The sequence below is a fragment of the Mus caroli genome, unplaced genomic scaffold, assembly GCF_978045245.1.
Source record: "Mus caroli unplaced genomic scaffold, Mus_caroli_1 scaffold_15, whole genome shotgun sequence".
NCBI classification, from domain to species: Eukaryota; Metazoa; Chordata; class Mammalia; order Rodentia; family Muridae; genus Mus; species Mus caroli.
The window spans coordinates 69,081,080-69,214,457 of NW_028227270.1; the positions used below are offsets into that span (position 1 = coordinate 69,081,080).

General features: G+C 48.1%; 1 protein-coding gene across 5 annotated transcripts; it reads right to left on the reverse strand.

Moving 5' to 3' along the window:
- Positions 1–1,734: 1,734 nt before the first annotated feature.
- Positions 1,735–97,198, reverse strand: Auh (AU RNA binding methylglutaconyl-CoA hydratase). Of its 5 annotated transcripts, none has more exons than XM_021180191.3 (11): positions 96,975–97,198; positions 84,393–84,460; positions 84,195–84,282; positions 64,550–64,636; positions 54,770–54,862; positions 52,907–52,963; positions 7,682–7,869; positions 6,386–6,436; positions 4,924–4,971; positions 4,497–4,605; positions 1,735–2,374 (listed from the first exon to the last, which is right to left on the reverse strand). In XM_021180191.3, exons 1-11 carry the CDS (start codon positions 97,159–97,161, stop codon positions 2,331–2,333), a joined length of 1,020 nt encoding a protein of 339 aa, XP_021035850.1. In that variant the 5' UTR covers positions 97,162–97,198; the 3' UTR covers positions 1,735–2,330. The 5 variants fall into 5 exon arrangements, with proteins under 5 accessions (XP_021035850.1, XP_085687214.1, XP_021035851.1 ...); XM_085831088.1 differs by lacking the exon at positions 96,975–97,198 and adding an exon at positions 96,842–96,913; XM_021180192.3 differs by lacking the exon at positions 4,497–4,605.
- Positions 97,199–133,378: the final 36,180 nt, after the last annotated feature.

Sequence of the window (133,378 nt, forward strand, 5' to 3'; positions counted from 1 at the left end):
AATCACAATCAGAAGTAATGAATAACACACACACAATGGGGACTGACATGAAAATCCACACCTTAAGCCCCATCACTGGGGAGGCAAAGGCAGGCAAATTCTGTAAAATTCGGGGCCAGTCTGATCTACTCAGGGAACTTTAGGACAGCTGGAGCTACATTGTGAAACCCTGTCTAAATCATGTACTATTTAAGTGTCTGCATGCATGGATGAGCATTGTGCAGGTGCCCACAGTGGCCAGTAGGGGGCACCGAACCCACTGGAGCTGGAATCAGAGGCAGCTGTGACCACCTCATTGGAGGTGCTGGATAACAGGCTCCGGTCCTCTGCAGGAACTTTTAACTGGGAGGCAGAGCAAGGCTGGCCTTTAAAGCATGATTCTCCTGTCTCTGCTTCTCAAGTACTAGAAGTATGAGTGCTCCAGCAGTCACTAGGGGCCCCTGTGGTCCTCTGTAGGTTTCCTCCATTAGAACCAGCAGGTCTCCTGCTGAGATGAAGTGAAATGCTTTTTTGTTTGCTTTTGCCTCTTGGAGGGTAACTGTGCCTTCTTTAGCCCACACATACAGACCTAGCCACCAGTTTCAGCTATTTCAAGTGCTAGGGCTGTAGTTGGATTGGTGGTATTCTTGCCTGGCATACATGAAGCCCTGGGACTCAGCCCCAATGCTACAGAAAACCAGGTATGGTGCATGCATGCAATTCCAGCACCTAGAGGTGGGGACAGGAATATCACAAGTTTAAGGCCATCCCTTACTACATGGCCAAGTTGGAAGCTAGCCTGGGCCACACGAGGCTGTTTCAAAACAGAAAAATACAACAAAAAGAACAGATGTGACCATGAATGTACTTGCCACTCCATGCTGGGTGGCAAGGTCTGTGAGTCCAAGCCAGCCCTCCACAATGGCTGGCCTCAGGGGTGCCAGCAAAAGAAAACCCAGGCAAGGCAAACCCACCAAGAAGCAGCACTGATTCCTGCTGCCTCCCTGTCTGAAGTTGCTATAGGACTTTGCTCTCCGCTTCACAACTTGTTAGGAAACCAAGTGGTGATCAATCATCAACTGCTGACCTGGACCCCAAACCCTCATCCTCTCCCATTACCAGGACCATTTCCAGCTCAGTTAGAATATATGTGAGATGTTCAGCGTGTGGTGGACAGACAGGACGTGACCCTGGGAAGTCTGAAGGGCAGTCACCCCACCGGCCAAGGTTTCAGGCTGAAGATCAAGGGTGTGGCAGTCTGACATCAGATGGTGTGTGTGTGTGTGTGTGTGTGTGGAGGGGGGTCAGCTGGTTAGCTGGGCTAGCAGATAGATGGATAGATGTTCTGATCTGCAGCTCAGTGGCAGAGGTGGTGGCTGGTGCCATTGTTCTCTCTTGCGAAATTTAAGAATCACATCGGTGCTCAGGGTGAGGATGTGAGGGCAGGGCAGCAGGGAGGGGCATGCAGGATGCATGTGTGTGGTGGGAGGGAAGGGGATGCAGGATGCATGTGTGTGGCAGGACAGGAGGCCCACTGCAGTCTTCAGCAAGCATCAAGCTCTGTGAAAGCACAGCCAGGCCCAGCCTGGGACACCTCTGCCGAAGACACTGTGGCTTGAAGCCAAGTAGAACCACTGATGGGCTGACCCTTCACCCCTGTTCTGGGACCGTGTCACATGGTTCCTTGGCAGGGTCAGCAAAGAGACTTTACTCTGAAATCTGTTCTGAAAGGTTGGGCAAGGGGCAAGACGCGGATTCTCAAATCACTCTCCATTGGCTTTATTGAAACTAGGGGGGTTTCCCTCAGAGTGTCCACCCAGGTCCTCTGGTGGCGATGGGCATTTGTACACTTGTAGCACATGTGTGTGTTTGTGCGTACACACGTGTGTGTTCCTATGTACACACACGTATATGCTCGCATGTACATAATTACTCAGCAACTACATTTGGTATAACTTCACATTTTTGGGATACAGAAATAGTTTTATTTTCTTAATGCAGCATGGTAGACATACAATCAATTATTCCCTAGAGTGTGCAATATAAATTATTCACATTAAAAAATTAACGACAAAGCCTGATATGCGGGAAATATTAAAAACATACACCTAATTTTTACGTGTTTTTACCACGGACATTGCTAGCTTTATAAATCTGAATAAATATGACATGGCGCACAGTGGCTTGAGTACAGATGGGCCTGCTCCGGGTGTAGTGAGAACCCACTCTCCACTTTGGTCACTGCAATTCCCCGTGGCGGCACGGGGAGGCTCTGAACTGCTTCCAGCACTATGGGAGGCTGCGGTGGGCTTTCCTCCTATTCTCCCTTGTAGCGAGGGGGTCTTTTCTCCTTAAAAGCAAGAAGACCTTCCAGTCTGTCCTTTGTTGAGATGGTCTAAGAGACAAAACATGACACACACAAAAATATAAACCACAACAGCGGATCGAGCCACCAGCAGCTGCTAGGAAGGCTGAGAGTCCTTTGAACAAGTCTCCTAACGATGGGGCCAAACTATTTTTAACCCCCAAATTTTTTTCCATTTCTACTATGCTTTAAACAGGAGATATCTGATTTCCAGAGGCTAAACAAATGAAAAGCTCAGCAAGTGGAGACCCCCGTGCCCCACCCCCCCACCCCCGTCCAGTGGCCTGGATCAGAGCACACAGCGGCTACCTCGTGAGGAGTCGGTGGTCTCACGCACTTGTATGCTCTGTGGGTTTTGAAAGAAGTGCAACATCACCTGTCACCACAGTGTACAGAGGGCTCGGCTGCCCCAAGCATCCTTAGTTCTCTACGTGCTCATCCCCAACCTGCCAAACCCCTCTTGCAGAGTGTCACTGGGTGTCGGGAGTCACTCAGCAGCCAGTACTTTCAGACTGAAACCTTTCCTGGAGTACTGTAAATTCAAGGTTCCTTTATGCCATTTTGTTACTTGACAGCTCCCACCTTCTTCTCGCTGTGCAATATTCTACCACACAGATGTACCAGGTGGTATTTCACCTATACAAGGACCTCTTTTTATTTATTCTTGAGACAGAGTCTCACTATGTAGTTGAAGCTATCTTCAAAGTCTTGTTACCACAGGCTAGCCTTGCCCTTTCTTGAATTTTAGTCTTTGTGCCTCTAGACCTGACTGTGAAGCGCACGTTGACTGTTTCTAGATTAGCAATTGTGAACAAAGTTTAGCAGCAGGTTTTCACCTTGTCTCAGTAAACATCAAGGAGCACAGTGGCTGGGTGACGTGGTCAGAGGACACTCAGCCTTATCTCAAACTGACATCTATCTTGGGGTCACTGAACCACTAACCCTAGCAGCCACAATGAGAGTCAGTGCCCACTGTTTTCACTTCTGGTCACTTAACACATACTTCATAGATTTCAGCTTCCAAATGACAGGCGTTTGTAGCACAGTCTCAGGTTACAGTTTGTCACCTGCTCTCCTACTGCGGTGAGGCGGCTACTCGGGGGCTCTTGTCGGGGGCTCTTGTCCGTTTCTACAGTGGGTTTTCACTACCTTACTGTGGTGTCTTGGATGTGAGGCCTTTACCAGATCTACACTGTGGGAAGGCTGGCTCCCAGCTCACCCCTTTCCATCCTTTCAGCCGAATTATACTGAGCAGAAGTGAATTTTAAGGGAGTCAAAACCCTCCACTCCTCTCTCTCTGTCTTCTCTCTTAGGTGGCTTTATGTCACCATAACCAAGGCCAAGCTTCCGACTACGGCTGTACAGTGGCGGCTTTCCTGGCCACTGGGATGGAACCACATTTGGTGCAAAGGGTAATGCTGTGTGCATCATATATGTGGATGCCCGGATGTTCCATGTTGCTCTTGCTCCTGTCTGCTCTCCACTGAGTGGTTGGCGTCCTTTTGTTAAAGTATCTTGACTGGTGTGGGCTGTGTGAGTCTCGGAACTCAACCCCAGATGGACTTACGAGCTCTGTCACCAGCATCACAGAGCCTTGAACCTGGGCACTCTTGGTTTCCCAGCTTCATCTTCTGGCCACACCCAGATATCTATTCTGCATCTTGTCTTTGGACTTGGAATCAACCTTTTACTCACTAAATAATGAGCCGAGATGCTTGCTGTTATAGAATGTCCAGCATTATTAAATGGTCAGATGTTTTTGTCTTTGCTTTGAGACAAGGTCTCACTTTACTGTGTGGCCATGGTTGGCCTGGAATTCACGCCTGTTTCTGCTCTGCCCCTGCCTCTGGACTGCTGAGATTAAAGGTGTGCACCACCACGCCCCACAGGACTGACTTCTGAATGGTGCTGAGTCCCCCTCCCCCAAACACGGACTTCCAACTGTACAGATCATGATGTCTGCCACCAGCGTTTACTAGTTCTGTGCTCTAGAGCTTGGGTAGACTTTGACTACGAAGAACACACCCATGCATTTCTCTTGTTACAGGCGTGCGGGATTAGTGTGATCTTTGCTGTGACTTTGGACGAGGATTTCCATTGTTGATTTTTTTGGAACTGTCTCAGACGGTTATGTCAGTAGCTTCACTTCTACCTTTTCGACGTGTGTCAGAAGCTCCACTTCTTGGTCTTGCCTTGGCGCATGAGCTCAGCTCCTGACCTGAAGCTGACGGGGACACTGAGGAGTCACCGCTGCCCCGACCCTGCCCGGAGAGCACTGTGTCAGTGCGGGATCTGCTCAGCTCGCACTCTGGGGCAGAGCTTTGATCGAGAACATACACCTTAACAAAGACTTTTGCTTCTGGGGATGTGTGTCTATCAATATAACCATACACTTTGCTTTTTCTGTGGAGAGAGAAGGCTCAGAACCCCAGGGACAGCCATCAAGCTGTAAATATCGCCACAGCATGGCAGGGCACCCCTGTAAAATCTCAGCAGCAACTCCTGCCAACCCAGATGGCCCTGCCCCTGAGGATGGCAGTGCTGTACACACTCTCTGGATCTGTCACCATGTTACATACCTGAGCATAGCAGGCTTCTTCTATGGCTAACCCTGTTACTAAGTCGACCTGAGGAGAAAACATAATTCATTTCAGCAAAATAAGGTAGATTCAATGCACACTCAAACTCAATGGCCCCATCCTAAACCGAGTCCTCCCACACAGCCCACTTGCTCAGGAGGATGTGCAGCCTGAGACCTGTAACTAAGCCCCCGGACTCATAGCCTGACGCACATCTGGGAGCTGTGCAACCGGGGAAAGTTACGCGACCTCTCTGTGCTTCAGAGGCATGTCTGACAGCGGCTAGCCTCAGCATTCACCAAATGAGGGGTTGGTTAGTAAGTGTTGTCTGAAGGTTTGCCTAGCACCGGGGAAGGCCTATCTGAGGTGTCTCTGTAAATATTGTTAAGATTATTAAAGCACTGAAGTAAGGCAATCGCTCGTAATTTTATGACACAGCATTCACTGCATGCAAACCCACTCTCAGGACACTGCCTCGCAGCCAAGGAAGCTTGGGGGCCCCTGTGTGCAAAGAAGGAGGAGTTTTTTTTTTTTTTTTTTCAGACAACCACAATAACTGAATGCCAAAGCTGCAGGGAGAGGTGGCTCACACAACTAAGAGTACCTGCTCTGGAAGCATGAGGACCCGAGTTCGAATCCCCACACTCATGTAAGAAGCTGGGCGTGCGTGGGCCTACATGCCTGCCACTCTAGCACTGGAGGGTGAGGGTGTAGACAGGAGGGTCACTGGAGCTTGCTGGCTGCCAACTTAGCCAAAAACAAAAAAAAAAACAAAAAACAAACCCAAACAACAACAGCAACAAGACCCCAAAACAAACAAACAAACAAACAAACAGCAACAGCAACAAGCTCCAGGTTCAAGAAAAGACCCTCCTTAAAGTAGTAACATAGAACCTGAAAGAGGACACCTGACACTCTTCTTTGGTCTCAGTGTGCAAACAAATGCTTGTGCAAGCTAATTAGCATGTGTGTGTACACACACACGCACATACACGCACACACCTCCCTCTCTCTGTCCCTCACCCCCACCGTGTATGAGACTCTGCACTCCCCACTGCTCTCCTAGTCTAGGACCCTTCTCCTTCGAATTCACATTACCAGTGTGATACCCAAACTCTTCAAGACTAGCCTGTGCTCACTGGCTCTCCCTGCACACATACTCTGCAATTCCAGGTAAAAAGCAATACTCGGCGTGGAGCCAAGCCGCACTTCATGAATTTCTGATACAAGTGTGGTCTCGCTGAGGAGTCTGTTTCCCCAGGGCCTGGCTGATGACCTCACTAAAGCAATGTCAAAAGGAACAAGGTTCCATAGGCTGTAGGGGTCCCCTGAATTTTGCAGCTATGGCCCTAGGAGGAACCCCAGCAACATCCATCACCATGGTAACAGCTGCACTCGGAGACTCGGAAATCACAGGGAAGACTGGCTCTGCGGAGCAGTCACCTTCCCCATCAGCACTCACCTCCATCCCTTGGTTAATTGCTAGTTTGGCCACTCTCATTGCAACAGGCCCCTGAAATTCAAAGTAAAGAAGAAAGCTCTAATTACTACTTAATGCAAATGATGAGGAACTCCTCAGTGTAATTCACATATTCCCAGTGCTGGACCCACGGATTGGCTAACAGCAGCTGAGATGCTAAACTCATCTTCTGAGCTTCAACTGCAGAGTGGCTGTCACTGATCAAACTGGGTCTCGAAGGCAGCAGGAGGTGGGCGTCCACTGTGCCCAGCCTGCCTCAGTTACTGTCCTCACAAGCGAAACAAGGGGAGTACAGAGGTCGGCCTGGCTCACCGCACTAACCAGCAGCAATGCCAGAAGGTCAGGCTGGAAAGGAGCTGGAGCTGTCAAGGGGGCTCCAAGCCACACCTCTTTATTTGGTACCTCTCCTGCGTCAGCATGGACAGCTGACTGCAGTGACAGCAGGACACACGGGCATGTGCCCTCGGGTACATCTGGGTTATGGAAGGGAGAACCAGACACCCTCTCTGAGAAGAGCAGCAGCACCCTTCAGTACTGTGGAAGCTCAGCTACCGCCACTACCCTAGAGGCAGCCATCCTCTCCAGCCAGAGCGGAGTTCTTTGATCTTGATTTACATCGGTCTTCAGGAGTTGAGCATCCACTTTCGAAGTGAATGGCCTTTTATATTAAAATACAACATTGTGAGGCTCTGGAGAAGGCTTAGTGGGTAATAGGCTTACTAGGAGTTCACATCTCCAACACACATGAATAGCAGGTTAGCGTGGCAGCACTTAGGGAGGCAAAAACAAGCAGACTGCGCTGACTGGACAGGTTAAGTTGAACTATAAAGCCCAAGAAAGAGATCCCTCTCCGATATATGAGGTGGAGGAAAATGGAGGAAGACACCAACGGCAAACCCTGGCCTCCGCGGGCGTGTGCACACAGTCTCCCAACTTGCTAGGACACACTGTCATCCCACATGCCTGGATGTGAGACAGTGCTTCCCCTCCCACCCCCCATCGCTCTCTCTCCATAGAGATGTCTTAGGTTAGAGTACTGAGTTGGTATACAAGCAAAGACAATTTACTAGGAAGTTACACTCTGTGTGTGTGTGTGTGTGTGTGTGTGTGTGTGTAGCACAAGTGATGTGTCTGTTGGTAATACAATGCAACCCTCAGATTCCTTTCAAATCTTAATTTTAACTGTTTTACTTGAGAGGTAGGACAGGGCCACCTCAGTGCGTGAGGCGGGTGCTATGCTTGATCTCGAGTGGACACACACAGGTGCTCTCACGGTACCTGAGGTAGAAACTCTCTCGCCAGGTCCAGCGCCTTCCTGTAGGCTGCATCCCCTTCCTGGTTCTGTTCTAACACGTGGCTGATCAAGCCCACAGCTTTGGCTTCTTGACCGTCAAGAACTCGGGCAGAGAAGATGAGTTCCTTAGCCAGGGACATCCCGATGGCACGTGGCAATCTCTGTGTCCCTCCTGAAGGGGGAGGGGAGAAAGACAGCATGCAATGATTTGAAGTAAGTCCTAAAATTAAAACAGGGCCCGACGATAATATGCGCTTCAGGAAAGGCTGTGGTGTCTGGAGTTAATACCTCAACAACACGGATAGCACTTCAGAACGTCATGTCACAGAGTGGTGTGGCCACCTGGACATCTGGTACGTTCTTCAGGCAAGGCAGGTCTGGCAAAGACAGGCCCTGCTCCCCAGCCCTGGCAACAGCCAGTGCCATGCCAGCAACCAGCAGCAGACAATCAGGGCCACCAGGGAGCCACCTACCAGGAACAGTTCCCTGGAGCCTCTATTCCAGCCTGGGAAGAAGTTAGCAAGTTCTGACAAGTTCAATTCATAAACTTGTGAGAAACCTGGATGGTGTGTGCACTGTCAGAGCATTCTAATTCAGTGGAAATGAAAGCAACTAAGGCCAAAACCCTTCAGTGTTCCTGAAGGAAGGCTGAAGACGCTCCCTTGCTCACTAACACTCATTCACACTCTTACATGCACTCATTCACTCACACTCACACACTCCTACCCTCGCTCGCTCACTCACTCTCACACTTATCCACTCCCATTCACACTCTCACTCACATGCACCACTCATTCTCACATTCACTCGTACACTCACTCATACTCTCACACTCATCTATTCTCATACTCATCCTCTCACACTCGCCCACTCTTACACTCTCATACTCTTACATTCACTCACTCTCACACTCACTCATATTCAAACATTCACTCTCACTCTCATACTCTCACACTCACCCACTCTTACACATTCTTATACTCTCTCACTCACACACTCACATTCACTCTCACACTCACCTATTCTCACACTCACTCATATTCACATATTCACTCTCACTCACTCATGCTCACACTCACTCCCACTTTCATTCACTCACACTAACTCACACACTCTCACACACACTTTCATTCACTCACACACTCTCACTCACACACTCTCACTCACACAGTCACTCACTCTCTCATTCACTCTCACACTCACCTATTCTCACACTCGCTCATATTCACACATTCACTCTCACTCACTCATCCTCACACTTACTCCCACTTTCATTCACTCACACTAACTCACTCACACACTCTCAGACACACTTTAATTCACTCACACTCTCTCACTCACACACTCACTCTCACTCATACACTCACTCACACACACTCTCACACTTACCCACTCACACACTCTCACTTTCACTTACACACTCACACTTACTCACTCTCACTCTCCTCCTCATTCAGATGTGTTCTCCTCTCTCCCGGGGAAGCCGGCTCTGCAGTCAGCACTTCACACCTGGTCTTAGCTCTGTCCTCTAGGGCTCCAAGAGCTGAGCCAAGGAAAGACAAGACAACCGTCCAGTTGGAGGTAAGCACAGGTCAGGGGCTAACACATCAACCCATAGACCAACTCACTACAGCATCTTCTGGGGGAAAGGCTAGGAAGAGGGGCCAGATGCCTTGAAGCTCCAGTTGCGGGTGGCTATGAGCTGCCCAAGTGCATGCTGGGAACCAAACTTAGGTCCTTCTCTAGAGCAGTAAGGGCTCTTAGCCACTGAGCCATCTCTCCGGCCCCAACTGAGAACATTTTAATCCTTAAAAATCACTCCTAATTTGCAGATTTTAACCTACTGGACACTTGACAATACTGTGAGTTTCTTACTGAGGCTGGAGCCACGGATGTTGGGAGCCAGTGGGCCCTGGTGAGGTCCTGGCCCATGCTCACGCAGCACTTCCGCTGTGAGGTACCTGAGAGAATGTGGGACAGTCACTCCTCTGTGCGGAGCTGAGGCTTATGTCTCCAGGATGAGCCAAGGGAGGGGGGGTCCCTCACTCAGAGTTCCATGTGATCCCCGCAATCTTCAACCTTCCTACTGCCCGCTTCACTAAATGTGGCCTCTTCAGCAAGGCATACACATGGTTTACCATCCTGGCTTAGCTGCTCTCTGAAGCCCAGCAAGCCCAAACCAAACATTTGGGGGACCAGTTTTCTCAAGGATGCATAAAGATGACAAAGAACTTCTGCAAGCTTGTAAGCAGATTCCCAATGTGTTTCTCATTGCTGTCAGTCACACTATGTATCTTCTGGTCTCTAAGGCAGCTCGGGGGCCCAAAATGGATGCTGAAACCTTGCCATAAAGTCTGCAGAAAGAAAGGGACGGGGCAAATAGAAGCACTCGACTTGGGGGAGATGGGAATGAAACAATGGCCAGTCACCTCTGCTTGTGACTACTCACTGGCAGAGCTGGCTCACGGACAGCTGGAGGGGCTTGGGGGGTGGGGGCATGAGGAATGAAACTGGGCCTCTGTTTCCGGTAGGGTGGAAGTGGGTAGACAATCAGCAGTCACAAGCTTGATGGGTAAGACAGATTTGGTCACATCCCCAACACTTCACATTTACACGTTATTTGAGTGGGACGGAAGTACACTGGAAATGTCAGACCTGACTGATGACCTCCATTATTTAATGGAAGGCATCAAAAAAAAAAAAAAACCCTAGATAGCAGCCTTCTGAGGGTCCACTACATAAAACAGGCAGAGGCTCAGGCGGAGCAAGCTTTTGCCAGGGGAGAAATACGATTTTTTTAGCCCAGTAAGTTGCCACCCACTGTAACCTTGGCTGCCTTAGACAGGTCAAGAGCCCGGGTCAGTGGTGAGCTGACAGTGGAGACTTCAGCTCTTCTCCTACACCGCAGCCCTCAAGGCTAAGTGCAGACAGCAGACAGACGCAACTTCCCTTAAGAAAGCTTTGACAGTTCACAATCAATTATAGCGTAATATACAAACAACTGAACATAATTTGGAGCCATCTGGTATGAAATGTAAACTGTAAAAGCGTCAAAGCTCGGCCTGGCTGGTTTGTCCTTCATCTCTCCCTCCTCTTGACTTCATAGAGAAAGAATCTATCCTAACAAAAGGGGACACTTGGCACATGGACTTCGAGTTGAAAGCTACACGGGGCATAGCAAGAAATTTTACCAACAAAATTAGCAGTGACCTTTGACTCCGGAACTCCTTATAAGTCCTCTCTCATAACAGAGCCCCACACTGCAGCAGATGCCCTTTTATGCAACAGACACACAGAGCTGTGTCAGAGGCTTCAGACAAAGCCTTCTCAGTAGACCAGGCCCCGTGCTCACACGCCCGACTTTCTCTGTGTGCCACAATCACATGAAAATAACTGTCATCTGTAGCCTTCGATCTGTGACCAGCTGAGCATTCAAATGATCTCTACAATCCATGCTTTGGGCATGTTGTAAGGCAATGGGTGCGGGGAGTCCAATGCCAAAACATATGAGGAGAAAAATCAACTGGCTGATGGACAGACGGACGGACAGATGGATGGACGGACAGATGGCAGAACGTCCTGAACTACCCAGTGCCTGGCTCCTGCCGACACCTCACTTAGAAAAACTAGAATGTTTAAGGACTGGACCAAAAAACGCAGCTTACACATCAGTTATTTTCACAAGGTCAGCTAGGCAACTGGCAGCAAATGAGGCGATGTAAGGCAGCTTTAACATTTCAGAACTCGTTACTACAAGCCTTTCTAATAGTGCCTATACACTGTTAGTGGAAGACACACTGGAGTTTCACATATTACAGACAAAACAACGCTTCTTAAGTGTTTCTATGTACTTTTCTGTCTTTAACAAAAAGTATTTGCTGAGACATCGCTCTCAGGGTCTTAGCTTCTCATTCTGTGATTTCTGGGGCTCTAACCCAGGACCTTGTTAATTGTGGTGAGAGCCCGGCCTCAGAGCTACACCCTAAGCCATAATCGGCCCCATGTCTTTTAATGTTCTAAAAGCACAATGCTGCCGGCCAGATGGATGGTCCTCCTTCTGAAAGCTATGAGAAGACAACCAAAGCGCACTCTGACCATTTCCAGCCACTACCCAGCAGCACAGTCCGCTCTGCACCACGTGCAGTCTGCAGGCTGAACTCCAGGAGGGTCTTTGGGGCATCCAGAGAACAAATGGCTACCTCACGATAGCTGCTTCTTACCCAAGCCAAGTGGAGTCTGCAAGTCTCATGTAAGCAGAGACCTTGCAGGCAGCAGGCCTCTATCATGGACATATCATCCACGTGGCTTGAAGCTCTCGGGGGCAGTAGTCAGGAAGAGGGAGCCACTGAAGCCTGTACGGCACCAGCTAGCCCCCTCAAGCTGCCAGCATAAGGCACCATGCCACCAGATGTCTGTGGCCATGTCTCCCTCCCATGTGGCGCTCCCCCACTTCAATTCCTATTTACATGAATGTGTTATAGATTATCTCAAGTATCAAGAGACTGGGTCTCTTTCTGTGATGAATACCAAGTCTACCAAATAGAACAGGTGTTTTGTCTGTATAACATGACACAGAGGAACCCTGCTTTAAGGAGCCCTGCCTGAGGTTCTCGGACACAGTGGCTTTGCTGGAAGCACAACATTCACACTGACCATAGCTGACTGCTGGCATGAGCTGTCACAGGGCCAGGCCACTCTGAGAGCTCTGCTTATCACTGTGTTCTGTGTTTTCCTTACATTTAAAAAAGGTGTGTGTGTGTGTGCCTCTGTGTATGTGTATGTGTAAGTGAACATACAGAGACCAGAGGATACCCGCTTGTAGCTGGGTGCCACCATCTGGGTGCTGAAAAGTGGACTTGGCTGTCTACAAGGTAGTACTCATAACTGCTGAACCATCTCTCCAGCTCCCCCACCCCTTACATCTTAAATGTTGAAAACCAATTATGCAATAGTATTTCCAAACTCTTTACTAAGCTCTTTACCGAGAAGAGGTTTCTTCATTCCTATGGCCAGATGATAGGGCTGTGGTAGTCAGCTATGGTGCACTGCACAGGACTCTACCAAAGAAAACATCTCTCATCTCCCAGGTTCTGTAGGTCAGGAACCCAGGAAGCTGTGCCTGTTGTCTGGCTCCAAGCCTCCCGGGGTCGCAGGCCTTTGCTGCAGGCTCCCTCTGCCTCCAGCCAACATTCTGGGTCCCACCCTGATGTGCAAGGTGTGAGGGTTGCATCCTGGCATGGTGTGACTCAGGAGAGATAAGATACAAGGGAGAGAGAGGTCCCAGTCTAACAACCTCTCCGGGGGATGTCAGCCCACCGAGTAAGCCTCTGGGGCTGATCATCCCATCCAACAGGGCAGACCGTGCAACACCAACAGGAGTCCCTTCCTCCATCTCTTTCTAGAAAACCTTCAGAGCTTTCAAAAGCCAACAATGATCCTCGTCCTTCCCAGGCTGAGGAGGAAGGGGAAACAACATGCTAACGCATCCTCAAACACAAGGAAATAGGGAGAGAGTAAGGTGAAGGCACAGCTTCTGGACCTGCCCGTGACAATGAGGAGTAAATGACGTGTCATGCACACATGATGCAGTGCATACACGTTACATGGTGCACACATGTTACATGGTACACACACATGATGTGGTGCACATACATGACACGGAGCGCACACATGAAGTGATGTGCACAGCACACACGCAAGCATGCATGACCAAGTGCACACACATGACACAGTATGCATACATGACATGACGCAGTGCACACATGAAGAGCTATTACTACATTAGCACTGGAGGTGGGTGGGGGAGCTTCCCTCAGTGAGGCCTAAGGGCTTAAGACACAGCCAGGCATCTTTAGGAGCAGACACATACTCTGCCTCAAATCTAACCACTACATACTTTCTTCTCACAAATGCCAGGCGTTACCATCCAGCCAGCAAAATATTATTGAAAAAAGGAACATGGAAAAAAATTAATGTTTCCAAAATACCACCAAACAATGACTCAGAGATGAAGACATGAAGGGTTTAACTTTTCCTAACAAAAGTAGGTCATACAGCGAAAACCGCAGGATTCTGGATAGCAGAATTATCAAGAACACAAACTAGCATCTGACGAGAGCTGCCTACACACCACACAGCTACGTCCGTGACAATCCCAGAAGGCCGAGCTGTCACTGTGCTCACGTGTCACACTGAAAACCTAGGCTCGAAGAACTGCAGTGACCAAACTGTGTGTGCACACACGCGTATGTGTGTTCATGAGTGGATGGTGGGAGATCGGCTCTCCTGCTTTACCTCACCATCAGGGGCCAGGGCCTCACAACTCCCCATCTAGTTCTCCTTGGATGGACAGAGGCTCAGCGAGCATAATGAAGGGAAAGTCTGAAACTGACTGTGGCAGCCCTGGAATGGCGCGGACAGTGGCACAAAGCTTTGAGTGAAGAGCTGAGCTCAGATCAGCCAGCAAGCGCTGCTGGAGGGGAGAAGGGCGTCATCTGCACCTCCTGGGGGGCAGCCTGCTCCTCACACACTGCATGGGAACATACCCTCCCTACTATGCATTGTTTTAAGGCCTGGCCATTGTCACACTGTCACTGTGAACTCTCTGAGGTCATGTGCTTGGGAACAGTCCACGTGGAGCTGCCGGCCGAAAAACAGAGCAAAACGAGCAAATGTCAACAAGCACCAAGCTCCAGAGGTCACCGGGATGGCCTGACCAGTCAGGGCTACTGGTCACCAGGGAAACCACTAGGCTCTCTGTAGATGCCGGCACAGGAAAGTCTTCCTACAGAGGCAGTCCGCAACTGCTTTGCATTAAGAAAGCAGGGTGAGCATTCTCTGGGGCATAGTCTGGCAAGATCAGGCAACTCGAACTTACTGGAAACATTTTTGTAAACCATATCCAACTACTGGTCAGGTTTTCAAAACTCTGAGTCATATCTCAAGAAAAACAGAAAAGCAAGGCAAAAAACATTCTACAGTTTAATCAAACACAGGAACAAAATGGACCACAGAGCACCTTAATCCTCACCTAAACCACCACATGGGAAAACCCATGCCTAACACGAGTGTCAGCTCCCTGTGCCTACCCCAGGCCGCACTGCTGAAAGGGAAGCCCCCATCCTCCCCTTCCACAGTTCCCTTGCTGAAGCTCAGTTCCCCAGATGAGCGCAGCATCGTGGGAAACTCAGAGGTAGTTCATGGGTTGGCAAGGCTGCAGTTTGGGCTCATGCTTTTGCGCTTTGATATTTCGAACTCCTTTGGAGCACACCTGGAGGTTAGCCTAAGGCTGGTACATTTCCATTCTGCTCACATCTCACAACCAGCCCCTTAGCTACGCTGCTGAGTGTATGAGTGGCAGGCCGGAAGACAGGGCAGTACCATCCCTGCCACAGTGCCAGCCTATTCTCTGAGTTCTATACCGCTGGGGGTTGGGGGCTGTGCTTACCCAGGAGCACACCAAGGGGACTGTGCATCTTCCCTGTGACCCAGGCACACCACTCATTATGGCACCCACAGGAATACAGGAGCAGATGAGAGAGATGCCTGCACAGATGTGCTTACTGCAGCAACAGTCACAACAGCCACGCCATGGCCTCAGCACTGGTGCCATCAGCAGAGAAACAGATAAAGAGGGCCTGTGATAGGCACGCACTGGGGTGCTATTTGGCCATAAAGAGGAGTGAAATCATGGCATCTGCCACAAGGTGGATGGAGCTAGAGATGTCACACTAAGGGAAATAAGCTGGACTCAGAAAGACAAACACTGCACGCTGGCCTGCTCACGCGCTCCTCTCATGTGGAAGAGGGGACATGCAGAAGGGACTACCCTATAAGAGGAAGTGGACTACCAGGAAAGAGAGGGGGACAAAAGAGGGAAACGATCAAAGTACACCACACACACACACACCCCACACATACACATATACAACACCACACACACACACACTCATACACACACATACCATGCATACATATATACAATATATACACACACATACACATATACCACACACTGCAATACACCACATACACACCACACACATACCACACACATGCACACACATACACAATCATACACATATATACCACACACACACAAACTCATACACACTCATATACATACACTATGCATACACATATACCACACATGCATACTCATATACCACATACATACATACGCATATATACACATAGTTATACCACACACATATACACCACATACACATACACCACACATACACACCACACATACACACACACCACACATACATTGCACACACACCACATATACACATATACCACATATAATACACACACAACATACACACACTTATACCACACACAACATACATACACTTATACCACACAACACACACACACACACACACACACACACACACACACACACAGGCACATACACAGAATGTCAACAGAACCCTAATCACGTAGAGTGAATACATGCCACCTGAAAACAGGAACCCGCTCCTCACTCACTAATCTCCTGTGGGCAGACGCAGATCACAGCCCAGTCACGTGCTCAGTGGTCATGTGAGAGGTGTGCATGAGCTGAGAGGAGCAAAGCCTGGATCCTGGCAGCTCCTCCCTCCACACTGCACCCACCTCAGGCTGTGGAGACTGTCACTACCCTCCCTGACCAGGCTGCTCTTGCTCCTGCTTACAGCCACAGCAATGATGCTCCCACCATGTACGAAAGCACGCGTTTGCAGACCCAGCCAGGGTTGGGCTCTACCCGCAGGTGTTCTTCTTTCTGGCCTTGTGTCAGCACCAGCCTGCGGGAGGATGCCGGGCACAGGGACCGGGCCTCCCCACCCAGCTGTCCTGCACTGTCTGGCTGACCAGACACGTGAGTGGGCCCAGACAATGGCACTTGCTCATAATAACTGGAACCAGCAACGCATGCTTGTGTGCTAACAAAACCAAACTGTGTAAAGCTTAAGAAGACAAAGAGGGAAACCAGCAAACAAGAGAAAAGCATTGCCAATGGAAACATTCAGACAAGGAACCGATTCCTCACAGTCAGAAATCCTGAAACAGAAACTAGCAGGCTAAAATGGAAAGAGGGCAAAGCCTCAAACATACGTTAAAATGCCAATCTGGCTAGGGAAGAGAGGTGAGAGGTACACAGATGCTGAACGGCCTAGTCATGTGGCAGACCAGCATCTACCTAAGGTCGGGGAGGAGGCTAGCAGGATCGCCATAGCCCCTTGGAACTCCTACCCTTCAGAGTTCAGGCTAGTCCAGTCTTGGGGACGTGCTATGTGACACACTGTGACACAGTATGCAAAGCTTTCTCCCGTGACATTATTTTAACTGCAAAGAAAGGAAAACAAAGTCCATGTGTACCTACACAGGGTGGGGCACGCGGATGCTGTAATGGAGGGTAATGCAAGGGTGATGTTCCTGCAGCTGTAAAAATAACTGTGCAGGAGACTCACACAGACCACTGTCACAGACCGGATTCTGCCACAGTGCTCAGGTGGAGGGACAAAACTCTGAAGTGCTCCCTAAATTGTGTCTACCATTTCACAGGCAGTGCATCCAAGTTCCAGATGCCCCACACCAACAGCAGTGCCCAGCCCTGACTGCGGATGGCAGCACCCAAGTCTGCCCAGCCACTGCTCTGACCACAGCATCTGCATGCGAGTCTATATGCCCGTGACTGCAGAGACTCAGTACCTTCTCATGCTCTTATCTGCCGCCCTCCACTTAGGGAGATGTGCTCCAATCTCCTGGCTCTTTCTTCAACCAGTTTAATTTCCCTCCTAGTGAGTTTCAAGGGTCCTTTACATATTGCAGGCACAAGGTCCTCCATCAGTCAGGCCCCTGTAGTGTACACATCCACCCCACCCTTGACCCAACTCCACCATAACAGTATCTTCTGATAGCAGAGTTTTTTTCATTTAGATGGATCTGGCTGTTGCCCTGCAGGTCAGGGGAACGGTTCCAGGACCCCTGGTTTAGCTGCAGGTAAATTCTAACGTCCCTCGTGTAAACAGTACAGTATGTCGGATGGATGCCAATTCTCCTGCACATGCACAGGCTGTTGGAGGTGATTAGACAAATGCAACACTATGCAGGAGGTACCGTTCTGTAACGTACGTGGACGAACGACAAGGAGACAGACAATCCACAGGAGCTCAGAACACAGTCTCTGATGTTTGTGGCCCCAAGTTGGGTATAGTTGTAATGACAAACTCTGGGACGCAGAAGGCCACACATTTCTATGTTCTTCTCAAATGCATGACGCTTCTGGCACCTGATAATTCCGAAATCTTACTTGCTGCCTTGGGAGCAGAAAGCTTGCGTTCCCCTGACCCTTGTTGTGAGTTTTCACTTCTGGTTTCTACACTTGGGTCTTCGGTCCACACTTGTTATTTCTGACCCGGGAGACACAGAGGCTGAAGTTTACTCTTTGCATGGGGACAATGAGCAGACAAGGGCTTTTTCCCAACGGGCTGTCTCTGACCCAAGCCTTACTATAAAAAGCTTACGTTCTAAAATGCCTATAGTTATTAGAAACGTGAGCACAAGAGTTGAGCCACACTCTGAACAGCAGACAGGGCTAGGAAGAGGAGCCTGGCGCAGGTCAGCAAGTGGGCATTGAAACAGCTGGCAGGGGCCTCGTGCCTGGATGGGGTTCACACAAGCACATCCTTATCAGCATGGTGACCCTTCTGCTCATGGCCCTCGGTGACAAAGCTGACTTGCCCACGGGATAGGAACTGCAGGTAAATGGTACAGAAGAAAATGAGGCAAAGGACACAGTGTTTCTGAACACTGACCCAGACAGGACTCAGCAGGAGGCACAGCGTGGCCAGGACACAGGAAGCAGTCCTAAGGGAGTCTAGAGAATCATCCTATCATCTGGGCTGATTCTGTCGGCTGCCTGCACACAGCCGTAGGAGATTTTTTTGAAAATGTAAGGGTTCCTTAAAATGTATATAGTCTCTATCATCCCTGTCCTTCAGGAATTAAGGAGAGGGAGGAGAAGTCTTTAAGTCAGTGGTTCTCAACCTTCCTAATGCTACAACCCTTAAATACAGTTCCTCTTGTGGTGACCCCCAACCATAAAATTATTTTCATTGCTACTTCACAACTGCAATTTTGCTATGGTTATGAATCATAACATAAATATATGATACGTAGACAGTCTTAGGTGACCCTATGACCCTATGGTTGTTCAACTCCCAAAGGGGTTGCAGTCCACATTCTAGATCAAATGCAGAAGATCGGAAAACTGCCCTGGGTTTGCCTTCTGGGGGAGAGTCTACAGATGGATGCATCCAGACTGTGGTTCCCCAGCTCACAAGCCCCACCCACCCACCTTAGTCCTTGATGCCACTCGAGGGCTGGGCTGTAGGTTCTCCTGATTTCTCTGACATTTTGTTTTAACTGTGTAGTCACATTGGACCGGTCTGCCAAGGGACCCGTTAGTTACATCACTCAGCGGGCCCACTGTGCACTGCGCAGTCCGGGTTCTGACCTACTGCTCACCTGAGAGGCTAGAACTTGCTGGTCGCTTCTGCACACAGATGTTTCCCAGATACTCAGAGAGGTCCAAGGAATCTCCCTGCCTCTGTGTCCCCAGGGCTGGGATCACAAACACACACCACCACACCCTGCTTTTTAAGATGGGTTCCGGGAATCTGAACTTGGGTGCTCAGACTTACATGGCACTCACTGTACGGACTGAGCCACCTCCCCGGCTACCACCCACCCCTTATTTGGTAGTGTCTGACTGTGGCGCTGACCACCACTAGAGCTAGAAAACAACCTGGTAATGTGTGCACCTTCCCTAAAGTTCCACCTTTTCCAGCCTGAAGTGACTAATGGAGAACAGCAGGAATCTGAGAAGCCGTTGTTTTCTTCTCTCCGAAGAAACAGCCGCCATGTTGGGGCTTATTAAATAGACTTTCCCAGGCTTCCAGTGTGCAGCGGCTCTGGCTAGTTCTATGGCAACTGTGACACAAGCTAGAGTCTCTGAAAGGCGGGAACCTCAACTGAGAAAATGTCTCCATAAGATCCAGCATAAGACATTTTCTTAATTAGTGATTGATGGGGGAGGGCCCAGCCCATTGTGAGTGGTGCCATCCCAGGGCTGATGGTCCTGCATTCCATAAGAAAGCAAGCTGAGGCAAATCATGGGAGCAAGCCAGTAAGCAGCACCTCTCCATGGCCTCTGCGACAGTTCCTGCCTTCAGGTTCCTGCCCTGCTTGGGTTCCTGTCCTGACTTCCCTTGATGAGGAGCAGTGATCAACAGTGATGTGGAAATGAAAGCTGAATAGACCCTTTCCTCCGCAGGTTTCTTTGAGTGTGGTGTTCCATCACAGCAATAGTAACCCTGACCAAGACAGTGGTGGATCACGGCTGTCCTCCACTACATCTGTTCTTCCTGTTGTAATGGGAGACAACACAGTGCTGCCTATGCTATTCTCAAACTCCTGGGCTCAAATATCACTTCACCCATACCTTCTGAATTAAAACAGGGCTCCCAGCATATTCCGCCATGCCCTTTTGGTGATAGTCACCATCTTAGGACGGCAGACGGACAGTGAGCTACCTCTAAGCCCCTATCAGACTGACATGACTTGCATGATCCCAGTACCCAGGTGCCAGTTACCCTAGCACTAGCTCTCTGCACTAGGGACCTTGCATACCTCGGGCTGCTGTGAGGCCATAAAGGACTAGCTAGAGAGAAGTCACTCCAGAACTGATGGACAACTTCCTCACGTGAGGTCAGCTTGCGAGGTCACCAAGAGATGCCTGAAGCTCCTCCCCTCTCCTTGCCCGTGCCCTGGGGGCAGCAGCAGTAACCTGACCCCCTCCTTCCCCTATAAGTGCCCTGTCCCTTAACATCTGGAGTGTGCTGGCAAAGTTGGTTGTTAGGCTCTTACAAGCTGGCCTCAGTGATCTGACCTCTGCCTCCTCTCCCCCGCCCTGCTACAGCAGAGGCTGCCTGGGGCGCACACCCTGTGCCTTAACTCAGGAAGGAGATTGGCCTGCAGGAGCTGCACAACTTACTGAGGAGGAGCAGGGCTGGGGGGCAGGGGCACTAGAGAGTGGTAAATACAAGTTAATCATGTACCCATTACAAAAGCCAGAAGGTGCGGCTTCTCAAAGAGCCAGTAAAAGAAAGAAGGGAAGGGGTCAAGTGTGGACGGAGTACACGCTGGGACAGAGGGCCTCTCTACTTTGTCCTGACTCCTGAGCATGCTCACTGGTGCCCTGATAATCCACTCAGGACAGGGACAAATTCTTCTTCCATGGAATAAGCAATGGGTGGTCCCCATTGCCCCCTGAGTACTGTGACTTTACATAGCTGTCCCCCCATGTCCACAGGTTCTGCACCCACACTCAAGCAGCCACAGACTGAATGCACACAGACGTTTGTCCTTGTCCCTCCTCCCTGCCTAACAGACATCTGCACCATATGTAAGTGAGGTGACTTACAGTACATCGAGTGAGTGCAGGTCCCGTGCAAACATGCTCTTCACTAAGGGGACTCGAGCTCCTCAGACTGTGGTCTCCACAAGGGAAGGGTGGTTCGGAAGCAACCTCTAACAAGTGCGGGGGGCAACACAGCTAACGTGTGGTAAGCAGGTGGGCCACATCTCTGCTCCAGCTCCTTCAGCAACCTCTATGGTTAAGTGGTTCTCTGGGTCTAGCTGAGCTACCAAAGTTGTTGAGAAAACCTATACATCTAACCCATCAATCTCTTCCCTCCTTTGAGTCATTTTTAGCAAGGTTCACAGATGACTGAGGACCAGCAGCACAGAAGGAACTGCCTTGAGAAAGAGGCTAGACTGAAGGAAGTGTGCCAGGGCTTATGTGTGCCAGGCGCTTGCGTACACATGCATGCTCAAAACCCACATGTACCCATTACCCATGCTGAGCCTAGGGCCACGCAGCAGGCATGGCAAACTGAGGGCTCACATGTCACACTACCTCTCATGCCTTTCTAAGGATGACATGGCTGTAAAGCTGTCCTACAGGGTCCGAATCCATGGGGCAGGGAGCACAATGGGGCCAACCGCGTAGCTGTCCACCCCTGGACACAGAAAGCACAAGTCGCCCTGAAGAGCATATCACTGAGTGTACTGGGTGTGGGTACTGAGCATGTGCTAAGCCAGACCAGAGTGCCGCAAGCAGACCGAGGTGAAGATGGGACCTTTCCAGACTGAGGCAACTCACCAATCTCAGTCTGCCCTTGTCACTTCTGCACGGCAGTCACACAGTGCTTGCGTGCTCGCTCTCTCTGTCTCTCTCTCTCTTAAACACACACACACAGAGGTGTGTTAGGTGATTAGAGCAGGCAACTTTCTATTTCTGTTGTAGCCTCCACCATATTGTTGTCTAGGGTTGTGTGTGTGTGGGGGGGGGGTTGTTTTGTTTTATTTTGCTTAATCTTTTCTTTTAAATTAGTGTAGGGTTTGGGGCTGTAGCTCAGAGGTAGATGCTAAGAATGATCAAAGCCCTGAGTCCATCCTGGTGCTGCAGATAGACAGACAGACAGACAGACAACCAGACAGATCAAGTATAATTTTCTTTAAAGTGTAATGGGACCTGTTACTTTTTTAGAAAACAGTTCATCATTAGCCGGGCAATGGTGGTGCACGCCTTTGATCCCAGCGATCAGGAGGCAGAGGCTGGCTGACAGTGCCCTCCCGTCCTTACAGCGCATGCCCGTGCAGCAAGCACCCAAATGACTGAGCTACCATTCCGGTCCCTCGGGTAATTCTCTCAGGAAATGTGCGCCTGATAAACAGATCTACCTCAGAAGTTCCATTGCCCAGGGGGAACTGACAAAACTACCTGGCAGCTCACAGACTCATGTTTAACAGGATGCACTGGGGGCTGCGGAGATGGCTCAGTGGTTGAGAGCGAGAGCTGATCTTGCAGAGGGCCTGGGTATGGCACCCACCACACATCAGGCAGCTCCCAGCCATCTGCAGCTGCGGCTCCAGTGGGAGCAAAGAGGCACTTCCTGTACTCAAGGCCAGACTGACCAGCATGAAGTGTGGTCTTGGTCCCCTGAAATAATATCCTAAGCTTGTATCTCTTCTTGAGGGGTTTGTGTTGCGGGAAATATTAAAAAAGAAACCTATTCTCCGCGCTCCAGGCGCTCTCTGTCCACCAGCTCTCCAGAGGGGCCGGACAGGCAGGCTTCCTGAGTTCCTGCCTCTGGCAACTCTCTTGCTAGTCCCCACAGCGACCGTTCTCAGGGCCAGCCGTCACATCACCCATCCATCCGGTAGAAACAAAACTCTAGAAGCTTATAATTAACCAAACAGATATATGTATCAATAAACTCTCAATTTACAAGATGCCAATACAATAATTTCAGAACCAACTGATAACGATAAAAGCTGCCCACCTAGATTAGACAAATATTCCAATTATTCTATCCTTTAATATCATAACCACCCGCGGCTAATTAAAGCCACACTGGTTCAGGTTCCTCCTATTCCTCTGCTTCCATCTTGGCCTCCATTCTCTGAGATGCTGTCTCTGTAACTCTTAGCTCTGCCTCCCTTTTCCCTGTCTAGTCATAGGCCTCCTGCTGCCCTAATGTGATTGGACAGGGAAAATCCTGTCACAGGTTTGCTTGTTTTAGACTTAAAAACTTAAAAAACAATTTGTGTGTATGTCTGTGTGGCTGAGCTTTTGTGCACACCACATGTGTGCTCTGCTCCCTCTTCTGGCTCCACGGGCATCTGTACGTGCGCGTGTGCGCGCGCACACACACACACACACACACACACACACTTTTTTTTTTTTTACAATGGATCTTAGAAGAAAGGATGCAGAATTGGAATTCCCCATGCTGTACATGAGGTGTCATAATAACTAGAGATCTGGGGTTAGACACTCTGACTTCAGATACTCAGCTTGTCCTAAGTCCATGGCTTCTGCTACAGAAACCAGGTCTGTGCGAAGCCCTGCTCCTCGTTCTGTTCCGTGTACAGACACATTCCTCAGGGCACCTACAGAACCAGGAAGCTTGTTACTGATGCGACTGAAGACCTCCCAGGAGGGCTGGAGATGGCTCAGTGGTTAGGAATGTGTGCTGCTCCTGCACAGGACCCAGGTTCGATTCCCCTCACACACATCCTGCAGCTCACAACCGCCTGTAACTCCAGATCCAAGGGAATCCAACCCTGTCTAGTCTCCGTGGGCACCTGCACACATGTGGTGCACATAAAAACTCACACAGCCACACAGACATATACGCAAATTGATTTTTAAAATCTAAAACAAACCCCTCAGGAAGAGATACAAGCTTAGGTTTTTATTTCAGGGGACCAAGACCACACTTTGTGCTAGTCAGTCCAGGCCCCGAGTACACAAGAGTGCCTCTCTGCTCTCATTTGTATTGGGGGAACTGGTTTCAGTGACTTCATGGCCCTCCGGATCCCGGGTCCTGAGGACTACAGCCAGGAGCCTCATGAGCTGAGGCAAAGGCTCCTCCCTCACACGCATCTCCTTGCGAACAAACTCTCCAAACCTTCCAGATCAGCTCACCAAGGCTGCCTAAGCCTGTCACCATGTGCTGAGTGGTCTGCCCACTGGCCTCAGAACAGTGCTCGGCACCGCCCTCTCCTCAGCCGCAAACCACCAATCACGTCTTAATGGCAGGGAATTAGGCAGGACTCAAGCAGAAAACTAGAAATGTGTTAGAAGAAATTAACATAAGAAGCTAAGGAAGAGGGACGATGATTGCACTTCTACCTAATTAAACTGGTACTAGAGACAGTGTCCTTTCTGGCATAAAGACTCCTCCACTAACAAAGCAGCATAAAGAATGTTGTGAATGTTCTGTCTTGAGCACCAGGCACTGGAGGCAGCACACGTGGGGTGCTCAATCTCATGGTTGGGGGTTCACCGCAACATGAGGAACTTTATTAGGGTCACAGCATTAAGGGAAGGCTGAGAACCATTGGGCTTGAGATTAGACAGTAATAAGAGATACGGTTGAGAAGGAGACAGGAGCTATCTGTATGAACAGAGGGCCTTCCTGGCAGGGCAGGGTGTCACCTGGAATGGGCACAGACCCAGGGTGGGATCACACTGACGCAGTGCCAGGCTGGCCTCATGCTTTCTTTGACAAGCCGTGTGAATCCCTGGATGGATCTGACTGGGCAATCACCTGGGCACACAAGTCCCATGGAGAGGGCAAGAACACAGAGTAAGCTACAAGATGCAAGATCAGCCCGGTGGCGGGCATCCTGAGTGTGAATGGAGGGGGTGGTGGCGGAAATGAAAGGGAACTCTGAACAGCAAAGGTCCAGTGTCCCTCCAGTTAACACAGCGTCAGGAACCGCCCTGTTGGCGGCCCTTACACACCTGCATCCACTCTCAGGGCAGACTACATGTTGGCATTTTATCCTTGGACCAGTAAACAAAGTATGGCTGAAGGCAGTTCCCAAAGAGAAGATCTGAGTTCCCAACTGCCGCTCTGATTACAACTTTAAAACTTCAGTGCCTGCGATGGAGCTGTATGTCGGGGACCAGTGACTGATGTCGGGTGCTTCACCCAGGGGTTCACCCTCAGCAGCTCGGCTGGTTCTGCCTGTGAGAAGTCTGCCTCACCAAACAAGGAACTCTGCTGGCGACAGGGCTGTTGGCACTCACAGAACAAGCTGATTAAGATAAAGACAAACACAGTAATGGACACACACGTCTGAAGCAGATGAGAAGCTGCTCTGAGGACATTCCTACGTCTGTCCTGACGCACAATCTCTCCAGGTAAGCAGGCCTGTGTACTCTGTGCATGCGCACGCTCTTAAAGCACAGAATATTCAGGTGCCCCTTTGAGCTTAATAGAGCCATAAAAATGACATTTCTATTTCAGTCAAATGTTAACTTGGCACACATAGTGGAGTTTATCATTTAGAAATGACAACCTTCATTATTAAAAGCCAAATATAATATAAATTAGCTTTGGAAAGAGTCCTTTGCTTTCTCAAGTTGGAAAACCAGTCGCTTGCTGGGGAAGTGAAGTCCACTGGTGCAGCTGTCAGTGGACCAGCATTAAGTGCTGACGTCTTATCTTCCATTTTATAGGAACTGAATATAATCAAGTTTAAATAATATTGTATAAACATCTTATTTAGGTTTCGTCTTATAAACAACAAAGACTGATCATTTGTAGTACGTCCGGGTGATTGAAATTGCTTTTGGTGGCTCTATTAAATCAGTCAGTGAGGCTTAGACTGTAAACCAAATGTGCATCTGCTCAGACTGCACCAATCACATGCAGAGTGTGTTCAGTGCCTAAAACGATGCTTCATAGAGTCTGTCCTAAAATAGCACATCGAGAGAACCATAACTACGGTGATGCTAAGATAGGCAGATGCTACCTGCCTGTCACTGCTCTGACCTAGTGAGGTGCACAAGTGTGCTCCAGATCCCTGACAGACACCAGTGAGCCCGTCCCACCCCACCGTCATCCAGGGCTGGCGGTGGGAGACTGCTGGGATACTAGTCCGTTAGCGTGCTCCCTGCGGGTAGCTGTGCTCCCTGCCAGGTGTGAATTCATCTCTGAGCTGAAGGTACTGTTCCCCTCAGGTTCACACTGCATACAGCTTTGGGGGACGACTGTATTGTGGGACCATTCATTCCCATGCTGGGAAATCTTGCACTGTGCTGAGCACCCCAGCCTATGCCAGGGGGCATTTCCCAGTGCTGCTGCTGTATGAAGAGTAAGCCAGGATCTGGACATGGGCAGTCTCTGTCACAGTGGCCCAGAGTGGAGGCAGACAAGGACCCAGCACCACAGAGAGGAGGGGGAGCCCCCACCCCAGCCTCACAGTGCTCCACTGGGAGCTGCAGTGGGCTCTCCCACACCTTACACTCTTCCCGGGAGAAGCCTGTCAGGCTTGCTTCTAAGAAAAACATTTTTTTTTATCTTGAATGAATACTGATTCCCGTTTACTTGTTTTTCCTACCAACACTGGGATCTTAACCCTGTTTGTCCCGTCTGGCTAACATGCTGAGTTTTAGGAGTAGTGACTGCCACATTAGTGGATTTGATTTCTAAACATTTCAGAATTCCATGCTTTCACAGAATTATCATCTCTATATGACCTTCTCTGCTTTTTGTGGGATGGCAATGAAGCCCCTGGAAGGTATTTCTGAGAACACACTACACCCCGAGAATCTCCTCACCAGTGAAGTGAGGTGGTCCTTGCACCCTGCAAGGTGGCTTCCCCCACCCTCGGGTTCCCTTCAGCCCTGAAGATGCGCAGTGGTGGTGGTGGCGTCGTCACCTTTTCCACTTTAACAGACTCGGCTTCGGGTTATTAATTTTCCACAGTTTGTGTCACTTCTCACCCTCCCAAAGGCAGAGGTCATCTGGAGCCTTTCTTGCCGGTTCTCCCCCTTCTGACGCTAGACCAGACTTCTTCCCTAGCTAAGGCTTTAGAGCCGTGCCTCCCCTTTAAGCACCTCCCCTTTAAGCACAGTTTCAGCTGTACCCAGAACAGTTTGCTATGTTTTCATTTCATTAAGTTCAAAGTAATCTTTTACTGTCTCTTGTAAATTCTTCTCTGGCTCATAGGTGACTAACAAGTGCTTTCATTTCCAGGAATCTAGGGCTGTGTCATACCGTTTTCTGTCACTGATGCTGCTGGAGTCAAGAGTAGATATTCTGGCACGATTTCAATTCTAAAACTTAGGGTTTTTACTCAGGGCACATCACTTGATTCTGATGAGCATTTCAAGTGTCTTGCAAGCCTGTCTGAGTTCCGGTGCCACGTGGGGTGTTGTGATGACAGCAGCCAGGCCCTAACAGGGCAGCCAGGCAGGTTTGCAAACACTGTCTTACCCTAGCATTATATAATCAGCAACTTTAAAAAGTGTGTGCCCCTTCTTAGAATTGGGAACAAAACACTCATGGAAGGAGTTACAAAGTTTGGAGCTGAGACGAAAGGATGGACCATCTAGAGACTGCCATATCCGGGGATCCATCCATAATCAGCTTCCAAACGCTGACACCATTGCATACACCAGCAAGATTTTGCTGAAAGGACCCTGATATAGTTGTCTCTTGTGAGACTATGCCGGAGCCTAGCAAACACAGAAGTGGATGCTCACAGTCAGCTATTGGATGGATATCACAGGCCCCCAATAGAGGAGCTAGAGAAAGTACCCAAGGAGCTAAAGGGATCTACAACCCTATAGGTGGGACATTATGAACTAACCAGTACTCCCCGTAGCTCGTGTCTCTAGCTGCATATGTATCAGAAGATGGCCTAGTCAGCCATCAGTGGAAAGAGAGGCCCATTGGTCTTGTAAACATTATATGCCTCAGTACAGGGGAATGCCAGGGCCAAGAAGTGGGAGTGGGTGGGTGGGGGACTTTTGGGATAGCATTGGAAATGTAAATGAAATAAATATCTAATTTAAAAAAAAAAAGTGTGTTCTCTGCTTCTTAGCCTTCCAAACAATCTCACTATGTATTCCAGGCTGGCTTCAAACTCACAGCAACTCTCCTGCCTCAGCCACCCCTCCACCTTCTTCTCTGTTTTCACTTTTTATATTCTGAAGTTTTGATATGCCTGGCTGAGCACGGGCTTGTATTTTCCTGACAGATACACTCTGTTGTTAGGAAATGTGGTCCTTTATCCCCAGGAGCGACCTTGTCCTGAGCTCCAGTGTCTGCTCTGACACTCCAGCTTCCCTCTGTGCCAGCGGCACAGCACACACTCGCCCATCCTTAGCTGCAGCCGGCCCTGCCTTACTCAGGAAAGCGTGTCTATAAACAACACACAAATGAGCTGCTTTGTCAGCCTGATGACTTCTTCCTTTTAACTGCATTGTGTAAAAAAACTTATCTAGTGCGACTCAGCCTGGCTTAAGCCTTCCCGTTTTTAATCTTCATCTCTCTGTCACACTTTCCTTTCTGTCCTGTCTTTACTGCCTGCTTATTAGCTAATGGCTTTTCTTCTCTTTCTTTTTCTTTTTAGGAGTCAATCTGCAGTATCTTTCTCAGTGGGTTCTGTGGAAAAATAAAGTTGAAAGAAAATGATATAAATCTGTACTTTTAAGTCTCCCAGTGACACCACCCACAGTACACTGTGTACAGTGCAAGTCTTTTAAAGTAAATCATTAGTTTGCACCTATTCTGGAAAACTCTGGTCAGCAGTCTCCTCTTCTACTGCCAGCTAGGACTCCAGTCCACCGCCTAGTCACAGCTTCTGTAAGGTTTTCTCCTCCATGATGTTTGCTTGAGATGCTTTTGAGTCTAACAATTTTTTTTTATTGGTTAAACAGTGTGCTGGCTTCCTTTCTGTTGCTGTGATAAAACACTTTGACCCAAAGCCACGTAGGAAAGGAAAGAATTTATTTGGCTCACACTTCCAGATCACAGCCTACCACTGAGGGACATAATAGGCAGGAGCTTATAGCAGAAACCAGAGAGGAACAAATGTCGCTTGCTGGCCTTCCCAAACGCCCATGCTCAGCTAGCTCCCCAAACCTCCTGCCCAGGCAATGCTGATGCCCACACTAGGCTGTGCCCTCTTCCATCAGTTAACTATCAAGACGATCCTTCACAGACATGCCCACAGGCTGGTCTGATCTGGGTGATTTCTCAACTAGAACTTCATCCCAGGGGAATCTAGGCTGTGTCAAGTTGACTGTCAAAAGCTAACTGGGACAATGTAAGACTTCTGTTATGTGCTCAGTTATGCTATAGTCTCTTAGAGCAAACTGGACGGTGTACCACGTGCAATTCTTTGTTGAGTATGTGGAGTCTCCTAATTTTAAGCTTTGATGGAACAGATCTAGAGAACCCTTGCCCTGACTCTCTGATTCTCTACTCCTGTCAGTATGTTGTACACTGGCTTCTTCAGCCATTACTCGGGCAACACCAATTGACACCGGTGGATGCAGGTTATTCTAACAGGTCCCCGACTGCTCGTTGCTTGGACTTGTACACTTTAACATATGGCCAACAGCCTAAGATGCGGTAGCAAATGCAAGGTCACCCTAGTTTAAATTTGTGGAGCTTTTCTATGTGGCTACTACCTGTTACACACCTAATGCACTCCGGCTTACTGCAGACTTCTAGTTCTCTACCTAAGCACTCCAGCCTGCTACACACAGCCAGCATGCAGAAAAACACAGGGATTTCCCACCTGCTACATGCAGACAGTATGCAGAAAGGTGCAGGGATTTCCCACCTAATGCACTCTGCCCTACTGCATACTTCTGATCACCCACCTTCACTGTTTTCCAGCCTGCAGGATACTTGCATTCACCCACCTAAGACACTCCGCCCTGCTTCATTCATCCTTGCAGTCACCCACTTAGTAACACCCTCTAGCCTGCAGCATTCTTCCGCTCCAGTCACCCACCTAATGCACTCCGGCCAGCTGCATAATGGCACAATGCAGAAAGACACAGGAATTTTACATCTTCCTATTGATCACACACCTGTAATATCTGTAGTCTAGCATCTGAAAATAGCTGCTTTATAGATTTGCCCAATTTCCTAAGCACTTAAGGCATAAAGGCAAAGCTGGTCTGTTTCAATGTGGTTAGGCGTAAGGAACAACATGCTCCTGAACAAGACGAGACTGAAGTTCTAAAATGCACTGAATCGAGGCAGCGTTTCTCTCTGTTGAGTGAAAAATAACTAGATCTGTCAGTAGTAGCTCATGGGACTCGGAAAGGAACGCTCAGCTGAGGTAGTAACTGGAGAAGACACTCCACGGCTACCACCCACTCCATTCACACTGCTAAGTCAGTGCTGAGTCCTCTAAATACAATCATCAGGAACAGCATCGAGAGACATCCGTTCTTAGCAACTCCAATGGGCAGTTTAAACAACCATCTGCCAATCAGAGATTTACATTAGTTGTGCCTGAGATAATTTAGCCACGTATGCTTTTCTAATATAGTACTTTAATGTAGCCTTATAGTCTTAATTATGAAGTGGCACCTGGGGGTGGGAAAAGCATTTAAAGAGGGGCAGAGCTCTGGTGTGGGCGCAGTGACCGCCTCTCCCTCCACACCCGCTCATCCTACAGTGTGATCTCCACGGATGAGAGCATGACCCCAGCATGTGTGACATATGTGCTGCCTACACACCGACCTACACGAGCCTCATCACTACCCACAGATGCCCCTTCCCACGAGACAAATCTGTAAAGGACAAACAACTCGATCGTGAATGGGGAAGGGGCATAAAACCCGATGCATCTGTAAACTCTGAGGACATGCAAAAAAGACACCTCTGGGAGAAGCAAGACTGTTTACACTCCTCAAAGCCTTCCAGTTGTAATGGCCGTGTACTAGGAGAAGCAAGACTGTTTACACTCCTCAAAGCCTTCCAGTTGTAACGGCCGTGTACTAGAAGCAGCTACTTCAACGCTTCTGTTTTAAGTAAACCCACGAATGTTTTACTGTGATACTTGTAAATACACCCAAGGGTGTGATGCCTCATACAACATACAACATTTGAGGACGGGTCTGAGTGACTACACACTATGACGTAGCCTGGTGAGGGGCTATGATTACATGTTTTAGATGCTTAACATCTTCTACAAACCTGAGAAGATATTTTCTCATGAACTTCCCTCACAAAAGATGGGTTAACTTAGACATGTTGAATGCCAACAGGATCCATCCAAGGTAGGAAAACTTGACATGTCAAGAGAAAGACAGTGACTCAAACAGAACGCAGTGCGTCCTCCAGGCAAAGGAACACTCCACGTTAGCTCAACTCCTACTCAAGCAAGCATGGTTCGCTTCTGTTCAAGCCTTCAGGGGGACTCTATTCTGAATGAATTTCACAAAGTAATGCTCTAAGAATCATACTCTCCTTCTCATCTGGACAGGCCCACCTTAAATACAACAAGAGCCAGAGGAAGCTGGGCTTGTTTTAATGAAATTTCACCATGTAAGAATTCAGTGTAAGTCCCGCTTGAAGTGTTTGAATGCCTGCTTATAAAACACGGCTCATATCCAGGAACCAGCTACAGCCTTTCATGCTAAGGCACTGGGAAGCAACATTAGATAGACTTCACAAAACAAACCTCCAAATCCAAGCTACAGAGAGCATGATGGTGAGCGCCTGGCTGGACGGACACACCTGCCTTGGGAAGACCAGCCCCTGGGACAGCCCCAGGCTATCACACCTGCCGGGAGACCATGCTCGATAAAATTAAAACTTGGTGTTAGACTCTGAAAGGATGTTTTGTGGCTTCATGTGTTTTGAGACAGGGTCTGTGTATACGACCAAGCTGGCCAAAATCCCAGCATAGCAGGGGAGGGGCTCATGGTGTCCCACCCCTAGCTGAGGAGCTGCTGGGAGAAGTCCATTTTCTTCAGGGGAAACTGCCCGTGCTCCAGTAGATGACGCTCCCACAGCCATGCACATCTAAGCAGCACTGAGTGCGCCTAGGAGGCTTTTTTTTTTTTTTTTAACTCTAAAAGAGTACATGGTATTGGGAGAGAAAAATGTTGGCAGGCAGGGGAAGCATTAGGAGGGAGGGAATGGGGGGGGCAGATTTGATGGACACATACATACTTTATATATATACATTCCTGAACATCTCAAACAACAATAAAATGAATACAATTTACAACAAAGCAGAGGCTGGCTAGGTAGCTGAGGCTGGCCTAGAACTCCCTGTGTGTGCCGGCTGAGTTCCAAGATTACAGATGTATACATCACTCTGGCTTTGGGAAGCACACACTTCTCAAACCAATGGTACTCTTTCAAAGGTCCTTGAGCAACGACAATTGACTTTGGTTAGCACGAGGAAAAGAGGCCTTGTGGAAGGTCTGCAGAACCGAGGAGGGAGCTTCTGAAGGGACAGAGTTCATGGGAGTACCCCGCAGACCTCTGCCAACACGGTGCCTACCACTGGAAGGTCTGAGGGCCAAGAGGGAGGTGTGTCATGTGTGAAGACTCAGGGGGGCTCTGGTCCCAACCCAACAGACACAGGCCTGTGCTCTAGGGAAACTGCTCACAGGAAACAGGACAGATACAGGACTCCAAACAGCAGCTAGGGAGCCCCGGGAGTCATCGGCCAACAGCAGTGAAATACTTCCCAGTGTAAGCACACAGATAAACTACATTTTCATTATGTGGGTTCCCTTAAGATTTAAAACAGACATCCCATTGGGCAAAAATAATAAAGGAATCCTTGGAGTCTTTGCTCAAGTAATACTGAGGTAAAGATGAGTTAGAGAGAGCTCTACTCGACAGACTGGCACAACCCGAATGCTGCTATGTGAGGTACCTGCCTATCAGACGCCACAGTGACTCACCCACACAAACACCTGCGCATAGTCCAAATAAACCTACAAACTGGGATTCATCACTTAACAAAAATGGATGTGTCTCGGTGCTTCTGAAAATACCTACATTTTGCAAGGATTACAAATCTATGAAAAAGCCCACTTGGAAGCTGGGTGAAGAAGAAAACAGATGTCTCACTATCAGACTGCCTTATTAAAACCACTAATGCAACGTTAGAATTCGTGTGCCTAGAAAGAGTTAACCGTTCACAGCCTCCAGACCTTATCAGAAACAGGCTTCCGAAGGAAGGTCTCTCAGAAATAAACCCCCGTGCCCCCTCCAGATGCTTGGCTGCGCAGGGCGTGGAGCTCACATGCACAGAGCTGTGCGGGGCTGGGTGAAAGGACTTTGTGTGGAAGGGAGGTGAGAGCTGAATCTGGGAGCGAGCAGCATTCCTCCTCACTCATTCGTGAGATGCTTTGCAGCACGGGGGAACGGGAAAGTGTGTGCCTCCAAATGGTGAGTGAATGTGGGGCATGCTTGCTGCAGACAATTAATGCACGCAGCTGGTGCTAACCATCACTGAGCCTCAATCACAGCCTGACAGCTCCAGCAACATCTCACTCGGAGTAATTATAGCAAATGGCGTGCAGGCTTAATGTTCTGCCTTTTTTTATTCTCGAACGTAATCAACAAGATATTAAGATTGCTTCTGCTTAGCTTTTCTTTAATATTCACACAGACAAAAATAAACAGTCATCAGGCACTTAGTGGGAAGTATAGGAGAGCATTTAATAGGGCTTTGCTTATGATAATGACTTCAGTAAACATAGATGGTTGGTGAGTAACAGCATTCTACCAGCTTTTCCATAAAGTAATGCACGCTCCCCGCTATGCACTGATTTTCTATGATCTCCAGGCTTTCCTTGTGCGTTACATCAGTGTTTGCATGTACTGGGTGTCAAATGTTCTGTGTGCTAAGTGAGGAGACACAGAAGCTGCTGCCAAGGCAGCTTATTATAGTAAAGCCCGGAGCTGCCCCAGACTCCTTGTGTACAGGGCAACAGCTAAAACAGACATGTGCACACACAACGCTCAGCCCAGGCTTAGCAAGTTCATGGTTCGCATGCTGAAACTTTTGTAGTAAAATATAGAGGCTAACTCTTACACCCTCTTTAAAGTTCCATTCTACAGCAACTGCAAGTTCAAACTCATTCCACCTGTGTCTTCTCAAGTGGAGCTAGGCGGCTCCCACACTGCTCCAGGGCCCCAGGAGGCCATGGGGAAGGACATTTCAAAGCTGGGAGGGCTCTGGGCTAGCCACGTTCCTTCCTGGGCCTCCTGATGGGTGCAGAAATGGGAACAGAGCCCCGACACTCTATACCACATCCAGTACACCCACTGTAAGTATTGTCCACACCCCCACTGTAACAGTGTAGTCCACACACCCACTATAACAGTGTAGTCCACACACCCACTATAACAGTGTACTCCACTCCCCACTGTAACAGTGTTGTCCACACACCCACTATAACAGTGTAGTCCACACACCCACTGTAACAGTATAGCCTTCCTTGCTGAGTGAGGTCTGTGTTTCTAGCCCATGTATGAAAGGTTGTTATACATTTGGTACTCAGTAGACACACATTTGTCTCCCAGACCTTGTCTCAAAAGACCAAGAGGAAATCCACTAAGAGTTAGTCAGCACAGAACCTTCTAGCAGGTGTGCCCATCTCTCTGACCACCACCGTCTATAAAGTTCATTCTCCAGAGTCATGAAATCAGGTTACAAGAGGGAAGATAACCACACAAAGTCCCTCAGAGAGTCTTAAGTACAACTTCGTGCTGGGCGGCATCTGCAGCTGTCCTGGACCCCAGGTCGGACACTGCTACAAGAGAAAGCAAAATCCAGGAGACAGGTGATCACGTTAGTGTCCATGGACTGACTCACCGTCCAGGGCAGAGCAGCGAGCACACAAGCATCAGTCCCCTCCACTCTGCCGCTAGGGAACAAGGAGACAATTCTGGCTGACTGATGTGAAGTGTTTACTCAGAAGATTTTTGGACAGCCTCAGGAAACCCCAGAAATGCTGAAGGATCAATCTTTTCACAAACCGAAAGACTCCTCAGGCAGGACTGCACCCTAACGAGCCTCACACCAGTGAGAAGGGCCTTGCCACAGACACTCCTTCTAGACAGGGATAAGGCCACAAACCCTGTGGGCAGACTCAAACTTACATAGCCGGCCGGCCCAGAGATTCAAAGAAGAGGCCTGGTGCCAGCAAGACCCTCCCCGCATTCCTGTAACATGGGCTCTCCAGGGGCTTCAGGAGAAAAGTATGCTGTCCCCTAGCACTAGGTTCTGGAGGTGTGGCTGTTCATTAGCACAGTAACAACAGCTGAAGTGGCCTGGAAAAGCCACAGCTTGCAAGTGAACGGCAAGCCTAGAGTTCTACAGTTTTAACTGGGGCTAGAAATGATACCTCAAAGTCACACACGAAGAGGGCTGTCACTGAATGTTTTTATGGAACCAAAATTAATGCACATGTGTGCACATTCATGAGGCAAATCAGCAAAATAATAATAATAATAACAATAATAAGCACTCCAAATGACAAGCACTGGGTGGGGGCAGCTTTGATTCAGAGCAATCACCGACTTATAAAAATTCAACGGCCAGCTTTTTAAAACCATCTTTGACACTTTTGACTAATGCTTTTTACCCACTTGAAATTTAGGCAAGCACAAATACATAAACAGCTCTTGAATATTCATCTTGAAAAAAAAAAAAAAAAACAAGTCATATGTGTCTGTGTGTGTGGCACAGAACCCAGAAGCTGCAATGAGATCCCCTAATGGAGCTGCCCCGTATAGATGCTGGAAACCAAACTGGGTCCTCTTGGGAGAGCAGCAAATGCTCTTAACTGCTGAGCTGTAGGAGCGTGAGGGCCTGAGTTCAGATCCCCGGCACCCACGTGGAAGCTGCCGTGATGGGTGCAGCTGTAACCAACAACAGGGGATGCTGAGACAGCCAGCCCTGTGGAGCAGCTGACCGGCCAGCTAGCTAGCATGGCCAATCGGTGTGCTCCAGGTTCAAGAGACTGTCACAAATACAAGGGGGAGAGCAACTGAGGAAACGCCTGATAGCTACACATGGCTTACACACACACACACACACACACACCACAGAAGGGGGGAGGCGGGGAAGGAGGGAAGGAGAGAGAGAGAGACGGGCCCACACCCACTACCTGCTCTGATGAGCTCCACCCACCAAGGCTGGTTTGGAATGGCTCCCACTGACCAGAATAATGTGGGCCATGTGGGCTATCCTACAAAAGCCACACCTCCTGATGCCTGCTCAGGAGTAATGGTGTATCTGACAAGTAAGGCCAGAGAGGACAGCTAAAACATGCTGACCTACTGCAACTTGTACCTGGCAGAACTTAGTGGCCAGAACACTCAGTTTGTTCTCACATAAGCCTCCACTATCCTCACAGGGCCATGTAAAACATATCTGGCTACACACACACACACACACACACATGCATGCATGATGGGGCAGACTCCAAGGGTCAAGTCACATTCCCAAAGCCTCAGGACGAGCACATGAAGTCAGGAGCTCTGCTCCAGGCCCCTAACTGCCACCATCAGGCCAGGTCAATGGTTCTGCAGTAGCTCAGCGTCCCCATCTTTCTGAAACACTGAGCTGGTATACCACTGGTCTCAAAGCAGCGTTCACTACAGATTACACAGACAATTAACTTAGGAGAGCCATGTGGTTTGGGCGCACTTCGTGGGCACTTGCTTCGGGCTGCTAAACGTAACAGCAAATGGCTCTGTACATATTGAAAGCCAGCCAGGGGGAAGTGTAACCCAGGGAGCACCCAGCTTCCTCAGCTTGTTCAGTTGCTGGGGGAGTGGGTCTTATACCCAGGAGAAGCTTGACCCAAAAGTCTCCACAAAATGCCAGCCACTCTACCAGACCATACCCCCGGCCTGGCCACATTCCATCCCATCATACCTCCCTGCTCCACAGGAGCCCCCACATCTGTCTCAAGATTCCCTCTGCCACGGGATGCTAGTGACCTTGTACAGCCCTGGGAAAGGGGAGTGGCCCTGCTGATGCCACCCCATGCTTCCAGACAGCACACTCTACAGCAAGTGCCACAGCTTGGTGCGTCCTGACGACCAGCAGCAGCAGGGTCACTAGGCTGGGGAAGGGACACAATTTACCCTCTAAGATAGCACTACAACAGCCTCCTGAAACAGTCGTACAGGCTACAGCCAGAGCTCATGTCAAAAGGCAACTTCCCTTCTATACTGCAGAAATTAATGCTAGCTCAATTGTTATTTCTATTTTTTAAATTAAATGAGGCTTGATAGATTTAAACATAATTCTTAAAAACGTTTTTCTTTCTTTCTTTGAAACAAGGTTCCACTGTGTAGCCCTGACTGGTCTCAAACTTACTACAATCCTCCTGTCTCAACCTCCTGTGTACTGAGATGACCTGTGTGAAGCACTACACCTGGCTTGTGATGTGGTATGTGTGTGTGTCTATATGTGTCTATGTGTCTGTATGCAGGTCTGTGTGTCTGTCTGTCTGTGTGTCTGTATGTGTGTATCTGTGTGTTCTCTGTGTGTGTGTGTGTGTGTGTGTGTGTGCATACTCACACATGCACTCTCTGAGGGTAGAGGTGGACACTGGCTATTTTTCTCGATGGTTCTCCACATTACTTTTTTAAACAACCAGGGATCTCTCACTAAACCTGGAGTGCATTAGACTTGGCCTGCTGGCAAATGAACCCCAAGAGTCCTCCTTTTTGTCCCCCACAGTGCTGGGATTTCAGGTGTGAGCTTTCATGGTCAACTGCATGAGGTGTGGGGATGAAAAGCTGGGGTCTTCATCTTGCACAGCAAGCACTTAGACTTGGCATCTCTCTACCAAGCTGCCAAAGCAGACAATGTTTGCTGTATCTTATGGCCTCTTGTAATTTCAGAAATGAGTGCCGCTGAATGAAGGTCGAGGTCTGCAACATTAAGTTATCAGTGTGATCCACAATTGGACCTTAAGAGAGAGAAACTCAAGGCAGATTGCTGGTTGACTTAACCCTGCCAGTGAGACATCTGAGGAGCAACACCAAGTGAAACAATAACAGTGACACGAAAGAGGACAAATGTGGAGAACTCACTCACAGTCGCAGAAATATAACCAGTCAGGGTGCACACTGAGGGCTTCAAGGCAGGGCTTGAAGCTCGACTGGTCAAAATGCTTGTCATGCAGGCCTGACAAGAGGCCAGTCCCAGAGTAGAAGGTGAGTATCAACTCCACACAGTTGTCTTCTGACCTCCACAGGCATGCCGCAGGGCGTACGCACCCCCCCACACACACACACACATAAAAACACAACAAGAAACAAGAAATAAAAGTGCCTCTCACACAACAGCTTCGGAACACATGAGGTGAGAAACAAGCCGGACACACACAGGGACTCAGAGTATATACTCCATGGCTTTCTGCTCAGGTAAGGAAGGTGAGGGCAGGGTAAAGCCGCCTCCTAGATGAAATGCACTACACAGCACAGGCAAACTCCAGCCCACCATGGGACGTGCAGCTCTGCGGCTCAGAAGTGGGACACAGTAGCTAGGCAGCTGCGCTTGGTGGCCCTGAGCCTGTAAGCCAGCACCTCTGGAGGCTGGTACAGACAGCCAACCTGGGCCTCAAGGCAAGACTCCACCTCAAAGACACACACCCCCACATTGAGTCAGTCACTGCACTTGTCACGGGGATGTCACAGGGGAGCACACTGCGTGGGGGAACCGAAGCGCTGGAGACAGTGACTACGCAAGACCAGACACTTCAGGAAGACGGCGGCATTGAGAATCTTTGTAAGAGATGAGGAATTCACATCAGCACCACAGCAAGTGGGCACCTCAACATACCCCTCCTAACTGGACAGATCACGAAGACAAAAACTGAACAGAAGAGATGAGAACTGGACCTAGGGGCCATCAATGACTGCTGGCCTCTTTTTAAGGTCCCTAAAAGACAGTCACAATGAAGAGCCAAGGCATTAAAGCATTACTCATACAAAGCAAAAGCCACAGCCAGGAGCTGTGGGTAGCGCCTGAGAGGACACTGTTTGAATAGAGTGTGATGCTTCGGGAGAGTAGAGACTGCCCAAAGTAGTTTGAGGGGTGTGTGTGTGTGTGTGTGTGTGTGTGTGTGTGTGTGTGTGTGAGTGATACACAAATACACTATATTTTACTACAAGGGACTGCAAATTGAACTTTTAAATGTAATATAATAATAGTGCTATATAAAAATGGGTGGCAAGTATTCAGTTAGCACAAATGCACACTTTTCATCACTGACAACGACTGTTCAGGCAAAAGGGCACATGAGTTGTGAGAGAAGACGTAAGGCTGTTTTCTTGGTTCCAGCTCTGTCAGCTTTTTCTCCGTGTGTGTGTAGGGGGAGAGGGTAGTTAATGCATAAAAATGTAATTGATGGAGATGTAAAAGCCACTATGAAGCTCCACAGCTTCCAAGTACAGCTTCTAACTGGAGAGAGGGCCACTGGGATGGAAGGGTTAGGGTGGGCACAAGTGTATGTGTGAGTGGCTGCCTTAACCTAGCTGCACAGTGTTTTGATCTGTGCATCCCTTGTAATAACGTGATTTTAAAAAGATAAATGAACACAAGCAAATTAAACACGTGAACTTTGAGTTTAAGAAAAGGAATGAAAATACCCAAGGAGGAAGAAGGCGGCCCTAATGGAGCTGGGAGCAGGGCCGAGGGCCTGAGAAGAGAGCACAGACGCCATGCAGCTCTGCAAACGCAGGACTCGGGAACTCTGAAGGGACCCCAGGGGCTAAGGATACCATGATGCTGCAAACGTCAATGCTAAGACATCTGAAAACCTGGGCAACGTGCACCCACTGTGAGGAGGAATCTCAAAGTGCCAAGGTGAAAAACTCAAGTGAGACTTAATACAGAACTGCGAGGAAGCGAGAGTTCCAGGACGTCACAGACTAGCTACAGACTGGACGGTCATTCTTCCTGTCTTAGTCAGGGTCTCTATTCCTGCACAAACATCATGACCAAGAAGCAAGTTGGAGAGGAAAGGGTTTATTCAGCTTACACTTCCATACTGCTGTTCATCACCAAGGAAGTCAGGACTGGAACTCAACCAGGTTAGAAAGCAGGAGCTGATGCAGAAGTCATGGAGGGATGTTCTTTACTGGTTTGCTTGCTCTGGCTTGCTCAGCCTGCTCTCTTATAGAACCAAGACTACCAGCCCAGAGATGGTCCCACCCACAAGGGGCCTTTCCCTCCTTGATCACTAATTGAGAAAATGCTTTACAGTTGGATCTCATGGAGGCATTTCCTCAACTGAAGCTCCTTTCTCTGTGATAACTCTAGCTGTGTCAAGTTGACACAAAACTAGCCAGTACACTTATAGCCCTGGCTGTCCTGGAACTCACTCTGTAGACCAGGCTGGCCTCGAACTCAGAAATCCGCCTGCCTCTGCTTCCCAAGTGCTGGGATTAAAGGCGTGCACCACCACGCCCAGCCCAAATGCTTTTTAAGATGGTGTCAAAATAACATGAAAAAATAAACCCTATTCATTTAATTCATCTATAAAAACAGGTCCTGCTATAAGCGCAGAAAACCTGGAATCTGAGTGTTCCAGCTCTAGAAGAGTAACGTGGGGTCATCACGCACAGCTCACCCCAGGAAAGCCAAGCCGTCCATCACAGAAAACCTAACAACGCACTTCAAGTATCGAATTACTTAGCGTTAATGTCATGACATTTCCTTATCATAGTTAAGAGGAGTGTCACGGGCTAAAAACCACAAGAAGGGTTTTACGGTAAAAACACTTCTCTGTATCTGAGTTACACATAGACGAGAAAAGCTTGTGTGTTAGCAGAGCGGTGCCTGCAGCTTACAACTCTGGAAAGCTATCCAAAAATCATTACTTACTGAACTAAGAGTTCTCTAGTGCCTGAACCAAAATGAAGTGACATAAGGCAACACAGGGTTTTTTTCAGAAACCCTTTACTAAGAAAGGGAACAGAGAGAAATGGTGTGTAACAACAAAAAGGTGATGATAGGAAAATAAAAAGATAAATCAGAGTTTAAAAATCCAGTCTCCCCAGATTGTTTTGTATTTGCTATCACGTATCATTCATGTCTACGTATTTTCCATTTTAAAGGCTTCTCAAGCCAGAGTTTATCAGAATCACTTCCTTTTTAGCTGGGGTTAAGGTGCTGAGTAGGAGCCTCTACCTGAGCTCAGAGTCTCCTGGCTGAGGAGGCACAGCGGAGGGAGCAGGTGCAGGAGGCAGCGGTGGGGACAGAAGAATGGGGTTGGGGGTGGGGTCAGAGGGGTAGGCCATGATGGTGACAGATAGATGGACGGACAGACAGACACAGGACCTACACAGGTCCTGTGCACACAGCTGTCATGTCTAGTGACCCACAGACCCTAAAATATATTCGAGGCCACTTTCTTGTGAAAAGAAAAAATAAAATAAACGAAGGGGAAGTGAGGCAGGGGAGTGTAAACGGTCGTTCTAGTTCCAAAGAGGGATCTTACAAGTGGCAAAAATTTCTTTGACAAAGGCCACTTATACACACACAGGCACAGGGGGCTCTTGTCATTTCTCTTACAATTCTGACAGACGGTGCTCACTTCTGAGAGACATGGACAGTTAGCAGCTCGTCCAAGTCAGAGGAAAGGTGGTCCCTGACCACAGCCAGGAACTCCTGCAGTCACCAGCCTAGCTCAACTGCACCTTTGAGGACAGGGAAGCTTGAGAGCGCTTTGGCAAAACTGTATATACAGTAAATAGTAAATGTGCTCTGTCCTCTACAGGAGAATGTAGCCAGCCTAGTGACTCTGGCATGTGACAGGTACTCAGTTTAATCCCCAGCACTCAACAGGAATGAATTTGTAGAAATTGACTATCATGTGAAAATGAAAAGGACTAGGATTCAGCAAAACAACTGGCCAAAAAAAGTAGAAAAACCGATGTGGGTGTTTTCAAGATTCACCATGTGGCACTGGTACCAAGCCAGACAAATACGCTCATGAAACAGAATGCCAATCTGATCTAATTTTATGGAGATGTAGCTAACTTAGAGACCCAAAGCCAGAAGAGAAAGTCTTCTCAATGCATAATGAGGACAGGTAGGGATGTGCCTTATACCACAGATTAAAAGCCAGAAAACTCAACACGCTAAACAAAGCAGGAAACCAGCGTGGTCTCTGTCAGCTGGAGACAGGAGCTCAAGCACAGCCCACTGAGGAGCAGACATGATGGGCTTCCCCAGTATCAACACATTCAGATCTTTGATTGATGTTAAGAATGGGGGAACTGCTGGGCTGTGGTGGCGCACGCCTGTAGGCCCATCACTCTGGAGCAGAGGCAGGTGGATCTGAGTTTCAGGCTAGCCTGCTCTACAGAGTGAATTCCAGGGCAGTCAAGGCTATACAGGGAAACCCTGTCTCGAAAAAGGGAAGCCACCCACAATAGAACTCACGCTGCTGGAACCAGTAACAACTCACTAAAGCCAAGCACACACTCACGGCATGAGCCATTTCAGTCAGAAGCATCCACCTCAGCTAACTGAAAGCAGGGAGCCATGTGGAGTCTTGTATGCAACCACTCACAGTGGCTCTGCTCACACCAGCCAAAGGTAAAAGAAAAAAGATGTCTGTTCAGACAGAAAGACTGTGGACATGAACAGAATGCATCACCGGTTAGCAACAAAAATGAAATCAATACTGAAATTCAAAGTATAGATGAACTCAAAAATAACTGTGCAAGTGAATGGAGCCAAATAGAGAAGATCACATACGTATGATGTCACAGGATGAGCTAGGCTGTGCACGTGACTCACTGATAGAGTGCTCGCCCGGCACCCAAGGCTGAGCTCAGCCCTTAGCGCCACCGGTGAGAGAAGATAAAAGCATCACTTTACAGATCGGGAGCAGCCCAGGGCTGCATGAGAACACTGAGATGCACAGGGCATGTTCCTCCACCGTGGTTATGCCTTCATGGCTGTGTCTATATCAACACTTACCAAGCTGTGTGTTAAAATATGTGCTGTTTATTGCACCTTAATTTTAACCTGTTAAAGCTAAAGAAAAATTGTAGCAAGCAACAACTAGGCAGCAACAGTACACCCACCGAACAGGCAGCTTGGATCTTCCTTCTTGTCCTCCTGCGGGCTGGATCAGCATCAGCTACACAGGCTAGTGGTCAGACAGAAAAGCATAGGACAGCTGAGCTGCTGAGTGTGTTGATTCTATAAAGGAATGTGTTCCCAATCCCCCTATTCCAAATCGGGGCACTATCAATTCCCAGATGAAGTGCTCATGGACACACCAAAACATTCCTCGGGGCTAAGGCAGAACTAGTGTAGTTTCTTTTACTGTCTCTGATAAACATGTTTTACCTGACTGTTGGAACAAGTTTGGTTTTCAAACATCTGCTTTCTACCATACTTCACACAATCATTTATTAACCTTATCCATAGACGCTGGGCTGTATAAATATGTAAATCAGGTTACTGTGATAATGGCCAGACCAGAGGAATGTATCGGGTTGCTGATAGAATGAATGATGCACTTTTTGAATGTTTGTTATTACTGTAGATATGTAAACTCGGACACGCAAAGGCACCATGGTGAGTTCGTGGGGGTCAGAAGATAACTTGGTGGGGCTGATTCTCTTTCCACCTTTATACGGGGTTCTGGGATTGAACACAGGTAGCCAGGCTTTTGAAGCAAGTGCTTTAAACATAACAAGTTCCTACATGTTGAAAACAAGGAGTAGGGAATGACCATGAGGGTGGGCACTGACAGCACCACCTTCTCCAGAGTGCAGGTCACTTGATGGAGACTCCCATGAGCCCCCGGAGCCAAGCCCCTCAGTCTCCAAGGCTGGGAACGAGTGTGTGACCTCTGAGGATTTCAGAACTCCATGTGGTTTTATATCTGTGTTCTATTTTGAGCTCATGTTTTTGCCTAGATTTTCAAGATTAAATCAAAGTTCTTTATTATTTTTTTGCACATAGCTGTCAACTTCACCAAATCTAATCTTTGCCCGAGAGGGCTCCCCAGCAGCTCTCTCAACTACGTCTAGATGTGGCTGAGTCCATCATGGAACGTTATTATAGATACCGAGTCTGAGATATAAACTGTTCGTTTTCCTGATCTGAAAAATCACCTCGTTTCACCTTCTTTTTGAGGGGATGGGGGTAGGTGCTGAGTCCTAGCCTGGACCTCATAGCAATTCTCCTGCCTCAGAATCCAGAGTGCTGAGACAAGGGACTTGACCGCTGGGTCTGGCCAAGCCACCCTCTCTGCATGTGGCGCTCCTCTGTAGCAAATCACAATGTCTCCCTTGGTGTCTGGACTAGTTTCTGATGAGAACTAGCCATGGTAACCTCTGCTTCTTTATAAGTATGTATGTCCCGGATGCCTCCTGCTTCCAACAAAGTTTTACTTGCAGTCCTGTGGTGTAGCTGGCTGGACCCGCGGGCTCTCCACCTGGTTGGCCGGCTTTATCCTTGTTCCTAGCTCTGTCCACTCTTACTCCATTTCTGTTTTCAGTTAGAAGGGCTCACTTTTTTCTTCCTTCCTTCTAGGACTTTCGGAAGCCTAGACATTAACCCTTTCAGTACCACTGTGATTCCCTTTCTTAATTCTGAGTAACTTTCTGCAGACCTGTCCTGTCCGCTGTTTGTACCTCAGACTCTTCCGTCTCCTTCAGCTGCATTTGGCAACTCTGTCTACACAGTGGGTTACCTGTAGGTTTCTCAGCCCTCCCATTTCTGCTTGTTGGTACAGGATGAACCACCCTAGCAATCGAAATGCTCTAAAGCCCTACTCTTTGGTGAGCAAACATCAGACTTGGAGATCTGGGGACATCTTGGATTTTAGTTTTTCTGAGGAATCCATACAAACACTCCACAATCAGAAAAATGGATCTGAAACACTCCCAACTCCCACCATTTTGGATAAGAGATAATCATCTGATATGCTTCATCTTTCATTTATTTTCTGAAACTCTTTTACATTTCAGTGTGTTTTAACTGTGTTCAAAATGTAAAAGACCCAGACCTAAGGTATCAAGTGGCAGAAGCAGCTGAAGGCCCACAGTGGTCAATCCTAAGTCCTGCTTGCTCTCTCCTATGACAAGGTTAGACAAACATGGCCTCCTCCTCCAAGAGACCAGGGTAGTTCCCACTTATCCCAGCCCTGGGGATGGAGGGTATGGCTTTCTGGGCTCAGGACTTCTCTTTAGAGCAGGTTGTTAGTGGGGAAAACAACAAGTCCCATAGTTTTAGCCCCAGCCCAGACCATGCCCCTCTTCTTGGCATTTATTTAAGAGATCATCTAGATATTCAGTAACCGCTTTTAACCAAGACAGGACTCTTGGCTGCAGTTCCACATCTCAGGAGAAGGCATTGCTCTTTCCAAAACCCCACATATCTCTCCTGATTATGTTCCCGGCCAACCTGCCAGGAGAGTTTTCTAGACTCGTCTTTAAACACACCCAGGATCTGACCACAGCCCTGTCCAGGCCATGCCACAGCCAACCATGCCACAGGCGCTGGCTTCCTGCTTCTAGACTCGGCTTACTGCTGTGTGTCTTCAGTGCACTGATGAAAAACCTATTAAACTGCCGACCTGCCTTCCCCGGGGTCTCCTTCTCACTGAGGATAAAGACTGAAGTCACTGTGCTGTGATCAATCCCTGCACAATGTACCCTCCCTCTAGTGCATCCTGCTGTGGCTGCAAGCACTCTCCCACCTCAGCCCTTGGTCCTGGGTGCTATCTGTGTCTACATATTCTTCCCTGCTCTTTTAAGCCTTAAGCCTATGGGACCTTGTTTAGTGACGGACTCTGGCCTCCTGGTTGCAAAGCCCCATCCTCCTCAGACCCTGTCCCTTGTTTTTTCTACAGTATTTTCTACTTTGGGGGACAGGCCCCTGCTCTGATCCTGCGCTGCGAAAGAAGTTCTGTGGCGACTCTGTAGCTTGTTTCTTCACAGCTATAGCCACCTCCTACAACATCACAGGCAGGACCTGAGAGCTATGTTAGTGAGTTGAATAAATATGCCCCCGACTCAGAACAGGAGTAGGATGAGGTGGAGGGAGACCAGAGAGCAGCAGGCCTTGCCAACTGGAACCGACTGACTTTCCTCAGGAAGCCTCGTGCGGCCTACACTGAGTGCGCTACACTCAGAACGGACGGCTAGTCCTGGATTCCTTTGTCTCTGGTTGGTTGCGAGTTTGGTAGTTAGACATGTGGGTGCATGTGGACTCTCTCCTACCTGATCTCAGAAGGGGCGCTCCAAGGCAAGAAGAGAGTCCTACAGAGGTGCTTCCTCCACAGCAGCCCTGAGCGCAGCAAGGAAGTCAGGGGACAGCTCCCCCCAACACACACACACACACACACCACTCCCAGCCCCAGGACAGACTGAACTGAGGAAGCGACCCTGGAGGGCATTTCAGGATTCCTACCGAAAGCTCTCTGCTAGAATACTCAGAGAAGCACCTCCATGCATCCCACTAGCACAGGCCTTCAAGGCTGTCTGCCTACTCTGGGATGCTAAGCCTCTCAGGCCTCACTCTGCTACGACAGGGCTCTCCTTCCTGGATGACCTTATCTGCTGGCTTGGGCACAGGCCGACCTCTTGCTATTTCTGAGAACCCAGCTCACCCTCCCAGGGTAGCGGTGACTCAGGGCTGAGGCTCCGATTCTGATGTAAATTCTAGGGGAGCTGCAACAAAGGATTAAACGGAGCTTCCCAACTCTGGGCTGTGTTAGCAACAGAACACACTGACAGGATTTAAATGTCAGTCATTACCTCAGAGACACGCCTTAGCAAGGAGCTCCTGGAGAATGTGCCAAGTACACACACCCAGAGGCCACAGCGCTCATCCTAAACAGCAGAAAGGGGAGCAGCGGGGGGGGGGGGGGGGGGGGGGGGGGGGGGGAGGGGGGGAGCGGACGGGCTCCTTTTCTCACTCTGAGTTCTGCAATATAGCCTCGCCTGTCAGTCTGCAAAGAGGATGCTAAATTAGTTGCCACTTTAACCAGATTAACAACCCAAACTAGCCAAACACTGTCACAAGATGGATGGAGCATTAAATGCAACACATTTCCTTTCAGGGCCTGCAGCCAGACTTTTCAACCCCAGCTGAAGCATGCAGGAATGCTAACTGAAGCCAGTATGTGAACAGCCGGCTGTGGCAGCTCACCCTGTGGCCCCAGCACTGGGAAGACAGGGAGTCTGAGGCTAGCACAGGCTACAGTAAGCTCTGGGCCAGCGAAATACTAGAGACCTTTTGTAGGTCTCTGGCACTGGTAATAAGGCTATTAATAAGACATTGAGACTTTAAAAGCTGGCAAGAGAACAGGCCTCAGTGGTGTCATGGGGAGGAGGGGAGAGAACAAAGGGGGGGGGGGACTGAGGTGATGGAAATGTTAAGGAGGCTTTATTTAATCACACCACACGTATACAGACGTCAAAGCACCCACATTACAGGCCATAAATATGTGCAGATTTGAGGTAAAGTGGCAAGTTCACCACAGACAGGGCAAGTTTTGCATCAACTTCATACAAGTGCCAGGCGGTGATGGCACACACATAATTCACAGCACTCAGGACACAGAGGCAGGCGGATCTCTGAGTTGGAGGCCAGTCTGGTTTACAGGGCAAGTTTCAGGACAGCCAGGTCTACAGAGAAACCCTGTCTCAAAAAAAAAAAAAAAAAAAAAAAAAAAAAAAGCAAGCAAAAAAAACAAACACACAAAAACAAGATAAAGTCACCTGGGAAGAGAGAACCCCAATGGAGAAAATGCCCACAGCAGATTAGCCTGTCGGCAGTTTCTTGACTGACTCATTTTCTTCACTGCCGTGAGAGGACCCAGCCCAGGGTGAATGGGGCAGGTGGTCCTGAGAGCTACAGGGAAGCAAGCCATGAGAGCAAGCCAGGTAAGCAGTATCTTTCTGAGGTCTGTGCTCCAGTTCCTGCCTCCTGACTTCCCTACAACAGACTTAAAAACTGCAAGGTGGAACCCCTTCCTCCCAGGTTGCTTTTGGACACAGTTTTTACCACAGCAATACAAACCCTGGCTAAGACCCTGTTAAAGGACAAAAAAAAAAAAAAATGTACCGTCGTCAATAATCAGACATCCAGATGCCTTAAGAAGAGCCCGGCATCTCCGTGCAGATGTTCTAACCAAAGCTGCCCAATCTCAACTTCCTCAAGGGTAAACATGATGCATATAGAGATCCTATAAGGTGACTGTCGGGCACTGCCAAGGTCATCAAGACACAGGAAAGACTCCACTCCTCCAAACGCAACTGCACAAGTGAGAATTCTGAACCAGATCCTGGACCAGAAAGGGCATTTGTTAGGAAGCTGGCAGCACAAGAACATCTGGTAGTGCTGTTCATGCTGTAGGAAAGTGTCGGTAGTCAGCCGTGCAGGTATCCTGTCACCTGCAGGCTGGAAGGAAGGAGAGAGAGCCTGATCTCTCAGGGGAACAGAGACAAGCAGCTCACCGCCTTTCCAACATCCAAGGATCAAATTCAGGAGCCAGTCTTGCACTGCAAGGGCCTTTACCGGCTGAACCATCTCTCAGGCCACAGAATGTTCTAGAGTCAGTCTTCTCAGATGATGCTGGCCATGAAAGGGAAGGAGAGAGGAGAGGCAGCAGCAGGTAGAAAGGCTCAGGGCAATCTCCTACAAGCTTTTAGACTCACCCTTTTAATTAACACAAAATTCTCCCTTAAAATAAATCATTCTGCAACTTAAACCAGAAAGCGCCTTATTTTAAGAATCAAAATAGTAATGTGCCCTTGCCATGTGCAGGATCTTGGTGAGTCAGGCAGAAACAAACCCCTTTCAAAGTGAAACCGCACCCTACGAGCACACTGAGAGGCGAGTCACAAACTGAAGGCAGCCACTAAAATCCAGTGCTTAGACTCCATTACAAAGTAACACAACAGACCCCCATCGCTCACAGGCCCAGGGGGAAAACACCAGTGCACTCCAAGTTTTATTATGAATGTATGTAGTAAAAGTCAGGAAACGAATTCTATTCGTAAGAAAACATAGCCTAAATTCAATCAAATCTTCAGTGGTTCACTGTGACAGGCCCCCAAAGAACTTAGTGCATGAGAGAAAACCGTGATTTCCCAGCCTTCGGCTTGCACTGCCTCCCTGGCTCAGAACAGTCAGTCTGTCCACAGTTATCCACGCAGCTGCTCTCACACAAACACTCCAGCCCCTACTGAGCTCACAGAGCGCTTCATGTACAAGACACAGCCAATACCCACATCAGCACTGCCCACCACCAGGGCCGACTACAGCTACTAATCCGGCAGATGCATCCCTTACACCTTACTGGGAGCCCGCTGCCGGTCTCCTAAGGTGGCTGTGATAAATCACCACAGACAGTGCTAAACAACAGAAAGGGGTTCTCTCATGGTTCTGAGACAGAACTACCAATGTGCGCCAAGCTCACTGGGTATGGCGGCTCCCACCTGGAGGCGGCCCTTGGGAAGCTGAGGAAGGCCAGCTGTGGGGGGGAGGTAGGGCTGAGGACGGCCTGTGAGGGATACAGAGAATGACAGGCAAGACATAAGTCAAGACACACAACAAGACCCATGACAAGGAAAGGGAAGAGAGTGGGGTGGGGAGGAGGGAGAAGGGGAAGGGAAAGAGAGTGGGGAAATGTCTGACTCTGTAGTAAGACACTGCTGCCCAGTGTGTATGTGTGGAGGGGGAGGGGTAGGGATGTCCATCCCCTGCCCTGGCCCTCGGATTCTGGGGCCTACAACACTCAGCTTATGGGTCCATTAACTCCCCGTCTTCGCCTGACTTCCTTCCGTCTGAGTCATTGGGTTTAGAGCTCACTCTGATTCTCTTCCTCTTAAGACCCGTTATTCCCACCTGTGAGGACCCCTTTCCCAAATAAGGTCGCATTTACAGGTTCCAGGAAGACACACTGGAGAGGGGGAGGGAGCGGGACCCAGCAGTCAAACACTGGCCTTCTAGGATTAGTTACATCCTAAGTAAAGAGGGGATCCTTAAAAGAAGCTCAGGACTGGGGTACAGCTAGGCCGCAGAGCTCGAGCAAGCATGCTTGAGGCCCTGGGTTTGTCCCCAACACTGTGAAAAGTCAAGTCCAAGACATAACAAATCACACTTCCGTAATTCGGTTTTATCCCATGAGTTATCTACAGGTAGACCCTCTCTCTCAGGACTCCTTCTCCTGGTATCCTCCTTGCTCCCTGTACAGATGAGCTCGGCCAAAGGAAGGCACTGGGCGCAGCAATTAGCTTTCAGGGTGAGCACTCTCCCCTCTGGTACACTGCGCTGTCATCTTCCTATCCCCGGGCCTTACAGATGCACTCTTCAGGGAGGGTTAAAGAGCAGAGGACCAGGCTGAATGCTCCACTCCTGGGCTCATAAGCTGTCCTTATTTGTGAAAATTACCAAGGAAGGGTACTGTTTGAAGGATTTATCTTTTTTGTAAACTTAAAAAAAGATTCTTGTAAGCTTCAGGGAATCCACTCCAATCTGCCTCTCACGGGTCAAATGGAATCGATAAGTATTGTCAGTTAACAGTCTGTTTCTCTCCCCACCTGCCTACTCCTGACAGTGGGGTCTGTTTTTCCCTTTCCCTGGTCCTGGGACACTCCACCCTACCCCTACTCCAACTACCAAGACCACGGGCCTAAGAATTTCAAATATACACCCAAAAGACCAAGAGAAAGTTTTCCTCCCTAAACTTTATCTTGTGCCCCTAACGTCCAGGTGTTCTCTCAGAATCTGCATCCAGGAGAGCTTCCACAGTTACTGACAGGTTGCTCTGTCCCAGTCTCACAGACTGCTTCAGCACACTCCTACCCACAGATGGTCCCAGAGCCTGAACAGCAGTAAAACGGAGGCTTCTGTGCATACCCCGTAACAGAGGTGCCCCCGTGTCAGCAGGAAGGAATCAAACATTTCCACTGCCCCTCATTCATTTATAATCAACAAAAGGGGCTCTGCCAGTGCCTGGCAAATACAGAAGTGGATGCTCACAGCCATCCATTGGACTGAGCACAGGGTCCCCAATAAAGGAACTAGAGAAAGGACTCAAAGAGATGAAGAGGCTAGCAGCCCCATAGGAGGAACAACAATATGAACTAACCAATATCCCTCCCCACCCCAGAGCTCCCAGGGACTAAACCACCAACCAAAAAGTACACATGGTGGAACTTGTGGCTCTAGCTGCATATGTAGCAGAGGATGGCCTCGTCCGTCATCAATGGGAGGAGAGGCCCTGGGTCCTGTGAAGGCTCTATGCCCCAGTATAGGGGAATGCCAGGGTCAGGAAGGGGTTGTGGGTGGGTTGGTAAGCAGGAGGAGCAGGGATGGGATACGGGGAGAGGGTTTTCACAGGGGAAAACCAGGAAAGGGGATAACATTTGAAATGTAAATAAAGAAAATATCTAATAAAAAAATTGAGAAAAAAAAATCTACAAAAGGCTGGGGATGTTTGGTTTCAGACTTGGGGACAAGGGACTGAGGCACATACTTTCTTTACCTATCAAAGTAGATATGGCTTCCAGCTCCTCCTAGCATCCCTCAGTCCCTACCTGGCATACCCTGGCCCCAACCCTAAACTTTCTATAGCTGGGGGGCTGGGCTGCCCTTCCCTGAGGGGCTCCTCCCTACATAATCCAGACATTTTGTGCTCCCTCCCTCCCTCCCTCCCTCCCTCTTCTCTCTGCTTTCTCTGCTCCAGCACCCTTTCTTCCCCCTCCCCTCTCCTCAATACTTGGGGCCAGTGAACTTGCCGGAGCACAGCCCTCCAATAAACCTACCTTTAATATAATCTAATTTGGCTTGAATTGGCTCAGATCACCAGCAGAGAAATAACTTATCAAGTATTATATAATACACTGCACCCATCCTTAAATGATACCTTTCTCGAAGGTATCCTTTGACATTGCAGAGTGGGAATGTCTACAAATTCCATGAATCACAACAGCAGAACATTCAGATTCGGAGGGGCAGATAAAGTGTTTTATTATCGATGTTGACAAAGTGAATTCTTAAATGACTTTTAAAAAGGGAAAGGCCCAGCCCGGCCCACACCCCACCCCATATGTGAACACACACATACAGACAGCTGCTGTCCTACTGTACAGAGAGGAGAGATGACCAAGAGCCTAAGCCACTAGGGTAATTTAAACCCAGAATACGCCCCCCCCCCCAAACACCCCAGCAAGGCACTACAAGGAAGTGGGAGGAGGAGGGGCCACCTAGAGACAGAATTGGTGGGTGGGGTACTGAAAGGGACCCGGTCTCTTCTCTGTTTCTCCCTCTCTTCCGCCCCCTTTCTCTCACCATGAGATGAGTTTGCTCCACAAACCTCCCAGAAGGATAGCATGCTTGGCTCAAACACAGACCCAGACAGCGGAACAAGAGAAGTGAACTGAACCCAAGCCAACCTTCCCTCCCACAGACGTGCCTCTGGTGTCTTGTCACGGTGGCCAAACCTGGGCAGCAGCAGAAGCACCATCTCCTCCTAGACTCAGGGTCTGGCTATGTTACCTGACACTCTGGCATGAGGGAACATATGCTCAAATGCACAGGGCACAGTTTCAAACTGGCTGTGATTCTGAAAGGAGACCGTGCAAGCGGTGACACCAACGTAGACCACCTGACGATGACGCTTGCAGGCCAACAGATGCTGAGCAGGGGCTCTGCTGGCTGCCGGGTGGGCGGCACAGCACCTGCCTCTTTAACCCAAAGGCTACCTTCCCCATGGGCGGGGCTCTGGCCTGCACCCACATGGGGACCAAATCTAAGCTACCGAGAGACGAAGAGTGAGCAATTCATACCTCCGCCAGGAATAATTGCCAACTTTGTTTCAACCAGGCCCATTTTTGCAGAGGAAGCTAAAAAGAAATAAAGAGAATTAAGTGACAGGCATGTCATCACTTTGTAATATGATAACTTGAGGAAGCAAGGTAAGATTCTCTGAAAACTTTGTTACAGATTAAATTGATACCACAACTTTTCAGCAATTACTTAAAAAAAAGTTTTGTTATTAAAACATAATGATTCAAAATGGCCCTCTACCCCCCCCCCACGCCCCTGCTCCACCCCCAGGAGAACACAGGACACTTTTTGCACAAAACTGCCTGGCAGTGAGTTAGGTCCCAGTGGTCAAAGTATCAAAATGGTGGTTCCACCTTTGGATCTGGTGTTGCCAGAGCAAGAGGGCCCGAATCCCATTCATGATTCAGAATCAAGGGAGAAACTTCACCTGACAAGTACGGATTCCTTAGCTGCCCAATGGTCCCCAGACCAAATGACTCTATCTGCAGTCAGATAAGGCCAAGTGTCCAGTTACTTTCTGACAAAAGGCCCCGCAGCTTAAGTGTCCCTTGGGCTGCTTCCCTATAGCCTTGCCTCCCGTCTGTGGCCTTTCTGAATGGGCTGCACAAGGCTCAGTTTCTCAGCTGCAAACTCATCCCCCAGTACCAGGAAAAACAAGTGAAGATCATCACAGCAACCCGGGAACCCACAATAACACGGGGAGGAGGGAAAGCACCCCAAGACGTGGCCACATGAAGCCACCAACAAACAGGCAAGCTACAGGCCTTCAACTCCTGCCATGCAGCCACAGAGTGAAGCAGGACTCTGTGATGACTCCCTGCTGTCCACCCTCCTGCTTCTCCAGTGCTGAGCCAGAGGGCGGGGTCCTGTGTGCTGAGACTCTGGGAGACAGTGCTCATAATAAAACCCAGGGCAGGGTGCAGGCCCTTGCTAGGAGCAGGGCAGACATGTGTGCTGTGGTGCCCAGCTCCTTCACTCGCTCCTCTCCAATCCTGCTCCCTCAGACACTCAGAGGGCTTCCAGGCAGGATGGCGAGTGAACCACCTAAAGGGCCACTGGCCTCTGGTCAGCACCCAGCTCTTCACAAACCCCGTGAACACGGTGCTTGCCGGCACTCCAAAGGACAGAACTTCCAGAGAGTGAAGTCGTCACTATGGAAACAAAGTCCCTACGTGCTGGACTAGATGTGTTTACTGACTGACCCCATGGGTAAGATGCACACAACCACAGGCATGTGCTCTACTTTAAATGGTAGATAGAGAACGAGTCTAGAATGAGCAGCCCTGGGGTCCCAGATCGGATGTGTCCTGCTACTGAGGCTGAACAAGGGATAACAAAGGAGCTTCAAATGCTCAGCTCTAAAGACAGTTTTCCCACCTGGAACGACAAACACCGGGCTGCATGGGAAATTTTCCAGTGTTCTACTCAAGAGGAAGCAGATCAAAAATGTCTGGACTTGAGGAGTGCACACCCCTCACCGCCGCTGCTGCCATCTGTGTGTGTTCTAGAGGCCAACCCAGAACCTGCCGCCCCAGACCTCAGGCTTCTTCATTAGCATATTCACTGTACAAAACAGCAGATCCCTTTTTTCCTGACTCTCATGGAGCCCGTTCTGTATTCCGATCATGACTGCTCCTCCCTCGCCGCCCTTCGTCCCCCCACACCCCACTCCTCATCCCAAAATCTCCTTCTCATGTCTTTTTTGTTTTTTTTTTTTTGTCTAGATTAAACACAAGAGGAAACTGAATGTCTTCCCATGTATTCCAATAAACATGTGAATCTCTAAATGCAAATAGCATCCCTTTATAATTCCTTAACCCAAGCTCCTTCTTCAAAGTGTGTTAACAGGATTAAATTCTCACCTGCTACTCGAATGTCGCACGCCAGCGCCAGCTCCAGACCCCCTCCGAGCGCAAGGCCGTCTATGGCTGCGATGGTGGGCACGGGGAGGTTTGCTGAAACAGAACAAGTTTATCTCCTTTACTCAAAGCAATTCCTCTCTGCCCAGCTCATTTCCGCATGCATTTTTATTTGGGTTTTTTGTTTGCTTGTTTGTTTGCTTGCTTGTTTTTCGAGACAGGGTTTCTCTGTGTAGCCCTGGCTGTCCTGGAATTCACTCTGTAGACCAGGCTGGCCTTGAACTCAGAAATCCAACTGCCTCTGCCTCCCGAGTGCTGGGATTAAAGGAGTGTGCTACCACGCCTGGCTTATTCGGCACACATTTTTAAACAGGGTGTCCCATGAAGACTTTCTGCCTCTTTCATCTTCCATAGGACACAAGCCTTCCCAGCATCCCTCAAAAGCCTTCTGTGTAAATTGAAGACAGTCTACCTTTGAATGGGGGAACACCTCTGAACCTCTCATATTCCTGAACTACTTTCAGGATTATTTTATTGAATTCTATAGCCTCATATCCTGAGGACCTAAAGTCTTTTACAAGATGCTTAGCTCATGCAAATCTAAGACTGGATAACCTATGCAGCAGTTTGGAACTCCTCGCCCTCTGGTGCTTAGAATGCAACTCAAGACAAGACATCTGCTCAAAGAAACACACAATGCCACCAGCCATAAAGGGCAGAGACCAGGCCCCCAGTACCAAGGAAAGCTGGTGTGCAAACACTTTGACTACCTCTTCTCTAGCTCTGGGATCCTGACCAGAAGTAGACGTGGGAAGGGGTGGTAGTCACAGAGCCTACAAGAGAGTGTTTCTGGAAGTTTCGACAGTAGCAGGTATCCATATGGCATTTTCAAAGGTATTCAAACTGTATTGCCCTTGGCCTCTCCCTCCCCCAATCCCCTGCCCACTTCCCTTTCTTCTTCCTACCGCCTGATTTCTAACCCCTTCCCTTAAAGCCCACACCACAGCCCTTTCCCCAGTATCCTGACTTGTATGGGTATTCTAATCTAACACATACATCCACAATCTTACCCAGGATTGAAGCCTGGGAGCTCCAATAACAACCTGGCTGGCACAACGACTGGGGCATGGATGCTGCTGTAGTAAACAGCCACTCTCTGACTGGATGAAGCCGACCCCACAAGAGAATGCATGCCAGGTCCTGCTCACTGGGCCATAGGGGAGAAGCCCCTGCTGCTGCCCTGCTAAACGGCCTTAATAATAAAGTGCCCCCTACACTCTGGTCGCTATATCCAAAGACCAGTACACCTCTCAGCCTTCCTCGGTGGAACTCCATTCTGCAGTAGGTGAAGATTAACAGAGAGACCCGCAGCTGGTCATGTGTCGAGAATGAGACTCATAATAAGACATCTATGTCACAGCCCCAAAGCTCAGGAGTCACAGTGGAAAAGGTGGCAGAAAAACTGTAAGCCAGAGGTCACAGATGTCTGCGGCCAAACACTGGCTGGACGTGACAGGGACACTGCACACATGCGCACGGGTGGGGGAGGAGCAGTCCTTCAGGGATATGGGCTCTGAAAGCCTGTTGCAGTAGGTGGTCCTAGCTGTGCGCTTAAGTGGGGAGCACACATGAAGCTGAGAGGGAAAGAGGGGAATGGGGAGGAGTTGGAACATATTATATGCTGGCTGGAGAGATGGCTCACAGGTAAGAGCACACGCTGCTCCTCCTGGGGACCTGAGTTCAAGTCACAGCACCCTCATACCTAGCAGGTGCTCTAGGTAACCTCAGGAACGCCCGCTGTAACCCACCCTTGCCCTTCCTTTTTCTGGTTTGCAGGTGAAATTCGCCAAATACCCTTCCTTGCACTATTAACCTTTCCTTGTTGAAGAAGTGACTGTCTGCTATTCCTCAGTGTGGTGGATGGCGTTTTAATCCCTTGGGTCCTTTGAGACCCAAGCTCCCCTCGCTCAGTGGCCTGTGTGACAGCCCTTCCTCCCAAGCCTTCCAGACAAATAGCAGAGCAACTGTGGCCTCTCGGTAACCTTCAGGAGCTGCGTAGACTTTACAAGAGGCCAAGAAATGAGCCTGTGCTGTTATGTATGAAATAGCCAGCCTCACTTCTACTCCCTGGCCTGCAGAAAACACTCTTGTACTGGCTATTTTTGTGTCAACTTGACACAGCTGAGTTATCACAGAGAAAGGAGCTTCAGTTGAGGAGATGCCTCCATGAGATCCAACTGTAAGGCATTTTCTCATTTAGTGATCAAGGGGGAAAGGCCCCTTGTGGGTGGGACCATCCCTGGGCTGGTAGTCTTGGGTTCTATAAGAGAGTAGGCTGAGCAAGCCAGGGGAGGCAAGCCAGTAAAGAACATCCCTCCATGGCCTCTGCATCAGCTCCTGCTCCCTGACCTGTTTGAGTTCCAGTCCTGACTTCCTTTGGTGATGAACAGCAGTATGGAAGTGTAAGCCGAATAAACCCTTTCCTCCCCAACTTGCTTCTTGGTCATGATGTTTGTGCAGGAATAGAAACTCTGACTAAGGCAACTCTCTTTCATAAAATTTCTAGGAAGGGATCATCTGTTTTTTTTATGACAAACTGACAATGAAATCTGTCCTATTAATATATATAAACTGTTCACTAGTGAATACTTTTAAAAATGTTTAGTGTGTGTGTATAGGGGGTAGGGGGTGTATGGTCACAAGAGTGTAGTTGCCTGCAGAGGCCAGAGGTGTCCGAGCTCCCTGTAGCAGGAGTTATGGGTGATATGGTGCTGGCACTGCTCTGAGGCTAAGGCAGACATCTGCACAGCCAGACTGTCACACACAAAACCAGACAAGTGCGATGTGATGTCAGTTAGTGAGTATAGCCCCCAACCCCCAATGAAAGAACTGGGTAAGAAACAGGCTGACTGGATTAGCAAGGTACAATGACTGACCAGGAGTCTGGCTCGGGGGCAGGAGCAGAGACACTGACCTCAGACACAGAATCTGGTACAAACAGTAGTAACCTTTTCCGATGATGATCAAACATTGTGGAATCATCAAAAAGCATTTTTTAAATCTGACGTTTAAGTTTTGAGGAATTAATGTTTCCAAAGAGAATACAACAAGTTTAACATTGTAACTTTTGAGAAACATAGAGCACAGTATGGCAACCAAACAGGGCAAGGGAAGAGTAACTGTGCCCACACTGTGCCCACACTGTGCCTGGGACTTCCAAACAGTAACAGAAACCAGCATGGCAGAGGCTGGCTATAAAGTATTTCCTACTGAAAAAATGATTTAATTAGAACAGCTTAATCTAGTCAATATTTTACAATACTATAAATTCTAAAGCCATACGCCCTTGGAAAGGCAGACTATCGGTACGGAGGCCTGAGAGAACACCCAGAGGGCAGCTGCGAATGCCTACAAAGGTCTTGAGGCAGGAAATGAAATGCCAGGGCCACGGCTACAGCGAGAAACCGTGACTCAGTGTGTTACGCAACAGTGGGATCAGATACTATTTTGAGTTTCATTCCAGGAAGTGAGCCAGGTATGACAAGGAAGATAATAATCCTTTTGAAATGCTCCTAAAAATATAATTAAAGCAATAATTAAAGAGTGAAGCTATTTTGAGAAGAAAAGGCATGGTGGGTGATGGACCTCAGAGCCCTTGGCACACCCAGGCCTGGCGAGGCTGGAGTCAGCACTGTACTGGACGTGTTGTGGCTACTCTCTGCTCCTCAGGCAGAGGCTAATTGTAAGCCTCGAGAAAGGCCAACAATCTGATTGTGAGAAGGAGGCTGGTGCCAGTTATGTGACTTTCACACTAGGTTCTGCTTCGAGACCAGCATCCTGTGTCAGCCAGATGACTCGGGGGGTAAAGGCGCTTGCAGCCAGCACTGAGTATCTAAGCTTCACTCTTGGGACCCACGTGGTGGAAGCAGAGAATTAACACCGTGACCCTCACACAATGAAAAATAAACTGTAATTTTAAACAATTTAAAAAAAATCTAGTACCACTCTACAAAACAGCAAAGTCATTAATTTAACAGGAAGGTCCATATACGTTATGATGAAAAGTCTGAATACCAAAATCAAGAATAGAAATGAAATCTTTATTAACAAAATCACAATAAACCCCTAGTTATCTCTAGGTCCAGTTAAAATTGTACTTTTGACTTAAGATGCTTTCCCCCTTCTCTCTAGCTTCTGAAGAAACCACAAGAACAGAACACAGTGGTCCCTGAGCAAAGCTGGCAGGCTGGGTAGGCTCTGCTGAAGGCTGGCCCAGGACTGCCACACAGGGTGCTGCTGGATGCCAGCAGGCATGCCACAGAGAAACACCACCACCCTCAAGGGAGAGATGCCAGATCCAAGACTGGAAGTCTCAGCCACCTTAGTCAAACCCCTATGACAACTAAATGCTAACACCAGGTTAAAATTCAAATAAAGGGAGGCAGCTTGGAAGGCTCTGGTGTTCCTCATGGAGGGGAATTCTGTTAACAGCCACCTCCTGAGGGCCAGTTCTACCTCTACACACCCGCACACAGGACCCATCCCACACACCTGTACACAGGACCCATCCCACACACCTGTACACAGGACCCATCTCACACACCTGTACACAGGACCCATTCCTAGTTTCCAGGCTGTACTGGGACATAAAATAAGAGATTGCATTGATGTTTAGCCTCGGAAGATGGGAGGGGAAACCACCTGCTGACAAAATAAGCCAGAGGACAGTCAGAGAGGGCTGATGCCACTGCAGGGTAGAATGTAAGGACCAGGCAGGCACGGGAGTCCTGGCCACAGTGTGGGACAAGCCAGAAAAGTACTTTGGAATTATTTTCAGAGAGTTAACGCAGACGGCTTGAGAGACGTCTCTGCAGTTACAAGCACATACAGCTCTTGCACGGAACCTCACACTGGGCAGCTCACAATTGCCTGGAAAGCCAGCTCTAGGAGACCCAGCACCCTCTTCTGGACTCAGAAGGGTATTTACACTAACACACACACACACACACACACACACACATACACACAGAGCACTGCAGCCAAGCCCCAAGGAAAACCTTAACGAGGCAGCAGGGGCAAAGCGAAGAGCCCCATGTGTACACAAGTGTCAAAGGCAGCATAACAGCAACGACCACACAGGAAAAGATGGCAGCAGCCGAGAAACTGCCAGCGCCTACAATAAACACAGCATCCGGTGTTCCTTATGCAATTAGAAGTACAGAAAGACCAATGTTTTTTTTTTTTTTTTTTGGTGTTGATGGATTCTAGAATGGTATTCTGGAATGGCAGAAGTTGGCAGTTTAAACTCACGGCTCAGGCTTTAAAAGCAGAGTGGCCAGGTGGTAGTGGCACGCACCTTTAATCCCAGCACTTGGGAGGCAGAGGCAGGTGGATTTCTGAGTTCGAGGCCAGCCTGGACTACAGAATGAGTTCCAGGAGAGCCTAGGGCTACACAGAGAAACCCTGTCTCTAAAGAAAGGAAGCAAGCAAGCAAGCAAACAAGCAAGCAGAGTGCTCCTGACCAAGAGTCACGCTGTGCACAGCAGACTCTCAGGACAGACAACAGTGAGAGAAGAGCTTCAGAAAGAAGCTAGCTATATAACTCCTAAAAAGTCGCCCTTCCTTCCCACGACTCTTCCTTGGCTCTCAGACACAGACAGAAGACACAGTGAGCATACAGTCTGCAAACTCAAAACTATTCTTGGGCTGGGCGTGGTGGCAGATGCCTTTAATCCCAACACTTGGGAGGAAGAGGCAGGCAGATTTCTGAGTTCGAGGCCAGCCTGGTCTACAGAGTGAGTTCCAGGACAGCCAGGGCTACACAGAGAAACCCTGCCTCAAAAAAAAACCAAAACCAAACCAAAGAAAACAAAACTATTCTTCACTGAGTAGCTCTCAGCACAATGTGGTTAAGGCAAAAGCCAACTTATCAGGTGGCAACAAGTTCGCACGGAAACACAGGAGCACTCGGCTTCTGCCTGCATGGCAATATCGCTGTGGCACTAACCGGCTGAGGTTTTGAATAAAGTGGGACAAAAGTCAAACACCTACATGGTGGGGTAGATCTGAATGGCAACAAGAATGGCAGCTACTCTGCTGCACCAGTGCAGCACCAGACAGAGCTCCTGCAGGTTGCACCAGTGCAGGAGACGGAGCTCCTGCAGGCTGCACCAGTGCAGGAGACGGAGCTCCTGCAGGCTGCACCAGTGCAGGAGACGGAGCTCCTGCAGGCTGCACCAGTGCAGGAGACAGAGCTCCTGCAGGCTGCATCAGTGCAGGAGACGGAGCTCCTGCAGGCTGCACCAGTGAAAGAGACAGTAGCCATGTTCTTAATACCGTATGGTGATAGGATGACCATAACGGTTAAGTGTATAAATAACAGCACTTAAACTCAGTCACCTTCCTCCTTCCTTCTGATGTCATACCAGAGATTCTGACCCTCATAACAGAGACCAAGATGTAGGACAGTGCTATGTTCTACAGAGGCATCTGTGAGAGGAGTCTTTCCAAGTAACCTCTCTGATAGTTTATCCACAAAATGCAAAGCCACACAATGGGTTGACTTACACTGACTTACTTAGTGTGTCCACGCACGCGCATGCACGTGAGGAGGGTGTCTATGTGGAGGTCAGGGGACAACCTGCCAGAGTCGATTCTCTTGTTCCGCCATGTGGATGTGGGATACTGAACTCCACACCTCTGCCTACAGAGCCATCTTGTCAGGGAGGGCTATCATTTTATAATGCTCCTCAGGCTTCAGTGTCTGGGTGGGATCTGAGGTATACAACCTCCCACTGAGACTGAGACAATTTGCAAGTCTGTGACTACTAAGGAGCCTAAGCCCAGTCAGTAAAGCAGTAATTCTCAACCTGTGGGGGTCGAGCAACCCTTACACAGGGGTCACCAAAGGTCACAAAACACAGATACTTATGTTATCATTCATAACAATAGCAAAATTACAGTTACAAAGTAGCAACAAAAATAATTTTATGGCTGAAGTCACCACGACATGAGGAATTGTGTTAAAGGGTTGCTGCATCAGAAAGAGTAAACACCACTACCCAAGAATGTGAGGGACTTTTTTTTTTATTTAAATTCTTTTTTTCACACAATACATTTTGATTATGTTTTCCTGTCTATCAATTCCTAGATCCTGCCCACCTCTCTACCCACCCAATTTCATTCTCTCTCTCTCTCTCTCTAACCCATTCCCTCCCTCCTTCAGCACCCCCCCAAAAAGACCCAGTAAGTCAAAAGATGCAAAACAAAACAAAAAGTTCACATAAAAATGACAGACAGATAGACCAACTGACCGACTGAACAACCATTAAGTTCATTTTGCGTTGGCAACTGTTCCTGGGCATGGGGCCTGCCCTGACATGTGGCCGGTGTGCCCAGTGACACCCTGCTATAGGAAACTGATTTCTTCTTTCCCATCCGGTATCGACTGTGAACAGCTTCTTAGTTAGGAGGTGGGCTTTGCATCCACTTCCTGGAGTGTCCTCTCGAGGGCTTCCAGGCTGCGGCTGTCAAGCCTCTGTGTGTTCACAGACACACATCCTCGGGTGGTCTTCATTTAATGTTGACAGAACTTATTCATCTTTTCTTTCCCATTCCCCAACATGTCCTGTGGGCCAGACAGACATGGCCACAGGTAGGGCCTAGGCAAGCAGCCCAATGCTTTAGTTGTGTCTCGTTAAATAAAGCCTGCACTGTGGCTGCAGCAAGGCTTCTTGCCCTCTTTCTGTTGGTGACTCTGGCTCTGGCTGTGTGTGTCCCTCATACAGATCAAAGCTGAGACCTAAAGCTTGAGTACATCTAACTACAGCATTCATGAGACGCACCTCTTGAAACTGAACCCTAAAGGGAATACACACTCCCCTATCTTACAAGGCTGTTTCACCTCTGCATGGTTCCTGTGCTCCTAGTTACACTATTACTTCCAGGGCCAAAAGTATCCTTTTGTGATGGCTTCAGCCTATGGTTGCCATTTGGAGCACAAGTCTCAAGCCCTGCCATCTTACCACAGTGTTCTACTATTTAACCAAGCTGATCTCTTGGTGTTTTGCTTTTTCTTTTTCCGTCTTTGTTTTTCTCCCCTCCTTCTCCAGGGGGCAGACTCCAGAAAGATGCGGAGGGAGGCTGCCACAGGCCTCTCCCGACTTGCTTCTGGGCTCAGGAGACAGCTTCAAAGGTTCACCATGAAGAGACAGGCACTGGCTGTGGCTGGAGGCGCCTCCTCCCACTCCCGTTTGCTCGGCCTTTCCGTGAGGACGTGCTGACACCTCTCAGAGGCTTTCTTCACTACACTACGCAAACATAGGACTTTATTTTAATTGCCTTTAAATTAGTTTTCCCAATGGAAATCACCCTTAAATTCCACACTTGTGAGGTGTGGCTTGGCTTAGACTGTCACTCTTCTTGTATGTCACTCACTTCCAGTTCTTATATAGCTGCTTTCCTAAAAACGTCCCAGGCTTCTTAGCTACTGAGAATGCCTGGCTATCTACTTATCTATCTATCTACCTATCTATCTATTATTAGTGGGTTTTTCTCTTGCCGACATGAACTTAAGGTTGAGAATGTCCCTTAAGTGGTTGACAAGTCTCATGAAGTTGGACATACAGTCTCGGGTAACTCTCCCAGCTTCTCCTGTGATTCACGACCCCTCCCAGTTCCTTTTCAGTCTGGAAGTCCGTGATTCTTGAGGCTCTGTGTATCCTGTTTCTAGCTTACCTGTACTGTTTCTAGCTTACCTGTACTGTGAACCAAGAACAACGTCTCTATGTATCAATTTTGTGAAAATGTAACCAACTTTAGATTCTGGCTCAGCACATTTTTACAAAGGCTCTGTAAGAATAATGCGTACTTTCTGGTTTAGGCGTGAGTCTGTTAAATCAAACCCCAAAGCCATGCTGTTTGGATCCCTAAAGTTAAAAATTACTTATCACCGTTTGTCCTTTTGGATTCATAGCAAAGCAAGAGACACATGACTTGCTAACACTGTCAGACTTGTCAGTGTGGATCATCTTACTGCCTATGGAGACAGCAGTGGTAGGAGCAGTAACTGACAGTGCTCGTTTTCTTACAATGCTGACTGACGCCATGCTGGCACACTGCCCGTCCTCCTTGGGTTATTAGGTTTTGATTTTCTGAAAGAGAGGTTTGGTGGTCTGGCCTCAACTTCACTCTATAACCTGGGCTGCCCCACCTGCAATCCTCCTGCCTCATCCAGCCTCTGTGTGTCGACATACAAGTCTGCACCACCTTGCCTAACTCTTGATTAATAATCTACTTGTCAAGAATTTAAAAAGAGAGGAGAGAAAAGAGGAAGAGTGTGTAAGTGTGTGTGGATATATATATACATGTGTGCAGGTGTTCATGTGTGCACACATGTGTGGAGGCCAGAGATTAATGGCAAGGTATCTTCCTCAATTGCTCTCCCCCTTACTCTCTGAGTGAGTCTGTGACTGAGCCTGGAGCTGACAATTAGTCTGGGCTGGCCGCTCCCCAGCTCCCTGGGGCTGCGATCACAGCTGTGTGCGCACCACCACTGCAGCCAGCTTCTCACACGTGTTCTGGGGATCAAACTCAAGTCCACATCCTTGCATGCCACTTCACCAACCGAGCCATCTCACCTGACCTATTTCACGTGTCTTTCCAAGTGAAATACTTTAAGTGCTCAAGCAACCACAGTTCATGATGATCTAGCTATGAATTTGACCACCGCGTGGGGAGAGACAACCGTGACGGAAAGCCTATCCTCCGCATAGCTGTGCTTACCAATGTCATTGATCACAGCTCGGATCTTGGAGACAAAGGGACCAACTTCACTGGAATGCATCTTGGCTCGTTCCTTAAGGTCAGCACCTGCAAGACATTGTATTCAGATGAGATTGTAACAAAAGGGCAACTGGAGAGCAAAAAATTATGTGTTTACTAATGCCGTATGAGGGCCCATGGAATTTATACGCTAAATTGGTGACCGTGGGAAAGATCACGTGTTCCACAGCAGCATCCTGCAGCTTTCGCTCCCCAGCACCCCTCCATGTCATACCCACTGACCACTTTTGCTCTATAAGAACTCAAGTCAAGAAGCCTTTCACGGACTCATCTATTCACTAAAAAGTTACAAACACAACAACACTGTCACAGACGGACTCAGACTGGTGCCATCGCCTGTATCCTGCGGGAGCCATGGAGATCTTCCCGCCTCTGCTCTGGGCTCGTGGGTGTAACGGCCAAAGCGGTGAAAATGGCCAACTACAACAAAGTCACCACGGTGACTGCAAATCCAACCTGAGAAGCGCTGGCTTAAAGCCAAGGGATGAGGTCGTAATTATGACTTTATCACACAACACTAAGTTTAGAGCAGAGAAAAACATATTTCAGTTCCTTAAAGGGTCATTTCACTCTGAGTTCAAGACAGGGTTTCACCAAAAGCTGTCCCATTGAAACAACAAACTAAGCACAGAGGCATGTAGGTGGCTGTTCCTCTCTCCTTATTCACTGTAGAATATGACTATGTACAGTGCCCAGGGGATGCTAAGCACGCACACACACACACACCCCTTCCCTAGGGAGGAGAATTAGAATTGGCCCAGCACAGGCCTCTTAATCCAGTGGCTCTCGGGCACATGCCACTGAGATCTCAGGCAGACCGTCCGTCCGTCGAAAGCACAGATAACGGTATGCAGTATAGCCAAAGGACACTGAGAAACCGGAAACAGTTAAACAGCACCAAAAGATGGCAACAGAGCTAGGACGTGCTCTTCCGAAAGGGACTTAAATAAAACAATCAGGAGTATAAATGCAAATGAACCTGCTGAAGGAAAAACATAGTTACGGAATGATACTCAGCATGGCAACCAGTTACAAAGCAAAAGGAAGCACATAGGATGACATCCAACTGAAGGACTCTGGGCAGCAAAGACAGCTGTCAGCAGAGCAAAGAGACAACCTGTAGAATGGAAGAAAGCATGTGCCAGTTGGCCACATCTGCCCCACAGCCTAGAGCACACAAGAGGCCCAACCCAACAGCAAGAGAACAGCTGGCTGGCACAGGATGGGGACGGAGAGTTCTTGTTGTCTTTCTGATGTGTGCATGGGGACAGAAGCAGAGGAACGATGAGTGTGTACCATGTGAGAGATGCACCTGCACGTGCACGCACAGAGGTCAGAAACTGACCATGGGTGCCTTCCCTGGTGTATCCTGGCTTCTGTTGTGTGATAGTATCTCTCCCCTAACCTGGAACTCAATGATGGGATAGACTAGGTGGCAGTCTCAGTGGATAGACTGAGCTCTGGGCATCCTCCTGCCTCCACAATTGCAACGCCATCTCCACACTCATCCAAGCGTAAGTCTTTATGCTTGTGCAGCATGCAAGTCACCCACTGAGTCACCTCAGGCTGCTGCTGTTGCTGTTGGGGGAGGGGAGGGTAAAGGACAATATACAAGTAGCCAACAACATGAGATCACCAACATCACCTCGGAAAAGACAATGAATGCCAGACTGTAGACTAAATGCACTCTAAAGCAGGGGGATCGGGAGTTCAAGGCTAGGCTGGGTAGCATGGCAAGACCCTGCCTCACAACAAATGAGCAAAAGGGTTGTAGAGAAGAGGGAGCCCTTGAATTTTATCAGTGAAAATGTACACTAACATACCCATGTGGAAATGTACGGAAGGGCCTCATGAGAAACATCACCCGATACAACAATCCCACTAGTGGCCGCTCCTAATGCACAGCTTCGGTCACACCGTTACCTACACCCAAACACAGTGTGAAGAAAGCAAAGGCCAGGGAGACAGCTCAGTCAGTACAGTGCTTGCTGCAAGCTTGAAAACGCGAGTTTGAGCGCAGGACCCACATTTTTGTTTTTGTAAGTGGTGTGTGTGTGTGGTTATGAACCCACTGCAGCAGGCAGACAGGCAGATCCCTGGGGCTCACAGGCCAGTTGAGTCTACTACTGTCAGTTCCAGCCAGGGAGAGACCCTGTCTCAAAAAGTAAGGTGGACACTGGCTAAGGAATGACACGGAAGATTGTCCCCTTTGGGCTATCACCAATCATGCTCAGGTAAGACAGAGAACTTACCTAGATGCAATTTGGAGAAGAGATCAATTAATAGGTATACTGGAGCCTCTAAATGTTCTAGCAAAGAGATGAGACACAAATCTCCCAAATTTAAACCAAAAGTCAGGCTGGAGAGACGACTCAATGGTTAAGAGCACTTATTACTCTCCTGAGGACCCGGACTTGGGTCCCAATACTTAAACGCTGGCTCACAACCACTGGCTCGTAACTCTAGGTCCATGAAATCCAATGCTATCTCCCAGCCTCTGTGGGCACCAGGCATGCTTGCAGTACACATATATACGTGCAGGTAAAAACAAAACACTCATAAAATAAAATTAGACATTTTTAAAAGACCAGAAATGATTAACATTAGTGGGAAAGCCATACCGAATGCCAAGACAGGCGGGAAGCTGGACTTCTGCATCAGTCAGCCCAAGCTATCAATGCAAAGGCTAAGTAACTTGAGACACCAAAAAGCAAAATGCTTTACTGAACATCCAGAGAAAGTTCTAGTGGTCTGGACCAAAGATCAAAGCAAACACAGCATTCCCTCTGGCCAAGCACAAACCAGAGCTGGCCCCTTACAATCTTCATTTCTGGGAAGATTGTGGAAGCTGCAAAACAAAGACTTGCAACAAGCAAAACTCCAGCAACTGAAGAATCATAAACCAGCAAAAAGAGCCAAGGAACACCTCACGTCTGAGCTGGGTCACCCACCCTTCCTTTAACAACTGTATGAACTAACTTACCAGCTTTATACCTGGGTAACATCTTCCTTCCTCGTTATGTTGTAATTCTTTATGGAAAAATTTATTATGAAGATTTGTCAGGCATCCAAAGATGTTTCAGGACCAACCCTGAGCACATGCTGCCCAACGTGAGCACGGCAATGGTTCGGGCAGCTCTGACTGGAGCACACACCCATCCTCACGGTACAGTGGCAGACGAAGCTCCAACCCCACATAACCCCTGTGCCTGCTTTTCATCTTAAACTGCATTCTTGTTTGTAGCATTAACTAATTTATCTCAGATTGATAAAACTATACACATTTATCAAGCATGAGATGATGTTCTGAAACACACCATTACTACAGGATGGGTTATGAACTCAAGTTCATTACTAAGAATACCACCTAAGAGCAGTGCCTGAGGGGTGAGAGGGTTAACATTCACTTCCTTTGTGGGGCTTTCCAGGGATACACACTACAAGGCTTCATCCCCAGGACGGTGCCACAGGAATCTCTCAGGAGGTCTTCAAGTCATTGAAAGGAAATCCTTGAAGGAACCTCCTCTCCTTCCTGAGAAGTAACTTTAAGCTCTGCCCACGTGTTCCTGCTGCCTGCCACCCACCCAACCCAACTGGGCCAACCAGTCATGTGTTGAAAACTTCCAAAGCTCTGGGCCAGAACAATTCTTTCTCTTCACAAACTGATTATCTCGGGATAATCAATAATAATGTTACAGTGACAGAGGCTGGCTAAGGCAACGGCCACCGTTCTACCTCAAGACACTGGGTTCTTTGCCAGGCTACTATAGTGGGGTGGCTGGCATGCAAAGCAAACTACTTGGGTGGTTTTAATTTCCTGATGTATAAAAAAAAGATACGGTCTACCCTGCAGCAGGTCATTGCAAGCAAGCAAGCAAGGGCGTCGAGTCGCAACACAGAGAGTGGAGGGAGCCCTGCGTGAGTGCTTTGTTGACGTGCTGTGGCCTTGGACCCACCCACTGGACGAGGCTTATGTGCAATGGCAACAACTGACCGGTGCAGCAAAGCCTAACACTTAGAGCATCTTCCCTGAATACTCAGAGCCTGAGACTGCTCACCTACAGACTCTCATCTACACTAGCTAATCCCACCCTGCGCCCCTGTTCCCTCCTGTGGCCCCACTTGACATTAAATTATGACTGCTCAAACCCACCTGAACCTTCAGCAAGGAGGACTCCTCCCACCTTCCACCTTGCTGAGCACCTATGGCTGCAACCTCATCAAAACAGCAGCTGCTCATGGTCAGGGTTTCTTTTTTTTTTTTTTTTTTTTTTTTTTGAGAAAGCATCTTGGAGTGTAGCACTGGCTGGCCAGGAACTCACTCTGTGTAGACCAGGCTAGCCTGCAGTTTGTGATGATGCCCTTAACTGTCTCCATTCTTAAAGACACCCTGAAGTTCTCCTCATTCACTGAGTCCTGCCTGCAGGGTTCTCTTGACCGCATTCACCCACAGCAGTCTTCCCAAACGGGCGTCTCTTCAGGCCTTGCTACTGCCTTCATAACTAAGTCCTGAAGCTTGTGTGGCCATGCCAGCAACGTCGCCAGCAGCATCACCAACGGCAAACTTCACCTTCAGTTTCCGAGTGTGCACACACAATCTAACTTTACATTGCTTTCAAGGTGGCACCTTAAAAAATAGGTAAGGGCAAAGAACGGCTAAAGTAAAGGGTAAAAGGGACACGGGCTCTCACGCTCTATGACACAATGAAACGCACTTGCTGGGCAAGAGTGACAAGCCAAGTTCCACCCTAGGTCCCACGTGGAAGCAGAGAACTGACTTCTGGGAGTTGTTCTTTGACCTCCACATATACACTATGGCACATGCATATCAGTTCTCTCTCTCTCTCTCTCACACACACACACACACACACACACACTTCCAGAAGTCCACATAACTTGAACTTGCTGATTCACATAGTAAGAAAAGGCCCAAAATACATCAGGGAACTACGTCAGGATAAAGGTGACAAAGCTCCATCGCGTCAACTTTTAACCACGCTCTCTCAGTCACTGATCCATCTATTTCCTGTACCAAGAAGCAGAGGGAAAAAGGGCGGAAAGCAATGAGATGACAGAGGCCTGCTGTGAAGTGGTGCCCGCTGTCCCTGCAGGAAGTGCAAGGGTAATGCAGGGCCCCTCGGCTAAGAGCCTGCCCTCAGGCTCACTCACAGACTGGAGAGAAAGATCCTGGAAAAGTCCCCCTGCAGAGCTGCCACCAGCCTGGGTTCCCCCACAGAGCACCGTCACACCATAGCAGCTTAAAATCGTCCCCACATGATCAGGCTTTGTGCTTGGAAACCTTCACTCATAACCGCTCACATTTTTTTTTTTTTTTTTTGCCAGTAAACATGTACTAAAGTGTTATTAAGTTCCCTGTAGCTTTAAATAAGATGAGTTGTTCCTGACTGAATTTCATTACCAGCACTATTAGTACAGCTGACCACATCATACATAAACAACAGATCTAACCACTAGTCAGGACTGAGTGTAAAACTGTGTTTTAAATGTATCTCGTTCAGGGCCGGCTCCCATCTTCCCATGACTCCCGTCTTCCGCAGTCTCACTGGCTCGTGTATCCTTGTATGGAAACCATTTCTCACTAGGATGGTGCAGAGTTTGCTTTCAATTTGACTCATGCTGAGAAAAACATTCCACAGTGAGCAGGAAGGAGCTTTGTGACAGCAGGGTCACTCGACTGACTGCTGTGGGGGGATAATCACACAGCAATCAAGAAAGAGCTGACAGCCCGCATCCACTCCACTCAACAGCCAGCAAGTGGTGCTGAGAAAAAAAAAAAAAAAACAACCACCTAGAAATCACCGATAAGGATCCCCATGAAGTGTCCGGTGCCATCCCTCTATAGAGGGATAGGCCCCTCTCTAAGGGAACTCAAGGCCTTTCCTTTTCCCTGAAGTGAAGGAGAGATTGGGACTGACCATCCTTTGTGCAAGAGGGGAAACTCAGAAAGGAACACCTCAACCCTGTACCCTACTGAGAGACCCGGGAAGTTTTCGGAAAGAACACAGTTGAAATAGCTCCTCCTGGAGGGAGGGGAGGCTCTTGAGACTAAGGGAGAAAACGACATCTGTGAGGCTCAGAAACTTCGAAGAGTCCCCAGGCCCCTTCTCAACACTGCACGAGCTTCAGACCCAAGGCACAGGCTTCCTTCTGAGTTTTTGAGACAGTGTCGCGTGTAGCCCAGGCTGGCCTCTGATGTGCTGGGTCCCAAGGGCGACCTCCTATCTCCACCTCCCAAGCCCTGGGCTTATAGGAACGCACCACAAGTGTGAAAGCAAAGCTTTGTGCCTGACAACCAAGCAGTCCATCCACCAAGCCTGCCATGCCCGGCCCTCAACACTGGGCCCTGAAGCACTTAAGTTTCCAGTAGGAACTTGCAAGCCGTCTTCTTCCCACGGCATCCCCCTCTCCCTCCCACCACCATTTCCTTACTTTTGTTCTTTACTAGTTCCTGTCCACAAATGTGAACCTGACGCCCCAAACCCCAGACCCCTCTGGGTAGGCTCTGGTTAGTTAGTCCAGCTCAGCTCAAGGCTCCAGCCTACATTAGGGCAAAAATATTCCATCATCAAAGCCATACGCAAGCGGGAGGCCTAGGACCACGGAAGCATCTGGCGACTGTGAAGGCTTTTCAGATGGGCTCAGAAGTCACTGGCTTCTGGCGACGGGATCACCTGTGAGCCGCCTTCTGCTGCAGGATACCGCAAGCTCCTCGCCATCCAGAGGAGAATCAAACCCTGATAACCTGCTTCTACTCTAATGTTTCTCTGCTCTGCGCACGTGACCTTATGCAACACAGTCTGTGTTCATGGCTGCCACTCCTCCATGGCCTCACCCCGAGCCTGCCCAGGAGCTGCCATGATCGAGGGCCACCACCCTCAAAGGCTAAAAGTCATTTCCAGACAAGAGGTGGTCGCTGAAATTAAATGTTGGTATACGATCTCCAAGAATACTAAGGAACTTTAACCCTTTAGCAATCTTGTAAACAGCGGGTGTGGGGAGACGACACTAGTGAGCCACAGAAAACCCAGGGACAGTGGCCACAGGAGGAGACAGCAAATGCTACCCTTTTTTCCCCCTGCAGCTGGGCTCCACCCCAGGGCCTTGCACTTGCTAGCCAAGCACTCTACCACTGAGCTAAACAAATCCCGATCCCCAGGATCAGCAAGTGTTACAAGTGTTAAGGATGATGGATGGCCTCTGAGCAGAGAGGCCCGGGTCTGCTCCCCAAAGGGCCTGCTTTACTATCATGTCTCACTCATATGCATTTTAATAGGAAACGTTTTGCTACATAAACTATCGTAATGCTCACAAAAGGGGGGGGTGGGGGTGGGAATGTGACCTTAATCAGTGGGGGCCTATAGACCAGGCTAGTTATCACAGGAAATTTCTAGACACTGAATCAGAGCGAGCAGGCAGGTGACGCTGAGGAGGAGAGAGGCTCTCTGGAAGAGCAGAGCTTGGTGACTTACCAGGCCCCCAGCAATGCTTGTAGTGGAAAAAAAGCTGCCTGAATCTCCTCCAGGACAAACACCCCTTGGATGCTAATTAAGCATAAAATTTCCAATTAAAAACCCTGGCTAGCACAGGGCAGCTGTGGTGCAGGATTCCACCAGGACTCACTCCAGTTTTCCTCAGGCTTGTTCTCAACGTCTGCTCCTGCCTGGCACTGAACCCCTGCTGTCCTCAATAGGGTAAAGGACTCCACACACATGCACACTGACCAGGGCTCCTCCAGAGAGTCCCACTTACCCCGTTTTCATGGCGGTCACCTTCACGGTTCTGGGAACTCACATGGAACCGTTTCCAGAGTATACTACTACCTGACGTAAGCAAGGGTGCAGCGGCGAGGGCACAGGCTTTCCTAAGGTGCCGCCTCTGCAGTTCTAACTTCTGAAACTATGTCGACATTTATATAGTCAAGATAAGATACAATAAAAGGAACCTAAATCTGGGATGCAACAAAAGCACACTGGAGGGAAATATCCCGCACACCTTTCAAAACAGTACCTTTAGGGACCTGTATATCTCAATAGTATGGCCTCTCAGAGCTACATCCGCCATGTTACAAACAAGCTGTGAATGAGAAAGATGTGCGGCTGGGCGGGCAGCTGCTATGCAAGCACAAGGGTCTGAGTTGGGAGCATACTTCCATAATGGGGAGCACCAGGAGGCTCCCTGAAGCTCAGCAGCCGACCACCTTAGCCGAATGAATACGCTCCTGCTTCAGTGAGAGAGCAGCCTCAAACAGAAAGATGGACTGGTTTTCATTATTTTCAACTATGGTAGGTACACGTGAGGTAAATGTGTGCTTCCAAGGAGCTACAGGCTGGCTTGAGTGCTGGGAACCAAACTTGGGTCCTCTGCAACCTGCAGTAAGTGTTCTTAACTTCTGAGCCAGCTCTCCAGCATCGGTGGACTTTTACAGAAGTAAAATGGATAGTTAGGTGAATGGGGACCACCTCTGAGGACCGAAGTGGAAACTTAAGGGTTCTTTGGAAAGTCGGTTGGATGGTGTTTAGCTGGGGCAGACACATGAAGGAACCTTCCGTCAAAGTGGTCACAGGTGAAAGGCTAAGGCAGCCTGGTGAAGGAGGAAGATCTGAGGCAAGTCTGCTCCAAGCAATAGGTGTACTGAGTCTGGGAAGAGAATGAGCTTTGTCAGGCGGAGAGTAAGGGCTGTCTGTCAGAGGTGACAGAAGAGGGCAAAGGCAGGGCACAGGGCAGAAGAGGTTGTGGCCAGGGCAGATGAAACCTAACATGCTTGGTGTCAGCTGCCCTGCTGTTGCTAGGAAAGCGACTACAGACAAAACATGTCTGTCATTATCTCTAGATGAGTGTCTTAAGGTTTGACTGCTGTGAACAGATACCATGACCAAGGCAACTCTTATAAGAACAACACTTAATTGGGGCTGGCTTACAGGTTCAGCCCATTATCATCAAGGTGGGAGCACAGCAGCATCCAGGCAGACACAGGGATGGAAGAGCTGAGAGTTCTACATCTTCATCTTCATCTGATCTGAAGGCTGCTGGCAGAAGACTGGCTTCTAGGCAGCTAGGACGAGGGTCTTAAAGCCTACGTCCACAGTGACACATCTACTCTAACAAGGCCACACCTCCTACTAGTACTATTCCTTGGACCAAGCATATTCAAACCATTACAGTGGGTCACACCCAGTCTCTCTAGGCAGGCCTGTGATTCTGGAGGCACCAGGGTAGGCTAAGTGCCCATGTCTCTCCCAGTGTCTGGACACTGACTCTCTGTGGGCTTGAGGCCACTACTTGCATGACTGATTTCTGGCTCCCAGCATCCTCTGTTGTTGTCAAAGACCCCTCCCTCCACCTAACAGGGGACACTATATCATCCACAGGCCCAAAGGACAGAGCAGGAAAATCTCCATCCACACCATGAGATCTGTGGCTTCCATCTGCCAAGCCTCCTGTGCATATCAGTGCAGCAGGTCGCTAGCCCGGCAGGTCTGGGCCCTCAGCTAGCCTTCCAGACAGCAGCGATGCTGGGCAGGCGCAGTGCTCTGAGATCAATCACTTGGGTTGTGTGCAGAAAGTGCTGACGTGTGTGCGGAAAGTGCCTAGTGGCCAGGCCAAAGGCAAGATGAGCCAGCAGCGTCATTACTAACGGGTATCTCCGATATGCTAAGAAAACGGTATGTACAAAATCTAGGACAGTATTCCGGCCGGTCTGCTGAGGTGGAAACAGAGTTAGAAGTTAATGACAGCCAATCAATTACTTCCTTGGAACTGACGGGAATCCTGGCAGGGTCGATGGAAGAGAGCGCAGGCGCATAACCGTGAAAAGGTCACGCTGGAGAAGATCAAATGTAAGATCTGAGCTTCTTTCTGCCTAAAAGAAACGGAAGACTGAGTCCCAAGCACACTGAGACAGAAAGGGAAAGATAACTCGGCAAAAGGAAGAGCTAGCTTTTGAAAAGGACAAGTAAAATGATTATTTTGTATTTTAAGAGAGAGAGAAAAAAGACAAAAGTTATAAATAATTTTAAAAAGCTGGGCATGTGACATACATCTGTGATCTCAGCACTTGGGAAGCTGAGGCAGGAGGATGAAAAGTTAAAGGCCGGGCAGATCTACAGGTGAAGACCCCATGTGGGAAACCAACAGAGAGAGGACAAAGGCTGAGCTCAGAGCTGAGGCTGCAGGCGGGTGCTAGGGAAGAGGGCGCATGAGGGTCCTGAGACAGAGACCAGCCAGCACTGCACTCAACCTGCCTCAAAGCAAACACAACACAAAACTGTCCGAATGCGGACACTCTTAACTGCTGACTCCACAGACACGAAAAGCAGAGGGGGTGGAGGTGGGGAGGAGGGAGCAGCTTGATGCTAATAAACTTGATTTCCCATTTAAAAATAAAAAAAAATGATAAATTAACAAAATTGTCCCAAAAGAAACAGGTAAATGGCCTGCCGCTGCATCTGCTAATGACGTTACACTCATAGTTAAAACCTTCCCGCTAAGGAAGCCCAGAGGCCAGTTGGCTTCCACAGTAAGTTTACCAAGCTGCTAAGAATTAATAAAAATTCTATACACATTTCCAGGAAGCCAGAAGTCAAGAGTTCTTATGAGCCCAGCATGACACAAACACTCAAGAGAGCAACTGTCCTGGTGGAGCTAACTGGAGACTGCCTCATTTTAGCAAATCAGAGACTCACAGGCTGCTCATATGCAGAAAGAATGCACTATGACCAAGAAGTGAGGTCTGGGGATAGCGAGTTCTTTAATATCTGACAATCTGTAACCTAGCACGTTAACCGGCAGAAAGGAGATACACATAACTGCTCTAACAAGTTTGGCGAATTCAACTCATGCTGATGAGGGGTTTGTGGTTTTGTTTTTATTTTAATCTCTAGGAAATGGAGGTCTAGAGAACTCTCTTTGACATCATCAGCTGCGAGCTGGCTGGTGCTGGTGCGGTGCCTTCTGTGGAGGTGAGGAAGGACCAGGACAGCTCTTGCCACTGTTGACTCGACTTGCTGCATGCATGAAGTGAACATGATGCTGGAAACAGGAAGGCAAAGATGCTGGGAAACACAGCTCCCTCGCAGATACTGCGACTATCTGAAGTACATGATCTGAGGTGCTTCCTAAAACGTGAGGGCATCAAGGAAACTAGCTGTATGGACTGCCATGTGCTAGGAATAAAAATCAGAAATTAACAAGAACCACGGGACGCTTGAAAATAAATCCAGCTAAATAACTGCTGTGTTTTTGAGTTTTAACCGCTCCCCGGGGCTCATGTCTTGGTGGCGGTGGGTCCCTGAGTGGTAGTACTTGGGGGTGCTGGGCATTTGTGAGAAGAGCCTAAGAGGTACAGAGCACTGGGGGTGCAGGAGTGCTGCCCTCCAAAAAAGCAAACAATTCTCGTGGAGCAGGTGAGTTTCAGGGAGAGTAGCTGGTATGCACCGGCAAGCTTGGTGGCTCTTACCAGCCCTCTGGTTTCCTGTCACTGCTGTGTGCTTGGGCCACTACATATCACGCACTAGCAGGTGATGCAAGCAGGAGCCTTCATCAGAGATCACACCTGATGGTGTAGCCAGGTCCCGGACTTTCAGCTTTCAAAACTAAATAAAGGGTACAAACTCAGGTGTTTTCTTATAGCACCAGAATAAACTAATACAGTGTTCCCAATCTAACACAGTAACTGAGACAGTACAGTGCTGTATTAACCGATGTTCATTAATGGAGCAAAGAGAGTGACTCAATACATAGCATCTGGTGACTTTAGTAAAGTCCGTCAATAACTCGATGGGAGGAAAGTCATTTCAATAAATGGCTGCTAGAAAAATTCAATATGCATATGCAACAAATAAGTCAAATAAAGAGAAATAACAGCCTATGGCATAGTGAAAGCTGTGCTGGCTTACACTCCAGGTTTCTGGTACAGAGTCCCAAACTTTGAACTCTGGAGTACCTTTTGTTATTCAAAGCAGCCCTTCCAAACGCCAGGGCTTATGTGGATCATGTGACTCTCCTGGGGCAGGGCAGGGCTTCAGCACTGGACTAGGGAGTAAAGCTAGCATTAGAAGGTAAGAACTTTCAGCCCCACCCCTACTCCCCTGGATGGGCAGGGATGCTGGTTGGAGGATGGCTACTCAATCACCAATGGGCAAGGACTTAACCCCCAACACTATACAGGAAGGCCTCCATTGACTCCTCTAAGCACCAGGACTCTCTGATGAGAACACCGGGCCATTCTCAGGACAGTGACAGGCCCAAAGAAGTCAGGGGAGGCTCCGCACCCTCAGTCACACTCCCACCTGCTCTAAGCAACCTCACTTTTCCTTGGTAAGTGACTTTCTGGCTTATAAATCCTATAGCAGACGCAGGGGGCAACTTGGCTTCATTTCCTGTAGCCGTGATAAAATGCCTCGAGGAAGAAAGGTTGGTGTGATTCATTTGAGGGCACACTCTGTAAGGCAGGGAAGTCCTGGGGGAAGCTTCGGACAGCTGGAAGCAGAGAACGATGGCTGGCGCTGACCGCTCCTTTAGGGTGGGTCTTCACACCTCAATTTAACCAAACAAGATCGCCCCTCACAGGCCTGCCCCTCCGTGGGCTCTACACCCTATCAATCACATGGACTGTCAGCACGGCTGTCTCAGAGGGACCCACACCAGTTCTCTAGCTCGCTGGCCAAGCCAGTATCCAAAAACTCAATTGAACTCTGTCATGGGGAGCTACTGAAATCACACAGGCTGTCTAGCAGAGAGTCCTCCCTTGAAAAATCAATTATAAAGCTGGGCGGTGGTGGCACACGCCTTTAATCCCAGCACTCAGGAGGCAGAGGCAAGTGGATTTCTGAGTTCAAGGCCAGCCTGGTCTACAGAGTGAGTTCCAGGACAGCCAGGGCTACACAGAGAAACCCTGTCTCGAAAAAAACAAAAACAAACAAACAAAAAAATCAATCACAAGACAAATCCTAAGGGCAATTCATACTTCTGGCCAATCATGGTATAAATGTGGGGTTTCCCTCAAAGTCCTGCCCAAACTCACTCACTATAAACAACTCAAGGAACTCAGGCAATGTCCAGTTCTACTACAGTGGAGGCAAGCCTCAGAAACGTGCCAGCAGAGGCCACAGAGGGGGAGGGGGGACAGACACACACAGATCCATCACTACCCTGACAGCATGGCTGGGCCCCAAGGGAAGAAGTCTCTTGAGGCCCTTTAATAGGTGCCTCGATGGTTAAACTCAGCCTCTGGCCCCTATCCACTTGTCAGGAGATGCAGACTAGGGTGCCAGTCAGGCCCTCTAATCCATTCAGAGACCTGCGGAGGTCACCTCTCAGGCAAACGTGAGGCACCGTGTCCATGTGCTCATGAGCGCCACACTGGGAACCGAAGCAGAGACTGTGTGTGTGTTTTATTGTCCCCTAACAATTCAACCCTATGTCACTAGATACACACAACTTAATGCGGATCCACCCTAGGCCCAGATCTGAGGAGAGTACCGGGAGTCAGGAGTCACTTCTGGCTTCTGTGAGCTGTGACTCTGGAGCGGCCACCAAAAAAAGGTGTAAATCGGAAACAAAGCTGGATGTCAGCCTTCAGCTGAAAAGAAACTGCAACAAAAAAAGAGAACAGTCACGTGGCTGAGTGGCAAACGCTTGCAGAGCATGCCAGAGAAGAGCAGAGCGCTGACCTCTACTCAGTAAGGGGGCACTCAATAAAAATATGGAAGCCAGGGACGGTGACACACACCAACAATCCAAGCACTCTGAGAAGCTGAGGCAAGGGAATCACGAGTTCAAGGTTAGCCTGAGCTACATAGAGAAACCATGCCTGAGAGGGTGAATGAGAACAGGTGTAGAGAGCGGGACAGAAGGAGACCATGAATGAAAGCGAGGAAGAGGTGGCAGTGGGGGAATGGGGGGCTGGAACAGGGCAAGACATAAATGGAGACAATATATCTAAATAGACACTGTGACAAACGGGCACAGGACAAGACGTTTAGACTCATTAGAGAAATGCAGACTAGAGTCATAATGCCATGAGTGGCAGGATGCATCGCAGCACCAGGGCACACTCCTCTCTCTGTGCTCTCTCCCTCGCTCTCACGCACTCACACTCTCTCTCACACCCACCCACCCCCACTCTCTCATGCACACATAAACACACATACTCTCATACACACACACACACTCTCTCTCTCTCTCTCTCACACACACACACTCTCTCTCTCTCTCTCTCTCTCTCTCTCTCTGACACACACACTCTCACACACATGTAAACACAAACACTCTCTATGCATACATAAACACACATACACTCTCTCACACACACACACACTCATGCACACATAAACACACTCACACTCTCTATGCACACATAGACACATACACAAACACACATTCTCTCTCTTGGCCTCTTAGTTTGGAGGTCTTGTGGCATCTAACTCAGAACTTGTGTGTGGCTGGCCCGGTTGTAGAAGACCCAGTAACTCCACTCCTGAACACTCACCCACCCAAGAGAATAAAAACACACGCCAACAAAGACTTGTCTCTGAACGTCTCAGAAACCACCATAGTTTCAGGGTGAACCTTCCCTCTAAGATGTTCCAAGTCATCCCAGCCCTGAGGCACTTAGCCACCATAGTCCTGACCAAGGAGCCACCAAACACAGAACTGGAGCCTCCAAACCTCTGAACCCAGATGAATTAGCCTTTCCTCGGCCAGAGTCCATCACCTCAGTTGTTTCCTTACGGTGACTGAACGGTGCTGATGCAAGTGTGGTCCGCACAAAACCAAACAGCGAAAGCCTCCTTCAACTATCACGTGCTGAGCAGAAAACCAGCAGCTCCACAGGAAAATGGAAACCACGGAAATTCACGGCCAAACAGCAAAGCATTATGGTAGATCAAACAGGCCAGACACAAAAGACCTACAATCTATCCTGCAAGGTTCCAAACACCTTTGTCTGAGGAGACATAAAGCAGCCTTTTAAGGGTTCTTCACTGTAAGAAAAAAAGATTTATGCAAATGGACAGTCTGTAAACCATGGCTTAAACATCTGTTAAAACATCAATTATGCACTTAAAAGTGGTAAATGTCATTCCAAGTAGTTCATATCCTCAATGAAATAGTTAGCAGTGTTTTATGTAAACCATTGCATGCAACACAAAACAGCAAAATAGCCCTCTGCCCCTTCACTCCTACAGAACTGACTTGTATAACACATCAGAGCAAAACCCCGAGGCTCTGAAGCAATCTCTTAAATAGATTTCTTCATTAGTCAGAGGCTCCCACACTCGATTCCCGTCATGACATCTGAACACACACCATTTAACAACGCGTGCTGACGGTTTTAGTGAGGAGGCCTTAGTCATAACACAATTTACTAGAATTCAAAAGCAGAAGCGAAACGACCTTTACTTTTTTGGGGAAAAAACCCACACTGGCATAATTCAGTGAAACACTCAATTTAGACTCTGCGCAGTGCAACGGCTGCTAAGAACTGGGTGTCATTTGTCCAGAAACTGCAATGAGGCAAAAGCGAGGCTTGATTAAGTTTTCATTTTAGAACGTTACGGTAAAAACACCACCACGTATTTACTGCTTGGTGTTAGAACAGAGGCGCAAAGATAACAGCTGACCACAGGGACCAGCTGCTGGCAGCTTCTACACGCCGTGCAGCCTGACCTAAAGGGCTTTTCCATCATTTCATCGAAGGTGACATTACTAAAACTAAACAGATCCTAAGCGTCGGGAAATAACAGACTTTAGAGGACGAATACATGTGTAAAGAGGTGAACCTTAAAATCAAATACACAATTCCTATCAAGCATAGGGGACAAAGCTATGTAGGGCTGATACCCCCCCCCATACACACACATACACACACACATAATGTCCCCTGCAATATTCCAAAGGGGCCAACCATGAGTCCAGAAGCTTTAACCTACAAGGAACCACATAGTATGCATCCTGGTCTGCAGAGCCACTGAGGCAGTAAGCACACAGTTGGGGGGTGAGGGTGGGAAAAGGGAGGTTGTTCCTTTGAGATCTTAGGGTAAAAGTTGAGGTTAAAAAAAAACCCTGAGGGTTTGACATTACAACACTGGGGTACATGGGGTACAGCCCCTGCTGAGCATGGGAAAGGGCCTGAGCGCCTCTACATAATGCAAGGGTCCAACCTCTGTAAGTCCGTGTTTTGGTCTCAGCCTTTTCCTTCAGTGGTTTTAGACTAGCCCAGGAGCTCAGGCACCACCATAGCTATCACTTCAGAAAGTACACTTAGGCACCCACCCTATACACTATTCAGTTAGCTTCTTCAAAGGAGATCACCGTTTCAGAAGTTTCAGGATAAACCCAAGGTCTGACTTGTAAACAGTCCACACGGCTGGAGTGATGCTAGGAGGGACATCAATGTGCACCCCCTCTCTGCTGCTAGCACCCCACGTCTCAGCGCCGCCTTCACCCTAAGTGCCCACTTAACATCCTAATTGACACGTCAATCCTCTTGCAATCTGGGTGCTTAGCACAGTGATACAATAGTATTTAGTAATTAGACGTGATAAAGTGTCTTTATTAGAGGAATGTAGGGTGAGGAAAGACTTCTCTTTGTACACTTTTTCCAATATTTTGATCCAGAATCTATTGGTTACATTTTGATTTAAAGTGTAAGTAAACTAGAGTTTCAATTTTACCGTGAGATTTAAATGGGAAATCAGGCCTCCCGGTCTAAGCTCCAGTGCTAGGTAGGAATGAATCCTTTTCCTGACCCAGGTAGTAACTGCCTGTTTTCATGATATTTTAGAAGAAAAGGAAGGGAAAATAAACAAATGACTACAGCTAGAAACACTGTCAGTAAACAGGAGCATGGTCTGAGATGCTCAGAGAGTCACCCAAGCCAGCCAACGGCCCCTAAGAACACACTATGAACAAATGCACTGTCCGGCTGGGGCAAATACACACGCTGAGTCCCACTGCGATTTGTGTTCTGAGACCACAAAACGGGATTTTTCAAAGACAGCTTCCCCTGCTCCAGAGATCTGAGGCAAGCCCACCCCAGAGGCTTCAAGTTATCAGAAATGAACAAGCTATCAGTAGAACACGGATGTACAAAGACAACCTTTGGGGAACATGGAGGGAAGACAGTGCCTCTGGGGCACAGAGAACCCCCCAAGGATTTGCAGATGCGAGCCGAGCTGCGAGGCTCTGCCGCCTCCAGTACTCCAGAACACAAAGCTAAACGTGTTGCATCACTAACGACCACAGCCTGGCAGAAATTAAGACTTTACATTCCAGGCTGTGATCAGCTTACGCACCCTCTTCATTGAGTTTCCTTTAGGACACAGAACTGTATTTCACACAAACACTAGCAGAGCTTCTGGGCTGTCTCAAATACATTTATGAAAAGGATGCCCTTTGGAGAAAGGCTGTAGATCAGGACAATAAACAAATTGCCCCCCCCCAAACTGTCTATAGTACAAACACTGAGTACTTGACAGAATACAAGAGGAAAAACAAAGCAAAAACCACTTAGGAATTAAAATGTGAACAAATACCCTGGCTATGCAGAAGTGTTAACACACACAGAGCAGATACTGGACTAACTTGGGCTAACCAGGCTGACTTGAATGTAACAACTAGCACATGGCACTAGACTTGCATAGCCTGGAACAGAAACAGCAGACTGTACCAAAACACTCAAGTCTCATCCCAACAGCATCACACCCAGAGATGCAGGACAAAGGACAAGGATGGCTAGTCAGGAGGCCAGCCAGGACTGGCAGACAGTACCGGTGGATGGTGCGCTCACCTGAAGTGCTCTGCCTCAGGAACATGGTGATCTCTGATAGAACAGCTCCCCACCCCCACCCCCACCCCCACCCCCACCGGTCTCAGAGCCAGACCCTGATAGCCCTCCATCCCAGACTGTCTGTAGCTGTTCCTGAAAGTCACAAAGAATCCTAACATTTTGGGTGTGAGTTCTTAGAAACAAGGGAGTTACAGCATCCTGAGCACTGTAAGCCTCCTGCATTCACGATTTCAAAACCTCAGATTCAAGTGAGCAAGAAAACAGAAATACCTGTGGCAATTCACGTATACACTGCCTAAATGCCATGCAGCCATGGTTTTCACAGCCATTAACATTGTTATCAGGCAATGCAAGTGATCCAGAGACCATCTAAAGTGCCTGGGGAGATGAGAGAATTGGATACAAACACTATGCAGCTGTCTAAGACAACGGTCAGCACCCACACAGACTGGAGTTCTGGGGAAGGGGGGGAATCACAGGGAAAGATCCTAGAACCAGCCACTGGGGTTCCAAGGGCCAAACCCAGGGTTGTGCTTTGTTAAACCATCCCTTCAACCTGCCTGGGCAGAGAACAGAAGCCTGTACTGGGAATACCACCCCCCACATGCGAGGGCAGTATCCACCTTCTTCAATTACACACCCTGTAAAATGTTACCTTTTTAGGTATGCTACATTTTAAGGAAGCAGTAAAACCATACCAAAGCCAAAATGTAACTCATCTGCACTGAATGTGCCTAAATCCCATAAACTTCTACTGGGGTTTGGGGTGAAGCCAGGCTTGTCAGGATGGGGAACATGAGGGGCAGGAGCCACGGTCACTGTGCCTCCAAAAGAGCTGTAAACACCCGTGGTCTCAGGCTGGCCCAGGCAGAGCAGACCCTTCTTAGTAAAGAGACACCTGTGCCATCATGAAAACACTAGAGGGGGTTCCCTTGAATGATTAGGGGAATCACCCCATTTACAGTGTACTGAAAAACTCAGTTTCATTACCCGCGTGTCAGTAGTGATCGCCTAGGCTGTTTGCCGGGGGAAACAGATTCCTTCCCCAGCGTGGCTCAGGAGTCCTAACAAGTCAATCCCAAGAGAACAATCTTTAATGCTGGGAAAACGTGCCACTAGTGTGAAAACCACTGCGGCCCACGGGCACACTCACTGCACACTTATGGGCACACTCACAGGGTGTGAGAGGCACTGACACACCATCCTTCAGAGCTCAGGCCTGCACCTAAGAGTCATGAGGAGGCAGATGGTGCTAAGCAGTCAAATGCACGGGGAACACGGTGGCCTGAGACCTGGTTTCTCCCTCCCCTCCCCCCGCTAGAGTTTCACCAGGTCTGTTCATTTACCTCAAATAATTATCTTAATGGTCCCAAGCATTTTGTTTTCTGAAACAATCCACACGCTGTAAGTGTCTTTCCAATGCTAACAGAGTAAGAATATTCCTTTCTTATGAAACTGTGAAGAGGAGACAAAGAGGGATTGGTTTTGGCAATAGTTCAAACCACAGAAGATCTGAATGGAGAATGGGGCACTGCAAAGGAAGTATGGGACCAGCTGACAGTGTGACAGGAAGAAAGCTCTCCTGCATCTCTTCCAAAGGACCTGAGTTCAGCTTCCATCAAATGCCTGTCGCTCCATCCCCAAGCGATACAGTCATCCCTGCTCACCTCACCTGCACAGGTACCCACGCGTACGGCATACAGACACACACACACACACACACACACACACGTGAAGAAAGTAAATCTTAAGACAACAGGAGCTTATTTTACCTACCAGCACAGAATATCCCAGGGACTTCACTTCTGATGATAACGGTCCGAACTTTCTTATCTGACTTTAATGCATCCACTGCTTTTGATAACTAAACCAAGATAGGGGGGAGGGGGAAGAAAAAAGGGGAAAAATCATTTTTAAAATCATACCAACAATATGTCTTAATATTAGAAGCAAACGGCTTAGTCTTCCACTCACCATCTTGAGGAGATTTTTACTGAGTGCATTTTTCCCATAAGCTCTGTTAATCCCGAGCACCACAATGCCTGGTTAGGGAGGGAGAAGAAGGACACAGGCTTGGGTTAGTGGGGCGCTCAGAAGGCAGACTGCAGAGTCGGGATGAAGGACGGACCTGGCACCTAGCCGATCTGCCCTCCTAGCCAAGGCAAAGACGGGACTTTATTTTCAGTTATAGCTTCCTTTTCAAAGCTAGTACTTCTATTTCTTTAATATGGTAGCTAAGGACTTATCAGGTTAAACTGGTGCTTAATATTCTCTCTGCACTTTAAGGGGAGAATGCCAGCGTCATGGGTCCTTCAGTTCAAAGGCCTCTGCAATGTTTTCCACGTTTGAATCTCTGAGAAGACCAGGGAGCCTGCAGGAGAGCCGGGCAGATCCACCTTCATTCACCATTGTCCTTCTGGTGATAACCACTCTCCCACCTGCCCCTGGCTCCTGGCTCAGCTCAGCAGGGCCTGGGTGCACGCAGGCCTCTGCCCTGCTTTCTGGCACTGTTGCAGCTACAGGTAGCTCCTTGCTTCTTGCTGATGAACCAGTCTTAGTACTTCTATGCCAGGCTTCCTCCTGACCTCTGCCCAACAACATTTCTAGTCAGATCTACAGGCAATGAGGACTCGGCCCAAATAAAATGAAGTTCATTTTCTTTCCCCTGAGACCCAGGCTCTCCCTGCTCACTCCCTGTCTTGTTGAACGCTCATCTAAACCAGGCTGGCCACCCCAGCTACAGCAGGTCTGAGCACAGGATTCACCACTTATGTAAAATCCCTTATTTGCAAAATACCCAAATTCAGTGGCCTTAACTATAGCTCTGCGGGTCTATCCACCTGCACTCGACCTTCCCCCTAAGCACACATGTCCACTGGGAGTCAGAAATGCCCTCTCCAGCACTGGGTGTGGGCCTTATCTGTTCCTGACTTAAATCAAAGCAAGATGCACATGTTCAGATGCCCCTCGGGGTGGAGACAAGCTTGCAGGGCCTGAGGCTGTGACCATTTGAAGGCCTTCTGCAGTGACTGAGGGCTGTGGTCCAACAGGGCCCACAGCCTTGGGTATGCTAGCTCACTGATCCCATAGCAACCTGACAGGTAGCCAGCATTCGGCCCCAGGTAGGCTGCAGAGGTTAAGGATGTGCCGTTATCGTGTAGGTGGCTCTCTGACTCCACACCTAAGTGGCTGCACTACATCCAAGCTTCAGTTTCCATGTGAAGAAAAGTTAGCAGCTCAGGCCAGATGTGCTGAGTCCACACGACACTGCTCAGTGGCACTTGAAATACCCACCAATCACCTGGTGATTCTGGTCAGGTTGGCATGACCTGGGGCAAAGGAAGATGGTCAAGGAAAGGTTCCCCCAGGCACTACTGAGAGGAGCCAGAAGGAAGAGCAGGTAGGAAAGAGGAAACCATTGGAAAGAGGCACAACTGGATTAAGATATGCCCAGAACTACTGAAGGACACCTCTAGGGGTGGCTGCCTGTCTATGAATTACTGACGGGAATGAAAGCACCCCCGATAGAGTCTTAGTGTGATGGCATTATGAGAAAGTAGCAAAGGTGGGAGGGGGCCTGGCTGGAGGAAATAGGTCACTGAGTGTGGGGGCCCCTTCCTATCTTCCTTCCCTCAGCTCACAGTCCTCCATGAGGAGAAACAGCTTCCTCCATGGTACATTCCTACCAGGATGATGCTCTGCCAAAATGCATGGTGGGCTCAAACCACCAAGGAATGAACCTTCTGAAACCACTAGCCCCAAAACAACTCCTTCCTTACTTACATTCTCTCTGTACAATACAGACATTTTGACATACATGAAAAGTGAATAATAGAGAGACTGAATTCGGGGCAGAGGACACACAGGAGGAAGCACAAAGCAGCCACAGAGAGTGGATGATGGGAGTGGGGGAGAAGAGCAAGTGGTCAACCAAGTAAAGAAGTCAGCACAGGTCAGAAACGCCTGCAGGCCAAGATCAAAGTTCTATCTTTAGCCTAAGAACAAGGAGTAGCAGCTAACAGAAGCTGGTTCTACACAATGCACATACTCATGTGATCCTGGGGCCGGGCTGCCGCATCTGGAGGCTGGCACCAGTACAAACCAAGGGAACTGAAAAGATTTAAGACGTATTCGAGATGTGGGAATGCAAACCTGATTGAGGGCTGGTTACCCTGGAAGGTGGGGCTAGCAGTATCTACCAGGTTTCTGGCTTTAGCAACAAGCAGTGTAAGAGACACTTCTGGTGGGACAAAGACCTTAAAATGTACCTTCACACAGTTTTCCAAAAACTCTGACAGTGTGTTAGTGTGAATAGCCTTGGCTCATGGGAAGTGGCACCATGAGTGGGTGTGGCCTTGTTGGAGTGGGTGTGACCTTGTTGGAGGAAGTGTGTGTCACTGTGGGGGTGGGTTTTAAGGGCCTATGCTCAAGCTCTGCCCAGTGCAGAAGTCAAGATGTAAAACTCTCCAGCACCTTGTCTGCCTGCAGGATGCCATGCTTCCGGACATGTTGATAATAGACTGAACCTCTGAAACTATAAGCCAGCCCCAAATAAATGTTTGCCTTTTTTTTTATTAGGTATTTTCCTCATTTACATTTCCAATGCTATCCAAAAAGTCCCCAATACACTCCCCTACCCACCCACTCCCACTTTTTGGCCCTGGCGTTCCCCTGTACTGGGGCATATAAAGTTTGCAAGTCCAATGGGCCTCTCATTCCAGTGATGGCCAACTAGGTCATCTTCTGCTACATATGCAGCTAGAGACACGAGCTCTGGGGTACTGGTTAGTTCATAATGTTGTTCCACCTATAGGGTTGCAGATACCTTTAGCTCCTTGGGTACTTTCTCTAGCTCCTCCATTGGGGGCCCTGTGATCCATCCAATAGCTGACTGTGAGCATCCAGTTCTGTGTTTGCTAGGCCCCGGCAGAGTCTCACAAGAGACAGCTATATCTGGGTCCTACCTGGAGGGCATCATCCTGAGTGAGGTAACACAATCACAAAGGAACTCACACAATATGTACTCACTGATAAGTGGATATTAGCCCAAAAACTTAGGATACCCAAGATATAAGATACAATTTGTTAAATGCATGAAACTCAAGAAGAACGAAGACCAAAGTGTGGACACTGTGCCCCTTCTTAGAATTGGGAACAAAACACCCATGGAAAGAGTTACAGAGATAAAGTTTGGAGCTGTGACGAAAGGATGGACCATCTAAAGACTGTCATATCCAGGGATCCATCCCATAATCAGCTTCCAAATGTTTGCCTTTTAAGAGTTGCCTTGGTCATGGTGTCTCTTCACTGCAATAGAAGCCCTAAGACAGACAGAATCATTTAACAAATATCAAGATCTAAAAGTACAAAGACAACTAGGCTTGTACCTTACACACAAGCCAAAGGCAACGCCCACCAATCAAGGTGATGGGCCACACTGACAGAACACTGGCAAGTGCTCGAAATCCTATGACCATCTCTACTACTGAAGAGAAGATCCTGACAGGCACAGGGCCCTCTGATTAGAAAGCAACAGACACAACCTGTAAGACTTTAGCTCAATGTGACAAAGAACATGGGGGCAAACCGGAGCTGACATCAAACTCCAGGAAGACAGAGTCTTCAAGCAAAGATGAACAACAAAATAAGGCCCCACTGCTACTCAGCTCGGTGCTGAGAGCCTCGGGAAGGCATCGTGGCAGGAGAGAGACAAAGAGCATGGTGACTTCAAGATGGGAAAGAGAGAAGTAAGATTATGTCCACTGACAGGGGACAGGGTCCCCTCTGAAGGAAATTCCAGAGAGCCCATGAAAAACCTACAGAGCTAATTAATGAATTCAGCAACATTTTCATTTGACACATTAACAGTGAACCATCTAAAAATAAATTTAGAAAATAACTCCACTGGTAACAATATCAGACCACAGGACAGGAACTCCATCCACTCTGCTTCCAGCATTAGAAATTACCACCCATTCCTAAGGTGTGAACACTAAAGAAAATGGAAAAGGTTGGGGGGTGAATTAGTGTATTGAGTATTCAGAGGCTGATTTCAGATGCTGACCGTCCTCTTGCCATTACTAGGAACATCTCCTGACTCAGTATTTTGTAAATATTATTCTCCATCACCTGATAGGTCAAATAAAGATCTGAACAGCCTGTAGCTGGACAGGTGAGGAAAACGCAGGATGGGAAGGGGAAGGGAGAGAGAAAGGGTCTCAGCTGGGACCCAGAGAGTTGCCACTGGGACACAAATGGAGGAGATGCCAGAGCAGGACTAAGATGGCGGCAGGTACCAGGCCAGCTGGGAAGCTGCTGGGCAGTAGGCCAGGCCACCATAGTCAGGTTAGAATAGCTCAGAATCTGCCCTGCTTTAGTGCCTGGAGCTTATTAATAAGTGTAAAGGTCTCCGTGTCATTCTTCAAAGCAAGGGCAGGCATAGAAAAGCCCGTACATTTACAGGAAAATAAACCATCTTTAAGTATATCAGAGAACTAAGATCTGACATGACAATTGTGGCGTATCTCAGCAGAACCCCACAGCATGACTCTCCAGGAGAACCAGTGCTGAGAGAGGAACACCTAACTACAACTGGTCAGCTGAGAGGCCTCATTCACACAAGTATGAGGTGCAACAGCCGAGGAGTTCAGTGTAGGCAAAGTGTGGTGGTTGATCTTCACTGTCAGCTGGACTGAGGCTCGCTCGCCTAGGAGATCAGCCATGTCAACCTGAGAGCGAGACTCTAGAAAGGATTAACTCATGGGAGAAGACAAGCAGGAAGCTACACATCGGTAAACTGGGCCATCAGTAGGCGATGCCATTAGCAAGCTATGCCATCAGTAAGGGCATCCAGGTTTATCTCAAAGTTCATGGTGACAGAATTAGCTAACTGCCCAGGTCTCCACCACTAAGCAACTTGGATCTCATGCCGTCCAGAATGGCCCTCAGCTCACTATGTAACGGAGGGTAAACTGGGGCTACTACAGGCACATGGGGTTACCACTCCCTGCTTAATGCATCTGTGCGGGCTGAACCCAGGGCTTCCCTTGTGCTAGACAAGCGCACCACCAGCTGAGCTGCACCCCAGCTCCCTACAATAACATTTTTATAGACCGTGAGGGACCTCTTTTGATACAAAACAAAGGGAGCCTGGTGTTCCATTTTGTCTGAAAATTAAAGCAACAATCATAAGGCAGGAAACGCAACCAGAAACGCTGTGAGTCACAGAGAGAACTCACAACGGCTTTAAAGTCTTAATTTTGGTTAAAGTGCCTGAAAACATGGCATCCTTCTATAAAGCTTTTTCTTCTCACAATCAAGATGTATATTTTTACTTAAAATTTTCCAACTTCGATAACCACTATTAATAAAAAAATTAGATTAATAAGCCAACCACTGAAAAATGCTGACAGAACCTGACAACCCCAATAAAGCCCACAGCCTGGAAAATGCTCTGAGGTGGCCTCAATCCACGTATAGCAGCAGCTCCACGCTTGGGAACAACACGCTGAGACATGCCCGCCAGCTGGAATTTGTTAGGCTTACTTTAGAGTGTTTGGGTGTTTTGCCTGCGCCTGTGTGCACATGGGTACCTGTTGTCTTGGATGCCACAAAAAAGGGTATCAGATGCCCTGGAACTGGAGGTTGTGAGCCACCATGTAGATGCTGAGGATAGAACCTGGGTCCTCACAGCAGCAATAATGGCTCTTCACCTCTGAGCCACCTCTCCAGCCCTGTAGCTGCTTTCCTAACAGGCATCTTAGAACTGAGCAATTCCTTAAAAGAGAAACAATTAAAGCCAAAACAACAAACACACAAAAAGCACCACTACCATAAAAAACATTCTTTGTTTGTTTGGTTTTGTTTGATTTTGGAGACAGGGTTTCTCTGTGCAGCCTTGGCTGTCCTGGAACTCACTCTGTAGACCAGGCTGGCCTTCAACTCTCTGAGATCCACCTGCCTCTGCCTTCTAAGTGCTAGGACTAAAGGCAGTATGCCAACACCACCCAGCCAAAAAGACAGAATAAACAAACCATAAAAAAATAGCCCAGTAGGAAGGGAGCAGAAAGGAGACACTTCTAAAACCTGTTTTAGGGGAAGACATCACATTTCTAAAACAGCTAAAAAGGAGAGGCCAGAAGAATAACTAAATGACTGACTTTTAGCAAGATTTGGGCAATTCACACTGGCAGACACTTCTTACAATTCTGAAAACCAGAAAAGCAGACCTGAACAAGTTAAACTTGTCCTTACACAGTAAGCCAAAGCTCGTACACAGTTCCCTCACATCCACTCAACACACCCTGATTCTGAACACAGCGCTGCTAAACCCACCTGAAAAGTAGCAAGGCAGCAAAAACCAAGAAAAGACCAAAGCCAGAACAAGGGCTGAGGAGGAAGGAGCCAAGCCATCACAATGAAACAGCAGTTAGGATCTAGGTGTGCGAGGCACAGACAAAAACCACTCTGGTCATCAAAGCAGTATCAACGTGCAACCTTCAACGGGACAGCAAAAGACAAGACCTGAGGATTTCCTCCAGAATGCAGCAGCCTTAAGTAGGTGGGGCAGAGGGAGCCAAAGTGCTAGGATAGCTAGGTGCCACCTCATGGGAAAAGCAAAGGACACACACGTACACGGAGAGGGTGGAGCTGAAGGAGCCCTGAACACGGCAACAGAATGTACAAACATGCTAGACAGTAATGCAACCTCGTGAGCAGCCAGCCACTCTGTGGCTCCTGAAGCCTGCCTTTCTACACGCCCCCACTCACTCAAGTCTGATGCTGCTGCTGTCCACGCTTTGCCCTGTATAGGTGGTGGACTCTTTCTGCAGTTTCTAGAGTGAGTTTTTCCCGTGGTGGATTTTGTCAAATGCTTTTTCTGAGTGTGTTGGGATAACTGTGGTTTTTGTTGCTTAGTCTGCCCCTGTGGTGAATTACTTTAAATGCATTTCAATAAAGACCCACACCTGCATCCCCAGAGTAACTCCCACATGGTTGTGGTAAGTAGTTCTTTTATGTATCGTTTGCTTTAATTTGTTTCTGTTTTATCTGAGGCCAAAATGACACAGACTTACACCTAAATACAGAAGGCCAAGGGTTGAGGGTGAAGGAACTGGTTAATAAGACAACAGAAGGCACAAACGTGATACAAAATAACCAATCATCTCAGAAGTAACTTCAGGCTTGAAAGACCTAGAGATCCAGGTTGGAGAGATGGCTCAGCAGGTGAAACACTTGACCTATGTGAACTCAGCCTCCCCGAGTCTATGAACTTTGGTCCAGCACCAATAACAGACGGATGGATGGATGAATTGATAGATGGACAGGTAGATAGATACAATGATCAGAGTGGATGATAAGCAAGACTTGGTGCCTAGCTCTAAAGACACATTTGTTTAAGATAAATCATGCTGGCAGGGAGCTGGAGCAGGTGTATTAATCTCACAGAGAGCTGAATTCAGAGCAAGGCACAGCCTCCCAAAAGAAAGCCTTCCATAGTGCAGGGGTCCCACTCCTTTAAGACATCATCATCTCCAATGCCCTTGCACCCGGAGAAGAACCAACGGAGCTATGTGGAGAAGAGACAAACCCATGCCTCACAGCACTGCAGCCAGAAACTCACTTCTACCAGCAGACGGGCCCAGCCGCAGCTCACTGACTGCAGAAGCTCCACCCAGTCACAGTGGAGCTTTCTCAAGCTCAAGGGAACATCAGTAGGACAGACACACTGGGGTTGAAAAGACCTTAATACACGTAGTTGTGCACTCCTGTAGCCCAGGCACTCTGGAGGCTGAAGCAAGACCTCAATTCCAGGCCAGCAAAACTATCTTAAAAGAACAAGGACAGCAAACTAAATGCAGAGGAAGGGAGAGGCAAAAGGCACCAGAATCCACGACACTGGGAACCAAAAATCAGCACAGAAAGTTCAACGAAACAAAAACATATGCGTGCGTGTGTGTGCTCGCGCGCATGAGTGAGTGAGTGTGTGGTGTGAGTTTTGGTTTCTTTAAAAACCCAGTTATATTGTTTTGGTTTAATCCCAGGTGTGGGATACGTGCTGCTTCAGTTTGTCCACAGCTGCCAACTATGATTGTCTCATACTCTAAAAGGGCCATGATTTTTGTCTGCTGCAGGCAGTCTAACTCTGAGGATTCTGGAAAGAGAATAAATACCAGAGTCCCGAGAGGGGCGCCAGTGCTCCAAAGAAGGTGGGTGCTGCTACCCCTGCATTTGCTATTGCTGGGCTGCTGGATATCCTGACAATGAAAATTGGACTTGCCTCAAGGAACCCAATGCCTTTAATCAGCAAGAAGTAGTAGATCTTGTTAGCTGAAAGAGGTCTTTGTCCCCTTCCCCCTCTAAGCTTTCTTTCCCACCTAGTGTTAGGGGTTGGGAGGGATTATGGTGGACTAAAAGTTGGAAGGAAGGAAGATGTAGAAGAACCCAACAAAATAATAAAACAAATACAGCAACATATGTGTGTCTGTCTGTGGAACCAAGGCTGACGTCCCTCATCTAAACCAAGTGTCAGCCAGCTTTGGCTAGCTCAGCTCTAGGATTCCCTCTCTCTGCCTCTTAACACAATGAAATTACAAAACCTACAGTCACTAATGCCAGCGGGCATTTGGATAGCTTCTGACGGTCCAAACCCCTGGCTTTACATGCACACAGTAAGCACGTCACACCCTGAGCTATATCTCCCAGTCCCCCAAAATGTTGTTTTGTTTTATTTTGTTTTGCTTTAAGATGAATAATTTGAAAAGCCTCTATCAAAGACACTTGAGCAATTCTCAAGTCTCTATGAAAATCAGGAACAGAAGGACCATGTCCTACCCAAGTCTACAAGGTTAGCACTAAATGGGACAAAGATTACAGGAACGGAAAACTAAACTCCAGTATTTCTCGTAAATATAGATGCAAATAAAATATAAGCATATCAACTCCAACAATACATAAAAACTATCCCAACCGGTTGGAATTGACTTCCAGAGATAGAGGTGGGGGTCATTACTGAAAGGCATTTAAAATAATTCATCACACTAACAAACTAAAAGCAAGACAAGCCAAGATCCTCCCAGAAAAAGCATTTAGCAAAATTCAACAAGATAAAAAATGAGCTAAAAATTCACTCTATAAACTCCTCACTCAACTGATAAAGGGCAAAACAAACGTGGGTACCACTAGCATCAGACTGAGTGGGCAAAGTTTGACAAAGCTTTCCTCCACAGATCAAGAGCAGCCAGACAAGGCTCCAGCCGTGTAACTTAGCAAGAAAAAAGGAATGAAGACCTTCAGAAAGAAGCAAAGCCACTCAACGTGCAAATGACATGCCATATATGAGAAGTATACAAAGTATCAAAGCAAAGAAGACAGACTATCCAAGCACACAATACAATGCCTACAGACAAAACTCCCATGGATTCCTACACACAGGCAAGGAGTAGCTTGAAAATGAAATTAGCAAAACAATTCCCTTCCTGGCAAGAGAAGAAGCAGAAATGTCAGTCAGTGCACACAAACTTATGGAAACAAAATGATTATGGTGTGTCTTGGGAGGGGGAATATGAAGTGTCCCATTGAAGACTAAAGGATTTGAGTTTGATTTTTTTTTTTTTTATATGTTCCAAACTGAAGCTGGAGAGATGGTTCGGTGGTCAAGAGCACCTGCCGTTCTCAGGACCTGAGTTCAGTTCCCAGCACCGACATCAGCGGCTTGAACCCAGACACTATAACTTTATTATTAGGTAGTTCACATATTCATAAAATTGCATGGAAATAAATCTTTTTAGTACATAGAGAAAGGTGTGCTAGCAGATGCCGGCCATGTCATTCTCATTTGAATGAAGCTGGCATAAGTAAAGGGCGTGAAAGGTTTCAGTGAAATCTCTCAACAGATCTTTGCATCATGAAGGATGAAGGCCATGCTTTAAGAACCACTGCTCTGGTCACTTGCTTCTTTGTTCTGTCTGCCAGAAACTACCCCCCAACAGTTTCACAAAGACATCTTTAAAATGGGTTATATTACAGCCCAAGTTCCTCAGAGTAGGGAGATACCAGTCTGGGAAGTGCGTGCAGAAAGGACTGCAGAGGAACAAGCTTAGGTGAAGCTGCGGGGTGTGTGAGCTGTGGCAGGGGTGGAGAAGACCTGTGAGCAAAGGACTCCCAGCTCATCAATGTGAAGAGTCATGTGGGGACAAGGTGGCTGCAGCCAGGAGGCCAGGGGGAAGGACTAAGAGAGGCCTCTGCAAGCCCACTAGGCTACTCTAAAACTAAAAAGGATGACCGACAACGTAAGAAGTAGTAAGTGCTGGGGAAACATGGCTCTCTGCGAGGATCTGCGCTGCAAATCACAAACACAGCCCTGACAACAGCTGCAAGCCTCGAGTGTCCTGCGAGCCTATCCCGGTCACCAGCCTAAACCTCACCAACGAAGCCTGGTCCTTCTTTGCCCCCAGAGGGTTCTCACCGTGAAAGGCTGAGAGCATCACATTTTGGACTCATCCCTCTGACAGAAGCATCAGGAGACTATTGATAGTGTAACGTCAGAATCCACTCCCACTCGGGCCACGATACCCACAGCAGCCCCTTCCCTCTCACAGACCACCATGCGCCCTGCTGAGAACACTGGGATTTCTCACCAGAAGTGAGTTTACATCAAAGGAGATACTGATGGACGGACACACACACACACACACACACACACACACAGACCATCCTGCTGAGAAACTACACCTATCCTTCCTCAAAGATCTGTAAGAGACCACAGCTCCTGCTTCATAAGGCCTGATTCCACTCTTCAGATCTCCCTCAATGTTGTCTGTCTCTGGTGCCAGGGCTTGAACTCTCCTGAGTCCCTGCCATGCTGTTTGCCGTCTGTCTGTCTGTCCATGGCAAGCCACTAGTAACTAAACTAGTGACAATCTGATTCGGTGTCCCTGTATCACCCACCTTTCAGAGACTCCATCTGCAGTACCCTGGCCCTCGCATCTTCCTCTGCACTACTTATAAGTTGGCTCAGACATAAAAAGAAAGCAAAGCCTGCACGGTCACTTCTGTCAATCCTCAAAGGCTGCTGGGTCAGTCTTTAGGCCAGGATGTCCTAATTACTGATATCTGCCTTCAAGATAAACATTACAGTTTATCTATCGAAATATTAAATAATCTTCCAAGGGCTGTATCTTCCCCCGCAGTCCAATCGCATCCCAACTTAAAGACTTCCAGGAAGTTCTGAGTGAACTTGCGTACAAACACACACGAACACCCACTAAAGCATATACATGCAGCTAACAACACTCCCAACCCCTTCATAAGTAACACACCCCCGGAGCGTATAACATAACTGAAACGCCAGCAAAACTAAGCTTACCCAAAAAGACTGGCATCCAAGGCTTTAATGATTCCAGGTCTCTAAGGCCCCAGCTTAGCTTCCTACAACTCTGTCACACCATACTTGTCTTCTGCCATTTCCCAAATAAATATCTCCATCATTTTGACCATTCTGCTGTCTCAGAAGGCTTGAGTGAGCAAGAAACAAAATGACTCCGCATACTTCTGAGCACCCTGCAGAGGCTGCTCAACCCTCAATACACAGTAACCTTCCCATCTCCACAACCACTTCATCGAGTGCCTATCATTCTGTTTGATATATTCGATGGGTGGAGCACAGGGAACTTTGCGTCAGAACTGTCAGTCTCGTGTTGCCTACAGAATGCCTTGGAGTAGACACTGTGGCTCAGCCCTGTGATCCCAGCACTCTTAAATCTGGGGATCTTAATTTCCAGGGCAGCCTAGGTTATAACAGTGAGAGATAAACCCTGCAGGCATTTCGGGGTTCTCAACAAGCCTTGAAGCAAGCGTCATCTGACCTTCAATACACAGGAGAGCTTCTAAAAAGACAGCTTCTAAAAAGACTTATTTTCCAGATATTTAACAGATTCCAGCATCCTATAAATGGATGTCAAAATGCATTCAGTGGTCCCCTCTTCCCTGGGCAATACCTTCTTCCACCTTCTCCATCACTATAGTTAAGCCGACACTGCAACTAAAGGGAACTCAATATTCCTCTGCATCTTACCTTTTCATAGCTTTCCACCCTTTGTCGTGCACTAATATATCTGTCTCCTCCCACCATAATCAGCCCAAGGGCAAGATGAATAGCCTCATTATTTACCCCCCACGGAGCTCAGCAAGGCAAAAAATTTAAAAAGAGTTCAAAATTCTTTAAGTGAAGTGCAACAGCCCCCCAAAACTAACTCTCCGAGATAATATGTGCAAAAGGATGCTTCTAATTTAAGCTTCTCTCGGATAATAAAAAGGCATCCCCGCTGCAGCTCCTACAACTCTCGCACTGACGCCTGGGGTAGCAGGGAGCTATTACACAGCAAGAAGCAACCCTGGCCCTGTACTACACGCTCCGCATTGACCTTGGCTGGAGAGACCCCAGGCGCGAGCATCATCACCGTGCAGGATGAACCCGGAAGGCCACCGTACCCTCGGGGCCGCAGTGACAGCCGGGGAGGACCTCCGCGGCCTCGCCCGCGCTTGCCCGCAGCTCACCTCGGTTCTCCTCCTCCAGGTGCCGCACGCGCAGCTCATCCTCCGTCTTCACCTCAGAGCTGTAGCCCCTCCTCGGGGCGGTACCCCTAGCCCAGGCCGCGGGGCCGAGCCGCGCGCAGCACGCGGCCACCAGGCGGACGCGACCGGTTCTCAAGGCGCCCAGAGCGCCTGGAGCCGCCGCCGCCATGTTGTATGTTTACAGCGGGCGCCCGCGGCCAGGCTCCGCCCCCCGCTTGGAGCCGCGCACGCACACGACAGGCGTCGGTCGCTTTGGCCCCGCCCCTCGTCGTCTGGCCCCGCCCAGGCCCTCTTTGCCTAGGCTGCCTCGGTAGCATTAATGTTTTGCTAGCTCAGAGAAGGAGAAGGCATCTTTAAAGTGTGGAAACGCTTAAACGAAGGGGACAAGAGGGTCCTGCCTCCATGCACTTGGTCCATAGTAGGCTTGTGACTGACCATCCCGGAAGGAAGAAAGATACTCGAAAGACAGACCCTTATTCCCCTCCCCTGTATACCATCAGATTGTTGAAGTCCACAAGGTCTTTAACAGTGGGGACTCCATCCCCTCTTCCCTGAATCCCATGTGAGGATGAGGGAGTTTAGGGCCAGTCAGAGGTCCTATCTTTAGACAGAAGCCTCACACAAGTTGAAGTAGAAATCCAAAATCATGCATAGCCAGGCCCAGGTTAATGTGTGGTCCCTTTCATCTTTGACCCAGCACTATCTGTGAGAAATTTACGCTTTTCCTTCTCCACTGTGAGAACGGGGGGGGGGGGGGGGGGAGTAGGGGGGGGGGAGTGAAGGGGGAGGTTCCAGTTCCCTGAGGAACGAGCCTTCCTTCCTAGTCTGAATCTAAAAGAAGAGATAGAATGTCTCCTTAGAGTATTCCCTGTCCTTCCAGACAAGCAAATTACACTCTGACCATATAAATTCCCATATAAGGACTAGAGAGATGGCTCAGTGGTTAAGAGCACTTGCTGCTCTTCCGGAGGACCCCCAAGTTCAACTCCCCACACCTGCATGGCAGCACATAGTTGTCTGTAAATCAAGTTCCAGAGGATCTGGCACCCTCACGCAAACAAGCAGGCAGACCACTAAAGCCCAGAAAAAGAAATCACTATTTTAAAAAGAAAGAAAAAGAGATTCTGTATACTTACCTTCAGCATCTGAAGTCCCAAGTCCCTTCTGTGTTCTGCCTGCTGGCTTTGGTCCAAAGGAAGAGAGCCAGTGGAATCCTGAGTGTCTGCTCGCTGGAGAGGTTGTTGCTCTTGAAAGTTACATTGTGTCTTTTTTTCTGATCGCAATTTTCCTTTCGCAAAGCGTTGAGATTGTTACTGTTACTGTTTCTCCAACTTAGTTTTGAAGTCTCTAGGCAGATAGGAGGTGTTGGGGTGATAGGGAGGCCAACTAGTGGGAGAGATAGGGGTGGGGGGAGAAGGGAGGAGAAAGGAGCAAGAGGGAGAGGGAGTGTGGAGAGAGAGAGAGAGAGCTTGATTAAGGATGAAAGCCAGCCAGCATGGTGGCTTCTAATTGGTGGGTTTAGAGCAAGCCCCTGGAGTCCGGCTATGGTGAGAGGGTCATCCCTGCCTCCCTGCCTCCCTGCCTCCCTGCCTCCCTGCCTCCCTGCCTCCCTGCCTCCCTGCCTCCCTGCCTCCCTGCCTCCCTGCCTCCCTGCCTCCCTGCCTCCCTGCCTCCCTGCCTCCCTGCCTCCCTGCCTCCCTGCCTCCCTGCCTCCCTGCATCCCTGCATCCCTGCATCCCTGCATCCCTGCATCCCTGCCTCCCTGGCAGTCAACATAAGGTGTGACAATCAGTGAGGACAGTGCTTCAGGCTCTCCCAGTGAAGGAAAGACAGACATCCGAATGGAGCAAATTAAGAACCGGGGAGGCAGAGAACTGCGAACCAACTGCATCAGGGTGACTGGGCCCCACCTCAGCGGTAAGAGAGGTAAGTTCGTGTCCAAGACAGATGCAGAGACAACATCAGATCACAAGACTTCATTGCACTGGGAAGGCTTTGGGTTTTCCCCAGTTTGTTTATTTGGCCAATTGACTTTTTATATGAGGCCACCCAACACTGCCCAGGTTAGCCACCAACTAGAGATCCGAGGCCTCCCATATTTCTGACCAACCAGCTCTGCACCAGCTCCCAAACACCCTTTCCTCGGGGTCATTCTTTTCTCTGAGTAGCTCACAGAAGTGAGGTAAGTCTTTTATGTCCACGACAGTCTCATTACAAAGAACATCTCAAAGGGCACAAATGAACAGCCAGGCAAAGTGGCACACCACTTGAGGGTGTGGAGGTTCTCGGGCCTCCAAACACATTGTGCACACTTAGACATTCACATACACATGCATGTGTGCACACTTGGATATTCACACACACATGCATGTGTGCACACTTGGACATTCATACATGCACACACAAATGAAAAAATCGATTGTGAATTTGCATCCTTTCAAAGGCTGGCAGCAGCATCTCCCGCTCAGCCCAGGATCATGACAACCCAAGGGACACTGGGCAGAGTCCCACATCGCTAAGCTGGCATATTTAGCACCTGGGAAGTATTAAGCACATTTTGATGCAGGATATTTTTAGCTTCTGATGTGTCTATTGAGGTGGGATTTGCCAAGAAGCAAGGAGCACCTGGATCCGTTGATAACAATATGGTCATCCCCCCAACTTACCCCAACAAATAAGGATGAGAATTGCCACAAAGCTCTCTATTTCACGTTATGAGCCTAAGAGTATACCCTCCTGCTTCTCCTAAGAGGTGTAGAAGTCCCTTCTCTGTTGCTAGAGAACCAGAAATCTAGAGCCTGGTTCCTATCCTGCTATACCCCTGGAATTCATTCTTTCTTGTCCTTTAAGCCCTTGTCCAGTAGGTAGAATTGTATAATGTCCTCTAGCTCTTCTGTCCTCCTGTGGTGCGAAGGGGGACAGGACAGGGTGTCCAGACTGCTCTGGCTGCCACAAATCAGGTGGCTTAAACAACAGATTTGATTTCCTCATAGACGTGGAGGTGGGAATACAAGGTCACAGTGCTGGCAGGGTCAGTTTCTTCTGAGGCTTATCTTCCAGGCTGGCAGATGGTCACCTTCTCATTTTGTCCCCACATTACTTCTCCACTGTATGTGCTTGTCCCTGGTGTTTCTTCCTCTGCTGAGAAGGCTGTAGTCCAGGTGTAGAGCTGGCCTGGCAGGAATGAGGGTGTTCTAAACAGATACTTGTGTCTCTCCATCTGACCTTGAGATTATTGAAACAATGGGCCCCAAAGACATGGGGATTTCTCCCCAGGGGTTCCCAGGGAGAAGGAAAAGGTGCCAGAGAGAGAAGACACTTAATTCCTGGAAAGAGATTTCACCCAGTCCTACAACTCGTTAGACTACTTTACTTGCTGCTTCTGGAGCCCAGATACTGTGGGCAGGACCACACCTTTACTGGAACTACTTAGATGTGCACATCCATCTAGATTGTTTTTAGTGGCTTCCCTTTCTCTCAGATTAGACCCCACTTACCAGGCATGGTATACCTTCAATCCCAACACTCAGTAAACTCAGTAGGCCATCCTGAGCTATACAGTGAGTTTAAATCCAGCCTGGGCTACATGAGACCCCATCTCCAATAGCTAAGCCACTGCTTTTAGACGGTCCATAATAGAGCAGCAGATGACAGTTCAGTCAGTCTCTCTCTGTGGTTTATGACAATCCAGAAATCACCCCCACCCCCACCCCCAGCCGCAGCAGATAGAATGTACTGCAGGGCTTTGAAGTACCGTTCTTTCGCTACTCCTGTGTCAGGTCCATAACTGTCTCTCTGAATAAAGCATTTGCCCATGAACATCGCAGCAAGAAAAATCATGGTGCATTTCTGTTGAGCCTACCAGAGCTGCATCAAAGTCAGGATGAAGCCCCGTGATTCCATCGTCGCCCTGCAGGGGAGGGGCAGGCTCCCTGAGGTCAGGTCTCCATCCCTTACAAGCTGATTTTTCCTCTGTGGTCTTGTTATTTTTATTTGTACTCACCATATCCCCATGCAAGCCTGTTGTTAAAAGCACTCATGCCGCCAGGAGTAGTGGCCCATGACTTTAATCTCAGTACTCTGGAGGGAGGCAGAGGTAGGCAGATTTCTGTGAGGTGCATCCAGATTGGTGTGCTAAGGGAGTTACAGGTTAGTCTGAGATACTTGGTGAGACTCTTTGTCATTTAAAAAAAAAATGCTCAAGTTAAACAGAGTTTTGTACTGAGAAGAGAACCCCGTTCCTTGGTTTTATTTTTCATCTGCTATCCAGAAATCATGGGGGAGGGTAGGAAAAGCTCCCTGTGGCTTACTGGGTACTTTTAAAACATTACTTGGTGGTGTGGACCCACATCTCAAGGTTAGAAAGGGGCACAAAGGCTGGGGATGTCTTAGCTCAATTAGAAAGGTGTTCACAGAGCACTGCAAAAGCAAGCCCTGGGCTTGTGGTAGTTCACGTCTGTCTTCCCAGCACTTGGGAGGGAGAGGCAGGATGCTCCGGAGTTCAAGGTCATCCCCAGCTACACAGTGAGTTCAGGGCCAGCCTGTGCTACTTGAGACCGTGTGTCAAATAAAAGCACATGAGACAACTGTATAAACTGATGACCTGACCATTCTGTGGTTTGGTTAAAGGGGAGGTTTCCACTGTAGATGAGAGAAAGAGAGAGAGAGAGAGACAGAGACAGAGACAGAGACAGAGAGAGACAGACAGACAGAGACAGACAGAGACACAGAGACAGAGAGCATTCCAGGCATCTCGAAGAGTCCAGAGCAGAGAGAGAAAGTAGTAGACTGAACATGGCCAGCAGAGTTGACCTGGCCACGAGAGGAGCAAGAGTAGGGGGGTGGAAGGAATAGAAGGAGGGAGAATATCCCCAGAGAGCAGGGAGCAGGGGAAGAGGGAGACTCAGGACAGGAAGAGGAAGGCCAAGAGAGCATATCCGAAATCGCCAGGTTATAGGGAGACCGAGGAGCTGGGAAGGGGAACCTCAGGAGCTGAAGGGAGCTTATGGTATGGTGGAGGTGAGAAGGGTACTGTGCTAGCTAGTAAAGACTCTGCGGTGTGCAACAGGGACTTGTGATACCCAGCATGCACTTTGGTATGCTAGTAGGCACCACAGCCTTTTGTGTCTTCTGTCTTTTTGAATTTGGAGAAATGGAATTTCCTTTGGACCTGACAATAGCACACATAAATATCCTCTCCAAATGCAATACAGAACAATAGACCTGAACAGACTTGAAGATCAAATATAGGAGAATACTGTTTGATTCCAGATTCCACAGGGCAACCAACCTTCAATACCCTAGGGCAAAGGAGATGTCTCGGCAGGTAAAGCACTTGCTTTTCAAGCCTGGTGACCCCCATTTGTACCCCTGGAACCCATGTCAACACAAAAAGTGGGAATCATTGTCACATACCTACAATCCCAGCAAGCCTACTCTGAGGTAGGAGGTAGATGGAAGAACAATCCAGAAGCCCATGGGCTAGCCTGGAACTCACAGACATCCACCTGCCTCTGCCTCCCAAGAGAACCCATTAAAGGTGTGTGTCACCACACCCAGTTAATAATTTAAAGTCCGGTTAGGTGTTACAATGGTATGTTATAGATAAATCATATTTGCCCTGGGTAGTGTTGTCTCACTTTGGCAGAGTCTTATCTTCTTTGTGTACACAGTGGGCATTTCTGAAATCTCTCTTTTTCAAGACAGGGTTTCTCCGTGCAGCCCTGGCTGTCCTGGAACTCACTCTGTAGACCAAGCTGGCCTTGAACTCAGAAATCCGCCTGCCTCTGCCTCCCAAGTGCTGGGATTAAAGGTGTGCGCCACCACTGCCCGGCTCTGAAATCTCTTATGAGTTCTTTTCACCTTAACTATGTATCTGGGCTGAGTCTTCCATGCATCCCAGAGGAACAGAACCCAGAGTTCCCTGGGATTTGGGCAGACCTCCCATACTTCACCAAGACTTCTATTCTATACCTCTCTTTTCCGAGATTCCTCCCCACTCCTGTATATTCCAGACTCAATAGTCATGAAACCTTTGTCCTCTGACCCCTGGACTAGTGTGGCTGTAGCTTTCTGAGAGTTGACCTCTGTATAGAGTGCAAACCACTGCTGGCCTGAACTCAGAGAAGAGACTCACTTGTGGTACGCACTTCTTCCAAGTGTGAGGTCCTCTCCACTCTCTTCTGTTCTGATTTCTTCCCAGTGCCTTTGGGTTCTCGTTTCTTCTGTCTTGTCCAGAGGCTGTAGGTTTGGTTTGTTAAGAACTCTGCTGAAGTCACAAACAAGAGACAAACACAGCCGGTACTGATAAGAGAGGATGCACCCTATGCTGGGTGCGGAGGGCTGCAAGATTGTTTAACTAGCCACCTAGAAACTCAAGTTAGGGACATAGATGAGTTTTCCTGGTTCCTCCAGGCATTTCAGATCCTGTCCCATTTTTATACCAACTTGATACAAGTTAGAGTCATCAGAGAAGAGGGAGTCTCAACTGAGAAAACGCCTCCAGAAGTTGGACTGCAGGCAAGACTAAGGGCATTTTCTTAATTAGTGATTGATGGAGGAGAGTCCTGTTCATTGTGGGTATGGCCATCCCTAGGCTGGTGGTCCTGGGTTCTATAAGAAAGCAGGCTGGGCAAGCTGGGGTGAGCAAGGCAGTAAGCAGCACCCCTCCATGGCCCCTGCATCAGCCCCTGCCTCCAGGTTCCACTTCGACTTGAGTTCTTGTCCTGACTTCCTTTGATGGTGAACAGGGATGTGGAAGCATAAGCAAAATAAGCCTTTATGGGTTGTGTTCTTGCATCACAGCAATAGAAACCCTAAGAGAGATCCCTATGGATCTTTAGAACTCTATCTGTATAGTGGTGAATAGTTAAAAAGCTGCTCAGTGCTCCCAGCCGGTCACGAGAGTGCTTGCGCTCTGTACCCTCCCAAGAGCTCTGGATTCACACATGAAAGACACATACATGTCAGCTTCATTTTTAATATGCCTAATCAGCTCAATGGCTGGACACTTCTAAATCTCCCCATGGATAACACTCACTCCCCTCTGGTATTCCTGAATTAACATTTTCTAAATCTATCGCCTCCCCACCCAACCCCCACCCCCCTGCCGGTCATTTAGTTCCCCAGACCCAAGCAGGAGAGTGTCCCCTAGGGCGACTTCCCTGGATTCTTACACGTTGACAGGCCTTTAATTCTGATCTCTCTGCTCCCTGTCATGGTGGTTCTCTGTTCTTCTTCCCCCTTGGTCCCTTGCCCGCGCAATCTAAAAGTCCCAGCTCTGTCTGTCTCCTTGCCCAGACAATGGCTGTACAGCGATTCTTTCTTACCAATCCGAGCCGTCTGGAGGCAGGACCCTCACTGTCTGGAAGCCCAGCTTTTGGGAGCCGAATTAAGAGAAAGCATTAGAACTAATTCTCAACATATTCTGTTGTTTCATACATTTTTTTTAAAACGACGAAAACAAAATTAAAGATACACTGCAAACACTAAGGTCACTGTTGCAAAGTCAGTTTTAAAATCAGACAGTGAGGATGACCTTGAATTTCTGATCATGCTGTCTCTACCTCCCAAGGGCTGCAGGATCAAAGGCGTATACCCCCATGCTAAATGTAGCTGCTATTATTATTTTAATGATCTAATAACTTTAGCACAAAGAAATAACTTCCCATGCAATATATATTGGGGTGAGAAAATATAACAGGGCTTCTTTTTATATTTTTCCTCTACCTATAGATTTTACGTGTATATACATAACTACCCACACCTGCACACACACACACACACACACCTATGTGTTCTGGTTTCCATTTTCTTTTTATGATAAAACCCTCTAACCGAAAGCAACTTAGGAAAAGGAAGGTTTATTTCATCTAATACTCTCAAGTCAAAGTCTATCACTGAGGGAAGTCAACACAGGAACCTGAAGCAGAAACTATGGTAATATGGCTTGGTGGTTAGCTTTGTGCGTTGCTCACAGGCTCCTTATACAACCCAGTAAATGGTGTTGCTCACAGTGGGCTGGGACCTCCTACACCGATTAACAATCAAGATAGTCTCCCATGGACAGACGGGAGTGATGCTAGCCTTTAACCCAGCAGGAAGAAGGCAAAGGAAGCTGGAGCTCTGTGAGGTCAAGGCTACACAAAGAAAACCAGTCTCAAGGGAAAATGAAAGCCCCACACCAGAATGCCCACGGGCCAATCTGGTCTGAACACATCCTCAGCAGAAGCCCTCTGGTTAGATGACTGTAGACTGGGTTGGCCCTTAGAGCTATCTAGGACAATGTGGGTTTATAGTGCTTTTACAACTATATGTTTACAATCTTCTTCAACTGGTGGGATATGGGTTTTGTTCTTTTGCAATTGTTGTTGTTTTTTTTTTTTTTCTGTTGTTGTTTTGAGAGACCAGGACTTGCTATGTGTTCTAGGCTGACCTAGAACTCAAGAGTCTGTCTTCCTCAGCATCCAAAGACTGAGGTTGCAGGTGGGCACCACCACCCCTGGTTTATGTGATTTTGGGGAATTGGAGAGTATCGGCTCAGAGATTTAATTTTAAAACTGGGAACATCTTATAGCCTTCCTTCCTCACAAAGAAGTCTTTTTTGAAGAGCTAGAGGAAATTTTTATTAGAGTTTAAAAGGAAAAGCTGCAAGGACAAGCAAGGTGTGAACCTTGGCAGCCGCTTGGTTCAAGGGATAAGAATAAAAAAAAAAGCTATGCCATTTAAAAAGGACATGGCCATTAGACACACAGCAGACAGGCAGGCAGACACGAGGCAGGGAAAGGAGCTTGAGAGAAAAACTAAGCTCGAACTGACAAGGAGGCCCAAAGTGACAAGGAAAGCATGCTTAGACAAGAATAGTAAGGACAAGTTGCAGTGTCCCAACTCAGTAGACATACAAAGCTGAACCGCTTTTAGCCCAGGGAGCGACCGTGCCTGAGGCAGGGATTCTAAGAAGAAAAAGTTCATTTTCTCCTTAAAGGACAAATTCCTCTGCCTGTCAGCATGGCCTAAGGTGAGACCACTCCCTACAGCAGACCCTTTACAGAGTGAGTGACCACACCGACGGGAATGTCAGGACGCTACCGGGTGCAGTCTGTTCTCCTGACCATGAGTTTTTCTTAAGGGGTCTTTGCTTCTACTCTAACACCCAGCCTGTTCTGGAAAGACAGCCCTGAAATCCTTTAGGAACCAGAGCCGCTAAACACCCTTGGTCTTTGGCTTCTGGGAAGGATGGGGTTGTCAATCAAAATGAAGTCTCTTCCACGCAGACCAGGATACCTTCAACTCATTAATTAATTATTTAACATTTAGCAGCCTACACTGTAGTGTACAATCATTCCTATCTTGAACTAAGGCCAATATGACATGCTTACTCTCCACCACAGCAATGACTGCAAATCCCTTTGTGGGATCACTAGATCCTGCACAGGGTTTTGTCTATAACCCATAGTGTATTTTAAGCAATAGAATTTATCAATAATTCAGGAAACAAGTCAGGACCTCCTTTCAATCAGCATCATTACTGCCATTTGGCTGCAGAAGCGCTCTGCATATGCCAACCCCCTGAAGTCACTGGATGATCTATCTGTAAATTAGGAAGCTGATTAAATTAGGCTGAAGAAGAGCATCTAGTCTTTAGCTCCCACCCAGCTGCAGCAGTGAGCATCAGGAACGCCTGTCTTTCCTGTACATTCGTCCCATGTCACACCTCTGAGTGGCTGCTATTTGGAAGCTGATGCAGGGTGACTGTCATCCTGGACAACTGACTTTGGGGTGTTCTTAAGTGAAAGCAGTATGCTGTTGACATTCAGAAGAATGGAGACAGAGAGGACAGAGCTCAGTTGGTTGAGTGTTTATCTAGCGTGTGCACACACACACACACACACACACACACACACTCCCTGCTTTGGACTTCTTATGCAGAACAAGCCAGACATAATGGAGCACTTGCCTGTCAGCCCAGCACTCAGGAGGGAGATTCAGGCATAAGGCATAAGGTTACCTTCTGCTAGATCGTGAGTTCCTGGAACTTCCCGAGTCCCTGTCTTAAAATAAATAAATCAATTAAAATTAAGTTTAATAAATTAAAATAGAGACACGCAGCATCAAAACTTTTGCTCAGTGTGAGCTTCTAGTTGGCTGAGACCCAAAGTGATTCATTTTGTCAGATGAGGAAAGTTAGGGAGTGGGCATCTTCGCACTGTGTTTGTGTGTGTGTGTGTGTGTGTGAGAGTGTGTGTGTATCTGTGTGTGTCTGTCTGTGTGTGTCTGTGTGTGTGAATGTGTGTGTGTGAGTGTGTATGTGTCTGTGTGTGTGAGTGTGTGTGTGTGACTGTTTGTGTGTCTCTGTGTGTCTGTATGTGTGTGTGTGTGTGTGTGTGTGTGTGCACCTGAACACACTCGAATGCACTTTGCAACATCCTCCATCTGGTCTTCCTCGCTCCCTGTTACAAGGCCACTGGATTGGATCACAAGGCTCCACCCAATGGCTTTATCTGACCTTAAGTTACCTTGAATGATTCCTCCTGTAAACACATGGTGAGATTGTTTCCATTCTCATAACACATTGTAATAGGGAATAGATTTCAACACATGAAGCCCTGGGGACATGCAAACCCACATCCAAACATAGAACTCATGCATCCAGTGGATTATTTAAAAAACATTGCATATGCCCCCATCAGGTGTCTCTACCATAACTTACAAGACCATCTGAAGTTCTGTTTAGAAAATGCTTTGGCCTTTGATTGCTTGCGTACAACAAGCCACTGCACCTCCATTTTACCAAGCAGCACTTCCAGTCCTGTGCATGTCCCAACATGGACAGACACTGAGAACATTTGTGCCTTGTGTTTGAGATTATTCAGTGAATAGAAATGGCTGACCTAACCCTCCTTAGACTCCAAGAATCAAAAGTGTCTGTTTGGGCAAAGAGTGAATAATGCTGGTCGAGAAGCTATTTCAAATAACCAGAACTTGTTGGGTAAAAAAGGCATAAAACTGCTGTTCTGGGTTAGTCTCCAAATTATTGAGCAAAAATGTCAGCCCATAACCACGTTTTATCATCGGTAGGCAGAAAAATAAGGCACAAACCAGGTCACAATAATAGCATTTTCTTTCTCTTGGTTGCTGGGCCTTTAATAACAGGGAGCAGCTCCTGCTTCTAGATCACCGAGGGAGCAGCCCTGTGCTGTTCCTGCACGGATAGGCCTGAGCAGAGTGGCCCCTGCACAGGTAGGCTGTGCGAAGCAGATAGCAGCCCTGCTCTGCCAAGGTCAGGTGGCTACAAGGTGGGAGGGGGCTCCATCTGTGTCAACAGACACATCCATGGGGCAACTCAAAGAGATTCCGAAACTAGATAGAAAGGAGATATACGCATTGGTACGCAGCTCGACACAGCTGTGGGTCAGAGCCACGGGAATCAGGGACATACAAGGATGGAGATGTGCTAAGCAAGCTCTGTACTTTGGCTACACGTACACCTGTTATCTGCTGCCAAACTCTGCAGGTCGCCACTGTGACTGACAACTAACAGCTGACTGCCAAAGCTGAAGTTACAAAAACACCCCCACAGATCAGCCAGGCTGCCTCCCTTTTATAGGGAGCTACCAGGTCAGCTGATGTCACAGTGCATGCTGTCAGGGAAGGATGGGGCCCGAGAGGACACTGTGTTACAGCCATTATTTGTGTGCCGCTGCGGTCCTCTGGTAAACCAGTTCTCCTGCCACTTTGAGGCCAGGTTACAGCAAGATGTGAGTGCGACTTTCGTGGCAATATTTACATTCTTTTCAAAGAAATGGGGTCTGAGGATGTGGCTAATTGGTAGGGTGCTTGCCTACCATCCTGTGAGGCTCTGGGTTTGATCTCCAATGCTTTGTAAACCACATACGGAGGAACCCACACGTAATCCCTGTGCTGGAGAAGCAGAGACAGAATAGTCAAGAGTTCAGAGTCATCCTCAGCTACACAGTAAGTTGAGGGTCAGTCTGGGCTGCCAGAGACCTCCTTGGTGTGGGGTAGGGGAAATGAGACGTGAGATGACTCACAGGTGAAAAGCTCACAGTAATCTTCCAGAAGACCCCAGTTGCTTCCCAGAAGCACCCAAAGCTGTAACTCCAGTTCAGTGGGCCCGACCCCTCTTCTGGCCTCCATAGGCATTGCGTTCACATGCACATACCACACACAGACATACACTTATACACATGATTTTAGGAAATTTAAAGTCATTTAAAAAGCAACAACAACAAAAGGCTGGGCATCACTATGTCTTTATTCCCAGCACTCAAGACAAAAACAGTCCAATTTCTGTGAGTTTGAGGCCAGCCTGGTCTACATAGTGAGGTCCAGGACAACCAGAGCTACATAGTGAGACCCTATCTGGAAGAAAACAAAACACAAGTGACAAGAGTTGCCAGTGAGGTTGTGAGGATATCAGGACCCTTATCCTCTTCGGTGGGGATAGAAAGTGGTGCAATCACTACAGATAGCAAAGTAAAGCTTCCTCAGAAAATTAAGAATAGAACCACATCACCATCTGGATACATAACACTTCTGAATATATACTTGAAGGACTTGTTGACAGAAGTCAACAAGCCACAGAGACTTATGGTGGGTCGAATAAGGATGGCTCCCATAGGCTCATACATTTGAATGCTTAGAAAGTGGCAGTAGGAGATATGGCTCTGTTGGAGCAGGTGTGGCCTTGTTGGGGTAGGTGTGGCTTTGTTGGAGGAAATGTGTCACTAGGAGTAGGCTTTGGGATTTCAAAAGCTCAAGCCAGTACCAGTGTTCTCTCTCTTTCCCCCTCTCTCTCTGCTTCCTGTGCATCCAGATGTAGAACCCTCAGCTCAGTCGCCAGCATCATGTCTGCCTGCATGCCGCCATGCTTCCCGCCATGATGGTAATGGACTGAACTGTAAGCCAACCCCTGTTAAATGCTTTTCCTCTACAAGAGTTACCATAGTCATGGCATCTCTTCACCAAAATAGAACACTGAACATTTGAACATTCCTGACTATAGCTGCATTATTCACAATAGCCAGGAAATAGGAGCAGCCTCGGATGCAACAGCAGATGAATGGATAAGGAGATTATGGAATATATACACAACGGAGTTTTATTTAGCTGTAAAGAAGAAATTATGTCATTCACAGGAAAATGACTGGAATTAAAGATCGTTGTGTTAAGTGAACCGAGTCAGACTCAGAAAGACAAATACCACACATTCTCTCCTATATGTGGAAACCAAGAAGGAAGCACAGTTCTATGCTCTTTTGGGCACTCCATCTCTCTTCAGTAGGCCATTCATCTCTTCTCAGTAGCCCATTGTCCCCAGGATATAGCAGAGTCAGATGCAGCCTTCTGTGGCCGACTAGCAGGGGGAAGGAAGGGACTGAGATCAGCCTGTGGTGATTAGGGTTAATTGTTGACTTGACAGAATGTAGAGTAGCCTGGAGACAAGCCTCTGGTGCGACTGTGGGCAGCTGTCTTGATTGCGTCATGAGAGGACATATTAAGATAGGAAAGCCTGCCCACTATGGTGGTATCATTCCTTGGCTGGGATATTGGTAGAGTTAGCAGTAGCAGGCATTCATCACTCTCTGCTTTGAGATTGCAGGTGCAACATGACCAAACAGGTCAAGCTCGTCCCATCTTGGCTTCCTGCCAGAACAAACTCTTTCTCCCTTAAGTCCCTTCTGTCAGATGATTTTATCATAGCGACAGGAAAATCGACTAAAGACAAAACCGTTTGACTCACAGATGGTACCACCCAGAGTGGGCGGCAGGCCTTCCAACCTCAATGCAACTCAACGCAAGTAACCCTCGAGTGTTAGCCGGATCTGCAGATACAGAGCTCTCAGTCATAGTCAGAAACAATGTTTTCCCAGCTATCTGGTCAACCCTTAGCCCAGTCAGGCTGACACAGAAAACTAGCCAGGACACTGACCAAGTGATAACATCTGAAAAGGAAGAAGACAGTTACAGAGGCAGAGACAGACAGACACTGGAACTTTTTGCTGTTACCAATAAATGGGAGGCAGGCTACCCATTACATACTGGCTCGTGAAATGTGGTGGTGATATGTGCCTTTAACTGAGATTAGCCAAAAGTAAGGTAGTGGGGCAGGTGTGAGAGCCTCATGTGGAACATGCGTGTCAGAAGACGTCTAACATACATAAGCTTTAATATGGAAAACTACACACAGACCATAGACCACTGGTCACTGCAGGAAGAGCGAACGGAGACGACGGGAAGACTGGTGTTTCTCTGTGCTTCTGCATTGCGCTTCTTCCACGGTCTATGATCTTAAAAATATTGTGAAAACCTCTTTGTCTGTTCAAGTCAAGTTGGAGTCGAATGCCACCCACAGTGGGTGTCAACCATCTGAAATCACCTACTGTTAGAAAACACAGGGAGCCCCAGCACCTGAAAGCACCATGTAGGAGGTGTGCTAGGTGTGTACGCCATCTGCCAGAGATGCACTCTACACAGTCAGATAAGGCGCTGATAAGGCTGAGCTGTTTACTGCCAATTCCTAACTGGAAATCCTCTTTTCTAGCACTTCAGAACGTGACTATATTTGGAGGCAGAGTCTTTAAAGAAGGGATTCAGTTAAAATGAGGTCACAAGGTGGGCTCCAATCCAACATTACTGACATCATTACAAGAAGAGGAGATGGGGAAAGAGGAAGAGGAGGAGGAAGAGGTGGAAGAGGAGGAGAAATAGAGGGAGGGGGAGAGGAGAGGGAGGAGAGAGGAGAAGAAGTCGTGTGAGGGTACAAGGAGAAGATGCCCTGCTCACAATTCAACTTGAACTTGAACTTCCCCCACTCCAAACTCTAAGAAAATAGATGTGTGTTGTTTAAGCTGCCCAGGCTCTGTGGGTTTGCCTTAGACAGAAAGCAAAGCCAGATAACCACATCTTGCTTGTCTCAGGCATGTCTCCATTCTTTTTAAAATGAGTGTGTGTGTGTGTGTGTGTGTACATGGATGGGCTACAGTGAATGTATGAAGGTCAGAGGAGAGCCTGGAATTCCAGTCCTCCCTTCTACCCTTGTTTGAGGCAGCCACTGTGGATACCAGACTGGCTGGCCCAGAGAGCTCCTGGGATTCTCCCATTTTTATTTCCCATCTCATCATAGGAATGCTGGAAGCATAGACACTCATGCTATAAGCACGGATTTTACTTGTGTTCTGGGAACTCACACTCAGCCTCTCACTTGCCAGCTGGACCCACAGAGGCATGGCTTAGCTTTAGCATAGCTTCACTATAATAGGATGTTTCAAAGCAAACGCTACTGCTGCTGGCGTCTTTAACCATTTGTTCGGCACTTCAACTTTTATTTACTTACTTTTATTTTACGTGTATGAATATTTGCCTACCTGTGTTTATGTGTACTATGTCTGTGCAGAGTCCTCAGAAGCCAGGAGAGCACACTGGCTCTCCTAAAACTAGAGCTAGTTTACAAGATCCTTGTGGGTGCTGGGAACCAAACTCCACGTTCTCTGCAAGAGCAGATATTGTTCTTATGCAGCCAGCCATCTCTCCATCCCTTAAAATTAACATTTTAGCTCTTAAAATGAGGTCACCGGGATGGGCTCTTATCCAGTATTACTGGTGTTCATACAGTTCCCATAATTCTTTGCTTTTTACCCTCAGGATTATCAAGTGCAATGGAGTGCATCAGAGATTCCAAATAAAGAAACTAAGGCACAGATGGAATAAGTAAATGAACCACCATCTCATGACAAGTGGTCAACTAAACGTACCTCTAGCCTGTGTGGGCATCTTTAACCATGGAGGGTAGGAGGGGTGGGTGGGAGGAAGGGAGAAGGGAACGGAGAAAGGGGGCAGGAGAAGAGAGCTGTTAGGTCCAACAGCCACAGGCTCAGTGGCTTGTGAGTGACTTGCCTTGCTTTAATGTCTCAAGAAGTGTTCTGTGATTGCAAGTATAGGGGCTGTGGAAGCTGATTTCAACTCGGCCTGCTGGGCCTCTGTCTGATCCATCTCAGGAGTTTCTCAACTGGAAAGAATACCACAAAACTTCACAAAGCAGACACACTCTGAATTTCACTGTGTCTGTCTCTCCCCCCAACTCAGATCTTAGTCTTGATTTAGTAGAAATAGAATTTTAGTGAGATGTGTTTAGGTAAGTCACGTGCTTGAATGGCAGACTGTTTACAGCAAATAAATAAATAAAATGAATTTAAAATAATGTAAGCAAACCAGCAGCGGTTGGCTCAGCGCCATCCCTTCTCAGGGACGTGAAGAATGGCTAAGGCCTGTGCGTGGAGAACAGATTGCTGCCTGTGAGGTCTATTAGAAATTAACAACCAAGCAGATGCTCCGAATGATGCTGTTACCATTGAAGACTGAACGTTCAGGGGCCGCTTTCATTCTAGAAGAATGTGGAAAAACAAATTAACATATTTTCCTTCATGTCATAATAAGGATTAATTTGTAAAGACTTACGTAAGGCACTAGGAAGGTTGTAAGTGAAGGACCTAGAACTGGGGTGGCAGTTCAGTTAGCGGAGGGCTTCCCTGCTGTACAGGAAGCTCTGGGTGACATCCCTGCATCAAGGCAAATGTAGCACCTGCCTGTAATCCTAGTGCTCAGGAAGCAGAGACCAGAGGATCAGAAGTTTAAGGTCAAGGGCTGGAGAGCTACCTCAGCAGTTGACTTCTTGCTGAAGATCCAAGTTGGGTTCCTAGCACTGACATCAGATGGCTTAGAAATTACCTGTAACTGCAGCTCTAGGGGACCCAATGACCTTTTCTTGCCCCCGAGGGCACTTGCATAAGTATGTACAACACAGGTACACACATGCAATTAAAACAAACATTGTTTAAAGTAAGACTTAAAAAAAATTTTAAGGGTATCCTTACTTAACTGGTGAAGTAGAGGCCCCACAGGGCTTCACAAAACCCTGTCCCATCAAAAACAACCAAACTACACTGCTTTAACTGATAACTTTTATTACATTGGCAGGTAGATGAAGACAACGAAGTCAGATGGTTATAGAGGCTCATGTTTTCATACTAATTATGTTACCCAAAAACCTGTTTGCAGTGTCCTGTTGGACTAAAGACTAAAAGAAGCCTGTCCCCAGTTGGTTTTTGATTTGCCAATAAAGTTACCAGCAGCCAATGGCTGGGCAGTGAGACAGAGGTGGTACTTTTATTTTTTAATTTTTACCAATTTTTTATTAGATATTTTCTTCATTTACATTTCAAATGCTATCCCGAAAGTCCCCTATACCCTCCCCCACCCTGCTCCCCTACCCATCCACTCCCACTTCTTGGCCCTGGTGTTCCCCTGTACTGGGACATATACAGTTTGCAAGACCTGGGGGCCTCTCTTTCCAATAATGGCTGACTAGGCCATCTTCTGCTACATATGCAGCTCCAAGAGCTCCGGGGTACTGGTTAGTTCATATTGTTGTTCCACCTATAGGGTTGCAGACCCCTTCAGCTCCTTGGGTACTTTCTCTAGCTCCTCCATTGGGGGCCCTGTGTTCCATCCAATAGATGAGACTGTGAGCATCTGAGGTGGGTCTTTTAGGATTCCTGGGAAGGGAGCGAGGAAGGAGGAAGAGGGGATCCTGAGGGAGTAGGAGATGAACCACGCCAGAAAGATTCAGGAGGGAGAGATGTAGGTACAAGGGAAAGCAGCCCCAAGAGGGCTGCCCAGCAGATTCTAGGGCAGCAAAGATAAAATATGTAGATTTAGAAAGTGTTAATTCAGAAATATCTGAGTGGAGTGTGTGTTAGTCACAGAGAGCTAGGGAGTAGTCCAGCCATTGTGCAATTAAAGGCATATTAAAGTAGAAGGCTGTGTGTGTGTGTGTGTGTGTGTGTGTGTGTGTGTGTGTGTGTACACGACTGTGTGTTTCATTCATGCCTTTCGTCCATGGATCCAAAACATTTGGACGAGTGGTGATGCATACCCACCTGGGAATGAACGATTTACCGCTTCCGATGGTGGATTTAGAGTCTTACAAATGTGGTGAAGGCTGCTGGAAGCCCAGGGAAAGAACTGCAAAGCAGAACAGTGCTGAGTCAGCATTCCTGTAAGCCGGCTCTGTGCTCAGAGGTCAGCTGCAGTCCTGTGTTTAACTCAGAGATGCTCCCCAGAATGAATAGAGTAGGTGAATGCTTTCCCCAAGGTGACTTGACCAACCTCCAAAGGATGTTTAACTCCTAAGGGGGTTTTCTGTCCTTTGGCCTTCAATTCCAAGGGGGCTATCTAGTACTCCAAATAAACATTCTTGATGGCCACACCCCATTTCTGACATAGTTTCTCAGTGTATAGCTGATGTAGTGGTTTGAGTGAAAATGGCCCCCATGGGGTCATACATTTGGTCCCAAGTTAGTGGAAGTATTTGGGAAGGATTAGGAGGTGTGGCCTTGTTGGAGGAGGCGTGTCACTGGGGATGGGCTCTGAGATTTAAAACCCCATATCAGGCCCAGTGTCTCTGCCTGCTTCCTGTGGATCCATATAGAAAGCTCTCAAGCTATTGCTTCAGTACCATGAGTGTCTGCTTCCTACCATGATGATCATGGGCTAACTCCCTGAAACTGCTAGCAAGGTCCCAATTAAATTCTTTCTTCTATAAGTTGCTTTGGTCATGCCTTGGTCTCTTTTCAGCAATAGGACAACATTAGGCAGCTGACTTCAGTATTGATGGAAGAAAAACCCAGGAAGGTCTGTGCACCTATAGATAACAGGCAAGACTCAGGTACCCTTTGAAGTCCAAATTGCCTTACTTACAAAGTGTAGTTAGTACAGGAGTCAAAAAATTCAAAGCTGTAAAAGTCCAGTGAAGCTCTGTTGAGAGACGGGAGGTGGAAGAACCAGAGATGCACACTGCACTCATCTTTGAAATTCTGAAACATCTAAGCACTTAAAACAGAGATGCTAAAACATGCCTTTACAGTGTGAAGCAGGGGGCCAGGCAGCAGAGTACGTGGCCTAGCATGCATGATATTTTGAGTTCAATCCGCAGCACTATGTAACGCCTGGAAGAACACGCCTGAAATCTCAGTATCTGGGAGGTGCAGGTTGGAAGAATGGCAGTTCAAACTCAGCACAGTGGGGAATTAGAAGCAGAGTGATCTCAGGATGAGAGCCAAGGCCTGCCCCGAGCTCCCTTCCTCTGCCTCCCAGAAGCCAGGCACCTTCCAACCCCAGGACTCTTAGAAGTACTGTTGTCATGGGATAGATGTGTGTCTTTCACATGTTCGATGTGCCTGACACCAATAAGAGACACTAACATTGGGATTAGAGCCATGTTGAATGCAGATCTCATGACCCCGGAATTGAATATTTAGTATTTGATATCTTTTTCTAACCCACCTAGTTCCCAGGTCATTGGGACAGAAGCCTAATGATTTATTCAAACAAGTTTAACAACGAAATAGCTGGGCAGATACCTTTAAACTAATATTCTAAGTGAATCTGGCTACCTCCGGGCCACATACCCCAAGGTATTTGTCAATATTTGTGCTGTCTGGGCTGGATCTGCTCCATCAGGCCGTGTTCTTTCTCTCCCTCCTCTCCTCTGGTTCCTTCTCCTCTACCCTTTTTCCCTCCCAACTGCTTCCACCTCTGACCCCAAGCCCAGGAACCTCAACTCTGCCTCTTCTCTTCCGCCCAGTTATTGACTGTCCAGCATTTTTATTACCCAATCAACTTTAAACCAGGGAGAAAGGTTTACACAACAAAGGCTAGTATACATGAGAATGCACTCATAGGGAGAGCCTCTGATCTTGGAGTTCAGAACTTAGCATTTGTATGTCGTACGATTTTCCCTGTGCAATTACATTCGTGCAGAGGAGGTCTGTGATTAGACAGGGAAAAGGGAGGCAGAACTAGGAGTTACAGAGAGAGGGAGTCAACAGAGGGTAGGAGGAGAAGGAAAACAGCCGTGGACATGTACCTGCGTGGCATTTACCAGCCACAAGTAGCTATGATTTCACAAGGTTACAAATATTGGGATAAAATTTTTATCATTATCAGTTGGCTCTAAAATTATTGTATTGACATCTTGTAAATAGTGATATTATTGACACACAAATCTGACTGGCTAATTAAGCTTTAAGAGTCTTGATTTTGAGTCAGGCATGGTGGCACATGCCTTTAATCCCAGCACTTGGGAGGCAGGGGCAGGTGGATTTCTGAGTTCGAGGCCAACCTGGTCTACAAAGTGAGTTCCAGGACAGCCAGGACTATACAGAGAAACCCTGTCTTGAAAAACCACCCCCCCTCCAAAACAACAACAACAAAAAAAAGAGTCTTGATTTTACCTGGTTACTGGGTGTTGTGAGATGCAACCTCGAGGTTGGCAGTAATATTTAGTTATTAGAATGTGAAATGGTGGACTACATGGGTTTATGGCTGAAGAAGAACTAGTGGTCCCCGAGACAAATGAATCAGTTGCAGAAGGGGCTAGGTAGAGAGAGTTGGTGGTGGTGGCAGGACTGTGGGAGCGTGGCCCTACCCTGAGGAGAGTTGGCAGGTCCATTTTTTAATATTTACCACTACATTTGTATACATAGCACCAGACCAGCCCCCAACACGGAACGGCAGTCATTCTTGCCTTTTAAATGTATCACTATGCTCTCTTCTCATACTCAAAATGGTGGCCGATTTCCATCAAATCTTTGGCAATGTCTGGGATGGATGGGAGTCATACTGAGACAGATTGACAGGAGAGGAGCCCCAGGGGGTAAATTCCATACAAGAGAGCCTTGGTAATGCGCTGTTTCTCTGAGCCGAACTGCCACCACCTTCACAGAAAAAAACGCAATCCATGCTGGGTGAAGACTTCACAGTGTGGCTGCCTTAGGGTCACCCGTGCCCCTGCCAGTGACCCTTCACCCATGCTGTGTAAGTAGGCCGAATAAACCCTTTAGTTCCCCCACAGTAGGCTGCCCACTATTATTGATAAGTATGAGAGTGTACTAGTGACTTTTCATTTGTATTTGATTTTTAAATTATTATTAATATTGCACGTGTGGATGGCATGTGTGTAGACACTGAGCACACGTGTACAGGTCAGAGGACTACTTCGTGAAGCCGGTTCCCTCCTTCCCTGTTTGTTCAGAGAATTAAACTCAGGCAGGAACCTTTACTAGCAGAGACATCTTGCTGGTCTTGCTTTATTTTTTTGATCGAGTCTCATGTGGTCCTGGCTGGCCTTAAACTGGTTATATATCCAATGATGCTGCTGAATGTGTGGTCTTCCTGCCCCCACTTGCCAAGTGCTGACACCACAGGAATGGGCCCCCACACTCAGGCTTAGCTATCCCTGACACTATAATTCTTCATGGGGAAGAGCTGAGCCATCAGTGGTGGAGGAGGGCTGCTTCCCACCTTGGTTCCCATATCTAGGATCAGCAGAAAGTTGGAGCCAATGAGGCCACTGTGGGTATGGCTCTTACAGTCACATCCTGCTCCTTAGCTATTGACTTTGTGTCCTGGCCAACCGATAACAGAAGAGAACACAGAGAACACAGGACAGAGGGCTACATGCTAGCTGGTTGTTTGCTTTTGGATCGCTTGTTTGTTTTTTACTCTGTGTGTGTGTGTGTGTGTGTGTGTGTGTGTGTGTGTGTGTGTTACATGCACGTGTGCCTGAGTACATGTATATATGTGGCACAGCTCATGTATGGAGGACAGCTTTTGGAAGCTGGGTTTCTCCTTCGGCCGCATAGGTTCTGTGATTTTGGCAGCAAACACTTCTCCCTACAGTTCCAGCTCACCAGCTCTACTCTGCCTTTTAGTGAAGATTCCCTTTCTGGGATCTTCTACTGCCTAAAAACATCAAATAAATGTTTGCATTTGTTTTCATGTTCACTACTTAAATAAATAAGAGCAGTTCAGGTTGCAGGCCATCTGACTCCATCCACCCCTGGGTAAGAACCGCCCTTTTGTCCTTCGTGTCCATACAGTATTTGCTACCTACCTGCCAGTTACGTAGTAGCTGCTTCAGCCATCAGACTCAACGTTATTGTAGAGAGTGCTCCTATGTAAGAAACCTCTGTTTTACTAATAACTACCATAAACACCTAAGTGTAGATGTCTCCAATTCCATGGATTCACCTTTTCATCTTCCCCCTTCTCTTCCTGCCTCTCTTCCTTTTCTTATTTTGTTTTGTTTTGTTTTGCTTTGCTTTGCTTTGCTTTGCTTTGCTTTGCTTTGCTTTGCTTTGCTTTGCTTTGCTTTGCTTTGCTTTGCTTTGCTTTGCTTTGCTTTGTTTTGAGGCAGGGTTTCTCTGTGTAGCCCTGGTTGTCCTGGAACTCACTCTGTAGACCAGGCTGCCCTCAAACTCAGAAATCCTCCTGCCTCTGCCTCCTGAGTGCTGAGATTAAAGGTGTGTGCCACCATGCTCAGCTTCATGCTTCTTCTAAATGCAAGGGAAAACATTCTTTTAATAAAATGAGAAAATTGAAATGTTGTGTCTTAGTCTTACTAAGAGTTATGTTAAAAAGAAATCTGTGTTCATATATATTCTTGTATCTCAAACTGTATCTCGGGTTTGGTACTATCCCAGCTTTGTAGATGAGGGGCACTGCTGTGCTCCCCCAAGCACAAACACTTGTTCTGCATGGAGAACAACTCTGTTCTGCCTGGGCAGAGCTGTTGTTGTTGTTGTTGTTGTTGTTGTTGTTGTTGTTGTTGTTGTTGAGAAGCTTCCAGATCTGCTGTCCCAGGCTCCTCAGCCTCCTGTCCCCTCCTTCTCCAATCATGGCTCTGAAGGATTGCAGAGATATGCCTGGAGCTCCCATCTCTGTATTCCACAGAACTGCATTTATATATATCTCAAGTTCCCATGAAAACTCAACAATATGATCTGCTGTTGCTCTTTGTCAGGCTTCATTATGAAGGTATTACTGCATGTTTAGGGCAGAGCTCTGTTGGATGGGAAGAGTTTGGATGTGGCTTTAAAAAGTCCCGGAAGGCTTCAGGTGTTGAAATGTATTTATTCCCCAACGTGAGAAGCTGAAAGGGTGGAAACGATCCCTCTGTGGTGTTGACAGGATGGGCCTTTGAGAGGTGATGAGGCTCAGATAAAGTCATCAGGTGGAGCCTCGTGATTGGATTTATGGCTTTATAAGAGGGAGGAAGATCCGAGCAAGCACACACACACTTGCACATTGCGCATGGGCACACGTTTCTCATCTGACACCATGTATGTCTTTGGGACTCAGCTATCAAGAAGAACCTCAGAGGGCTGAGGAGATGGCTCTGTGGTTAAAGGCATTTGCTGCTCTTGCAGAGGATCCAAGTTCTGCTGGTTTGAGAGAACTTGATTAGCACAACTCCAGCCATCCCTGGCATTTCCTTTTGCTTAGCTACTGTTTGATTCTATCTTAGGGTTTTACTGCTGTGAACAGACACCATGACCAAGGCAAGTCTTACAAAGACACCATTTAATTGGACTGGCTTACAGGTTCAGAGGTTCAGTCCATTATCATCAAGGTGGGAACATGGTAGCATCCAGGCAGGCATGGTGCAGGAGGAGCTGAGAGTTCTACATCTTCATCTGAAGGCTGCTAACAGAAGACTGACTTCCATGCAGCTAGGATGAGGGTCTTAAAGCCCATTAACAGAAGACTGACTTCCATGCAGCTAGGATGAGGGTCTTAAAGCCCATACTCACAGTGACACACCTACTCCAGCAAGGCCACACCTCCTAATAGTGCCACTCCCTAGGCGGAGCATTTATAAACCATCACAGATGCTTTTCTTTGTTCTCTCTTTTTTTCTTTTTCTTCTGTTTGTACTTCAAGGAGGCATGGCTAAGCAAGCACATTCTCACCCAGATACTTTCCCGGCGGGATTGTGGCTTTTTACCAGCTATTATAGCCTACTTTGCCTCCTTGTGGTACAGTCTGGCCCCGAGGTGAATTTACTTTCAAACTCAATGAACAGGAAGAACGGCACTCTTCTCAGTTCTGCCCTGTTGCACGCTGTCAAAGGTAAGTGTTAAGATGCTTCATCCTCCTGGAGAGAGTGAGTTTTATGTATGTGTCACAAGGTTTATCCCTCCTTGCATGTTCCTGGCCAGTGAAGGGGAGGACACAGATAATTATCTTGATTTCTCTAAAAACACACTCATTTATAATCTCAAAAGAATCACTGCTTTCACCTGAATTGTACAAATAATGGTCTTAATTTTGTCCTGGAGTGTGGGAGAGGCTATCTCAGATGCCGCTGCATGAAGCATGTAACACAAAAGCAGCTACAAAACAAAGAAACCAATATAACTTGTGATATGTATTCCTCTTTAAAGATGACTGGGAATATCTCCAGCATGTCCCCCATTCTTCGTAAACCAGGCCTGGCTTGTGCATTGATGCTGAGGCATCTGGAGAAAGCCTCGTTCTTTCATGGGCAGATGCATTCTAAAGAGCTTTACAGTTGTTCCTGGGTATCCATGGAAACAGTTCAAAGACCCACAAGGAAATTAAAACCCATAGATGCTCATGTCTTTATGTAAGCAGCACAGGATTTGCATATCACTTTTATATGTCACCAATCATTCCTAGACTCTGTACAGCCCTTGACATGGCAAAGATGCTGTAGCAATTGGATGCTGTGTTGCTTAAAGGAAGGCATCTGTTAGTTTTCTGCCATAAGGCAAAGTATGTGACCAAGGCAACTCGAGGAAGGAAGGGTGTACTTTGGCTCACAGTTTAAGGGTACCCCATGGACCAGGAGGACAGGATCCTTCCAGCAGAAGAGCTATAGCCTTTATCACATCTCTGTGCCCACTGGCAAGAGTCCATCACAATCTGTTTTGTTGACTGTTGACATGCCATCATAGAACACGAGGGTAGGAAGGTCATTGGACCTTTACCTGAGACTCTAGCCACACCCACAGCCACCTGTATGCTCTTCTGCCCTAACTGCATATAACCACTGGTTTCAGATGGTGTTGACAAAGATAATATAAGCTGGGGAATTTGAGACGGGGCACCATCTATGTGATGGGAGGCCATCATCGAGCTTGGTGAAGACTTTCCTCCGGGGCTGCTCACCCTCCTGTCAGCGAGTGCCTCTCACCCACGTTCTGTAAGTGAGCATCCGGAAGCTCACTGGCTCCAGGGTGAACTTCACTTTGTCCTTGGGACCTTAAGGAGGGAGCTGATATCGTTTATGCCCCCCACCCCCAAGAGAGGAATTCTCCCAACAATATGGCAGAAAGACCATGAGGTGGCCTGCATAGTACCTATCTATAGTCAGGAAGCAAACACACACACACACACACACACACACACACACACACACACACACAGCAGGGGGGCTGGGAGCTGTTCTCAGTCCACTACCTCTTTGTTAGGAATCAGACCCAGGACAAGCAACTGAGGTACATATTTAACCTGCCAAACCAGACCTGGCCTCCAGGTTCCCCCAGCATCCCTCAGTCCCTACCTGGCAGACCCTGCCTCTACCCTGAACTTTTCAGCTTAGGGGCTGAACTTCTCCTTCTCTGTAGAGCTCTTCCCTAGATAATCCGGATAATTTGGTCCCCCAACCCCTCTCTCTTCTCTCACTGCACTCGCTTTCTCTCTTTCTCTTTCTCCTTCCCTCTGTCTCCCTCCCCATGGCAACTTCCCCGGACTCTCCTTGGCACCAGTGAACCCCCTGAGAATGGCTTCTCAATAAACCTGCCTTTGTGTACTTTAATCCAGCCTGAACCAGCTCATTTCGCTGGCAGAGAAATATCCTATCACTCCCTTTTATTCGGACCAGGACTCTAGTCCACGGGTGATGCTACCCAGAGTCAGTGTGGGTCTTCCCACCTCAACTACCTCAATCTATGGACTTCCTCACAAATGTACCCAGAAGTTCATAGCCTAGGTGAGTCTCAATCATGTCAAGTTGACAGGCAACATCAACCATCACAGAGAAAAAATAACAAGAAGTCTACATGTTAAGGGAAGATTGTCTTAGGATTTTACTGCTATGAACAGACACCATGACCAAAGCAAGTCTTATAAAGGACAACACTTAATTGGGGTTGATTTACAGGTTCAGAGGTTCAGTCCATTACCATCAAGGTGGGAGCATGGCAGCATCCAGGCAGGCATGGTGCAGGAAGAGCTGAGAGTTCTACATCTTCATCTGAAGGCTGCTAGCAGAAGACTGACTTCCATGTATCTAGGATGAGGGTCTTAAGCTCACCCCCAGAGTGACACACCTACTCCAACAAGGCCACACCTCCTAATAGTGCCACTCCCTGGGCCAAGCATATACAAACCATTACACGGATACAACTTATCTCCAAAGTAATTCTGATCTGTGGCTGGGTGACTCTCCAGCTGTAGACTGCTCTCACGTGAAGGACCAATTCTACTGTCAAGTGGCTCAGCATTCAGTCTTCAGGAGGGGAGGATACCTATTTGTCTACGTCCTTAGCATTATTCCTGTTACTTTGGGGGTCAGAGCCAGGGCTCTCAGCAACAGTGAGGCTTGGCTGCCAGTCCTCACTAAGCCAATGAAACAAACAACATAAAAACAATAGAAAAAGGATATTGATTCTGTGAGGCCACATCCAGAGAGGAACAAAGATCCAGACCCTGGAGTCCATCTTCAGAGTCCTGCCTTGAGGTTTGCCTTTAGCTAGAGGACTGGGGGTGTATAGTTCAACAGTCCGGGTCAAGGCATGCTCCTGTGCATCATGTTTCTGGCTTGTTCTGCAAGGTGGTCTGATGAATTGCCAGAACTGTGTGAAATCTCTTTCCAGGAGACAAGATGACTGGTACCAGATTTTGGCTTTCCCCTTCTCTCAGCATGTGATTCCTGAAAAATTCCAATTTCCCGGCATCCGTTCATTGTCTTAGTAGTCTGACAGCCAAAGGAAGGACCACAAGTCTCTCTTCAGATTATCTTCACTCCCAGATGGAGAAGGTCCTAGCCCTTGAGGGTTTAAGCATATTGCTCATGACTGAGAAAGGGTAACGTGGAAACCACATGAGGTGACTGCTAAGAAAACCTGACACTCTTTACTACCCAGCTCTTTGGCCTGAATAGGACTGATAGAGATTAGCATCCTGAGCCACTCAATCGAGAATGCTGTTTGTGTGGCAACTTAAGAGTTTGATAAGTTGTGGACACAAGAGACAGACCTCTTCTCCATGCTCACCATCAGCTTGTACTTCGGGAGCACTTGGAGTCCATCTTGATCCCCCTCCCCCTCCCCCCTCCCCCCTCCCCCCTCCCCCCTCCCCCCTCCCCCCTCCCCCCTCCCCCAGCGCTCACCTCTGTCAGCCCATGGCTCCACCATCTTCCTTCTCATCCAGAAACACGACCTGCTTCCCTCCTGCCCAACTCATTTCTACGTCTTCTCTGCATTCTTTCTCTTCCTCTCTACACAAGACCATCTCTCTCCCTCCAACTATGCCCGCCTCTTCCAATGCTCTTCTCATTTTTCCCCCATGGACCAACCAGCACCCATGTGCAAAGGACAAGGAAAAAGAAGTAGTAAAGCCAAACTCCGAGGTGAACGGGGGTCAGTGGCTGAGGAGTGCACTTTTGGCCATATTCAGTCTCGTAAACAGGATAAGGGAGTGTTCTGGAATGTTCCTCAGTCCTACTGGTAGCACTGATGGTTAGCCTTCTTCATGGGAGGGGGAGACTCAGGGCTGGCTGGACAGAACTTCATGCTGAAGGGACTGAGAGGAACAGGAAACATAAGCACTAGGCCCACCCAGGAATCTCCAAGACCTTCTCATATGCCTGCAGACATGCCTTTTTTCTCCTTTTGACCTCTGTGGATGCCTAGAACTTAACAGAAGTGCATCACTGCACCTGGCAAGGGCCATTTCTTAAGGCTGGAAGCCAAGGCCGGGCAGTGGTGGCACATGCCTTTAATCCTAGCACTTGGGAGATAGAGGCAGGTAGATTTCTGAGTTTGAGGCCAGCCTGGTCTACAGAGTGAGTTCCAGGACCTCCAGGGCTACACAGAGAAACCCTGTCTCAAAAAACCACCCCCCTAAAAAAAACCCACAGAAAACAACAAACAAAGGCTGGAAGCCAATGTCCAATGGGAAGCAGACCTGTGGTTACTTGTGATTTTGCGTGTATGTGGGGGCAGGGTTGGTACAGATGGAGAGCAAAGGTTGTTGCCTGAGGTTTTCTTAGTCACCTGTTTTACCTGTTGGCTAGCCTGGCTGGCCAGGATGCTCCAAAGATCCACCTGACTCTGTTCTTGCAACGTGACTTAGCAGACACATGCAGCCATGCCTGTATCTTTATGTGGCTGCTGAGGGCCTGAATTTAGGTCTCCTGCTTGTACAGCAAACTCGAGTTAACTGAGCCATCTCCCCAGTCCAGTCTTTGAGTTGTATTTGTTACTTAGCCTCTAGGTAAGTTCATGTCAGTGATATACAATGCCTCAGTTGTATATTTTTCTGTCAAGACAAATAGTATGTAGTAGGGCATTTGTTGATGTAAATACTGAGAAATGTGTTGCTAGGCAACGAGGGTATTGTGAGGATATCAGACGGTGTGTGTGTGTCTACACAAACTATGATGGTTGTGATGTCACACAGCAATAACCTTAGGAGATTACCACTGAATTTCAGTCCACCGTTGACCCAAACATCGCTCTGTGGCTTGCTTGTGTTCCCTGCTCTGTCTCCTTTCAAGCTGATTGTCCTGATCTCTAGCCCAGGCTCCTCACTTGCCCCATGCCCTTTCATTCCTTGTTCACACCTGCAGAGCTGAATCAACCCACTGGTAGAGAGGAGATATTCAGACCCACTGGTGTCCCTCCCTTTGACTATCAGACTGTTGGCACAACAGACCTCAAGTAACTAAAATTTTCATAAGAGCCTCACACTGGGGGAAGGCAAAGGCTGACGCTTCTGTCATTCCAAGGAATCTACTTCCCAGGAAGAGATTTCACATGGTTTTGACAACACGTCAGACGACCTTACAGAAGAGTCTAGAACCAAGACAATTATGAGAGATGGGGCCACACCTTGACCAGGACTGCTTAGCTATGCATACCTCTTGCCCTCCATTTCAACCTGGACTTCATGTCAGGAGCCTGAAAGTGGATTTGGGCAAGTGGGGGTTCCCACTGGACCCCACTATTTGCTTCTCTTCTCAATGTGCCCACATAGAATACATCTCCTTCTCCGATTGTCATTGCCACTTGTCTCTTTGCCTAGGGGATGGTTCTACCCATGGTGGGTTGGGTCCTTAAGGCGATCCTTCACAGTCTCCCTAATTGTCCTGTTGAGGAACTGGCTTACCCTGTCTTACTATGGCTGCCAGGGCCTGGGCTTTGACCCTAATGGCTTCTGTAACAGGCATGCTCTTTCCATACTTTTCTTGCTAGCGTTCTCTCCTGGCTGTTGTTACCATTAGTATTTTGGTCTTTCTTCTACCAGTGACTTTAAAATTCCTCAAGAGCAGAGGTTTCTTGGCTAGTTTTCTGTCATCACACTAGTAGCTAGCAAGACCTTCAAGTAAGAGTTCTTCTTGCATCTTGGTGATACAGTGTGTCATTCTTTTGCAATGATGAACTCTCTGACCAAAGCAATGCAGAGGAGGAAGGGTTTGTTTGGCTTATACTTCCAGGTAGTAATCTATCATGGCAGGAAGTCAGGGTATGAAGACAAATAGAAATGTAGAGCAGAAACCATGGAGGAATACTGCTTGCTGACTCTCTCTCTCTCTCTCTCTCTCTCTCTCTCTCTCTCTCTCTCTCTGGTTTGTTCAGGCTTGTGGCTAACATGCTTCCTTACACAGCTCAGGACCATTCGCCTAGAGGATGGTTCTACCCACGACGGTGGGTTGGGGTCCTTAAGGCAATCCCTCACAGATACTGCCCTACAGTCCAACCTGTTAAAGACAATTATTCAATTGAGTCTCTTTTTTCAGTTGATTATAGGCTGTGCTGACAAGTTAATGCTAACTAGGATATGTGGTTTATCAAAGTCCAGGGCTCCTATACTTGCTGAGTGAAGCCAGCCCTCATAGCATGGTTTGAGGGAGGATGGAGAGTGCGAGGGGGGGGGGTGGTTCTGCAGTAAGGGAGCTGCTTTACTCTGAAGAAAGAATGCTGACTGAGATATATAGTCCAGCAAAGGTGATACCCAGAAGCATCCGATTTAGTAGTTACTGAAAAAACTGAGGAGGAGTGGCTAAATATTTTTACCTGTTTCCACCAAGTTGTGGAAAGAGTTTCAAGTCACACAGTCAGTCGTCTTTCAGGGTCCTGAAGCCGTCCACCCACAGTGGGTCTCTTTAGTCCCGCCATCCTCCAGCTTTACCCTCCTGGACCCCTCCAAGGAACAGGCCTCACTCCTCCATCCCTCCCTCTTTTCTCTTCAAGGCATCTGACCAGTTTTCTGTCACTGGGATTCCTGCTCTTGTCTTAGTTTCTTGTCCCTGTGCACTGGCTAGTTTTGTGTCAACTTGACACAGGCTGGAGTTATCACAGAGAAAGGAGCTTCAGTTGGGGAGATGCCTCCACGAGATCCAGCTGTAAGGCATTTTCTCAATTAGTAATCAATAGGGAAAGGCCCCTTGTGGTTGGGACCATCTCTGGGCTGGTAGTCTTGGTTCTATAAGAAAGCATGCTGAGCAAGCCAGGGGAAGCAAGCCAGTAAAGAACATCCCTCCATGGCCTCTGCGTCAGCTCCTGCTTCCTGACCTGCTTGAGTTCCAGTCCTGACATCCTTTGGTGATTAACAGCAATATGGACGTGTAAGCTGAATAAACCCTTTCCTCCCCAACTTGCTTCTTGGTCATAATGTTTGTGCAGGAATAGAAACCCTGACTAAGACACACTGGAAACCCAACAACAAAGCTGTAGAACCAAAGATGTCTGCTCATTCCTGGGTTACTGGTTTCCAGGCGTCTTCCTCTTCCATTTCCATTGTTCCATGTTGTTGTCAACAGTTTCCTTATCCTTCTTTCCAGCCTCCTGTTTTCTCCTACTTCTTCTTCCTTGTTTCCTTCCCTGCTTTGTTCTATCTATCTATCTATCTATCTATCTATCTATCTATCTACCTATCTATCTGTCTATCTATCTATCTGTCACATATATTTATTTGTGATATGTGTGTACATGCCCGTGTATATGTTATCGCACGTGTATGCAGGTCAGAAGACAGCTTGCAGGAGTTGGTTCTCTCCTTCTACCATGTAGGTCCAGGGGGGGTCAATTCTTGCTGTCAGGCTTGGCAGCTGGTGCCCTTATCCACTGAGCCATACTGCCCAACCCCACTCTGTCTTCCAAAGGGACCTTATTCTTAGACAGCAGAGTTTTGGGCTGTCTTCAAACACTGTCTCTCAAAGTCACCTTGCTCTTCATAAGTGGGTGATGTAGCCTTGGATGTGCTGGGGACACTTGGCTGAGCAGAGATGTGTTCTGCTCCCCATCAGCAGCCCTGGGGATCTCTCACAGGCTGTTCTGTCACCTCCCACAGTTACCTGCTCATCCTTATCTATCTCTGTCACTTCCTGAATTGAGACTTTCCTTCAGTCCCCTAGAATCCACACTAGCTTCTTCTATAGGGCACCTACAAAGGGTAAGGCCAGCTGTATTCCAAATGTTTTTCTCATGACACCCTACTTCCCCTTTCTAAGACTGTAGTTCATAATCCAGAATTACCCCAGTCCTCTACTCTTACCGGTATTCTGGGGGCTCAAGTGGCAAATGTTCCTCATTTGAAAATTTCTGGCCCAAATGGAAATGGGATACAGCCCAGATCCTTGGTGACTAAATAACTTCAATGACTCCTGTCCCTTTCAGCCATCTGAGACTATTAGCAACCCTCCAACTAGGAAGGTTTTCTAGTTTTCAAAATTGACTCTAATAGCTATCAGGTGTTTTGTTTTGTTTTTAAAAATCTAACTGTGTGTGTGTGTGTGTGTGTGTGTGTGTGTGTGTGTGTGTGTGTGTTGAGACAAGGGTGTCTAACTCAGTCGGACCTCAAACCCACAATGAGGCCAAGAACGGCCTTGAAGTTCTGATTCTCCTGCCTTGGTCTCTGTGTGATGAGATTACAGGTGTGAACGCCCATTCGGGCAGGGGTTTTGTGGTACTGGAGATGGAACCCAGGGCTCTGTGCATTCCAGGCAAGCTCTCTATCACATAAGCCACATTCCTAACTTCTAACAAGACATTAAACATTTTTTTTTTTAACCAGCAAAATGCCTGTGTGGCAGAAAGGTCTCAATGGATGAGGGCTCAATTGTTCAGAGGGCCATGTGTGTAGGCAGCCACCGGAATTCACACACAAGTGAGCTGGTTTTATTTTTTGAAATAGTTCCTTCTTTGCAGCTAATAGACAAATCCATTATTCAACTATTATACAATAGAAAACCAGTCATTTCAACCCCAGCTTCCTGCTGCTCTTCTTCATTCTGATGGGTTCCTGTTATGGAGTCCCTGCTGGCCTTGAATTTGCAATCCTCCTGCCTCTGCCTCCTAAGTGCTAGGATTATAGGTGTGTATCAGGTACTTAGCTTTAATGGCTCTCTTTCTACTTCTCAAGAAAAAGCCTTCCTTTGTAGACCCCTTTTGCCCCTCTGTCTTAGTCAGGGTTTCTATTCCTGTACAAACATCAGGACCAAGAAGCAAGTTTGGGAGGAAAGGGTCTATTCAGCTTACACTTCCATACTGCTGTTCATCACCAAGGAAGTCAGGACTGGAACTCAAGCAGGTCTGAAAGCAGGAGGTGATGCAGAAGCCATGGAGGGATGTTCTTTACTGGCTTGCTTCCCCTGGCTTGTTCAGCCTGCTCTCTTATAGAACCAAAGACTACCAGCCCAGAGATGGCACCACCCACAAGGGGACCTCCCCCTTGATCACTAATTGAGAAAATGCCTTGCAGCTGGATCTCATGGAGGCATTTCCTCAACTGAAGCTCCTTTCTCTGTGGTAACTCCAGCCTGTGTCAAGTTGACACATAAAACCAGCCAGTACACCCTCTGAAGTGCCCCATGTTGGCTCCTGCCCTCTCTCCTCATCCAGGCACAGGGCTTGGATCCTGGACACTGTACTGTTGGCTCTGGGAAAGCTTCTACAAGAGACTGGCATAGTGGTCACTCTTTCTGCACAGACTCCGTTGCTTGTGGTATTGGTCATCAATAGGAAATCCTAGAAATTCATTTTTTGTTTGTGTTCGGGGATCTCATGTGACCTGAAACGTACTAAATAGCTGGGGATGATCTTTAACCCCTGCTTGTATCCTTAAACCATTCACATAAAAAGCAAGTTCTAGGTGCTGGAGAAATGGTTTAGTGGGTAGGAACACATGCTGATCTTGCAGAAGTCTTGAGTTTGGTTTCCAAACTCAGAACTGCCTGTAACTCCAGCTTCGAGGGAACTCAAACTTCTGCAAAGGTTCCTGCACTCATGCTGTGCACATGATACACATACGCATAATTAAAAATAAATTAAACCATAGCAACTGTTATTACACTACTATTGTTCTATTCCCTTTCAGTTGTTGATCATCATGCACTGTGTAACTTTTTTGTTTGTTTGTTTTTTTGAGACAGGGTTTCTCTGTGTAGCCCCGGCTTTCCTGGAACTCACTCTGTAGACCAGGCTGGCCTCGAACTCAGAAATCCACCTGCCTCTGCCTCCCGAGTGCTAGGATTAAAGGCATGTGCCACCACTGCCCGGCCACTGTGTAACTAATAAATTAAACGTTGTATAGGGAACTTTGCACGTGTAGGGAAGATCCAGTCTGTGTAGAGTTGGTCACTTCCTATGGCTTCGGGAATCCACAGGGACTGTAAAAGGTACTATATGATCATCTCCGTAGGATCAGGGCATGTGATAGGAGCAACTCTAACCAATCAAATCCCACACGGTGAGGAACCGATGAAGACAGGATACACACACAGTGAGGAGGCCATGTGGAGGACCTGTCTGCATTCCAGGGAGGAACTGTCAGCCATCCCTCTCCATACCTGAGTGTTGGGGTTGAGCCACATTGGGGTTGAGCCGCTGGGGAGCACCTTTGGGTGTGTCTGGCTGTGCCTTCCTTTCATTCTGTAGCAACCTAAGAGCTACCTGTTGGATATTCCTGAGGCTTCTTGGTGCTCTGAGGTGTATAGTCCCTATCTTTTGATAGTCATACTAAACATAGTTGTAAGTCTCCTTGCTTGTGTGTGTGCATGTGTGAGTGTGGCCAGAGGCCAATGTCAGGTGTGCTTCAAGTGTCATCTACCTTATTTTTTGAGACAGGATTTCCTCTCTGAAGCTGGTAATCATCTATTAGACCAAGTTGGCCAGCCAGTGAGCCCCAGAGATCCCTGTGTGCCCTCTTCCCAATAGCTGTGAGACTACTGGCTTGTACCACTGAATCTGCCTTTCTCTTCCTCCTCTTCCTCGTCCTCCCTCTTCCTCCTCCTCTTCTTCTTCTTCCTGCTCTTCCTCCTCCTCTTCTCTCCTTCCATCCCTCCCTCCTCCCCCCCTCTCTTCTGAGACAGTCTTTCTATGTAATCATGGTGCTCACTAATAGACCAGGCTGGCCTCGAGCTCACAGAGATTCATCTGTCTCTCTGCATCCCAAGTGCTGGGATTAAAGGCATGCACCCCTATGCCAGATCTTACATCTGGTTTTTCCTGTGGACTCTGGGGATTCAGGTCTTCATGCTTGCATACCAGCCCTTTACCAACTAAGCTTCCTCCCAACCCCATTTTCTATCATTCTGGGGGACTCTGGGGAGCAAGTGTGTGTGTGTGGGGGGGGGGGGGCGGCTGCAGGGATTCCTGTTAGCCTGTAACATTAATGCTTGTTTACTGTACAATTTCTTTGGGTCTTTACATATTGATGGGGCTTGTTTGATTTTTAAGGTATAACACTGAGATAACAGAGGGTCTTGAAATGCCAAGGCAAAGGGACACCAAGAAGAGAGAGAAAATGATCAGGGTAGCACCCCTAATGACTGCTTCTACTTGTCAATAAACCTGGGAGACAAGCTGGGAATGGAAGGCCACACCTGTAGGACTACACTCCCGAAGCCCAACCTGAAACATTAGCAACCAAGTTTGGGAAGATGCTGTGTTGGGAAGAAGTCAACATTCTTCTTCATGGTTCTGGGGGAAGAAAAATATTCTTTGAAACAAAAAAGGTTTCCTCTTTGTGTGCCTGGTCTGTTCCTGATGTCCTTTGGTACCCGAGTGTCAGCTCGTCATCTCTCTGGATAATTGACGAGTACTTTTGTTAACGTTTGTCACTCTTGATGCTCCCTGTCCACACCTTGTCAGGAACCATCATGTTTTGATATTTATTTATGAATGTGTGTGTGTGCCCACCATGTGTGTGTAGGTGTCTGAGCTAAAAGAGTGCTATGTCTCTTGAGTTCCAGGTGGTTGTGAACAGCCCAACATGAGTGTTGAGAACCAAACTGGAGTCCTCTGGAAGAACAGTTAAGCAAAAACACTTAACTGCTCTGAGCCATCCCTCCGGATCCTAGAGAATGTTCTCCATCCAACCAGGACTAACACTGCTTAGCTTCTGGGATCAGATGAGACTGGGTGTGTCCAAGGTAGTATGGCCGGAGACTGCTTTCTGCTGTGCCTCTGGCTGCTTTTGCAGAGACAGGGGACAAGTGTTTGGATGTGTCAGCACAGATACAACCTCCTATTTCCCAGGGCTCTGACTCACACAAGCTTCAAGGAATCCCTCTCCCCTCCATGCAACTGTTCGATTTTTCCCCCTTATTGTGACTTTCATTGTGTGGTGCTGAGGATTGGATCCAAGGCCTTGCACGTTTGAGTTTAGTACCCCACTGGCATGCTACGAGCCCAGCCCTGGATACCTCTTACCATGTAGGAAAACCCTATATGCTATGTCTACTGTGCAAACAGCTCATGTTGTGATTCATCCTGTCCATTCTGGGCTGTTAAAGTATTTTGACTTTGTTCTGTCTGTGAGCCTGCTTCTCCGCTTCCCAGCGTTTGTGGGTGCCTGTCAACTGTCTCAGGCCTCAACTCAGTCTGTAACAAGATTTGAAAAAGGTAGAGGACCTTTCCAAGACATACATTTCTCTAGCTGGAAAAACCTGGATGGAAGTGAAGACCATAGCTAAAAGGCCAAAGTAGGCCAGTGTATGTGTGCTTGTGTGCTTATGTGTGCTGGTATTTAAGGAACACGCTGAAACACAAAGCACCAGTGTGTTAAATATGAAGATGCTGAGAACATAGGCTAGAAGAAGCACTGGGCTGGCCTGGATGTGGAGACTCTGAAAGTCTCAAAGTGATCACACTGCCCACCTGCTTTCCCTCCAGGCCATGGGGTTGACATGGGCACAGGTAAGAGCAAGGTTGAATCAGTGCAATATTCCCCCCATACCCAGCACAGAAAGATCAGTATGGAGACAGGGCTTGGGC

What these genes read in the sequence shown, in the direction of transcription:
- Auh (XM_021180191.3), bottom strand. Translation starts at nt 97,161, where the DNA reads ATGGCGGCGGCGGCTCCAGGCGCTCTGGGCGCCTTGAGAACCGGTCGC. An exon ending in GGCAATTATTCCTGGCGGAG is followed by an intron (nt 7,870 to 52,906) that starts GTATGAATTGCT and finishes CTCCCCCTTCAG; the next exon opens with GAGGGACACAGAGATTGCCA. An exon ending in CAATTAACCAAGGGATGGAG is followed by an intron (nt 4,972 to 6,385) that starts GTGAGTGCTGAT and finishes TTTTCTCCTCAG; the next exon opens with GTCGACTTAGTAACAGGGTT.